This window comes from Ascaphus truei, chromosome 4, assembly GCF_040206685.1.
Source record: "Ascaphus truei isolate aAscTru1 chromosome 4, aAscTru1.hap1, whole genome shotgun sequence".
NCBI classification, from domain to species: Eukaryota; Metazoa; Chordata; class Amphibia; order Anura; family Ascaphidae; genus Ascaphus; species Ascaphus truei.
This window is the reverse complement of record NC_134486.1, coordinates 110,457,087-110,601,265: the sequence shown is the minus strand read 5'-3', so window position 1 is coordinate 110,601,265 and position 144,179 is coordinate 110,457,087. Positions and strand designations below refer to the sequence as shown.

The 144,179-nt window shown below is 42.6% G+C and overlaps 2 protein-coding genes across 3 annotated transcripts in view; one reads left to right on the top strand and one right to left on the bottom strand.

The window, feature by feature from the left end:
- Nucleotides 1-28,670: 28,670 nt before the first annotated feature.
- Nucleotides 28,671-88,003, bottom strand: ACTN2 (actinin alpha 2). The gene is made up of 21 exons (XM_075596399.1): nt 87,644-88,003; nt 78,395-78,509; nt 76,186-76,305; nt 68,335-68,421; nt 67,604-67,691; nt 64,993-65,071; nt 61,945-62,026; nt 59,172-59,257; nt 58,683-58,775; nt 57,670-57,900; nt 56,799-56,946; nt 56,113-56,263; nt 54,125-54,233; nt 47,978-48,118; nt 47,353-47,535; nt 46,219-46,353; nt 43,874-44,053; nt 42,925-43,071; nt 39,296-39,361; nt 37,682-37,840; nt 28,671-36,520 (listed from the first exon to the last, which is right to left on the bottom strand). The coding sequence occupies exons 1-21, from the start codon at nt 87,767-87,769 to the stop codon at nt 36,362-36,364; spliced, it is 2,685 nt and encodes an 894-aa protein (XP_075452514.1). The 5' UTR covers nt 87,770-88,003; the 3' UTR covers nt 28,671-36,361.
- An 18,122-nt stretch (nt 88,004-106,125) lies between these two features.
- The window catches only part of HEATR1 (HEAT repeat containing 1), a 71,598-nt gene continuing 33,544 nt past the window's right edge, over nt 106,126-144,179 (top strand). The window contains exons 1-19 of one of the 2 annotated variants that reach the window (XM_075596397.1): nt 106,126-106,272; nt 110,222-110,384; nt 113,652-113,868; nt 114,771-114,912; nt 115,704-115,805; nt 117,039-117,179; nt 119,588-119,799; nt 120,301-120,434; nt 121,035-121,137; nt 121,675-121,785; nt 123,039-123,156; nt 124,073-124,180; nt 125,742-125,837; nt 127,021-127,109; nt 129,375-129,586; nt 131,650-131,771; nt 133,478-133,663; nt 135,788-135,959; nt 142,858-143,006. In XM_075596397.1, coding sequence (XP_075452512.1) covers nt 110,243-110,384; nt 113,652-113,868; nt 114,771-114,912; nt 115,704-115,805; nt 117,039-117,179; nt 119,588-119,799; nt 120,301-120,434; nt 121,035-121,137; nt 121,675-121,785; nt 123,039-123,156; nt 124,073-124,180; nt 125,742-125,837; nt 127,021-127,109; nt 129,375-129,586; nt 131,650-131,771; nt 133,478-133,663; nt 135,788-135,959; nt 142,858-143,006 — 2,556 coding nt within the window. In that variant the 5' untranslated portion in view covers nt 106,126-106,272; nt 110,222-110,242. Of the gene's footprint in view, nt 106,273-109,643; nt 109,730-110,221; nt 110,385-113,651; nt 113,869-114,770; nt 114,913-115,703; nt 115,806-117,038; nt 117,180-119,587; nt 119,800-120,300; nt 120,435-121,034; nt 121,138-121,674; nt 121,786-123,038; nt 123,157-124,072; nt 124,181-125,741; nt 125,838-127,020; nt 127,110-129,374; nt 129,587-131,649; nt 131,772-133,477; nt 133,664-135,787; nt 135,960-142,857; nt 143,007-144,179 lie in introns of those variants that run through there. The other variant, XM_075596398.1, reaches the window with a different exon arrangement.

The window sequence follows — 144,179 nt, the reverse complement described above, 5'->3', positions numbered from 1 at the left end:
GTGGTTCTCCTATGGGACCGGCCGGTCTTGACTCCAGGTGGGATCTTGTGATTTCCACCAGGAGTATTAGGATCCATCTCCCCTCATTTTCATCATATTGAGGTCTCCACAGGCATTAGGGTGGTCACACACTTCATGACGTATATATTAGCTCTTTACTGTGTTTTTCTGTCTGCTTTGTGTTTTTAATTGTATGTTATTTTTTCACCTTGTTTTTCATTGGTATTTTGGTTCATGCTCATTAAACCTTTTTGCTACTACTTATGTTTATGATCAGAGTGCTTGTTTTTGGGATTCTTTGTCTTTTTGTGTTTTCGTATATATATATATATGTGTGTGTGTGTGTCACAGGAGGAGGAGTGAGCTATACATATGCTCAAGGATGTCTTCTCTCTACCCCCTTTGTATCTAAAGTCCTCTCCCGCCTTAAACCCTTCTCACTAACTGGCCCACACCTCTGGAATGCCCTTCCCCTCAATACCTGACTAGCACCCTCTCTAGCCACCTTTAAGACCACCTTAAGACACACTTGCTTAAAGAAGCATATGAGTAGTACCGTGGCTAATACTGTACATGATACATAAAGCTTGGCCCCCTGCAGACGCACTTACCTGAATGTCCTCCTACTGTCTCTGTACATTCTCCCCACCAATTAGATTGTAAGCTTCCCAGAGCAGGGACTCCTCTTCTGAAATGTTACTTTAATGTCTGAAGCACTTATTCCCATGATCTGTTATTTCTATTATTTGTTATTTATATGATTAGTACTACACGTGACAATGTGAAGCGCTATGTACACTAATGGCGCTATATAAATAAAGACATACATAAATATACTATAACTATAATAAAAGCTATGTCAAGATTCAATGTGTTTATAACCATTTATATAGAAGAGCTGAACTGGCAATGGTTTTATATAAGTTACAGTTAGATAGACCTCTCAATATAATACCGTATATCTATTCAGAAGATGCGTATATATATTTATATCAAATGAAAGATCAGAGAGAGAGAATGTGGGAAAAGTTTGTTTTTTCAGATTACCCAAGTCTAGGTACTTAAATTTGACTATGATATAGGTAGGCATATCAAATGTAATTATACTATGTATTGTGCAGGAGATTTTATTTTTAGTTCGGTACAGTTAAAAACTAATGCAACTATAACAGCAGAAATGTTTGTGTAATGGTGGAGAAGAGTGTTATATTTATGTACCTGACATTACGGCTAATATTACACATGCTATACTAGTATAAAAAGAATAGTGTCTAAATTGGAAGACTCTGAAAAGTATTTTATAGTAGGAATTTGGGATTAGGCACATGGTTTAAATCACTAGGAGCGAAACTTGTGTGAGGTCTGAATATGAGTATGTGTGTTTATTATATTCATTGTTATCTTTTGCGTTAAAGGATTGATCACCAACCTGACAGCTAAATAATTTTCTCCATGCCCCTCCAAGAAGATATATATGAAGAATAAACAGAAACCTCTCTTGTACAACAATACCCTCCTGATGTAATCCAACAACAAATACATGTTTGTCAGGAGAGGGAAAGACAATTGTGAATGGATATGGAGTGGGTAATACTCCAAGGGTTACAGTAAAGAAATACCCTCTACTAGGAAAGGATACTGTGTTTTCCAAGAATAAAGTTATACATTTCTCACTGAAGATTTAGAAAAGTATAAGAGGAGGGACTGACGAAATAATATTGCTGAAATTAAGATACTGTTGATATATTACTGAAATGGACTGGGGGGGGGGGTCTCTGAAGAAGGATTGAAAGCGATGTTCTGTTTCCATTTTGTAAAGTCAGTTATGTCTTTAGTATCCATTGTGTGTGTGTGTGTGTGTGTGTGTGGTGTGGTGTGGTTTCGCTTCTAAGTAGATTTACGACTCTGTCTGAGGTAACGCCCACAATCCTAGTGAAAGATTGTACCAGGAACCTATTCAGAGATGTTTTAAGCCAGTTCTAACCAGGTTTAATGAGCTGTAAAATGATTGGTTTAAGAATTAAGGAGTGGTTAGTATAATCTGCCTACTAATACATTTTGAACAAAGGAACCAGAAATGTATAAAAGAGCCTTCTTGGACACTCCCTGGCAGAGAGTCTTATAGACTTTTGAATGAGTATGATCATACTTTGCAATAAACTACTTATTATCAAATGAAACCCATTTGTCAGTTTAGAACATTGACACAATTTAAAAGGTGAGGAGGAGTGAGCTCTGGGGGGAGGTGCCACCTACCTCCATTACAACTGTTACCAGTCAGAAATTGATTAACACACATTTCCAGCTAGCTCAAACTCCCACACCCACCACATCATGAATATAAATTTATGTCAAAAAGAGTGCTACTGGGCGTGGCAAATGTATACAACCAGAGACAGGGGTGCCCAATGCTACATCCAATTGACAAAACATATAAAGTAATACCTTTTTAACTTGGGAGGTCTTTTCACTTTGCTGCAAAGAACTGGATCTACTATGATTCTTTCCCCTCATACAGAGGTAAAGGGAAGGGTTCACAGTGTAGTGTAGGACCTGCATTAATTTTGGTTATACTTTGACGTGGTATGCAGGCTTATGACGCTTTGGCCAAAGGGTATAACTAACTAACCAAGTAAATATTACTATTATTGCCGTATTTAAACTTTATACTTATTACTTTATATGTTTTGTCATTTGGATGTAGTATTGGGCACCCCTGTCTTTTGTTATTAATCACCTTAATGATAATAATTTAAATTTACACATTTACACACAATTATGATTTTCATCATATCAATTATCTGGATCTGTATTTGTTTTTTGATCAGCACAAAGCTATTCAGAGTGATATTGAAAACTAATTCTAGAAATACATTCTTGAGAACTGACAGCTGCCACCCCAAATCCCTAATAAGGGGAATCCCTAAGGGACAGTTTATAAGACTCGGGCATAACTATTCTAACCATGACGATTTTGAACGACAATCTAGTGACCTGTTTAATAGTTTTCTAAGGAGATGTTATAATAGAGCAAACCTTGATATGGCCTACGAAAAAATGGTTTTGATAGATAAATCAACGTTATTCTATAGAAAAACTTGTAATAAACAAATTACATCTTGTAACACACCAATGTTTATTACTCAATATACTGTAGTATACAAGCAGAACAAATAAAAAATATTTGTTAAGCGACATTGGAATGTTTTATCGGTTGATCCAGCCTTAGAGAAAAATTTCCATGAAGGACCGAAGTTTATCTTTAAGCGAGCTAAAACTATTTCTAACTATGTGTCCCCCAGCCTGTTTCAATCAGAAAGTACCAGTAGGTGAAAGGGTTAGGGTGCTCAAACCCAAGGTAATTCCATCCAATTCAATTAACAATGAAACATTAACCCTGGAGATACCAGTGGGAGTGGGTTGGTAAATATAGACTTGTAAGTGACACAATGACAGCAGTCAATACTTAACTATAAGAGTCTAAACCAATGAAGCCCACTCACGTCATCTCCAGGGGTGATTGCTGGCGTGCCAGCCATGAAGGATCCAGAATCCAGGTACAGCCAGAAGAAAAAACGAATGGCGCACAGCCAACGAGCCAGGTGTGGAGTAAAAAAGTTTTCTTTATTGGTGCATGGTGAGAGACAAGTTCACCCCCTTCGGGGACAAAGACAGGAACCTCCTATGCGTTTCGGACCCACGGGTCCTTTATCAAGGAGTATGGGATATGCTGGAGTGAGGCACCTTAAATACATAGTTCATAATAGGCAAATTACAAAAATCTGTGAAGAATTACACCGCAGGCCTAGTGCGCATGCGTGTGACGTCACCCGCGGCGCCGCTCCACCAACCCTGAGGATTGTGGGTATGAACCGCCCCCTGCTGCCGTCCGCGCATGCCCAAACTACGGTATGAGGAGAAAAAAATTACTCATCTAGTGTCTGCCTCTACTCCTGCCCATAGTGACGTCACCGCGGGTGTCTGATAGGTCGATGCACACCGCTGCACCACCAATGAAATTGCTGAGCAGACGATGAAGCCCCAATCACACAGAGTCACAAAAAAATTATTGGTGTAAGCCTACGGGACTCTGTGTGATTGGGGCTACATCGTCTGCTCAGCAATTTCATTGGTGGTGCAGCGGTGTGCATCGACCTATCAGACACCCGCGGTGACGTCACTATGGGCAGGAGTAGAGGCAGACACTAGATGAGTAATTTTTTTCTCCTCATACCCTAGTTTGGGCATGCGCGGACGGCAGCAGGGGGCGGTTCATACCCACAATCCTCAGGGTTGGTGGAGCGGCGCACCGGGTGACATCACACGCATGCGCACTAGGCCTGCGGTGTAATTCTTCACAGATTTTTGTAATTTGCCTATTATGAACTAGGTATTTAAGGTGCCTCACTCCAGCATATCCCATACTCCTTGATAAAGGACCCGTGGGACCGAAATGCATAGGAGGTTCCTGTCTTTGTCCCCCAAGGGGGTAAACTTGTCTCTCACCATGCACCAATAAAGAAAACTTTTTTACTCCACACCTGGCTCCCTGGCTGTGCGCCATTCGTTTTTTCTTCAGAAAGTACCAGTAGCCTTTACCCAAAGGGACGTATAAATGCTCAAACTGCAACATTTGCAGGTATATGAACACAGGATCTAACTTTTCATCCACAGAGACAGGTCGGTAGTTTGGAGCCAGAACGTTTATTAATTGCAATACACGTTTTGTGGTCTATCTGTTGACGTGTTGCTGTGGCAAACAGTACGTGGGTCGCACCATTCGAGCTCATAAAGTGAGAATCATGGAGCATGTGCGACTCATTGAAAAGGGGGACTTGACACATCCAGTTTCTTATCATTTCTCTTGCTGTAGTCAAGGAGGTATAAATGCGTTCTCGTTTTCAGGGATTGAACAAGTACCATCATCCGTTAGGGGTGGCAACAGAGTTAATGTCTTGGATCGTTGTGAATTGTTCTGGATAATTACCATGAATACAAGGACACCATTTGGTTTAAATTCGGACTGGGACCTAAAGTACTGTAGGTCCCTTTAATGAGAATTAGATTGATCTACATGGGAAATTATATTTTTTCATGGTATATCCATAATGATCTTTTGCGAAGTACAGTATATAAGTTTAAACATATAGACTAAAGCTCATTCGTTGTCACTCAATCCATTGTCTCCTCATCTATATATTCTTTCTCATCTGTGTGTGTGTGTATATATATATATATATATATATATATATATATATATATATATATATATATATTTTTTTTTACAATCTTTATCAGTCTGTACTCATTTTTTATCACATTCTTTGTTTATCCATGTAGCAGGGTCCCTTCCACCGGTCCCCCCACTTACCTCCGCTGCAGCGGGGGAACGGTGAGAGGTTGCGGCAGTGTACACTCGGCGGGAGGTGGAGAGAGTGAGGGCACTGTAGGGAGGGCTCAGCGGCGGCCCGATCATCCAGGGAGCCGCCATCTTGTGTACAATCTCGCATGCGCAAGACCCAGCGCATGCACAGAGGCATCTTAGGTGCGGCGGCCAGTACAGCTAGGCTCCGCATGGGTAACTACAGCCCCCAGAATGCCATAGGGGCTATTAGTTAGGTGACAAACAGTGGCTAATAGGGCACCAGGATTCCCCTGCTTGGGAATAGATACATTTGGCGCACTGGAGACCACGCCAGTCAGAGCTAGGACAGCAGAAGGGTAGGGTGTGCGTGTGCAGGGTGTCAGTGACCCCTGCACTCGGCCAGAGACCTCTTTAGGCCCCAGCTAAGCCCTTACTCTCCTGTATAGTTTGTGGCTGCTACAGGGACAGGCCCTTAGACAGGGACACTGCCCCTTAGTCTCACTAGTGTCAGGGACACAGCAGAACGCCGCACAGCAGTTGTTGCCTGTGGTCTGGGAGCAAATCACCACGGGAAAGACATAGAGACTCTCTTCAGTGTGGGACACTCCAATCAAATACCATTCCACGTGAAGGCGTACGCCCTCGTGGACCATGTCACTGGATCAGCGGATCCCTTATTGTCAGTCGGCACTACCGGGTGTGGGATCACCCAGCAGGTACCTCACCAAGTGCACCAACTATACACCTTCAGTTCTAGTGGGGCAGCGCTGTCTCACACATTGGGTTGGTTACTACTTGTGGACACCAGGGTGGTTGGGTGCTCAAGGGCCCCTCTGTACTTTGAGGACTATGTTATCAGGTGTGGACAGAATGTTGGAGGGTACGGCCATGGGTGGTCTAGTAGTGGGAGACTGGTACCATTGTTATTACATACCTGCAGTACAACAAAAATAGAGTGATCAGAAGACCAGCTGCTCCTGAAAAAAGCTAAGGCCGAGGCCCCGCTGCCTAAGTCAGCGTGCCCGCACTGCATGCAGGCGGCGTGTTGAGAGGCAATTGACCACTATCTGCGGTCTGTAGGAAGTTGGAGCCGGGGGGGGGGGCGTGATTTGAGCGGAGGGTACGTTCGTCCATCTCCCCTCTCCCCGTCGGTCCCCCCCACACACATACACACATACACACATACCTACACACACACTTACCCCCCGCCTCCCTTCCGTAGCTCCTTCGCTACTCCCCTCCTTACCTCCTCATTGGCTCACTCGCGCACCACGTGACGCATCAACACTTCAGAACACCACCTTCTGGTAGCACTGGCTGGCTGACGCATCACAGCAAGTAGTGAGCCACAGAGGGAGGAGGCAGCGGGGACCAACAGATTGCAGGTAAGGGGCTGGTGGCGCACGCACATGCGTCGTCGACCGCAGCGGGTCCTCAGCCTGAGACTCACCAGCAAAAATGGATAACAACTTTTATTAAACTACATAAAATGGATTCTGATCCACAAACAAAAAAGAAACCTCCTCCCACGCGTTTCAAGCAACAACTGCTCTTTCTCAAGGAGTACTAGGCACATTACAACTCCACATATGCTCCGCTTTTAACTATCATATCACGGATAAGGCATTAATTGCTGTTTGTTGCCAGTGGGTCCTTCAGAGTTCATAGACGGATTTTTTGCTTCTGCTACATACCTGCAGTAAACTGTTATCTTATAGCACGTGTGTATTTCTTATATTGTCCTGTGACGGGGTTATCCAACACAGTTAGGATCCCGCTCAGGTGGAGACGCTGCCACCAGACTGATCAGGTATACCCCAGGCTCACAGACGCGGAGGTTCAAGCCTCCTGTGAGCCTCAGGTAATGCACCACACACACAGTAACCGCCATATTAACCCTTAGGGTGGGGGAAAGTGCGCTACATCCATAAATGGGATGTTTTGTTATTCACAACATAAATCTACTCCAATATCATGGTCAATATGGAAAAGGATGTTTTTCAACATCTGATGTACTAAGACGTGATTCTTTATCACTAAATGAATTATTCATTACATAGAGTGTGTAACGAACGGGGAGTCACGCCACTCTCTGCGTGCTCCTCACTTACCTGCAGCTCTGCCAGGGCCTCCCGCACCTCACACGGATCCCTCCTCCAGAACGCCGATCCCCGTCTCCTCTGCGCGCGCACGTCAGTCCTCCTCTTCTGCTCTCGGGTCTGGGCGCATGCCCGGTCACGCGCCCGCAGGTGCAGCCACACGGAGGCACGGCCATACGGAGGCGCACCAGCCTCTTAAAGGCACATTACCCAATTCCAATGCTGCAATCAAATGCAGTCTTACTACTGGGCTCTATAGCTCCTCCTCCAGGAGCCCTTCTGGACCTATCCCTGTCACAGCCTGGCCCATCCACACACCCCCACCTGGCTACGCTGCCATTGGATCTTCTCACCTATATATACCTGGCAGGTTCACTGACTCATCGGCTGAGCATAGAACCAGTTGTTCTCATTACTCTCTGCCTCCCTAGTCCTGTCCTGTCTTGTTTTGCAGTCTTCATCGTGTACCGAACCAGCTTCTTCTACGACTCTCCGCACCTCTGGCATCCCGAACTTGGCATACGGCAATACTACTCTCCGCACCTCTGGCACCCCGAACTTGGCAAACGGTAAAACGATTACGTCTCTCTCTTTAACCCCGGACTTGGCTAACAGCACCCTCTACCATCCGTACCTCTCCTGCCCCGACTCAGACTCCCAGACCACTCTACTCTCAAGACGTGCCCTCGTGGCTGTGGGTGGTGTTATATCCTACCCCACCTCAGCACCGCGGTCCCGCCTCGTTTGTGGTGAGCTCGACCTGACATTATGCTCAGCCCAACAAACATGGACCCCGCTGAGGTGGAGCGTACTTTAAATTCTCACTCAAATCTCTTCACCAGGCTAGAGACTTATCTGGAACAAAATGATAGGCGGATGGATTTGCTTCAGCAGAGCCTTCATTCCCTTACTGTTCAAGCCCGAGCTACCAGTCTGGGACCTTCACCAATGGCCTCTACGTCCTCCGCAACAGTCTTTGTATCTCCTCCGTCTGCTATGGAGCCCCGAATTCCTGCCCCTAACCGCTATGCTGGGGACCCCCAAGGATGTAGGGGTTTCCTTAATCAATGTTTTATCCAATTTCAACTCTCTCCCTCTCGTTTTGCCTCCTCAACTTCTAAGGTCGCCTATATCGTGGCTCTTCTCTCTGACGCAGCACTGGCCTGGGCCTCCCCCATTTGGGAACAACAATCGCCCATCACCCAGGACATCGACCGCTTCGCCCATGAGTTCCAAAGGGTCTTTGACACACCTAGACGGCAGTTAACGGCAGCTTCCTCTCTCCACCATATAACCCAGGCAGATCGCTCCGTCGCCCGGTACGCTGTGGAGTTCCGCACCCTTGCTGCCGAGACGGGATGGAACAATGAAGCACTATCTTCTGCGTTCTGGCTGGGCCTGTCGGAGTCCCTAAAGGATGAGCTGGTGGCGCGGGAACGTCCCATTGACCTAGAGGATTTGATCGACCTTTGCATTCGGGTGGACCAGCGTCTGCAGGAGCGGAGGACTGAACGATCTCATTATCGTCAACGGGTTTCAAGGCCTCTCGCCCCATCGTTCGTGCCTCCAGCATCTATCCCTGTGGACGTCCCGGAACCAATGCAATTGGGAGGGAATAAGCTGTCCGCTGCCGAGAAACAATGCCGGCGCAGTGCAGGTCTCTGTATGTAATGTGGCAATTCCGGTTACTTGGTGCCCCAGTGTCCCTACAAGCCAGGAAACGCCAAATCCCAATGAGATCCCGGGGAGTCTCGTTGGGAACACTACCTCTCTCCCCCACCATCAAGGATGTCCTTCCCACCAGGATCCTACTGCCAGTGACGCTGTCTGGAGAGGGGTTTCATACTCAAGCACTGGCATTCCTGGACTCCGGCTCCGCAGGCAATTATATCAATCAAGCCTTTGCTAGACGGAACAATATTCCACTTACCAGCAAAAGGATTCCAGTGGGCCTGGAGGCCATTGATGGTCGACCTCTACAGCCGGCCTTCATCACCCTACAGACGGTGCCTCTCCTACTACAGTTCGTCGGGGTTCATACGGAGACCATTACCCTCGATGTCATCCACACTCCCTCCGTCGAGTTGATTCTGGGCCTTCCGTGGCTTCAACTTCATAATCCTCACATTGACTGGACCAACCGGGAACCCATCCAGTGGGGTGCTCATTGTGCCAAGACCTGTACCAGGCGGTGTCAGAAGGTTGGAGGTTTGCGCACCCTGCCAGAGGAGGCAAACAACTTGCCTACGGTATATTTGGAATTCCGCGATGTGTTCGACAAAGCATGATCCGAGGTACTACCTCCGCACCGACCTTTCGACTGTCCGATCGACCTCCTGCCAGGGGCAGTTCTTCCCAGGGGGCGATCCTACCCACTCTCTCTCTCAGAGACTAAGGCCATGAACACTTACATTGTGGAGAATTTGGAGAGGGGTTTCATCTGAAAATCTTCTTCCCCAGTTGGAGCGGGCTTCTTTTTTGTAAAGAAAAAGGACGGGTCTCTTCGTCCATGCATCGATTACCGAGGCTTGAATAACATCACGCGCAAAAAACGCTACCCGCTGCCTTTGATTTCGGAGCTGCTCGACCGCCTGCAAGGGGCAACCATTTTTTCCAAATTGGACTTAAGGGGCGCCTACAATTTGGTTTGGATATGTGAGGGGGATGAGTGGAAGACTGCATTTAACACCCATGACGGCCATTATGAATACATGGTCATGCCGTTTGGCCTGTGCAACGCACCAGCAGTCTTTCAGGACTTTGTCAATGAAATTTTCCGGGATATTCTTAACAAATTTCTTATCGTTTACCTAGACAACATCCTAATCTTTTCTAAGTCCGTCCAGGAACACATTAAACACGTTCAGCAGGTGCTGTTACGCCTCCGGGAGAACCATCTCTTTGCGAAATTGGAAAAATGTAAATTCCATCTGAAGTCCGTGGCGTTCCTGGGATACATTATCTCTGACTCCGGGTTCACTATGGATCCAGCGAAACTAAAAGCCATCCTGGACTGGCCCCGTCCAACCACCCTTAAAGCCGTGCAACGCTTTTTAGGGTTTGCTAACTACTACCGTCGCTTCATTAGCAATTTTTCCACCACGGTATCTCCCATCACCGCTCTAACCAAGAAAGGTGCTGATCCCACTTCATGGTCCGAATTCGCCATCCGGGCATTTAATCTCCTCAAGAAGGCGTTCGTGTCTGCCCCGATCCTCACCCACCCAGACCCTAATATTCCATTTACCCTGGAAGAGGATGCCTCTGACATCGGGGCTGGCGCCATTCTGTCCCAAAGGACTTCCCCCTTAGCCAGATTACACCCATGTGCCTTCTTTTCTAAAAAAAATTTCTTCCGCAGAACGGAATTATGACGTCGGGAACTGGGAGCTCTTGGCTATCAAGTTGGCGTTGGAGGAATGGAGACACCTCTTAGAAGGCACGGAAATTCCCATAACGATCCTCACAGACATAAGAACCTCCTCTACTTAGAAGGGGCACGTCAATTGAGCGCCCGACAAGCCCGCTGGGCGTTATTCTTCTCCCGGTTCAATTACTTCATCTCCTTCGTTCCAGGCTCCAAAAACCTGAAGGCGGATGCCCTGTCTCGACAGTTCCTTGCAGAGGATAGATCTGAAGAGTGGCTAGAGACGATAATTCCCTCCAAATTTATCGTATCCGCCAACTCGTTCGATATCCTGGACAAGATCCGATCCGAGCAATCACAGTCGCCTATGGAGCTCAAGGTTCCAGAGGGAGGGCTCTACACTGCACCACAACATCGCAAGAGAGTCCTCGAGTGGTGCCATTCCTCTAAATCGGCAGGACACCCAGGGATACGGAAGACCAACAACCTTGTCCAGCGAAACTTCTGGTGGCAAAGGATGTCCAAAGATGTGGAAGAGTTTGTAAAGGCGTGTGGTACATGTGCTCGCAACAAAGTACCCCGGGTCAGACCAGCAGGCCTTCTTCTTCCATTACCCATCCCAGATCGGCCTTGGAACCATATTTCTATGGATTTTATCGTAGAGCTCCCAACCTCCATAGGGATGAATACTATTCTCGTGGTAATTGACCGCTTTTCAAAACAGACGCACCTTGTTCCATTAAAAGGCCTTCCACGACCGCATCGATTGGCCCTATCTCACAGAGACGCTGAGAGTGTTCGGCATAGGGGGGAGAATGTTGGGAGCTATTCTGGCTCTTTACAGGGAACCGATGGCGAAGGTCAGACACCAGGGCTTCCCGTCGGATGACTTTCCTATAAAGAGCGGCACCAGACAGGGATGCCCCCTGTCCCCACTCATTTTTGCATTATGTATAGAACCCCTAGCGGCACACATCCGCAACTCCCCCGATATAACAGGTATACAGATTAATGATCAGTCACACAAAGTGGCCCTGTATGCAGATGACATTATACTAATGTTATCCAAACCCCTTACCTCTCTGCCAAATGTCTTCAGTTTGCTAGACAATTTTAATAAGATTTCGGGATTCAAAATCAATCAGACAAAATCAGAAGCACTAAATATCAACCTGCCAAAGGTCACAGAAAAATTGATTGAACTGAATTTTAATTTCAAATGGCAAGCCTCCTCCATTAAATATTTAGGTATCTATATAACCAAAAACTACGACGCCCTCTACAAAGCCAACTACCCCAGGCTAATTAGGACTCTGAAGGAGGATCTACGGATCTGGTCAGGCCACACAATTTCGTGGATCGGCAGGATCCAGTGCCTTAAGATGAATCTCCTCCCCCGAATCTTGTATCTGTTTCAGACCCTTCCGATACAAGTGATCAGAGACGACATCCTCCGTTTACAGTCCTCTACGGTGAAATTTGTCTGGGGTAATAAAAAATCACGTATAAAAAATAGCATCCTTACAAGGCCAACAGTTAGAGGAGGTTTGGGGGTACCTTGCTTGATATCGTACTTCAAAGCGGCACAATTAACCCAAATTATTCAGTGGCACATGCAGCCTAGCCTGCGAAGGTGGGTTGAGTTGGAAAAGGCTTGCTGTGACCCCGTAGAGATACAGGATCTAATTTGGCTACCCAAAAAAATACATCAGACCTTAAGTGAACCGCTGGCCGCAGTGAAATGCTCTTTGGCTACTTGGGAGAACACCAAACACAAGTGTGCCCTGACAACCCAGCACACACTTATGACCCCGATTACGGGGAACCCTGATTTCGCTCCGGGTATGTTACGCAAGAACCTAGCGGTCTGGAAAGCAAAAGGTATTACTAGGCTACTACACCTGGAGAGACACCAAGCCATCAAAACATTTGAACAAATTCGATCAGAAACAGAGATGCCCAATTCCGAATTTTTTAGATACCTCCAGGTGCGAGCATTTTATATGAAAATTCCCAAACGCCCCAAGCGCACAAATTTTGAGCAGCTGTGTTCCAGAGGCACGGACACATCGGGACTCACTTCTCGGATATACAGAGAGGTGGTCTGCCCTGGACAGGACGTTGACACTAAACTTAACTATAGAATTAAATGGGAAACAGACTCAGGGGAGACGCTAGAAGACAAAGACTGGTCCACAATAGTACTGGCAGCAGCGAAAAGCTCTATATGCACCACCTTAAAGGAGAATGCATATAAAGTCCTAATGAGGTGGTATCTCACCCCAACACGATTAGCAAAGTTCGTCAAAGGGTACCCACCATTGTGCCCAAAACAATGTGGGGAACAGGCGGACTTGCTTCACATGCTGTGGGGTTGCCCAAAAGTGGCTCCTCTATGGGAGGAAATCCAGGATTGGCTAACGAGTATTCTCGGACGACCGGTCCCACTAGACCCTTGGCTGTTCCTGCTGGGCAGGCGCACTCGGGAAATAGGCAGACCGACGCAAAAACTGATTGCACACTTTGCAACAGCCATGAGGTGCGAACTGTGGAAGCTCCCAGACTTACCCACAATTACAAAAATTCGGAACAGAATCTGGTATATTTGCCGGATGGAACAGTTGACGAGTCTGGTCAACGACACCGGCACAAATTTCTTTAAAATTTGGACCAAGTGTCTAGACCACTCGGACATCCCGGGGGTGAATACCGCCACCATCATGCCATGATATAACTAGATGCATTCTCCTATGAGGAACCAGTACAGACAGCGCGTAAAAGGGGAACAGGTAGGGCAGACGGTAAGTAGAACGCCCACGGGTACAAGCTGCTCCTTTGAGAATAGACAAGAGTAGATTCGGTGAACACAGAGAAGACAATGAGCTCGCCCCTCCCCTCCCCCCCCTTTTTCTGTGTCCGTCTGGTTTGTTAGGTCCGTGAGTGAGTCTACCCGGTATGTCTGTGTCAAAACGGAGGACGGTGGAAAAAGGAAAAATTGGGTTATGGTACAATAAAGAAAGATAGCGGGTTGGTAGACACTGTATGCAATGTACTGTAATCCAATAATAAAAACCTTTTTGTGTAAAAAAAAAAAGGCCTTCCAAATTCCTCCAGGCTTGCGGACGTTTTCATTCAGGAAATCTTTCGTCTCCATGGAGTGCCATCTACCATCGTTTCAGACCGAGGGTCGCAATTCGTGTCAAAATTTTGGCGAGCCTTTTCTCTAAAATTGGGCATTTCATTACAATTCTCCTCTGGATACCACCCACAGACCAATGGGCAGACGGAGAGAGACAACAAAAACCTAGAACAATACCTTCGATGTTTCATTACCGATACACAGGATGACTGGGTGGATCTGCTTCCTTGGGCCTAGTTTGCTCTCAACTCCCTTCATAATGACTCCACTCAAGAATCTCCCTTCTTTATAAATTTTGGCTTTCATCCCTCCTGCTTACCCTTCTCCTCCCTATCCTCGGGTGTTCCAGCGGTCGACAAACGTATCTCCCGCCTGAAGGACTTATGGAGGAGGATGATTCAGGAAAACTTGAAGGTGGCTACTGGGAGACAGAAACTCCAAGCAGATCGCCTCTGACGCCAGGTTCCAGAATTTGCTCCAGGAGACAGGGTATGGCTTTCTTCCAGGAATATACGTCTAAAGGTTCCTACTATGAAGCTGGCACCCAAGTTCCTCGGCCCCTTTTCCGTGGTTAGGAGGATTAATCCTGTGACTTATCGTCTGCGCCTTCCACCTTCTATGAGGATTCCTCCGGTCTTTCATATATCCTTGCTAAAACCAGCATTTCAGAGTCCTCGTTTTTCCAATACCACTTCTCCTCCACTCCCTCTGCTGATCCAAGGCCAACAGGAGTACGAGTCCAGTTTATCCTGGATTCTAGGATCTCCAGAGGAGGAGTACAGTACCTGGTCCACTGGAGGGGGTTCGGACCTGAGGAACGCTCGTGGGTTCCCCACCGAGATCTCCACGCGCCTCGACTCGTCCAGGCTTTCCACCGTAGGAATCGCTCCAAGCCATGTCATGGACGCTCAGAGGTCGCCCCTGAAGGGGGGGTACTGTAACGAACGGGGAGTCACGCTGCTCTCGGCGTGCTCCTCACTTACCCGCAGCTCTGCCAGGGCCTCCTGCGCCTCACACGGATCCCTCCTCCAGGACGCCGATCCCCGTCTCCTCTGCGCGTGCACGTCAGTCCTCCTCTTCTGCTCTCGGGTCTGGGCGCATGCCCGGTCACGCGCCCGCAGGCGCAGCCACACGGAGACGTGGCCACACGGAAGCACACCAGCCTCTTAAAGGCACATTACCCATTTCCAATGCTGCAATCAAATGCAGTCTTACTACTGGGCTCTATAGCTCCTCCTCCAGGAGCCCTTCTGGACCTATCCCTGTCACAGCCTGGCCCATCCACACACCCCCACCTGGCTACGCTGCCATTGGATCCTCTCACCTATATATACCTGGCAGGTTTACTGACTCATCGGCTGAGCATAGAACCAGTTGTTCTCATCACTCTCTGCCTCCCTAGTCCTGTCCTGTCTTGTTTTGCAGTCTTCCTCGTGTACCGAACCGGCTTCCTTTATGACTCTCCGCACCTCTGGCATCCCGAACTTGGCATACGGCAATACTACTCTCCGCACCTCTGGCACCCCGAACTCGGCAAACGGTAAAACGATTACGTCTCTCTCTCTAACTCTGGACTTGGCTAACAGCACTCTCTACCATCCGTACCTCTCCTGCCCCGACTCGGACTCCCAGACCACTCTACTCTCAAGACGTGCCCTCGTGGCTGTGGGTGGCTTTATATTCTATTCCGCCTCGTTTGTGGTGAGCTCGACCTGACAGAGTGATTCTTTATAGGCATTGCCTTTATTGGTTGTTGATACAGTATATCATATGTATGATTAAATAACTAATATAGCCATTGATTAACTATTTACATTTTGTTAAACCTTTTACTAGAATTGGGACTTTATACCATGAAAATTGGACTTGATTTGTTGTTTTTTGAGTAAATAGTGTTCACACGTCTTGATACTGAGTCAACTTATGATTTTGCTAAATAAATATATGTTATTTTTTACATAATAAGGTTAATCATTTATGGGTTTTGGCCTTTAATGAAGAAATGATGCACTGTATGTTGACTCTATAGGATATTTGAGAGCATCATTATTGTTATTATTATTATTAATGACATATATTTTTAAGTAATGAACTTTGATCTGCTGCTTTTTGTATAGGTAGCATTAAGTGATCAATTGCATATGTTTGGTTATTTCATTATACATATCGTCCAATGTGCACCCAGTGCACACTTTGGGGGCTATGCACTAAGCTCAATGGCTTTGCGTTCTGATTTGGCCAAAAAGCAGGTTCGTTAAAAAGTGAAGCCGGGGACGCGATGCACTAAGGCCTTGAGGCCATTTTTAACGTACCTGCTCAAAATAGCTCAAAACAGCCACAGCGTACGTGTTGCTTCCCCCCCCCCCTGCTAGCGTTCTTAACCTTTACGTACACTAGCTGATAGAAAAAAAAGCAGCATGTAACATTTGCATGGAGATTCTGTATCTCCATGCAAGACTGTTACAGGCGATCGTACACTAAATAAAAACATTTTAATAATAGTGTACATGAGCAGGCGGTGTCCGGAGCTGAACCACATTGGTTTCAGGTCCGAGGACCCCCTACTTTAGGAGATATAGGCCCCGTTATGGGATGCCGGTATCCCCTGCAGTTTAAAGCTCCAACGTCACGTGACTGGGTTATTTACATTCTGCAGGGGATACCGGCACCCCATAACGGGGCCTATATCTCCTGAAGTAGGGGGTCCTCGGACCTGAAACCAATGCGGTTCAGCTCAGGTGACCCCCTGCACATCTACACTAGTATTAAAACACACATAACAATAAACAATAATTCATTACCGTAGCGGCTATACACTAAGGTAATGAAGCTGCATTAATGTATTTTTAATAATAGTGTGCGGGAGCAGGGGGTCCCCTGAGCTGAACCGCATTGATTTCTGCCTCAGAGACCCCCTGCTTTCCAAGTTACAGGCCCCGATATGGGGCATCGGAGGCCAATGTCGCCGCCATCTTTATAGCGTCCAAGACGCGACGTGGGCTCTTTAAAGATGGTGTCCGCACTGGCACCGATTCCCCAAACCGGGGCCTGTAACTCGGGAAGCAGGGGGTCTCTGAGGCAGAAATCAAAGCGGTTCAGCTCAGGGGACCCCCTGCTCCTGCACACTATTAATAAAAATACATTAATGCAGCGTCATTACCTTAGCGGATAGCCGCTAAGGCAATGAAGGGGTTAAGGCACATTAGCATGTTTATTGGGGACAATTGCCCCCAATAAACAACACACATCCCCCCCGCCCCCTAACACATACAGTACTGTAAAGGGAAAAATTACTATTATCCACATATGGATAATAATGCATTTGCCCATTTTAAATACATATAAATTACAATAAATACAGTCAAAACATTTTACACTTATGTTTTTCAGGCACCCATGATGAAGGCCGTCTTCACCCTCATCTTCATTCTGCCCATGACTGAACTGCAGCTTTAATGCCTGTGAATTTAGCTATGTATATAATACATTCACGGACACTGAATGGGTGTATTGTATGTGATTTTTGTATGTAAATGATTTGTATTTTATGCTCTATTATTTCCCCTGTATGTTATGAATAATGTAATTTGTATTTAGTTATTGGCTTCTTTCTTGTAGTTAGATTAGAATGATGGTGGTTACTTTAAATTAGAATTGTTTTGGAAGTTGTTTGGCTTTAGGAATTGAATAGGGAATTGTATAATTGATTTGTATTGTATTGTAATTGGTTTAGGAAATGTATTAATTGATTTCTAATTGTATTGATGTTGGTTAGTTTCTAATTGATTTTCATGATGGCATTGGTGGTTAGGGGACATTGTTCATAGTGTATTTTATTGTTACATATATTTTGCATAGTGTTACATGATGCACAGATTAACTGCATCATGTACACACTCAATGCAATTGTGTGACATTTCATATACATTTGTGTAGCTGCTGGTTTGTTGGTTTATATTTACAATTGATGCTGGATTTATTGTAACATGCAATGTGGTGATTTTAAGATTAAAAATTCATGTTTTGATTTATGTATGTTTTATGTGTTTCATAATGGGCAAATAATATATTATCCATATCTGGATAATAGTTATTTTGCACATTATTGTACTGTATGTGTTGGGGAGGGGGAGGGTGTATTGGCCCCAAGGGTATGTGGGTAGGCCTCCCTTGTGGGTAGTGGGTGAGGGTGGTTAGGCCTCACGGGGTGGGGGGTTAGTGGGGGAGGGTATGTAGGCCTCCCGAGTGGTAGGTGAGTGTGGGTTAACCCCTTAATGACTGTAGCAGTTAATAACCGCTATGGTGATTAAGGGGTTAGGGGACATTACATTGGCTATTGTGATTGTTGTGCATGTTTTGCAGCACCGGAGGGGCATGGGTAGAATGAAGATGAGGATGAAGACGGCCTTCATCGTGAGTGCCTGTAAAAGGTTAGTGTAATATGTTTTGACTGTATTTATTGAATGTTATATGTATTTAAAATGGCCAAATGCATTATTATCCATATTTGGATAATAGTAATTTTGGCCATTACTGTATAGTATGTGTTAGGGGGGTGTATTTAGTTATAATTATTTTTTATTATTTTTGGAGGTGCAACATTGGTACCCCAGGACTCCCGCGGGTACCCCAGGACTCCCGCGGGTACCCCAGGACTCCCGCGGGGACCCCGGGACGGCTGCGGGGACCCCAGACTCCCGCAGGGACCCCCGCACTCCCGCGGGGACCCCCGCTTGGTGAGCTGGGGACCCCCGGACACCCACGGGGTCAGCCGGGGACACCCGCGTGACCCCCGGGCTCCCTCGGGGACCCCCGCGGGGTCAGCCGGGGACACCCGCCGGCCTGCTGTATGGGTTTTGCGCATGCCAAAATAAAAAGCAAGAATTTTTTTCTAAGTCCAGATTTCTTTGCGTCTACTCTGACCTGACGTGTTCTGATCAACGCAACTTTCGCGTACGCTTAGGTTGCGTTGCTTAGTGCATCCCGTTTAAGGGCAGAATTTAACGCAAACAGGGTTGCGAACGAGTAAAGTTGGACTTAGAAAAAATTCACTTTTAGATCGCAAAGTGCCTGTTTGCGTTGCTTAGTGCATCGGGTTGAGCGCAAAAGCACGTTCTAAGAGCACTTTGCGGTTTAAAAGTGACTTAACGGAGCTTACTGCATGGCCCCCTTTGTATTGACGTTTTTTTTTTTTTTGCACATAAATGGTTGTTAGTCAGTATTTTCTCAATAAAGTTTTTATTATTTTCTTAATCAGTGCGCTATGAGCGCGCTCACGCAACTGGAGCGTGGATTGATGCGCATGCACCGTTCAAACGTCGGGTAGTTCCCCTGCTCCATGGCCATTCTCCAATGTACTACGGTGAGCGTGCCAGGAGTGAGTCACTGCGCAAGTGCGGACCTCCGTGGCTGACGCTCACTGTTGCACTGATTGTGATTGACCAGAGGCGTGCATGGCATGGGGGTGCGTGCGCATCATGATGATGCTGCAGGTACCAATAGGTGCATTGTGGGGTGGTTTCCAGGTATGTTTTTATGGTTGATTAAGATAATTTAGTATTTGCCTATAAATATACTGCTGACAGGCTGATAAGTATACCTTGACAAAGGGCTTTTTGGTCCGAAATGCATTGGTAGGGCAACTCCTTTGCTATTTTGTCCTATGACCAATAAATAACATTTTATGGAAAACCATTAATACTTTTTTCAAGTTTGGATGCTCTTAAGTGGTACACTATTACCCTTCCCATTTCTTCATTCCGATGAAATAAGACCCAGCACTGCAAAGTTAAATATCAAAATGTGATCTTTATTATCCAAAAGTACAGAAACCAACGTTTCGTACCTACCCTGAGGAAGGTGCCAGAGAGGATCGCAACATTGGTTTCTGTACTTTGGACGATAAAGATCACATTTTGATATTCAACCTTGCAGTGCTGTGTCTATTTCATCGGAATCCATGGAGTATATCTGGGTTGGCAGTTTATTTTGAGGTTTAGCCGGTAGTCCAACTTCTGAGGAGAAGTCCTGGTCCTTCCGGTTGTCTGAAAAACGCTGCGGAGGTAGATCACACGGCTGGGGACATTACAGCAGCACCTGCACCAAACTGCACTGACTGAGAACACAGCAGCAGATAACATAAGGATCCAGATACTACAGGACCTGGAAGGACCATCAGACTGGGAGCCACACTTCCCCTTAAGTGTGAAGGCTTTTTTTTTATGGACACCAAGTGAGTGCAAAACCATATGTGTTTTTTATATATTTTTAATAAAGTTGTACTTTTCTATGGGCGTTTTATGCGCGTTCTCTTTTTTCTTTCCCCATATTTTCTTACATAATGCTTGCAAATTTTGATTTACATTTTGTAGAAGTTCCCAATGTACTGTATGTTCACTTAGAGTGCACTAGATAACAAACAGATTATTTCTTTAGACGTACAAAATCTGTGTTGAGTTTTCTTGTTATACATTCTTAAATGTGTAGATCCATAGAACGAGTCATATTGAATTCTATGGAATTTCAAACAAAGAGTTATATTTTCAATTAGTTTTGATTAAGTTTGCGGTTGGCATTTTCTAATTTTGCTAAATTTGCTTAAGGAAGAGACTATAGATAGGGCACACCCACCATGTGCATTTTATTTGTGGGAGGATTGTGAATACAGACATGTCTGTGCATTTTTGGAAGGTCTATCAGTACTAGATATCATTAAATTGGTTAATCTATTATGTATATCTAGTTATATTGGCAAAGGTTAAGAAGGCAACATAGCCATGGTGGAAAAGGTCATTAATGCAGTTGGAATGGGACCCCATAAAAAAGACTAGTAACTGATCATTTAAAAACAGCAGCAGTTATACTTGAACCTCAGCAGAAGCTGCAGAGATAAAGTGAGAAGTGAGTGTGAGTCAAGTTAAAGCTGCAGTTCAGTCTTTTTTTTAATTTATTTTTTACATTTATTTTTTTACTTCAATAGTTTCATGTGTGCAATCTCTAATTACCTAAAGAACTGTATAGCTGCAGGTCAATTCATTCTCCATGTATTGATAGGTCGAGATTTGGTGACATATTAAAAGCTGGGATTTGTTTATAATCTGCTTGACTGTCAGTGGAAGCTCATGAATATTCATGAGCATTCCTGCACTGACATGTGCTAGAGGGAGGGCAGGGCTGACAAAGGGGTGTGCCAGGGCTTGTGACAGGACATGAAGGGGCAGTGCCTTAGCAAATGGCTGTTAAAATAGAATACAAGAAAATTGGTCTTTCAAAGTTGTTTTTTTAAAAACAGAAAATGCTAAAAGTATTTTTTCTTACTACAGAACTGATTTATTAAAAAAAAACGCACATGCAGGATATTGACTGAACTGCAGCTTTAAGCTTAAAAAAACTCAGAAGGGCCTTTGATTCCACTAAGGCTGTTCCACACAAATATAGGGTGAATAGACATCCAAGTTTAGCCGGGACAGACCTGCTTTTTAGCTGTTTTTCCCGGGTCCCCACTTTTCTGGCCACTGTCCTGGTTTTTATCTGCGCTGGCCCACGCATGTGCAAGCGGCGCGTGTCGGCCACGCATGCCTGGCCTTCAAGCTCCGATCGGGCATGCGCACAAGTGGTTTGCAAATGCCGAAAGCGGCTGGCAAGCACTATAGTGCATGCGAGTCAGCGCTCACTGTTCGCGCATGTGCAGTCTGAGCTCGCCATTCACATATGCACGGTCAGCGCTTGCGACTGCGCATACGTGACATTTGTCCTGTTTTTGCTGAGACAAATATGGTCACCCTACACCAATACCAAGAGCATGTTGGATAATGGTCTGGGCTCTTCCTAGTTAACATAATAAGAAGGTGCGCCTCACCACAGACGTGGACTATTGGACATCGTGGAAGAGACATGACCATTGGGTGTGCTTACCTCCCTTTTGGCAAAGGGGGATGATGAGGTTGAAGTAGTGGTGCCAGTACTGATGCTGATTGGTAAGAATCAGGGAGCAACACTTATAAGGGGTTTGACTGGTACCATATTGTATGTATGCCGTGGACTCCAGGACCTGAAGGTGATCTTCCACGGTAGAACGTATTACCTCTCCTCCCAGTAAGGTCACGCACCAGGCAGGAGGTATATTGCAAAACAGGAACAGGTTTATTACTACACTTCTGCAGTAACCGTTACACATCAGTCTTCTGCCAGATACAGCCTGTCAGCTCAGCTCTCACTGAAAATGGTCCCTGGACAGTCACTACAGGCCAAGGGCACCCACAGCCATCCTAGCTCTTCCCCACCTCCCTAGCAGAGGCAGAGGTATGGTCCACACTCACTCTCCCCGGAGGGGGGAAGAGCACATGGGAAGGCCCCAATCTCAGGCTCCCAGTTGTGTGACCTGCGTTCCTCAAGTGGGAAGGAACAAACTAACTTTAGGGCGGTCCTGCACTTAAGTACAGCCAGAAGGTGGACACCCCGTTGTCCCAGCTACAACAGGATGTACCACCCCCTGCTGTCACTCAAGTGCAGTACCAAAGGGAAGGGGGAAAACCCCATAGCAACTACTGGCAAGGCCTGTTTATTCCAGGACTTACTGTCAGCCCACTGGGTAGAATAGTAGTCAGGGGGTACCCTGCTACATGTGCAAGGTATTCTTTAGCGTTGACAGATTCCGAGGAGCCTGGAGTTTAAGCTAGTGGCAGGAGATAATGGAAACAATCTGTTGGTAGCATTACATCAGAGCAATCTGATTCACATTCCCTCCATTGTCTATGTACTAAACTTGATAGTAAACAATTTCTGTGAGAAGTGTGAGGAAGTGCAGGAAATGTATCAGCATCTTCTAGAGAAATCTGTTCTTACTTTAGCCACTCCTACACAACTTGTAATGCCCTCTGTCGCCTGAAGAATTGTAACAACCTGACATGGCACAAGCTTAAAGCAGAGGCACCCATCCTTTGGGACTCAACACTGTAGATGCTAGAGTGGCTTTATGAGCAGCGCACTCAATGACTACATCATGGCATGGAGAACTCCAAGCTTAAACAGGTACAGAACATTGTTTTGTGTGAATGCTGACATAGCAGCAGGGTCTTATGAGAGAGAAATTCAGTGAGAAGGTTGAGTCTGAATGAGACTAGTGAAGCTGCTGCTGCTGCTGGTTGAGTGGAGGACCCTAAGGCCAGGTCCATAGTGCCCTCGCCCGTGCAGAGGTGCACGAGGCCATGACGTCACCCGATTGAAGCAGGTGCGTTTTTTGGCAATGGTACGCGCGGCGTCCATGGGCGTTTCTAGGGGCATGCCAGTGATGTCATGGAGCTGGTTCACCCTCATTGGGCGAACTGCTCACGTGACCAGTCTGTTGCGCTGAGAAATCCGTTTAACTGATTTCTCACGCAACGCGCGCCCCCTTCTGCTTCTACGTGGACGCTCCCGCACGCCGCATGGACGCGAACACTGCCTTAAGGCAGTCTGTTCTCTCAGTGTGCGGACGCCTCCGCATGGTCTGCAGTACCATGGAACCAGCCTAAGGCTTGTTTTATAGTTCTGACGAGAATATGGTGAGTGTAGTGCTCAACAATTGAAACTAGTTCCATCTGTAGAAGATAATTAAATCATGAATAAATGTCCAGATGAAGATGGAGTGTCCCCAATATGACAAGATGAATGAACTGGAAGGGATAAGTGTCTAGTGGAGCCTGCATGACATCCACAACTGTATACACTTCAATAAACACCCAACCAGAAGTAAATATATAAAGGATAATATCCGTTGTATACAGGAGATAATAAGGCATTGCGGCTCTTTACCTGTACATTCCATGGGACACTCCCATCCTCCGTGGCGTGCAATCCATCCGGTGTAGATTCAAGGTAATGGTGGGCGTAGATAGAGCAGAGCCAAAGAGATCCTGCTTCTGGTATCCAGAGAGGGAAAAATAGTCAGGCAACTCCAAACTGAAGAGATGATTAATTTATTGCAAGCTAGACATACAGTAAAAACGGACTACATGAACGCACCTACGCGTTTCATGGAACAGCACTTTATCAAGGTGTGATTGATAAAGTGCTGTTGCATGAAACGTGTAGGTGCGTTCATGTAGTCCGTTTTTACTGTATGTCATGCTTGCAATAAATTAATCATCTCTTCAGTTTGGAGTTGCCTGGCTATTTTTCCCTCTGGATACCAGAAGCAGGATCTCTTTGGCTGTGCTCTATCTATGCCCACCATTACCTTGTTTTATAGTTCTTGCTGCTGCGTGTGCAGGTGCGGGACCGGCGTTGCGTGTGCGTGTTGTTTGTAGGCTGAAAGCAGTGACGCGTGCGGTTAGGGGGTGTGACTGACATAACAGCGTTAGGCTGCGCTGGGATTGGTTCGCGGTGTGGCAGCAGCGCGAAAATACAATTTTATTGTAATTTCCCTGATTTGCCGCTCCACCGTTAACGGCCATGTGCACGCGCGTCCCTAGTATAGAAACGTCTGGCTAACACATCCAATTATAATTGACGCGTGCACAGTAGCCCACGTGCGCGCACTATATACACGCCTAAGGAGAAACATTTTTCTGAATCTGACCAGGCTGCAAACTCTGGGTGTGCAAGGGCAATATTGCACTTGCAGAACTACTTGTTATGTGAGGGAAGTATCAGTGTCAGAGTGAAACACATTCATTATTAAAACATGCAGAGGTGGATGCAGAATGACCTCTAGCTTTTATACTACAGTACAACAGGACTCTCAGGGGAGTTCTAAGTAGTAGTTGTAGGAGCAGATAGGGGTGGGATTGCTTGCTGCAATAATATAATGTGCCTCAGTTTGCATGTGGAAGGGCCGCTGGTTGCCATTTACAGTTGTAAAGCATTGAGGGGAGAATGACAGGAGCCCAGCAAGTTGTGGAGGGGATGGCGATACAGAACCAGGGAATAGTCAGGTGCCAGTTGCTTCCCTTTGCCTTCCCCATGGGTTAAATCCTTTGGGACAAGACTCTGAGGTTACTTAAGGGAGGGTTGAATGAATCATTGCCACTGATTGGGTCCCTGTGAGTTGAGCGGAGGAGGTGGGGGATGGAGGAGCCTTTTTATTACATTTCTCTTTAACTATGAATGCATTGTTTTATTTTTATGCTTCATACCCTTTTCATTTTCATAGTTTATAGTTGCTTGAAGTCTGTATGCATATACATTTTCTAGCACTGTGTGTCTGCATTAAAAAAACGATGAAGGCAAAGAGAAACCTAAAAGACTAGGCAAGGAGACACCACAAACAACTGTGGAAATACACAGAATATATATGTGCAAATCAGCAGCAGAAACAACCATGCAGACAGAGGTAAATACACATCTAAATTCTCAGCAAACACAGTTAGAACATATTGGCATTTATATACCCTGTAATATTAACTCATGTATATAAAGTAGGGCCACCAAATCATGTATGTAAACAGTCAGAACTAGTAAGCCTGAATGTGAGACTAACCTTGCTCAGTCCTAAAAAAGACACTAAAGAGTTAAAGCAAGAAACACTGTCACGATCCAATGATATATATATATATATTATTTTTTTTAAAGGCCTGTATGCACATAACCCAGCCTAATATACTGTAGCCTGAAAAAGCTTTTTTTCTGCATTGTTTCTCGCTCTCTTTCTTGATGTTTACTTCGCTAACTTTTACAAATCTATAAGTGAAAGAAGGAAAGTCCTCCAGCATGTGTACTCAGTCCACCAACCCAACCATGTGTATATGGGGAGAAAATAGACACACAAAAAGAGGTATTGGTAGGTTGGCAATAAGGTACAGTAACCACTCTTAAGGAGGTGGCACAGACTCAGATGTACTCAGTACACACCACCCTATTTACTTATGATGAGTATCACTGAGGAAGCGGTATGCGAAATGCGTTTGATGAATTTTTACCACAGAAAGCCACCGTACTCCTCCAAACTGGCAGTTCGTCCAATCAGCAAGCACCCTACAGACCTCTATCTTCCTGCACGAACCGTCCCCAGTTAGGAACGGCACAAAGGACTTGACCAGGCTGCGCAGGAGCAAGGAAAAGCCACCGGGAAGCAGTGGACACAGAGGGACACGGGAGCTACTGTGAAGGACACAAGAAAGAGACCCTAGACAACGAAGGGACAGTCGTGGGGGCACTGGGTCCGAGAGGAGTAACATCAAGCTGGAAAGCTATTCACCAATGCTTTTGTGAATAAGCCGTTTGTGAGTGCATCCATTTTATTTCATTTATTGTTATGAAAATGTATTATGCCATGTTTTTTTTTTTTTCTTTCTACCTTTTTTAAGCATTTCTACTGGTTGCTGCGGAAGTGTACACCCCATCTCCAGTATCATCATCATATCACTTCCACTGGTTGCTGTACACACCAACCCCAGTGCGATCAACATATGTAAGTGCATGAAATATTTTCCATGAAGATTGATGTGAGCATCTGCTAACAACTTTAGTAAATAGGGTGGTGTGTACTGAGTACATCTGAGTCTGTGCCACCTCCTTAAGAGTGGTTACTAGTACCTTATTGCCAGCCTACCAATACCTCTTTTTTTGTGTCTATTTTCTCCCCATATACACCTGGTTGGGTTGATGGACTGATGAGTACACGCGTTTGAGGACTTTCCATTTTTCACTTAAGCTACCCTTTGGAGGAGTTGGAATACCTCATTGGACTCTAGCAGCAGGACTCAGTGAACATTGTAATTGTTTTTATTTTATCAGTCTTGTACCGTTGTTTTGTGGCTGGCGCTACTATTTCTCTGTTTTTTTTTTACAAATCTATAAAGTTTGACAAATACGGCACATTTCGCTAGATTTGTGAGCTTATGTGAAAAGTTTGCACATTTCCGGTAGCTAGTTTGCGTGTGGTCAGGGAGGAGAGGAAGCAAGGAGGCAGGGAGAGAACGGGATGAGAGAGAGAGGGATACTGTATATACAGTATGTAAGCTGACAGTTTATCCTAAAAAATAAAAACATACTGTAATTCCACTGGAGTGACTCCAGTATACTAGTGCTTGGTGTACTACAACAACAATGTTTCACACTAGCACTACTAATATGATTGAGAAAGAGGCACAATGTTTAGCATTAGGGTATTTGATGTAAGTTGACAGTGTCGATACTGCTGCAGTACCCTGTTTGCTGTACTGCAGCAATGTGTACTAGTACTGAGAGAGCAATGAACTCTAATAGCTACTGTATAGTAGATCCATTACAGTTCCTTTAAATCAGGCCTCCTCATAACGTGCGTTACCTAAAACATGAATGGACATTATGTTCCCTCAGTTAACATGTTGTGCTCAAAGCTAATTATATGCAAAAACAGCATCTATACTACATTTAATTTGCAAAGGCTTAATGTCCTGTTATTGTAGCATAACATTGCATTATCTGCCAAACTAGGGATGTTGTGCCAGTCTTGGATTTACTGAAGTGGACAAAAAGAGGAGATGATAATAACAGGGCTATGTAAATTATGGCAAACAGTGGAGTTACACCCAACCAGACACTGTAAAAGGCGTACAGTATGTCAGTGTCGAGATGGGAGTTGCGCTAAGTTTAGGTATAACTTAAATAACGTAACTTTAAGTCCCCGCGTTAACCTTAACAGACTTTAGTGGATATGAAATTTTATGATAGTGCCTAATTTGCATATTATTTTCATGTTATTGTCTGTAATAGTTAACACTATGCTCTTTATGGGAGAGAATTGCTTAACGTTATGTTATTGTCCTTTGTCTATACACCTTTAGACTTAACGGGACCTTAAGTTAGATTAATGCCACCTCAAGTAACTTAACAAAGCTTTTTGGATCTAGTCCTTATTCGCTTTACGTTATGAAAAGAACAAAATTTGTACACTGCTAGTGCTGGAGGGCATAACCTATGTCACTTATCTTTAAAGTAAAAAAAAAGCTAAACCTTGTCTATGGCTATTATTAAGCCACTAGCTTCTAAGTGGAAGAATATAGATATAATCAAGTGTTTCTTCAAACACTTGCAAAAATTCCATGATGTAATACATTTGACATAAATATTATTATAATCATAAATAATGGTGCATGCAGCCACTATCCCAAACTGAAGCATGGCAACCAGTGTCAATAGCTACTCAATATCTTTCTCATGATCGTCAACTAATACCGTGTTCTCTTTAGTGACAGTGCCCAGACAGAAAGAGACAAGGAGTGAGAGTAAGACAAGAGTAGGCCAGATGAATTGTTAGGACTAAGCCATTTGCTCTCCAGGTGAAGGGGAAGAGGAGGATCTCCATCATAACCATAATGAGGCGAGGCAACTAAAGATCCAAGACAAGACAATGCTGGCACCCTTCACTGTTCCAAAGAACGGAAGTCGTGGAGTGACCCAGCTGCACATGCTCTATTGCAGTCTGATTACACGTGCCTCATTTAGCACACCAAAGGGGGCCCGGGGCCTCAGCCCAGTGGTTTCTTGGGTTGTGTGTGTGTGTGTGTGTGTGTATCACCCAGATATCATAGTGATTGTACTGCAGATGGTGCGCAAAGAAAATCTTGGCAAGTTCGGACATCACAATTGGGGTTCTCTGGAAGACGTGGAGATGCTCTCATGGATTCTCCTCCTTTACTAATCCAGTGAAAATGGATGATGTTTTAAGCCATTTAGTACTTTATCAAGCCCCACTCACAAACTTTTATCAAATATGCAAATAAATGACTCACTCTATAATACATTTTTGCCATTTGTATTGGGGGGGAGTTTCCCAACAATTTCATAAGCTTAATACCACATCAAATGTTAGCCTGAAATCCATACTCTGCACGTAGCAAATAGTAAGTAACACATCATTTATGCCGACTTCAACTTCTTTCGTGGATGCGCTCAGAACTCAATAACGAAAACTGCAGCATGATTATGCATTTACAAGGGTGGTGGTGCAAGGCACAACTCTGACCATCTTTCAAGAGCTGAGCAAACAATGCAAAACATATATATATATATATATATTTATATATATATATATATATATATATATATATTTAATTGTGATCTTTTATAGTATGAAAAAGAACGGGTCAACTATGAGACTGAAAACTACAATTATCACCCACCAATAAATAAACAGTTATTGCCCTAGCACTGCACACAAGACACATTAGTAATAGAAATATTGCAAGAGGCTACGCTGGCTTTACTTACTGGCTTTAATGCCACTGTTGAACAATTAAAGGAAGAATGGACGGTGTGCAAATTTGGACAAGGAAATGCTTTCAAAAACCTTTTCAGGGGGAGGAGGAAGTGACTGGAAAAGTTTTGAAACTGAAGTGAAGGAACATTGAAGAACCACTTTGCAATTTGAGCATTAGCTGGAATAAAGTTAAAGGGGATTATTTACTTAAGGCCCCTTCTGCAAAACTGGAGCAAAAACAGCATTAGATATGTAGATGTTAATGCTCCCACTGGGGTGCTGCAGCAAGCACCATTGTGTCTGGATCAGACACTTGGAAAAAGGGATGAGGCTAATTCGTTATTGCACCTGCTGGCACACGCCAGCTGCTGCAATAACTCCTGCTACTTCTGAATCGAAGAAATGGAATCGCATTCAAATCAAATAGATTTTTATCCTTTAATAAATCTGGCGCAATTATTTTTCACTGGTTCTGCCAAAGTTTTCCAGCCAGTAGACTTTAGTAATTAAACCCCAAAGCTCTCACTCCAACTCCCTTTTCACATTCTCTAGAGTATTTTTTTTTACTTTTTAACATATTTCACTAGAGATGGGAACATTTTTTACTGAAGTTTGGTAAAACTTGCTATTTTTTTACAGAAGTGGTGAAATTCTGACATAAGTGACACATTTTGGTGAAACTGATGAAAATTGGTGAATGTTTGAGCACTGTGAACTTTTGCTAAAATGTTGTGAAAATGTGTTTAGAAATGTGACCATGGTGATAATTTGAATCCCGTCACCTCCTGAGGTTGTACTTGCTTTGCAATGCTGTTTAAGGGAACGGGTTAAGGTTTTACTGAAAAATAAAATATACTCTACATTAAATTTCTCCAAAATAGAAAAGTACTGGAGTGTTTCACAAAATAAAAAGGTAATATGCATTAAAAAAAATACCATTAACTATGACTGAGCATTTCAATTTGAATTTAACATTATACCAATCTTTCTGTTTGGCAACAGACAAGAACTTAAAAAACATGGTTTTTTCTTCTTCTAGCAAAATTGCGTTTTTCCTTTCTATTGGAAATTCTGGGTACCACTGGAAGGATGGACACAGGATTGGCAGGTGTTGAAAATGAGAAAATTATGTATTATAGTAATAATATATTATACACATTGTGATACAATCACTGTCTCTAGGTGCTGGAAAAGGGCAGCTATGGGACTTTCCAGCGTACTGAGTTCATTTCCCTAGAGAAGCCAACAGCAGCTGCAAACTAATTGAGCAGTCTGAACACCTAATTGCACATGACGTTTTAAAAGTCAGGAAGTGACTACACACAGAGACTGCTGTTTCCAGAGAAGGGGGACAGAGAAGAGTTCTCCCCAGCTGTGGAAGCTGGCAGTCCCCTAGGGTCGCTGGATGGTGGTCACAGAGCCTGCTTGGACTGCCTGGGTCTTAATCCCAGTAAGAGGAAGGAAGGATTGCGAAGTGGGGATGTCCTGTCATTAACATTGGATTTACAGAGTAGAAATTCTCTGAGCTCTTGTCAAGCTGAGCTCCCCAAAGAAGGAAGGACGCGAGACCGTGCCGGTGGGGATGTCCTGTCCTTAACATTGAACTTACAGAGGAGAGATTCTCTGAGCTCTCGTGGGGCTGACCTCCACTAGGAAGGAAGGACGCAAGACCATGCTGAAGCGGTGATGTCCTGTCCTTAATATTGAATTTACAGAGGAGAGATTCTCTGAGCTCTCGTGGGGCTGACCTCCACTAGGAAGGAAGGACGCAAGACCACTCTGAAGCGGGGACATCTGCTCCATAACCATGGTGTAACAGATAAGAGAAACACTATATTGCTGTGAGCAGAGACTGTATATGTTTAGCTACAATAGTACCTGTTTTGGGGTGGTAACCAGCTTAGCTGTCCATCAGTTAGTAAGGGCTGAAGCTGCATGTATAGTTCGTCTCCTAAGAGGAGTAGGTGTTTTTTTTTTTTTTTTACTTAAAGGGACGGTGGGCCTGTTAGTGTATTATTTAACCCTGTAAATAAACCCCATATAGAGAAATACTAAGTTTCCTGCCTTAATCTGGGACATAAGATCCTACGCTGTGACGGAGACATAACAATTGGTGGAGTTTAATGCGGGCAGTACAAAAAGCACTGAGCAGCAGAAACTGTGGGTTTGAAAATAAATGCAGAATTTAAAATGACCGCCCAACTGAAGTGAAAAAAAAAAATTCTGCAAGTAAAGTCTGCCCCACTGTGTATGACCAGTTGTGCTTACACTGCAGTGTTTCCCAACTCCAGTCCTCTGTGAGCCCCAGCAGATCAGGTCTTAAAGATATCCATGCTCCAGCACAGGTGGCTCAGTCAAAATGACTGAGCTGCTGATTGACCCACTTGTGCTGGAGCAAGGATATCCTTAAGACTTGACCTGTTTGGGTTCCCTGAGGACTGAGTTGGGAAACACTGGCTTACAGGATACACAGGGAAAGATATGAAGAATTGAGGAAATAGCGCCTCCAGAGGTCAAGGTGAAGAATACTCCTGGAAGGAAAAATGGCGGATATAATGTGTTTTCTATGTAATATGCCTGGCCACATGAAGCAGTGCCCTTTGAGGAAGGAGCGTCCCTGCGTGGCCCCGCAAAAGGAACCGCAGATGTGTTTATGATGTAAAGAGCCTGGGCACACTAAACACTGCCCCTTCAGGCCGTATGATGATGAAGAGGACTCCTATGGGGCCCAATGAAAAGGACAGCCCCAGCAGCTAGAGAAATATTTTTTTCAAGCAACTGCAGTAGCAAGCACCGTGCTGTGGTCACAAGGAAAATGCAGATGTTTTCTTTAGAAAGTGCACATTCATTACCACTGATAAGAAAGAGAAATAATCTGTGCTGAGTACTGCTGATGTATCAGAATCTACCCCAGTAAAGAATAAAAAGAAGGTTGGTAGGTTTCTTACACAGAAAGCTATAGAAAATATTAAAGATGACCCTGTGCTGTCAGAAGGGAGTCCCGCTGAAATTGCTCTGCAAGCTACTAGACATGAATTAGCTCTTGTCCATGAACAATTAAATAAAGAGCTTGAAGTCACCCAGAAAGAGAGACACACCCTCAGCACAGAGCAGAAACTATCACGCCATGAGGTCCACACTCTCAGCACAGAAGTCTGTGAAGTGAAGGAAGCTGAGGAAGAGATCTTAATTTGTTTAGAGATGGTAAAAAGAGCAAATACATGTCTGAGACAGAAGAATTCAGACTTGACTGACCAGGTCAGTGAAGGAAATAAGAAGCTTCGCAAAGCAGAAAAAGTGAAAAAGCAATTGATCCAGGAAAAGTTAGAAGTGCAGGAAGCACACCTACTGCAGAGCCAGGTGCAAGGTCTGTGCACGAGTCTGCAGGAGGCCAAGGAGAAACAGACGGACGCCAAGGAAAAGCAGCGAGTTCTACAGGAAGCAAGTGACCAGGCGGCTAACCAAGTACCAGTGCTACAGGAATGGCTGAGTACCAAGTGTGTCCCTGCAGAGCAGTGTGAGGAGCTGAAGGCCACACCGTGTCACCAGTGCATTGCTAGAGATGGAGCTTATATGCCAGGTGACACTGTATGAGAGGGAGCGGGAAAAGGTCCAGAAACTGGAGCAAGAGATGGAGAAGCAGAGAGGCCGCACCATCCCAAAAAGTCAGTACACCCAGGAGAAAGAGGCATGGAAAACAGAAGCAGCAACAATCCTAGCGACAAAAACTGCAGAGCTCCAAAATATAAAGAAGGCTCTGATGCAAGCCCAGAGCAAGCACCGGGAAGAGGTGAAGGCCCTGAGAAGGGGGCTTGCAGGATCAAACTGAAGAACTGCAGACGCAGATTGCTGAGTGCAAGATACAGCTCGCCGGGAGGGAGGAGGTGTCCGTCAGGTGGCCTGCCTGACATTGCGCTATGAAACCGAGATGGCCGATACTCGCAATCTGCTGGACCACACAGCCAGTTAGAGGGCCCGGTTGCAGCTGAATCTGGACAAGGTCTGGGAGGAGCACCGGCAGCTGCAGGTCAGAAATAGAAAAAGGAAACAGAGTTAAGCCACGCTCTGAATCAGCTGACAGATGTGGAATCGTGACTCAACTCCAAAGAAGCTGAACTAGCAGCTGCACTGAGTGGAAAAAGAAATACAGAAGGACAGCTTCAAGACCCGAGGAAGGACCTGGAGTCTGAGCGTGCCGGCCACAAGATGGCAGAGAAACAAAAGCGTGACCTGGGTGAGGAGCTCGAGGCTCTGAAGTCTGAGCGGGATGCTATGTTGGACTCTACTACTGCCCAGCAGGAGGTTTCTCAGGTGAGGTTGGAGAGAAAGGTTGCAGACCTAGAACAGACACTTGAGTCACAGAAGCAGTCCATGGAGAAGATGGCGGTAGAGTTAAAAAGGAATGAGGCTCCATGGAACAGTAGTGCACAGGTGTATCCACTACAGGAAAAGGTATTGGCCTTGCCCAAATGTCTATATCCCACAGAAACTAATGCCCGTGAAAACAAGTGTACAGTGAGAGCTGGGGACACCGCTCAACTGCAAAATGAAAATGCAAAGTTTGAAGCGCCTGAGCACGTTGTGCGTGCCTGTAAGCGTGACTACAATGCCGTGGCACTACCACAGTCTACTTTCCACAAGGCACAGAATGAGGGGGATAACATCCTGGCAGAGAGAGCTAACCGAAAGCAGGATGATCAGGAACCTTTGCAAGAAGGGACACAACAAAAGCGGAGCTTCAACCCTAAAGTCAAACCGGCCAAGACAAAGAGGTAGCGAAGTACCAGTCTGCAGGCCCAGAAGGCCTTGCAATAGCCCCGAAGGAAAAAGTCTTTAACTGGAAGGCAAGGAAAAAGAAGATATGGATGTCAGACGTCTCTGACAAAAGAGGCTGTTGCACGGGAATAGTGCACGGGCCGCGTCACAGGACAATGTTATGCTTGGGAGGGGCATATGTGATACAATCACTGTCTCTAGGTGCTGAAATTTTCCTAGAGAAACCAACAGCAGCTGCAAACTAATTGGGCAGGCTGAACTCCTGATTGCACATGGAGTTTTAAAAATCAGGAAGTGACAACACACAGAGAGAGACTGCTGTTCCCAGAGAAGGGGGACAGAGAAGAGTTCTCCCTAGCTGTGTAAGCTGGCATAGTCCCCTAGGCTCGCTGGGTAGTGGTCGTGGAGCCTGCTGGGACTGCCTGGGCCTTAATCCTAGGAAGAGGAAGGAGGGACGCGAGACCATGATGAAGCGGTGATGTCCTGTCCTTAATATTGGACTTACAGAGGAGAGATTCTCTGAGCTCTCATGGGGCTGAGCTCCCCTAGGAAGGAAGGACAGGAGACTGCGCTGAAGCGGGGACATCTGCTCCATAACCTTGTAGTAACAGATAAGAAAAACACTATATGGCTGTGTGCAGAGACTGTATATGTTTAGCTATAATAGTACCTGTTTTGGGGTGGTAACCAGCTTAGCTGTCCATCCAGTTAGTAAGAGCCGAAGCTGCATGTATAGTCTTCTAAGAGGAGTAGGCATTTACTTTAAGATTTGTTTTGACTTAAAGGGACGGTGGCCCTGTTAGTGTATTATTTAACCCTGTAAATAAACCCCATATAGAGAAATACTACGTTTCCTGCCTTAATCTGGGACATAAGATCCTACGCTGTGATTGAGACATCACAACATACATATATACACTTTTGCCGCAGTTTGTATATTTAGGCATCTGTATCCCCATGTGTAAATGCTGAGTCACATTTCTTGTTTTCCACTTAATAAATACACTGCAGATAAGCAAGAATGACACCACGGCATGTTGTGAAGCAATTCATACACCAGAAAATGTGAGAAAATACAAACGTAGTGTGCAGCCTACAATCGTCTTTCTGCTCAGTAGTTCGTAAAACATTACAAGCCCACGTACAAAGTAAAGTCATGGCAAGGACATGTTTAATGACTTCTATTTTGATGCGTTTTAAAAAAAAAAAAATCAGACAAGGATAAGTATATATATTTCTAACATTTTTGAAAGTCTGAAACGTTTCCTAGCATTTAGCTACATGGGGGTGGTTATGAATATTGTATGTTCTACCGCAATGATATGGTAATCAGATTTTGCACACGCCCTCCACGTCGTAGAACCCACTAAGAAATTGGTTATGATAGCATAGATGCCAGGCTGCGATAAGGGTTGTGAGAATCTGCTGCAGACTTTAGCTCACACTGCTTAGAAACATGTGCAGAGCATACATTTAAAAATATGTAAACATAGCGGTCTGATTCTTTTTTTTTATTACAGGAGGTGAACTTTAGATTTAACCTGCTAACCATAAATGTCGTTAGATCAACTGGGTATATGTGGCACAGCGCCTTTAAGAACGAGTCATTTTGTAAAGCATTTTTTACTAGAGATGTGCGAAACTGTACAAATAGTTGTAAATGGGGTTTTTCCCCCTCAATTTTGCTTCCTTGCAAAAACATTTTGCCAAGCATTAAAAAATAATAATGTTTTGAAATAAGGCTTAGGTTTTTCTCACTATTATTACCCGCCATAACTTCACATTGCAAAGAAGGTATAACGAGCCTCACACTGATGAGACCTCAAAGGGTGAAATAGCTGTCAGTGCGTAGGGTTCCTGGCTAAGCATTTCTTAAATGTAGGCTATGCTGAAAAAGCTGTGTAACGCGGCCGGGATAAGCTTACAAGGGGCATGTTAAAATGGACAAGAAGTAAAGAGTGGCACGGTGTGCTCATTTGCATGTCACTTCCCAGAATCCCTGGCAGCATCGTATGCTAAGAGATAATGAGGCAAGGCGAGTTTGCAGGCATGTATAAGACATGCAAATGTGCTCACACGTGGTATTTGTATTCGCTGTACTCTTAGATTTTGCAATTTTGCATGCTTAACGCGAAATACCACCAGACAGTAAACAAAACATGTTGTATGTGTCTTCTTTATATTCTACGCATTAAGCGAATGTAGCCATTGTCCAGACTGTAGCAAATTATCATATTAAAATGGCAATGCACATTGACTTAATGCTTGGCGAATCGTCCGACAAGGTCATGGTTTTTTTTCACAGCTGAAAACGGGTATACAGTATTTAATCTGGTTCGCAATCTTGGGCTAACGTTTCGCACATCTCTGTTTTCTTACATTGAGCTCATTAAAGCCTATAAGCAAACTCTTTATGCAATGTATCCCTTGGATTCCACATGCAGTTCTGTAGCGGCTACAGGTCACTTTGTCCATACAAGGCGGATGAGAAGCTGGCGTAATCCAGAGCTCCGTGGACAGCTCCGTGGCCCTTGTAGGATGGCATCTTGGAAATGCAATACTGAGCTTGCTCTGGCGGAAGCTCTCTGCGAAGTTCCTCTGCTAATATATAGGGCTGGGAAGAAATAACAAACAGAGCAGATACTGTATTACAACGGTTTCCTCTAGCAAAGTGTAGATTCCTCCACATTGTCTAAGGGTTTTGGGATGTGGTTTTTAGTCGCCAAACCTCTTCCTTTAAACAAAAATCCACAGAGACCACCAACAAACACAAACAGAAAGAAGAGGACGTTATGCTTGTAATACCTCTCAATACTCCAACATTATACCATTACAATTAAAAGAGCCCCGATGACAGTTCCCGTGTTGAAACAAACTGTTGGTACTTTCTGTTCTGTTGTGATCCAATATACAATTTTTTTTATTCAGTGTATAATCTTTCTCTGTCTACTAACACCAGATAGATTCATTTTATTGGACTACTTTGCTTTTCAAATAATGCGCACACACACCTGTAGGGCGAGTGCCCTTCATATGATTTGAGTGTTACATAGAGACTATATTATATGTATATTGGTTATTACTAAGAGAGGTATTTTTTCATAAAAAGTTCAAAAACGTTCAATCTCCATTTTTGTTAAAAAAAAAAAAAATAAACTTTTTGCTCGTAATCAAATAAAATTGACATCCCGAACTGAACGGAGATGTATTCATTTATAAACTCTTGTAGAGCTTTTTTTTTCTGGGGGTACGCGGGGATTCGTTATATCCTCATTTTTTTTTATATGGCTACTGTGTAAGCTAGCCATCTGCACATGCGTAGGCTCAGTATCCCCACCTTTTTTCACAGAAAAAAAAGCACTGATCTCTTGCAGCCGTTACACCTGGAGCAGCACGGAGCTTGATTTTCTTCACACTGCTGCCTATGCCACTGGAAGGTGGAGCACAATGAGACTCATCCTATTCGATTCTGCTTCTTTTGAAACAGCACAAACCTGACCATTACCCCTCTAATTCTTCACCTGGTTTTTAACCGGGCAATAATGCAGAAAAGGACAGGGCTGTGCTATTCCGGAGGAGCAGAAACAAGAACAATGTGTTGGGAATCACAATGCACAGCAGTCACTCGAACACTTGCAGTCTCAAAAATGACATCACATATTAAAAATGACTGACTCCTCACTTTCTCATCTCATTGTATATTTCATTTTGTAATGCTCAAATGCTGAACACATACATTTTTATATGACATTATTATTATGATTAGTTGACTCACCTTATCGGTAGCGAGGATTCTAAATGCAGCAATCACTTGTTCTCCTGTGTCCGTTTCTGCAGTCTCCCTCGTCATGAAGTCAATAAAGGATTGAAAAGAAACGGTTCCTCTTCCATTGGGATCAACAAGGACCATAATGCGGGCAAACTCAGCTTCTCCCTTTGAAAATAAGAAAGCACAAAAAGTGAACATTGTCAGCGGCATCTGCTTGTAACATTCCTAATTCTTATCATGTATAATGTTTATTGGTGGGCACTGGGCACTTTCACTGGTGTTTATGTGCTAACATCATTTTCATGCATTGATTTTGCTCAATTGGTTTCAATTTTAGATTTTCTTTTTACAAAATCATGGAAAAAAAACAAAAAAAAAAAAAAAAAAAAAAGAGGATTCTTTTTTTTTTTTTTAACATTTTTAACAAACGTTTACAAGCTGCTTTATTTACAAACCCAAAAGTTTACCCTGTCTATAAAAAAAAAAAAGAGAGAGAGAGGGAGAGAGAAATAAGAAAAATAACCAAAAAATACCAAATCCACGGATGAGCGTTTCTCTGCTTTTGGCTCGAATTTTGCTTGGATTTAAAACTCATTCCGAAGTTTGACTCAAACATCCGCACGAACTTCGCAGTTTGCGTTCGGACTTTGAACAAGCGAACCTGCCTATCTTTATTAATGCTGTAGCACAGGGGTGCGCACACTTTGCAGTATGCGCCCCTGTGCCTGCTCTCCCCCATCCTTACCTTGTCTTTGGCGTCAAATGACGCTGCAGGGTCGTGACGTGCAAGGTGATGTTTTTTTTACAATCTCTTTATTAACAAAGAATAGTATATCGGCTTAATGCTATAATAACTCCTTATCCTCTTTATTGTTCAGCTTTAAACTCTGCTCACTGCTGGAGGAGTAGCTCAATGGTAACTTTTCAAGTGAGTAAACCTTGTTTGAATCCCAATGTCGGTTCTCCTTGTCCCCACTCCATCTCCGTGTGTCTCAGTTATCAAAAATTTGATTGCAAGCTCTAAAGGGCAGAGACTCACTATGCCTGTAATAGTCTATGCATAGTACTGCATACATTGCCATCACCAGCACCGGTTAAGGTAACTGAAGATTGCAATAAGAAGCTGCAATCTACATGTTATTCCTTAAACTGTGTTTGAAGTCAATGGGAGCTTGCGTGCAATAGTGACCAGAATGCTACTATCACAGGTTAATGCATAACCTCAGATGTCTCATGAATGCATGTCTAACTAATGGCAGCACCGAAAACTGCTCCTTCCTACACTTTAGCTTTAAAAAAAAAAAAAAAAATACTTGTGTAAAACTGGAGAAAATCCTTATCTTCCAATGCACTTTAACTAAATCTTCTGATTAAAATATTAGTATTAAGTGCAAATGAGTAACATCAATGTTAACATTGATACCATTGTATGCTTATAGCAGACTATCTGTTTGTTGCTAGAGGGGGTTGCTGGCCTTTCTCCCATCACAAGGGTTAAGAAATGTCCCGTTTTCTAATTTTTCATTACGAGACAACATCACGGGTTACACCACTAAACCATCATGTTATCGGGTCTATGTTGCATAGCAATTATATATATGGTATATCTATATTTCTTACCAGATCATAACCCATTGAAATTAAACAAGCTCTGAAATCCTCATGATCCATCAGCCCGTTCTTCTTCTGTTGGGTGAAGCCATTGAAAGCGATTGAGAGAAAGTTGTGTGGTATAGAAGCCGATTAGAAGGTAGAAAGACGTCAGTCACATGAAGAACCAGCAGATGGTCCGTTCAATGGAATAAACCAAATATTCAACGGGTGAGGAAAGTTTATATGAGAGTATCAAATCCAAGGAGACGAGTAGGAGCAGGTGATATAAGGAATTCAACACAGGTTCAGGAAGCAGGATCAAGAATAACAGACAGAAAACATGCAGGGAGACACACAAAAAAGAGTCATATGTTAGAGATATTTTTTGAGCAACAGATACATAAACCAAGTAAACACTTCCAAAATATAAATACACAAAATATTTTCAGATAGCATTGTGCTCTGTTTGTTACCTAGATGTATTGCAGACATAAGAATCAGATGGGTATGAATATGATAATATGTTTGCGTTCTTCCCACGTACACTTGTCATGTTCCTACACTGACGGTCCGTCCCTGATGACTCAGTGAATGTTAAGCTAACCACTGCTTGGACTTTAACTGTACATGAGTTTAGAGGAAGATATGGACGTCTTCTGTATAATAAGTGCTACTGGTGCTCACAGCAGAGTAAGCCACTGACAGGTCCCCAAAAACATTAACCCAGAATTAATTTGATGGAGAAAGGTTAAATCAAGTAGAGTAATGTAGAACACCTTTACACTTGTTTTTGTTACACTGTGTTTTATTATACAGTGGAACATACAGTATGTTACCAAATGGTGGTGCAATTTGACACTTCTTCACTTTCAACCAGGTTGAGTTATTTGCTAGATATAGACTTCTTTAAAAAAAAAAAAAAAAAAAAAATGGAAGTGCTGTGTGCTGGGTGATAATGGGGAAAGGCGGGGTTGCAGACCTGCCTAAGACATGCAGATGAGCATACAGTTGTGTATATATATATATATATATATATATATATATATATATATATATATATATATATATATCCTTTGGAACTAACCCAAAATGCAACATTTACAGTTTGATACCCTTCATTATACCCAGTTTCAGGTAGTCCTCATGTGGAGTGGAATTGAATTATAGTGTTGTCAGGAAATCCTTTTGTTGACATATGGTGACTTATAAAGAAGAAAAAACCATTGACACATTTCAAAGCAATCCCTCATCAATATAGTTTTATTTGCCTGAGTCCAAGATCTTTGACTTAAACTCCCACCTTCCCCCACATCCAGTCTAACGTCTGCAAGACTCCCAGTTCTGCAGGTTTCAGGGTGATAGCAGAGCTACCAACCAATCATTAATAAGAATGTTTCACATCACAGTTGCTTTCTTGTTACTGATTGGCTTGCTGGAAATCATGTTGCCAGCAGCCCTATTAACTTCCTACTGTAGGTATAACAAACATACTCTTTTCTAACACTTGATAAACAATTACCTGACGAGTTCTCTTCGTTATCTACACACTTACATGATATCTATCCTTATCAAGATAACTACATTAATACATGGCCTGTTAATGACAAATTAAAAAAACAAACGTATTTCTCAATTTTATACATTCCTCCCGTGTTTCTTAGCAAGACCAAGTTTTAACTAGCTCCAATCTGGAAGCAGAAATACAAATATACAATTATTTAGCAATTCCCCAATCTTTCCCCTATTGCTCTTTATTGGAACTCCTCAAATTACTTGCTACGGCATACAGTGCAAAATCAAAGACAATTACCTTGATGTACTGCATATTTTAAATTACTTAAAAACATCTGACAATTAGACAACACAATGGCCAATTTTAGATATTTAATAATCCACCACAGAAAAAAAAAAAAAGATTACATTTGCAAACTCATTTGTTAAATTGCCACTAATTTTCAGTTTCAAAATTGGCCACATATGCAGTAAGTTTCAGATTTATTATTTTGCCACCCATACACTCACACTGGCAGCGGGCCCCTCCCCCTCCCGGAAGTAAATGTAAATATAAATACCACTTGTGGCACATTTGCATGTCTCAGACTGGGACCCTGTATTTCCCCATTATCTCTTAGCATACAGTACTTCCACTGCAGCCAGGGATTCTGGGTAATGACATGCAAATGAGCACACAATGTGTCTCTCTTTGCTTCTTGTCCATTTTGACATGGGACCCCTATAAGCAGTGGTTGACAAATCACCAAAAAATCTACTCGCCACACAAAAAAATCTACTCGCCACCTAGTACCAAACGTGTGCTGCTTGGGCCAATATTTACTCGCCCGGGGGTTAAATCCACTCGCCCGGGGCGAGCAAATGTATAGGTTTGTCGAACACTGCCTATAAGCGTATGCTCGCCGTATAACACAGCTTTTTCAGCACAGCCTGGGTTAAAGAAGTTTGTATCCTGGATATATTAATTGACAGGACAAGGGTATTAAAATAGCACTTGCCAAAATGTACACAGCATATTGTTTCAAGTGCAAAAATAACTTTCCATGAAAGGAAAGCTCCATGATCCGTTCACTATGAAGTGTTACTGATAACCTTGTGTTTTATACAGCACCGCAGATGTTACTAATCTAACCCTGTTTCTGTCTGGTTAGTCTTTCTTTGTAAGAAAAGTCCACAAAGGCAGTAGGGAGTACACACATTTTAAATTCATGAGAACTGGATATTTGACATATTTTGATAAGTAGGCTTAGTGAGTATAACAGTAATGGAAAGTGAACAGTTTTAGGGACACTCCTGGTTACAAAGTTTATTATTTTTGTATTATTCAAATTGATCAAACTATGCAGTGAAAACCTTTCAGAATTGTGATAAACTTTTGGAATACTCGTTAATAAGAGACTTATAATGGATACGTAAAAAGAAGTCTACAGTAGCTTATGTCTTTGTTCTTATAATAATCCGGAAGCTCAATACGTTCATTGTACTATTTTATTTGCAGATAAAACTCTTTCTTTACCGTTCTAGCTATTGAGAGATGAAATGCCATTAAGGATCAAGAAATAAAAACTGGATTTTTTTAAATGGGGTATTTATATACAGTAGTACTACACATAGAGTTACATAGTAGATAAGGTTGAAAAAAAAGACGTCCATCGAGTTTAGCCTATGTTAAAAATTACATTTAAATGTGCAAGAGATGATACACCAGTTAAAGTTAACCTTATGCTATTGAAAAGCAAAGCAGTGGTTATGGATGCTGGATCTCATGTATGCCACAGTAATTGTTTTTTAGCTTTATGGTATTTGTTAGTATTTGCTATAATGCTACTGACTGCACTTGCTTTAATTACTTAGCTGTTGTGATTTACAATACCGGTACTTTGAAAGGTAACTGTGAGGCAATTGTGTCCATGGTTTAATATTGATGCATTATGGCACATATTTACAAAGCAGCACTATGCCACAACACACCTTCTGGTGCTGAAAGACAACTTTACGGCCTGAATGAGCTTGAATGGGCACACATACAGTATACATGTGTGTAATACTGTAGGCTTTACACAGTCCCAGGAGAAGCCCAATAGCTACATTATTGTACATTTAGGAGTAGCTTTAGTAAAACCGTCACAGAAACAGCATCTTACCTTGTCAAAGTGATTAAATGAAGATCGAAATTCGTTTATTTGTTCCTGTGTGATACCCTTGGCATCCCGTGTAAGCATCTGCGTTTCAATCTCATTTATGGTCCTAGCTATGGTAGTTAGCAGAACCTCCCATCCCACACGGATGTGCTGCGAGGAAAGAAGACATTGGTTTGTCTACAACTAGCAATTGTTGGTGAGTAATGAATCCGAATGATTGTTTTTGTGAGTGAAAGATTTCTAACTACAAAATGTAGCTGTTAGGTTCAAGGACTATAACACGTGAGATTTGAGGATTCTGAACCAAAAACATTTTGTTCATATTGTAATGGAATCATTCTGATTTGGAAGAGTGACAGTGCACTGAAGTTTATGCAGCCTTTTGTTTCTGGTAATGACTGATTGGCTTGTAACTAATCGGATTCAGGTCAAAATGAATGGAAATGAACATGCTTTAGCTCAAATCAATAAGACTTTGTGAATATGTGGAAACTTGAAGTCCATATAAAAGCCTCCTTTTTTTCTTGATTTTTTTTTATCCAGTGCTAGGAACTAGCAATAAGGGCACAGGTGCTGATAAATTGAACATCACAATGTTTTTCTTACTAAGCGTTATTGGTATAGAAGGTTTAGCTTTGTTGGTTTGGAACTGTAATTGTATCTCTTATGTTCTAAAGTGCTGTGCATGAATATGAGATTTAAAGCAGCAATCCACTTCAAATTCAATGTAGACTTATCTTTAACTGAACTGTGGGGGACGGGGGGGGGGGGAGGGAGAGATGGGATATGTACCATGGTAATAACAGTTCTGGGGTTCATGGAAACATTCAATATGAAACCATATTTTAAAATACTTATTTTAAAAGGTGCCAACTACCTACACCTAACCAATTAAACGTCACTGCCATGAGTTCACTTAGGCTCTATGGGATTGTCCCATGATTGCTATTACCTCCATTGAATAATTGGTGTGCTTGTTATCAAAGATGAGTGATTCTTGAATCATCTGGTGGTCACCCTCCAGTTTGTCTATGTTGTGCTTGTAGTTAACAATGTTGTGCTCATGCTGCTTCAGTTGGTTCATCTGGTCCTCCAAAGTCCCAGTGAGGTCAATGGAGCTGCGACCAATTTCCTGTGAAACAAACACATTGTTACCCGACGAGGCCAAAATAATATGTCTGGTTCTCAACTCAAGGTGTCATGGCATCTTAGGAGCAATGTCACTGAGCTCAGAAATGGGTTAATGTCCAACACTCCTCTGTGTGATACCCCGCATTGTCGCTTAATGACTCCCTGTGTCATTCACCAGACATTAAAACGTTATACATTTATTAACACTGTGGAAAAGATATTATAACCCTTTTTCATGCTGATTTAGACAATATTTATGCTTAGAAAGTAGAAAGTGGAACTGTAAGTTTGTCAGTAGAAAAAGTAGTAGTCCTCCAAAGAATGCCACAAAATTGAAATTCTTAAGGGAAAGCAAAGGAAATGGGAGAATTGGGTGATAACCCTTTTTCAGAGGCCTACAATTCATTGCAGGAGTAAAAATGTTTCAGTAGGAAACAAAAGCGCTCTGCTACAAACAAGCATGTTGCAAAAAGAGCAACGGTACTGTACCACGTGTATTCCAGAAAACATCTGAGGGCGCCACCATTAAAAAAAGGTTGAGAATTCCAGGCTTAGAGCTGTGGTTTTCAACATTTTTAAACTGTGCAACCTTTCAAATGTATTTTGACTTTGTGGAGCCCCTTAACAATAGATTGTGATATAGACCTTGTCCTATGGTTGTGGTTGGGCTTATATTTTTTTTTAAATAAACAAAACAGGTTTGTATATTATATGTATTTTGTAAAACTACAGTACAGCATGTATTAATCTTTTTAAGAGTTAAATAAAAAAATATGGCAAAAATAAAAAACAATGATTCTTGAAGAGTAAAATATGCATTGCCAAATTTGTCTCAGGGAGCCCCTGGAAACCTCCCATGGAACACTGGTTGAAAACCACTAGTTTAGAAAATCTCAGAGATCCAATCCTGCCTATTCAAGAATCATCCCTAAGAAACACGTGCTTTAACCCTTAGGCTGAGTTTATACTGTGTGCGATGACACGCACGCATGCGCCAAGCACAAATTGCAGGTTCCCTTAGAGGCAGCTCCTAGTGCGCGCACGAAGGAGCGCGATGGCGCGACCGCGTTTTGAAAAGACAAAAAAAAAGTATTTTCAAGTGGCGGCCGCGTCACGTGAGCGATTCAACCAATCACGGCAAACCAGCTCCGTGACATCATAACCACGCCTCCACCACGCCCGCCCATCGCCTGAAACACTATGAGCAGAGATCGCTGATGCTACAGCCGTGCGGCACGGTAAGCGGTCGCACTCTCGCAAGCAAGCAGAGTGTATGAGCTTGGTATTAGTGTGGCCATATGACTTGTATGACTTTCCCTGCACTGTAGGAGTCCTTTTTGCTGTTCAGAAAAAGTATTTTGATTTTTGCTTGTTGTTGGTGATCGCTTTGAAGCAGAGAACACAATAACAACAGAAAAGGACAGTGCTCCACTTCTGTTTGCGTCACTGGGGGCCTGGCGGTGACAACATGACCCCTACCTCACCTGGTCATGTGGTAACGACACCAGACAGCCTCTGATGTTCCAACATCAAAATGGTTACACATGATGCTGACTCCATGTAGGACGTTCGATAAATAATTAATGTATTCACATTTCAACAGAATTTAACATATGAGGTTTAATATATTGATCACGTTTGCCAACAATTAATATTTTAATTTAGAGATATTCTGTTTTAAATGGTTTATAAACATGTTCATGGTATTTTCTACATCAACTTAATACAAATATCACATGTATCCAATTAAACAAATTATTAACTTAATTGCTGTCAGAGATTTCTATAAGTAATTGCAAAGTATTGCAGTATCAATCAGCAGCAACGGTATTACTGTCAAAGTACAGAATAATGTACTATTTGTTGCTATGTTTTTCAAAGTTATTCTTGAAGTTAAAAATTACAGTTTGTCCATTGTTGGGCAAAAATAACTACTTAAAAAATATGGACGCTTAATAAATGTAAACTTTCAAAAACACTCGAATTTTAGGCATATGCTTAATACTCCGAGTGATATTCAGCGTTTCTTTTTTTTAAATATCATCTAGCGAGTTGAGGTATCATTTTTATCCAACATTTGTTGTTTTTCATTACAAACATGTTATTTTGCAGTCTAACGCAACTTCCCTTACACTTTTGACCCACAATGCTATTGACACTACTTACCTCCATCTTGCTTTGTATCCATGGGCCTATGACATTCGCCTGGGCAGCGAATTGTCGACGCAGTCGTTCGTTAGCGTGCTGACGAGCCAACGCTTCCTGCAAGGACTGATCTCTTATGGGCACCAGACTTTTCACCTGTTTAGATCAATCATAGTCAATCAAACACTCAATTACGGATATGGCCAGTTTAACTTTTGTTTCTGCCAGTGAAAGACACGAGATCCCAGCCGCGACTTCCCCCTGGCAGAAGGGAATCCCCATGCCAAAGTATTGGACTGCTCGCAGTGATGCCGAGGAAAGTCGCGGCTGTCACTGTCACTGAAGCTGCAGCTTTGTGCTTTTCATGCTGCGATTTTGGTAAAAGTGAGTCTAGCTACATCTGCATGGGATGTTCATTAGCAGAGACTTACTATGCCCTTTGTTCAAAATAACATGCAACATTTTTCAATTAGTCCTTCTTATGTGATGGTGTCTGATACATTGAGCTGAATGAGCAATTTGTCTTACTTCTCCCAAATGCCTCAGCACAAAGAAATACAAATGATGTAAACATCTTGATAAGCTGATTAACTCACTGTTTATTAAACATGCCTTTCTTATTAGATACTGTACTGCCAGAGACTGGAAACGTGATTACATTTACATACTATAATAATTTGCCATGTGTAAAATGTACAAATAGCAACCTGACTATATGCTATTATGAGAAGTGTCTCTATTTTGCTACAATGCAACTACATTATTCCTATTCAATACAAGAGCATGGCCACTGTATGTGTGAATTGAGTTGGCTTCATGGATGTACAATCAAATCAGTACATTGAAGAAAGTTATTACTGCCACTAGCATCAACAACTTATCTTACACTGAAATGAAATCAAGTTGGGGGTAAGGGAAATAGGCTAGTTAATTTCTTAGTATAAATTGTAAACCTATAGATTAGTGCTCTTAAAAAAAAAAAAGCAGACTCTACAAAGATAAAGTGAGTATAATAACAACCTATGTTTGCCTAAGTTTTTATCTAAAACTATTTAGTCTTTTGCCGTTTATAAACATAATCAAACCAGTTTCTATGTACCCAACATATGTCTTAATTGTCTGTGCGCAAGAAAATATCTTCTGTTTCCCAATTACCTTTTCCCACTTGGTGCGGATTTCATCCAGCGTGATAATGCTGTATGGATTGCTTGCAGATATTCTGATATTGTAGCTCTGAATCACTTTTTCCACCTCATTCTGGATGCCCAAGATAGCCTGTCTTTCACTGTCTGCCTCTGGCATGGTGGATTTAAATTGCTCATGGGCAGTGATTAATTTCTGAGGGGAAAATACCACATACAAGCAATGTAAGGTTAATAAATGATGCAAGAAATGTAGTAGAGTCATGTATTGAAAATCGATCAGAAACAACATAAATATTGGTGACATGACCAATGACTTTTATCTACATAATGGATTACAAGTTACATTTGGGTTACTTTGGAAAGGTAAAATGAATTCTGTATTATTTGACTTGACTGCACATTTTCAAATGTTAAATGGGGTGGAAATGACGTGGTTTATGCTAGAGCAGTATATTGCATAACGTATTGCAAGGCAAAACAGTTCAGGTAAATGGTCAGTTATACATTTGTTGTGATCATTTAACTGAATGGAGAATAATAATATTTGAATCCAATCTAGTGATGTTGTTTGAAAATAATGACCTATAAAAGATTGGCCTCTGATTTTTTACTAGATTTCCTGTGACATAATGCACCTGGATTTCCTCCACGCTATGGACAATAAACATGTCCTGCAGATCTTCCATGGCTCCTTCCATCCAGATGTTGAAAGGTGCAGCTCTCTTGACAAACTCTAGGTGAAGCTGGTCAATGGTTTCCAAAAGTTTCTCTGTCCGCTGTACAAAAGTATAGAGAGAAGTGAGATAACAGATAGACGTCAGTGTGTTTGTACATGGAATGTCACATGAGTTTGGTGGAACAGCTACAGTATGTACTAATGTATTCCAGGACTTCACTAACAGCAAAGACAGGGTGATATTTATCATAGTCATCCAGTTGCAAAACTGGTGCAAAAATAAGCAGGATAATTTATATTAAAAATACTTACGGCAAGCTTTGTGTCTGTAAGACGTTGATCACAGACCCTCAAAAAAGGTTTCCAATTTCCATCGAGTAGTAATTTAAGTCTTTGTCGCTAGTTTAAGGGGGTGGTGAACTAAGCTCTGTTGGGCTACTTAACCTGATGTTAACCTAAATCACTGTATTCACCAAGGACAATAACATGACGTTAAGCCAGGTTATCTGCCCTAAAGAGAATAGCATTAACTATAACTGATGTTAGTGATAATGAGATACAAATGAGGCATTATCATAATTCCCTATGCACTAAACTTCATTAAGGTTAACCTGACATTACTCCCTTCCAGACCCTAAAATGTGTGTCTGGATGCGTGAGGCAGTATATGTAGTAATGGTGCCTATTATTTATAACTTCTGACCTCTAATGCCAGATCCCAATTCTTTTTAAACCTAGTGTACGACTGTATAAATACAATAATATTCACTACTAAATATAATGGACACACTGGTGCAAACACAGCACACTGATACATACACAAAGACACTGATACTGACAGTGATATACACAGTTTTATACATGCACACTTATTTACAAAGATACACACAGACCCATGCTTTCTTAAATACTGTTATATACAGTACTGCTATAGGTCATGAATTAGCAGTCAAGAATTGAGGTCCTGTGGGGGAAGAAATAAGCAGTGCACTGCTGGAAAATAATAAGTATCGCTCAGGAACATATTCAAAATATTATTTATTGGGCCATTGGCAACATCGTAAAAATGTAGTGAACAGAGAAAACCCTGACACGTTTTGCACGTATGTGCGCTTTGTCAAAGCTCTTTGACAAATTGCGAAACACGTCAGACTTTTCTCTATTAGTTCACTACATTTTTACGATGTTCCAATATATAATATTTTTAGACGTTCCTGAGCGATCCAACCGTATCATTTTCCAGTAGTGGACCGCTTATTTCTTCCCCCACGGGACTTCAATTCCGGTTTTCAACTGCAAGCAGGGAGTACGCTACCTCCGGACACCAAACTACATGGTCGTGAGTAAATGGATATATATATTTCGATTTTATAAGTCTCACTCCAGGAGATTTAACATTGTATGTTGTGAGGGGGTCTAAGTCTGTCAGTTAGTGTCATTCTATTGACATCCCCTCTTGATATTGTCATTCAAGGGCTTCTCTTCTAAACTGGGAGTATTATTGACTTTGGTTTATATCCGCTCCATCATTTGGCCAACTGGATTTATTTGCCTTATGAACATTATAATAATCATATGGTTATCACCAGTACGCTAACAAACGGTGAGCTTTTATGACCACACTATGATCCCATGCGTGCTAACCTGCATATTTAACCCCCCACCCCTTTACAACTTATTTCACTGCAGCCTCTCCCAAAACTGACTGCACAAAACACTGAAACCCTGAATTGACTCTAGCATTGCAATGCAGCAAAACACTTGACAAGGAACAGGCTCACCCCTGCTGTTTAGTCTGCACACACTCACTTTGCTCACAACAGCTCCATGCAGCACTGCAAACCTCTGGCATAATGAACCTGATATGTATTTTAACATTTTTCTTTCTCCTGGCCTCATGGAGATGTTACTCCCTCTATTCACTACAAACTCCTCCATCCTGGCCCACACCCAACATCACCATACACCCTGGACTACTCAAAAGCCTTGCACTATCTACTGAATGTTGGTGGAGAACTCTAAAAACCAGCACTCCAACCACTGCTCACTCTAATGGCAAACACCACAAATTTACAACTTGCAAACCACTACCCAAATTTCTACTCATACTATTACTCTCCTTAGCAGGTGATATTGAACCTAACCCAGGTCCTCCCATTTCAGCTCTGTCCCATGCCCCTGAGAATTCCACCTTTAAATTCCAAAAAGGGCTATCTGTCGCCCATATAAACATCCGGAGCCTGCTGCCCAAACTGGACGAACTAAGGGCATGGTGCCTTATGCATAAACCCAAAGCCATCGTTCTTACAGAAACATGGCTAACCCCTAAAACCCCTGATGCAAATATCGCCATTCAGGGATACTCCATTTCTAGGAGAGATAGGTCAAAGAGAGGAAGAGGAGTGTTATTTTATATTGCAGACACATTACAATTTACACTGTTAAATTGCCCCCCAAGCCCACCCTCTTTTGAAATTCTAGTTGGCAAAATCTGCCTCCCCTTTTCTAAGCCCATCTTGCTCGCTGGCGTCTACTGCCCCCCTAAAGCCCATCTACAATCCCTGACTGATATCACCCAGTTTCTTGGCTCCATTTCCTCTCTGAATGAGAAGAGTGAGCTGCTAGTTCTTGGGGATTTCAACTTCAATTGGCTTGACCCTAAAAACCACAAAACTTAACCTATCACAACTCATTTCCCAACCCACACGGACAAACCTGAAATCGCATAACCATTCCTTGCTAGACTGGATTCTCTCCTCAAACCCCAGCAGAATCCAATCCTCTGGCATCCTTCCTGATATTTTCAGTGACCATGCAATAGTGTACTGTGTCAGGAAAATTAAACCTCCCCATTCAAGCCCTAGAGTTCTCCTCATCAGAACATTTAAGAACTTTAACCCACAACAGTTTCTGGATGACCTTACCAACTGCCCATGGCACAGAATCGATTTAATTCCCGACCCTGATTCTGCGCTCGACTATTTCCAATCAGAGTTCTTAAAACTCTGCGATACCCATGCTCCACTACGCAAAATAAGGGTACGGGGGGCCCACCTTACATGGGTTACACCTGACCTTATTGCACTCTACCAGCTCAGGGATACCTTGTGGAAAAGCTACAAAGTAACTGGCACTACCAAGGATCTCAATCACTACAGATGCATGCGGAATATGTGCACAAGGCAAACAAGGCATGCAAAAGCACAATATTACTCTGACAATCTCCACCAAAATACATCAAACCCAGCTAACTTCTGGAAGGTTATCAACAATATATTCCAGCCTCCTAACCATCAACAACCAAGTAACATCACTAAGGGTGATATTACTCTGACAAACCCCACTGACATTGCAAATGCATTCAATGATTACTTTGTGGGGTGTGCCACTAACTTATTAGCGAAACGCAGCCCAAACCACAAACCTGAATGTCACCCTGGGAGTACACACACAGCCCCACCCCTTCCCAACACTGCCCACAATTTTCAATTTGGCCCAGTATCTGAAGAGGAGATTACACAAGCACTCCTCAAACTAAAACTAAGCAGCCAATGCGGACCTGACTTACTACAATCTAGGTTCCTACGACTTGGTGCCCCAGCCATTGCCAAACCAATTGCTTCCATAGTCAACTCTATCCTGTCTGCAGGCCATATCCCTAAGACATGGAAAACTGCCAGAGTTGTCCCAATCTTCAAAAGTGGGGACAAAAACACTGTCTCAAACTACAGGCCAATCTCACTCCTCCCAATTCTATCCAAAGTAATGGAAAAATGTGTCCACTCCCAATTTAGCGATTTCTACACCAAGACAAATTTCCCTAGCCAATTCCAATCTGGCTTTCGTCCCAAACACTCCACCGTAACTACCCTGCTAAAAGTTTGCAATGAAATCCAGTGTGGAATGGAACGGGGACAACTCACTGGTGCAGTATTCCTAGATTTTGCAAAGGATTTTGACACAGTTGATCATGCTATCCTGCTTAACAAACTCCAGAGCTCTGGAATAGGGAAGCATGCTTTAAACTGGTTTCAGTCCTACCTATCAGGTAGATCCCAACATGTGTCCATCTCAGGCTCTAACTCAAACCCCCTGGATATCACTTGTGGTGTCCCACAAGGCTCTGTTCTGGGCCCCTACTCTTCTCAGTGTTCATTAATGATCTTCCCACAGCTTGTATGGAAGCCTCAATACACATGTATGCAGACGACACAATCCTATATGCACACAGCCATAGCCTCTCTGACCTTCAATACATACTTCCGTCTGACTTTTTGAGACTCGAAAATTGGATTTCCCAAAACAAACTGTTTTCCCAAACGCTGACAAGACTGTAACAATGGTATTTGGGACCAAGGCTAAATTTTTAAAGCTTCCAGCGACTGAGCTCCAGATTAGGACCAACGCCAACACCACCCTAACTCCTGTCACTAGTTTTAAATACCTGGGCTTATGGTTTGACTCCCACTTAACATTCGGGATGCACATTGATACTCTGACAACCAAGACCTATGCCAAACTAGGGGTACTTTACAGGAACAAATCCTCCCTAAGTCTCCTGGTCAGAAAGCGTATCGCACAGCAGATGCTAATGCCAATTATTGACTATGGAGACGTAGTATATGGCTCGGCACCTCAAACCCACCTTGGCAAACTTGACACCCTCTACAATTCAATTTGTCGTTTTGTTCTCCAATGCAACTACAACACACATCACTGCGAAATGCTCAAAGAACTAGATTGGTCATCACTAGAGTCTAGGCGCAAAGTTCACCTTTCCTGTCTTGCCTTTAAATTCTTCATGGGCAAGCTACCCAGCTACCTGAACAAGCTCCTCACCCCTACCACTTGCAGCACTCATCACCTGAGATCAGACTCCAAAAGACTGTTCATGGTCCCAAGGCTCAACAAAGTATCCGGTCGTTCCTCCTTATCCTACCGAGCACCCCATAACTGGAACAACCTACCAGAGACTCTCACATCCACCACCAGTTTAAGTTCTTTCAAATCTAAGGCTGTCTCACACTTTAATCTTGTCTGTAACTGTTTCATGCGCCCATAATATATATTTCTTTAACTGTGCACACAATGTCTTGTACATAATGTATACCCTGTTCATTTATGGAACTGTATTTGTAACCATGTATTATTTGTCTTACTCTGTGCCCAGGACATACTTGAAAACGAGAGGTAACGCTCAATGTATTACTTCCTGGTAAAATATTTTATAAATAAATAAATAAATAAAATCCCTTTTTTTCCAATGAATTAACAGTCATCTGCCAATGACAGGCCAATTATTGTCACTTAGTGGAAAAAACGACTTGCCACCTTGCACTTATGCCCAGTCATAGTGCTTTAAAAAGTAAATACAATAACTGGAAAGAACAAATGAAACAAATCTGAAGGTGAAACTACATGGACCTGAAAGATGCCGCGGACTCACCTGAGAGTCCCATGCAGGGAAACAAACCACGTAACTGCAGGGTACTTAATGGTTTTTACAGTACATTACGTTTAAAACAATCAGCAGAGGATTCTGCAATTATATTTACAACCACGATAGCCTGGTGATTGTGAAATCTATTAAAAATAAAACCATTTAATGGACTTAATTATCGATCAACTAATCAAGTATCTTACCATTTGGATCACTCAAAACGAGGATCCTAGTAGAAAGATAAAAGAAAGTTGATGAACACTTCAGTTGGATCCGCTTATCAAGATAATGAAATGAAAGCAATAAGCAGCTCAAAGAAACACTTTGAACCCGCACTCCACTTACTCACCAGTCCCGCCATGGTTTGTACTGACGCCCTAAGTCATGTGAGTTAAATTCCTTGACTAGAGAAGAATTACGCACGGAATAGGAGCAGATGTTGCGTCTTTCATTTTGGCTCCGATTGAGACATTCTTCAGCCATACAACGGATTCTATTCCGGCTCCAGAATCGTTCCAATTTACAGTTTCCATTCCATTGCAAAATGATAATCGACACTAAATTGGACACCACTTCTAAATGCGCGTAATTAACTATTAGAAGTGACTAAACATGTACTGTAGTTACCATATTCCTTTTTGTTTAGATAAATTCACCAAGAATTACCTCAAGTGCTTCTCTCCTTTTCTGGGTTAGGGTACCGAGCCGGTCCCATTGGTCACATATTTTCTGACATCGTTCATTAACTCTGGCTGCATCGTGATAATCTAGTTCACTGTGGGGCGGGTGGAACAAAAACATTATTCTGCAGCAAAACTAACCTGTATAATTCAGTCTACCTTGCGTATGTACACGGCACAAAATAATACTACATGGCAAGGAATTTAGTTTTAGTTTTATGATCTGCCATAATTTGCCATCAACTTTTCAAGATGGCACATAATTCTAAAATAATAATAATAATAATAATAGGTAAACTTCAAAAATCTAGTTATAGAGATTGAGTCAATAAAAAGGGGCAATGCACCCATGAATACCAGGTTTTTAGCACAAGACATATTTGCATAATACCGAAGGGTGTGCCCTTTCACTGGAGTGGTTCTAAAAAAACAAAACAATGTTTAATTTTGCTGGAACTTGATTAGTTTTAGTTTTTAATTTGTATAAAATGAAGGGGGAAAAAACCCCTCAAAAGAAGCAGATTTTGTTTACATTATTTTTTAAGTTTTGCACTTTTCTGCAAAAGTTTGCAGGTTTCCTTTTCTACAAACTCAAAAGTTCACCATATTTATTTAAAAAAAAAAAACGAATCCATGGTTCACGAAGTTTGGATTTCTAAACCTCCAAACATGACTATCCTTACTTAATACTACGGTTTGTAGATATTAAATATTTAGCTTGAGCGTGAATTGTGATAAGAGAACTCTTTTGAAACAAGTATGTGTGTCAAAATATCTTTATTTATGTTATGTTATGCATCTACCTTTACTTTTATTTTCTTAAACTAATTTGGTGAAATAAAGAGAGAATATGGTTGATTGTACTTATGTATGTGTTACATAACCACATTGTTGCCACATCATACGTTAGTTGAGCTCCAGACAAGGATTCTGGGTAATGACATGAAAATTAATACCTAACAGGTGTGTCAATGTTAGCTTCTATTTATTTTAGTACACGGTTTCCCTAGAGTGCATTGAACAGTTTATACAGCTAACCCTTGGCAAGGACGATACATAATCAGTGAACCCAATGAAAGACAGGTGTTTCATACCTTTTAGATACATCTGTTTAAACTTGGTCACTAATTCTGCAATGTGAAGCAGGTAGTGGTTGCAAACCATACACACTTGGGTTATAGTGATTAAACAGAGTGACAAAACCCCTCCACTGTACAAAGTAGAACAAGGAAAGAATACCTATGAGTGTGCTGCAGACAAAGGTGCTTATTTGCATATCACTAGTCCAAGAATCTTTGTACTGCATACAATTTAACTACTGTATGATGTGACTGTGGATGAACAAAGCAGGTTTGGGGACCTGTGGATGACATACCAGTTCCCTCATGTGCCTTCTTTCTTTAAAGTATTTTGTACAGTGGAGGAATTTTACCACTTTGGTAGCCACCATAACCTAATTGTATCTAGTGACATACATGACTTGTAAATTATAGGGAGCATAGGTAATAGTTGTGAGGGGTATGGACTATGAGCCCAGTGCATTTTGCTAAAATACCACTAGTGAATAATATAGGTACTATTGCACCATATCAACTAATAAACTATACAGCTCCTACATGTCGTACGATACGATCACCACACGCATGCCAAAGAAATAGTTGTAGGAGGTCAATTATATTTTGTGCATGCATGTTGTCTGAGCATTCATTAGCAGTGTAACCATTTAACTAATACAGTGTTTTGTGAATAAATTGGATCACAGAGACCACTAAACCATTTGCACAAACTAGACCTTTCTGATTCAGGTCTAAATTTAGCTGGCAAAAGAAAAGGATTTAAAAAAATTGCAAGATAATATTCTTACACCGCTATCTGTGGAATTCTTTTACACAGTACCTACGACATTATCAAATTCCATGGAAATAGTTTTATCAACTGAATGTCAGCAGCTGTGCGCCTGTAAGTGGAACGTACTTCAACTCCTGGGCAATGGCAGCAATCTGTTCTACTCTATCCTGGCGCGCAGACAACTCGCTCTCAAATGCCTCGTGTTTCTTCAGCAGAGCGCGCACTTCTGTCAGCGATGAAGACTCGTAGTCTTTTAGCACTAAGAGCTGTTCTCTCCCTGAACAAAGAGACAACAAAGCAAATGGTTTATCAATAATACAAATACCATATGGTCTTCAATTTACAACTGGTCAGGTGATGTGGAACACAAAAGACTGAAAGGAGTTATTATTAAGATAAAAAATAGCTATTTTCTCCTTTTTCTATCTGATACACAAAAATAATGGTGGGATAAGTTGTGATGTTCTGCACAGACATTCTGCCATGAAATCTTATGGAAATGATGATATTCTGAGTTATGATGGGATATGTGGTGCTATCTTGGGGGACTATGTCATGTGCTGTATCTGAAGCTGTTGCCCTTCTGATTCAGAATGTTGGGCTTACAGTATTTTATAAGCTCCAAAGCAGCCAATCGCAACCGCCCCCCAACCCCACCCCCCCATTCATGTCAATGGGAGTTTTCCCAATCGCCGTGGCCTGTTTATCCGCAACACAGCTGAAGCCAATGTGTTACCTATGGCCATGATATCAATGCATCAGTATTGTAGCCGAGTGTCGATAACTTCTACCTCAGTGCCTGTGTTACTTACCAGATGTCCAGGATTCGTGTGAAGTACACTTCTGCCTGAATTTCTCAGCCAGGTGATCCAGCCTCTCAAGTCTTCTCAACTCATTAAGTAACCATTCCTCATATCCCTTCTCACCATGCTCCAACCTCTGCCAGGCATTTGCAATATCCTATGTAACAAGGGAAACATGGCTTAATGTATGCCTTTTGCCTTTCCATGTAAACTCGCTAGGCATGTTCCTTGTTTTCTAACTCTAATGTCAGTGCATTCTTGTTTTAAATGGTCCTGAATTCTTAATGGCAAGTGGAGACTTGGAGATCCAGGACTGAACTACAATCTCACGATGACAGGGGACTAGCTTGGGAGTTCTGCACGAGGGTGTGGGGGATTCCATTTTGTGTGTGCCACAGGGGGTGCTATATTGTGTGTTCTGCAGGGTCCGGGGGGTGATTAAATGTAGTATTTTGAGGAGAGGGCGGTATTATGTGTATTGCGGAGAGGGCAAGATGAAAAATTTAGGGGCGGCAAAAAGGTATGAGCATAAGGGCAGCAAAATTATAAATCCGCCACTTGGAGTAGAAAATGACAGGACTTTTAAAAACTTAGGAAATGTGTGAAATGTAGGAAATCCTGCGAGATGGATATGTAAATTCAGCCATATAATGTTGTTCTTCTGAAATGACAGAGAACATCTTGTGACATGCAAAACATAATCATGAATTATTTTCAACTGAGGTCTGGATTTCTCATGCTTTATTGTCTTACTCTGGAAAATTATTGGATATCATGTACAGTATTTGGGAATTAACATCTGAACAGCCGGAGAACCATATTACATTGTAAGCCCCCAAAAGCTCCATATTGCCAACATAAGAAGGTTCTCTACACTTACTGAAACCAGCTTTCCTTCAGACGGCATGAATGCTGGCCTGTTGCTTATTCGCAGCTTAGTCTGTAGAGTGTTGAAATTGATCTCCAGCTGACATTTCTCCTGGACCCTGGGTGGCTTGTGTTTACGACGATAGTCTCGGAAATCCTCCAGTTTCTTCAGCATGGCTTGCATGCTCTTCTCTGGAGTACGATTTTCCAGCCACGGAATCGTACGTCGTATCCATTCTAAAAGCTAAGTCACTGATAGGTAAGTGAAAGGCCACTGAAGCCAACCTCTAAAAGCATCGCTTACTAGAGAATTACAAAGTTACAGAACCACTTAGAGACATGTAGCTATGGAATATAATTGTTCTGTATAGTTTTCTTCTCTTATTGTATATTGTTCATATGGCACCTCTCTCTTAATTCATTAGTAGGCTAGCTAGGGCAACCTAAAAAGATCACCTCTGACCCTTAATCAACCACAGGACAAAATAGAATATTTAACATTTAAATAAAAGCAATATAATAGTAAAAATATGGGGGGATTATTTGTCAAAGTCTCTGGCGGTTGCAAAAGTAAGGCAAAAACACAGATTTATCAACAAAAATCCCTCCCATTGAAACCAATGCTGTTTTCCTCTTTGAAAATCTATTGCAGTACAGTATGTGTTTACAAGTACCGCCCCACTTTATTTGCAAGGACATTTTTGATAAATAACCTTCTTGGTAATTTGATGAAGTCACACAGCATTGATCTCATAGCATTGTCCACTATTGTGGCCATTTTACTGACTCCTATTTCTACCTTTATGTTTGAAACCACCTTACCACAGATTAACATTACAAACGCAAGAGGCTAACTGAGCTCTGCAAAAATGTACTGAACACGTCAAGATGTTTTTGTTATCGTAGAAAGGTAATGTATTCTCAAATCCACGTTTCGTAGGGGCAGGTGTCCTACAGGTAGCTGTGGGAAGAGAAAATAGGTTTGATCGTGAATAAAGTACTAATTGCATTGACATGCCTTCTTACCTCACTTGCAAGCCTTTCATACTCTTCCATCATCTTCTCATTTTCCTGATTCACACCGAGTACTTTGCAGATTCGATTAGCTGCAGTTTCGGCCTGTAAAACATATTGGCATATTAGCCAGGAGTAATACTACTACTTAAGACCCCTAGTAAAATCACAGAAAAGGAAAAGGTATCACTTAAAAATCGTGACGACCCTGCATGAACTTAGTGATCAGACAGTATATTGTACAAATCATCAATACCAGAGGGGGCTGCAACAGATTGCGCGCGCACAATTTGTAAAGCAAGGGATATATACAGTATATACAATAGCGTGATTGGAACAATGGGGGCTATAGTATGGTTTGGTGCTACATCTATCAAGCCATGCTGTCCAGTTCTTTAACAATGGGTTTCCAACGTTACATTACTGCCAGATGGGCCAGCAATGCATTGCAAAGTTCTCTGGCAGCAGATGATTTAACCATGGTAGAGATATCTGAGATACCTGTTCAGCTCCAGCGAAAGCATGATAAAAGCATGATACATAAGTCATGATCGCTCTTTCATCGGGTTTCGCAGTGTTTACAATATCTGCCGGGAAATAAAGAAAAGAAAAGAGAAGAAAAAATGGTTAGAGAGCCATCAACACACAGGATATTTATGCGAGAATATTAGCTGTTTGTCCTCGATAAACCAAAGCTTAGCAAAATATCCAGCAGGGGCATATGAAGAAGGGAGTACACTGCATGTCAAACTCTGTGTGATGCGTTCCGGATAAAGGAAGTGCAGCTGAAACTGGTTACGTTGGAAAAAACAGCTTTTTATTGAACGTAGACAGGCATAGTAAAAAAACAAGTCAGGGAAGAAGCCTCTGACGCGTTTCATGCAGGTACTGCACTTAAAAAAAAAAAAGAAAAAGTGCAGTACCTGCACGAAACGCGTCAGAGGCTTCTTCCCTGACTCTTGTTTTTTACTATGCCTGTCTACGTTCAATAAAAAGCTGTTTTTTACAACGTAACCAGTTTCAGCTGCACTTCCTTTATCCGGAACGCATCACACAGCGTTTGACACGCAGTGCACCGCCATCATCCCTCCCACGCCAGGAGGAAGCTTTGCATTGTTCGTTTTGGGCTGAGAGCACGCAGGATCCAGGAATCCATCAATGGAGGTCGTGAGTACATTCATGGGAGTGATTCCCCAAGTCTAGCTCTAGGGGTTATGGTTTATTAGATTGATTTATCTGCCAACATTATACCCCACTCTGTGAGCCATAATGACTTATGTGTGAATATATTATATACCTGGACCTGTCAAATATCTGTGTTATAGAAAAAGACTTGATACTATGTGATGCACATCTTTAATATCTCTTAGAGCATTGGACTAGGAGATTTATCTCCATTCTTTCTACTTATAGAAGGGAGTAACTAGATGCACAGGGAGATGTCAAAGGTGCAATCCCAAGAAAAAATTACAGCTCAACCCACTTATAACGCTGTGCTTGGGGTCCAAAGAATCACATTGCGTTATAAGCGGATTCGCGTTAGAAATAATGTACAATTGTATGTATTGTACAATAAAGTATTTAAGATACCAATAATCGTGTTGTAAAGTATTCATAAATACAAAAATTGGGAGCCACGCTTGCAACGCGTTATAAGCGGATTCGCGTTGTAACGGATCGCGTTATAAACGGGGTTGAGCTGTATTTTTTATTAATGTCTCATTTTCTATCTTTCTTCCATGAACTGAATGTATGTATCTCTCTATTTATATAGCGCCATCCACTTACATAGCTCTGCACAGCAATAATACACGTGGCATAATAATATAACACATAATGGGAATTAGCGCTTCAGACTTAAAAGTAACATTTGGAGAAGGAGTCCCTGCCGGGTGAGCTTACAATCTCAGTGATTCATGATGTAGCCCACTAGAGATATCTGAGTGTAAATTGTACGTTTCCGTGGGATAGAAAAATATGGCCGGCCCTTTGCTACACAGGAATTAATTGTTTTGCTGCCTATCGGTTAATATGAATTGACATTCATTAAGAGCGCAAAATAAAAGAGTACTTTGCTCTCAAATACTTTTTGGGCAGGGATTGCACCTTTAACTACTTATCTCTCTATTGCTTGACAGAGGAGGAAGAAGGGATTAAGCATACCCACTAATATATATATTTTTTACCTTCTGCGCACCAGAAAATGTATGCTTGGAATAGGAAAATAACAGTTATTTGTAGAGATGGACAAGGCTACAGGAGTGAAATCAGAACCGTAAATTCCAAATACCAAATCAAAGCCCTTAGGGTCTACATCACCCAAGTGTCCATGCAGGGAGTTTTGGGATGAAAATTCCCATTGAAGTAAATGGGGATATGTAGTCGAAAACTACCACTTCGTACAATATAGAATTATTCCAGCAAAATGATTTTGAATCAAAACCAGAAAACTGCCCATCTCTACGTGTTTGTGACCATATCCTTTGTAATAATCTTATGTTTTCCAGTTGTGTTATTCCACTTTCTTAATTGTTTTTATAATTGTATTCCTATTTTAAGAGTTGTTCATGCTTTATTGGGCTATTTTAGCACGTGCCTGCTTATTTTGAGTTTTTACATAATTTACAGTAGTAAACACCCAAACCTAAAACCAAAACATAAATATTCCCACTTAGTTATTTCATCATGTACGGTTTTGCAAGTGCTTTAAAATTTTAAATCTGATGATTAAACTACAGCTCAACCCCCTTATAACGCTGTGCTTGGGGTCCAAAGAATCACATCGCGTTGTAAGCGGATGGTGTTAAAAATAATGTACAATTGTATGCATTGTACAATAAAGTATTTAAGACATAAATAATCGTGTTGTAAAGTATTCATAAATACGAAAATTGGGAGCCACGCTTACATCGCGTTATAAGCGGATTCGCGCTGTAACGGATTGCGTTATAATGGGGCTCAGCTGTATATGTCATAAAGCATTGCAAAAATCCTCAAATTGGTAATGTAGTGCAATCCTCTTTTCGGATTAGAATTAGATGCCTTCATATACACATTGTAGACTTGAAAGCTTATCAATGTAAAGCATACAGTGTGCTGTGTATTGCTTCTCACTGCAGAACCATCAATAAAGTTCCCTATTACTATCACTGTCACTCACAACTTGTCAGCCTCTGTCATCTTTGGTAACTACCGTAAATACAATCCATTTAAAAACTGATTGAGCATATTTTTCATGCTCACTATAGAAACTAACTAGAAAGACAGGTTTTACCTTCTGCATCCAACATCTTTGGGATATCTAGGTATTTTTCTGCAATGCCCATTGCAAGGTTTAGGTTTCCAAGAGGATCATCCTGTTTTAAAAACACAGAGGAAATCTGTCAAAGTCCTGTACCACATTCTCTACTAAACATAATGATTAAAACGGATGGTGTTTTTGCCACGGCAAACCCCCAAATTGTCAACAGTTAAACCATTTATGTTGTTGGTTAAAGATCCTGCAAATGTGGTTACAGACCCAGAATTCTAACGGGACAGCAGAACACTTTTTAAACTGTTCTATAGGAAGCATGCAATCCATTTAAGCCAATATTGACTATGCATTGCTATTGTATAAGTCACCTTATGCCCCACTTGGTTAGTAAATATGGGCCTTATTGTTATTTGTATTCTCAAGTATGCTCCATTTGCTTGTGAGAGCTTTTGGACAGGGGTACTTCAATCCAGTCCTCAAGACCCCCACCCCCAACAGGTCAAGTTCCCCTGTTGGGGGGGTTGAGGACTGGAGTTGAGCTCACCCAGGGCCGCCGACAGGGGGGGAGAGCCGGGACAAGTGTCCCAGGCCCGGTAGCTGCGGGGGGGGCTCGGCGGCCGGATAAAGCAGTTGGGCTTTACCTCTGGCACCAGAGGCCTGAGACCATCCCAAGGCAGGTAAGTCTATAGAACTTTTTCTGTATGTATTTGGGTGGAGGGGGGGGTTGTATGTAGTTGGAGGGTGTTTTAAAAAAAATGTATTTGGGGGACGGGGACTTTTTTGTATGTATTTGGGGGTGGGGGCATTTGTATGTATTTGGGGGTGGGGGATTGTTTCTATGAATTTGGGGGTGGGGTTTTTGTATGTATTTGGGGGTGGGGTTGTTTGTATGTATATGGGGGGCGAGTGTTCTTTTTGCATGTATTTGGAGGGGGGGGGGGTAGTTATTGTGGCTGGGATCGTGTGTGTGGCCAGGGAGGGGCGGAGTCAATGAGTGTGAGGAGGAGGGATAGAGGAAGCAGGATTGAGTGAGAGTGGGGTAACTGATGGAGGTGGGGGGGAGTGAGAGGAGAGAGGTGGTGTAAGATAGGGTTGAGGGGGGGGGGCGTGAGTAAGGAAGAGAGGAGGTAAGAGTGAGATAGGGGTTAGAGAAATACATGGGAAGGGGGTGGGGGGGTAGAAAAGGGGGCTTGCAAGGTTTTTGAAATGGGAGGCTCCCAAGACTGGAAGACTGGGTTTGGGGGGGATGGCCCCGGTCATAAATCTAGTCCTCAGCCCCCAGAAATCTGTCGGTGACCCTGAGCACACCTGTTTTAGGGGATGAGGAGAGATATGAAAGATAGTGATATAACAGAAGAAACCTTTTAAATTGTGTTTTTTGTTTTTTTGCTTACCGGAAAATCATTTTCACAACTCGGATATATCACTTCACTCCACATCTGTTTAATGTCAATATTAATTCAAGCTAACACCCAGAAATCATATGGTTATTCGTGCATAATTGGGAGGGACCAAAAAACTGCAAAGCTTAGAAAGTCAAATATCACTTATATGGATTAGTTAACCCCCTTTCCCTGTGTGGCTTCATCACAAATTATATTACATATTATCACATAATAAAACACATTTAATTGTAAATTGATGACTATGCTCTATCATCCCTTGAAGATAGACTGTAGCCTTTTTTTAAATTTATACAAGATTTCAGCTTTATCTTTTGGTCAGCATCCCATAACAAAGAGAGAGAGGCGGCAGCATTGATAATAAGGATTACAATATATACTTTTTTGGGGGAAGATAAGCTATCGACTTTGCCAGCGCATACTGAAGTAAAAAAAAAGAATAGATTTAAGATCTATTGTCTTGGTCAATATTAGACCCATTAATAATTTTGGCCTAATGTTAGATCCATTAATATTTATGATCCGCTGCACATATCCGGGCAGTTCTTCGGGGCATTAACAGAATGTATGTTGATCACAGGGTACAACACAGCCTGGAGAAATGCACTAATATCATTCATCAGATGATTCCAAATCAATGTTTATAACTGAATGATTACGCATAAATGTCAGGGTTATGGGAGAGGGCCCCAGAACATCTGCATTTACAAACATCTGACATACCTGGGACCTACCACCATGCTTTATACTAAATAAATGCATATGGATAGTTGCTTTATGTGTGGCTTATGGTGGATAAGTAGGCACCCAAGAGAGAAGAACAGTGCTCCAGTTCTCCACCCACACCTCAGGGATCTGCAGTGAGACCACTGGAATAACTTAACAATTACCAAGCTAATGTGTATCCACTTAACTTGGATGTAAATGCGTGATTGGTTTTTGTTTTCACTAAAACATGGTCTGACGGGTTAATTTAGAGAAAGAGTTGAGAACACTGGATTAGTATATTGTCCAGTGTAAAAAGAAATGCAAAACGTATTACCATCTCACCCAATCATGTTATTGATCCACAATTCAGTAAAGAAGCTCATACTTTTGCCTTAGTAGCTAGATAATTAAATAAGTATTTTTTTTAATGTTTTCTCCATATTGACTAAACATAAAATGTTATTTTATATATATATATATATATATATATAGATATATATATATATATATATATATATATATATACACACTGTATAATGCAATTTAAACTGGGGCATTCCTGATTTATGACTGCACCAGTCATGGGAGTCTGTTGATTTCTAAATGATGTCATTGACAGTGTTGTCACTGTGATAGTGGAATTCCTTTTTTCGTAAAGCTGCAAACATCAAAAAATAAAACTAGTAAGTTCTCAAGAATTCGACCCCAGAGTAAGTCAATGGCAAGTGCAGTCATAGACACAGATTTTTTTGTTTCAGATTTCATTAACAAAAAAACACAATGGAGAATTGCCGCTTGTGACATTTCTGTACCAATATTGTGATTACGTTTAGGGGACTTTTTCCTTCTTTTTTTTGCAAGGCAAACCATGCAGAGTTAGTCAGTGCAGTTCTCAGGACTACAAATAGAAAATCAAAAGTCCACTTCAAGTGAGCAAGCTCAATAGAATGTTGACCTTATTTAGCTTGGAGTAGTCAATGAGATCAGGCCGATGTCTGTGGATAATGGCACAAAGCCCAAGACCATCTTTCCAGCTTTACAACAATGCAGAAAAAGAACACACAGTTAAATAATATCTCAAAGTTAATTTAATGTCTCATTAGATTGTGCAAGAGATAATATTCCAGTTGCGTTTTTAGTTTAACCCCTTATGACATCATTTACACGATTCATATGATAAACTGTTTTTCTCCACTAAACAAAAGTGAAATATACAAATGTACCAAGACTTACTGCTTGCCTTGCCGAGGCCACTCGCGGGCCCACGACAGTGGCGGCCCGGACGGATTAACGCTGCAGGGGTCCGATCCGGAAGCATGGACCGCCCGCAGCGCAATCGCGGCAGGCGCTGCGGTTGTTTGCTATTCGCCAGTGGCGCTGGGTACAGTAAGTCTTACTACATCTGCATCATGCAGTCCCGGGGTCAGATGCACTAAAGTCTGTGGGAAATGGGCGTTAACTACCATCGATTTGAATAGGAGTTAGCGCCTGTTCGGGTGCATTAACCTGTAACAGTCCTTAATGAATAACCCCACTTGAAATTCTATGATTACGCAATTAGACCTGTTAGTATAAAATATCTCCTCATAAGGCTCACTGAGGAACAGATTATTTGTAGTGCTGCTGTCTACATAAACCATGAATAAAGTGGCTGAGCTATAACAAATTAAAACATTATTAAAAAAAAAAAAAACAACTTGACTAAGCCACTATTTTACCCGCATATACTGTGTTTACTAAACAGTGTACAAAAGGTTTATTCTCGTATTGTGCGTTGTGATATCCGCATTGGTCCAATAAAAGTATTATACACAGATTTTGAATATGATGTTGGATGTCGGGAAGAATAACACATACGGAAATGATTGAAGTGATTCGTGGTATGGAGATCTATCTTTTATTACAGGAGTAGCCTCACTGATCTACCGTGTCATGAAATCATTGGTAGAAGTGTGATTTAAAAAAGTGGTGAATGCAGAAAAGTACCGTTCTGTTAAACAATGAATAAAAATTTTTGGCACACATTGCTAAAATTATATTTTGGCATACAGTATGAAGGGCATTGAGTTCTGCTTTAAAACCCTTTCATAGTAATAGAAATGAAAGGGAAAGTACGCCCCGTGTAGCCATCTCCTCCTTGCAAGGGAAGATTTCATTTCAAAATAGCTTAAATCTTCCCTAGCAAGGAAAAGAAGTCTCATAGTTGAACAGGGGCCTGCTCAACTTCCCCCCCAAAATATTATTTGAATGTGGTCTCTCTGTGCAGGGTCTCATTAGTTGTATATCTAAGTACACTCCTGGTTTGGGAGCTATTGATAGGCGCACAAAAGCATGAAGCTGCCCAGTGGCCATTTTGAAAAAAGAAAATTCTCTTCTTAAAAAATATATATAATTTCTTCTGAGCCGGGAGCATGTTTTCAAAAAGGAAACCTACATAGGCTCTAGGGGGTTATGTTTTCCTAACATAACTTTGGGTATACACTGGCGACACACTTTATTCGAGCTCGGCTAGTCCCACGAATTCGGGTATACCCGGGTGTATTGAGGTTTGTGACTGTTTTCTGCCCGAGTGCATTGAGTTATTTTCCAGGCAGGGATTGAAGCATTTTATTCCCGCTGGCTGCAATACTGCACAGTACATATATATATACTGCATTACAATTCATGAATTTATGCCATCTGGTAGACACGCGAAGCATTGCAGCCTATTAAATCCTAATCATTATCATTTAACAGATCAGCCGCCCATCAGCCAGGCATGAACCCAGGCTGGGAAGGCAAACGCAACGTGGCTTGTCAGAGGTGAGGAGCGGCGCATTCCAGGTATCTGCCAGGTACATACCGGGTATTTGCTCGAATAAAGTGTGTCGGTGCAGTAGCTTCACCAGGTAGTTGGCAACTGATGATATGGAAAAATAGCTCTATTGGAAGCTTGCAGTGGAATGTCTAGGGCAGGTATGCTCTAGTCTATAGGGTTATGTGTTCCTCGCAGTGAGGCTGGACTGGCTAGAAGTACAGTACTCAGTTTCCAAATGTAATTGCTGAGCAATCTTAATATGTTAAAAAGTAAGATTTTTTTTTTTATTTTACAGAAAACCTCCCTAGGACTCAGGATGGTCTCCCATGGCAAAACAAGATTTAATACATAATCCCAATGATACCGGATTGCACCCATCACCATGCATAGCACAATTATAGGGAGTCACGTTTTTCTTACCCTACTAAACACAATTTACAGAGTGCCAGCAACTCGATATGATTGTACACAAACCGTAAGCAACACCCAAGTGACTTATATAGAATTATGTCAACCTGTGTGCTATGTGTTGAACGCTATCTATTATTTCTATGTTTTCCCAACAGAGGTATCACCACATCCACTGAGAATCCTATGTGTCACATAGAAGTCTTAGCCTTGAATGCTTTATTTGGTTACACAAAAAAAGGAATTGTGAAAAAAGTTAAAAATATGTAAAAAAAACATGAACAGAAATGTGTTGTGTAGAAGTAAAAGTGTACTGCAGGACTTGGCACAACAGCTGTTTTTCTCCATAGTGCTATGCTACCTGGTATGGAAGTTCTGTATGTTCACATTGCGATAGGGAGCAGTCTTCCGCTGGCACCATAAGAGCAAACCTTCTTTGGCAGAGGTTTCTAATACATGAAATAGGATACGCTGTTACTTGCACATTTGTCTGGCTGCATCAACAAGCTTTTGACAATTCAAGATCAATTCTAGTTATTTTTGCGTTACATCAGTAAAACATAAAAAAAGAAGAGGAGAGAAAAGAGAGAGAGAGAGGGCAAAAAGATACAGAGAATAGGGATCTGGCGTCAACAACGATGGAGTGTGAACGAGAGCAGGGGTGCTCAACTTCAGTCTTCAAGACCCCCAAACTGGCCAGCTTTTAAGGATTTTTCTGCTTCAGCACAAGTGGCTCAATCAAAATGGCGAGCCACTGATTAAGCCATCTTTGCTGAAGCAGGGATATCCTCATTACCTGGCCTGCTGGGGGGTCTTGAGGACAGGAGTTGAGCACCCCTGAACTAGAGGGCTGACAGAGTAAGAAAGTAAGTAAACAGGATACATTGTATTTTCATCATATGTGATAACATGGCACTTCATTTAGGGAATTCCATGTTGTACTCATTTTCTAGAATCCTATGTGTGAGATACACTGCTATCATATAGGAGCTAGGCACCCCTAACCCTATTCCTTCCCTTCTGCACCATGCACAGCTGTAACATTCCAGAAGAAGTTCAACAATACTGTCCCTGGCGAGGCTGCCTTCTTACCTTCTACAGATATGTCTTGAATAGCAAAACGAAGGATAATTGTCCAGATCATGCCCAAAGTCATCTTTACATTCCCGTCCACAATTTCTAGAGCGGAAATAAAAGAACAAGCAACTTACACATGGTTCAACTTGCACTGGAAATACCTCTCTTATGACAGCAGTTTCGATCCATACTTACTATTTTGTTTGTCAGCGCTTCTAAAAAATCTACAAGGAATATTAATTAAATGGTAAATATTCCCAAAATCTACCGCAACTCTTGTTCTGTAACTGTTTAAAGACCCCCTGGTACTGAACATGTGAATGCAGGGCAACCTAAAAATTGCAACCAATTCTTTACACTGTATGGAACTTGATTCTTGCACTCAACAGCAAGCTGTGAAAAATTACAAAAACATAATTTTTTTAAATTTGGGGGGCGGGAATGTATTCCAGCAAAGATGTTTGTGATAAGTGACTGTCTTATCAATAACTACTTCAGATTCACATTTGCATAAAATGGGGTAAGGATGGGAGGAATGAAAAATAATTTTGCCCCTGTATAAATCCTTAGTAAGGCCACACATTGAATAAGGAGAGCACTGTGTGGCGTAAACATCCCCCCCCCCCATTATGAAATTGGAGAAGGACCACCACATTATTGAAGGAATGGAAGGTCTGGTTTATCAGGAAGGACTATCCCAATTAGAAGAACTTTCAAGCAAACTTTTCATCCAAGGACAATACAAATGACACATGGTCGAAATTTGAGGTTAGCGGAAAGGAGATTTCACTAACACAAAAGGTAAAGGTTCTCTACAGTAAGGGCAGTCGAAACGTGGAATTAACTACCTATGGAAACTTTGAAGGCAGATACAGTAGATATATTTAATAGTTAGACATAATTTTTTCAAATAAAAGGTATTCAGGGCATATGCAGAATAAATTAAACATAGAATGGGTGTGGAGTCAGGTAGGGAACTGATTGCCATTGAAACAAAAAGAAGAAATGGGGGGCACAGACTTAGTACAAAATCCTTTCTGTAATAATGAATCAATAATAGGTTAAAAAGCTTGCACTCGCACAGTAAAAATTAATGAGCGTATAGTCGCCTGTTCTTATAAGACTCCAGTCTCTTGTCTCCTCCGTGGGTAATCAGCTGGTGCTCCTTCTGGTTTTTGCTCTGGCGCTCGGGAAAATGGAACCGCTGGATGCTTTCCTGGTCTGTTGGGTGTGGAGAGGTGCTCTGTAGCAGGCTGGTGACTCCCATTGGTTAGCAGCGGTCGCTCCTCTGCTCTTCGATATCCTCCCCTATGCCCGACCGGCGTCCTGCTTGCTGTTGATCCCTGACGGAGCCACACCAAGTGGAGAAACGCGTAGGATTGAGAGAAGAAGCAAACATGATCTTAGTACACTCCAGGGCTGCCTCTATTACTCAGCCGGTAACATCAGCTGTTTGCCCGAGCTCCGATCAAAGCCAAGCGCACGGGGGGGAAGACCTACTTCCAGGACTCTGATGTCACATCTGGGAGGTCGCCGCAGCAGCCAGGACGCCGGTTGGGCATAGAGGAGGATATGGAAGAGCAGAGGAGTGTCCGCTGCTAACCAATGGGGGTCGCCAGCCTGCGATAGAAGACCTCTCCACACCCAACAGACCAGGAAAGCAACCAGCAGTTCCATTGTCCTGAGCAAAAACCAGAAGGAGCACCAGCTGATTACCCACGGATGAGACAAGAGACTGGAGTCTATCAGAACAGGTGACTATACTCTCATTTATTTTTACTGTTCGAGTGCAAGCTTTTTAACCCATTATTGGTTAATTATTACATAAAGGATTTTATACTATGTCTGCGCCCCCCATTTTTTCTTTTTGTTTCTGACGTTTCTGAGGGTTGGTGTCATGACATCTGGGGCAGCATCTCTAGACCCTTTTACATAAACTTAGGAATATTCCATGTGGGTACATTTCTACCTGAACACATTCCTCTCCACAACACTTACTTTGTGTGGATACAATATAACTTCCACTCAATTGTGTCACATTTACCGTATTTCCTGGATTGTAAGACGCCTTCGATTGTAAGACGCACCATCAATTTGGCCCTTACAATCGAGGAAAATTACTTTTTCCCTTACCATGTTTCAGGAGAGGTCCCATGTCAGCAGAGGATGAAGCGGGCGGCGGTAGGAGAGGTCCCACGTCTACAGATGGTTGAAGATGGACAGCGGGTGGGTGTGCGGAAGCAGGACAGGTCCAAAGTCTGCAGGTGAATGAAGTTAAGAAGACAACGGGCGTGCAGTGGGGTACGGCGGCAGGAGATCATAATAGCAGGAGAGCTGAGCAGGAGCAGAGCGGCATAGATGAACGGCTTGGGAGGTGCACACTGTAACTGGAAGTCAGACACTGGTCAACTTCCGATGTTACAGTGTGCACCTCCCAAGCCGTTCCACTATGCCGCTCTGCTCCTGCTATTATGATCTATTAGCCGCCTCCGCCACCGCACGCCCGCTGTCTTCTTATCTTCATGCACCTGCAGACTTGGGACCTGTCCTGCCGCCGCCACCGCACTCCCGCCCGCTGTCCATCTTCAACGCTCTGCACACGGGGAACCTCTCCTGCCACCGCCGCACACTTCGTCCTCCGCTGACATGGAACCTGTCCTGAAACATGTTAAAAAATGTAATACATCGATTCTAAGACGCACCCCGATTTCAGGCATGTGAAAATCGAAAAAAAGGTGCGTCTTAGAATTGAGGAAATAGGGTAGTTAAGTATTGTGCTTGCTGCCAAATTTGCATCTACATGGACTATATATATAACAGTGGTTATTTTGAGTTTTTCATATATTTTTTAATGCATATTTAAATTATTGGGTGTTTATTTTTATGTATATTAACTGCCTATGGTGCACATCTCTTGCAATATTTTTTATACAATTTTATGCATCAACAACGAATAGGGGTAGTTAATCCTAGACGTGCAGGGAGCTCACACCTAGCGCACCGTTACACACACAGATTTGCGTGTTTTTTTTCTTTCTTAACTGATTGCCATTACTGGAGTGAAGAAGGAATATTTTGTTCCCCTTATGAGACATAATTGTCAAATGATTCACTGTGTTGTTTTATTTGCCTTCCTCTGAATCAATAAAGCTATACTTTATACAGTAGAATGAGTTTCACCCAATTAAATTTGAACAAAGGTTGAACTATATGGACATATGTATTTTTCAACCTAACTTACTATGTAATCATGTAACTATGTAAAATGTGTAGGTAGTTAGCTATCAGATTCCAAGAGTTCCCTCTGGCCCAAATATTGAGCTACTGTATTCAATTCACAGGGTTACCTGAACAACAGATGGACTGAACACAAAGCGCTATGTATGGGTATGTTCAGAAGCCTATGTGTCCCATGTGTGCTGGAGAGACCACTGCATACTGTCCTGCTACTAGGAACATTCCTGCTGTGTGGAGAGCCTTGCAAACCTGCAGACTGCTTATACTATGACTCCCCATTGCTGCATGATTTAGTGACTAACCCCAGAACCTGTCTGTTTCTGATGTTTAATCTTGCCCTGCTCTTAAGGGTCGGCAAAACTGTCTAACTATAATGTTTCGATGACTAGGTTCAAAGGACAAAGGACTGCTGTTCTGCTACTACAAGAAAAGGAAATGCTCCTGTTTGTAAAATTTTAGCTTGATTTCCAATTTCGAATCGCCCCACTAATAATGCTGAAAAGTAGAATGCGTGTTAATCAAGTGTTTCCTCCCCCCCTTTGTCTAACTCCTCCCTGTGTGTGGGAGCATCATTCAGGAGGACAAGGGAAGGGGCAGGCCAGTTTGTTTGTACAACACAGAGTGGAATGATACCAAGGTTTTTAGATGTGCGATCCTGTCCAGTTCCCTTTGTGAGAAAAAAAACAAAAACAAACACAATTGTTTTTCAGAAATTTGCCAATCAGTGAAACATTGGAGCAAAGTTAATTTGTAGGATGAAATAATGTATTATTTTTTTCTCATTATGTGACTACTTGCAAAACTTGGCAACTTTCACAAAAATATTGCCAAGGCTTTTTTTTGTCAAAGTTGGAGTCAATATCATTTGTACCCTTGATGGTTTCTGGTGAAGCGACTATCCCAAAAATAAAAATGCACGAACTTGCAAAAAGGTGTCGCCCAAAACAACTAAGGCCTCGTTCAGGGTGCCAGAGGCAGGAGTTGGAGGGCGGGCGTTCGGGAGGGAGGGCGGCAGTCTGCTGGGCGATGTGTGTTCATCCCCAGCAGACTTTTTCAGGAGTTGAGGAGGGGGCGGGGCTACAGACGGCAGGTTAGGGATCCAAGTTGCAGTCTTGAAATCATTCTCAAGAATGATTTCATTGGCTGCCGAGGTCCCAGTGACGCTGCTGCAGCTTCAAAAACCGAATTTTTGGTTTATTGAAACTGTAGCCAGCGTCAACTCCGGGCTTCGGAGACAGGGCAGCTGCTACCCTGACAACCAGTATTCAATTTGAATACTTTGTGTCCCACGGCAGCTTGCCCTCCCTCCAAAGCCTGCACCCTGAACGAGGCCTAACACATGGGCAAACTAACTTTGAAAAGTTATCTAAAAATTCTTGTGTTTGCTTTTTGCTTTTACATTTATCAGTAACCCAGGCATTTGTGTGTACGCTGATATTTATTTATTTATAAAAATGTTTTACCGGGAAGTAATACCTTAAGAGTTGCCTCTTGTTTTCAAGTACTGTATGTGCAGGCACGGTTATGATAACAATACAAGGTTACATTTAAATAAACAGGGTTATACATTAAATATAAAGACATTGTATGAACAGTAAGAGATAGTATATGTTATAGGCATATGTAACAGTTAAAGACCAGATTAAAATGTGAAACAGCTTTAGTTTTGAAAGAACATTAACTGGTGGTGGCTTTGAGAGTCTCTGTTAGATTATTCCAGTTGTGAGTTGCACGGTAAGAGAAGGAGGAACGGCCGGATACTTTGTTGAACCTTGGGACCGCGAACAGTCTTTTGAAGTCAGATCTCAAGTGAAAAGTGCTGCGTGTGGTAAGGGTAAGGAGTTTCTTCAGATAGGCGGGTAGCTTCCCCAGAAAGTATTTGTAGGCAAGACAGGAAAAATGAACTTTGTGATTATACTCAAGTGATGGCCTATCAAGTTCTTTGAGCATTTTGCAGTAATGTGTGTTGTAGTTACATTGGAGGACAAAGTGGCATATTGAGTTTTAGAGGGTGTCAAGTTTGCTATGGTGAGTTTGGGGTGCTGTATCATACACTATGTCCCCATAATCTATACTTAGCATTAGCATCTGCTGTGCAGTGTGCTTTATGACCAGTTGGCTAAGGGAGGATTTGTTCCTATAAAGTACACCTAGTTTGGCATAGGTTTTGGATGTCAGGGTATCAATGTGCAACCCAAAAGTTAAATGGGATTCAAACCATATGCCCAGATATTTAAAACTAGTGACGGGCTAGAATGGTATTAGAGTTGGTTCTGATCTGAAGCTCTGTCACTGATAGCTTTAGAAATTTAGCACTGATCCCAAATAATATTGTTACAGTCTTGTCAGTGTTTAAAAACAGTTTATTTTGCAAAATCCAGTTTTCAAGTGTTAAAAAAATCAGATTTAAGTACATATCCAAGGTCGGAGAGGCTAGGGCTGTGTGCATATAAGATAGTGTCATCCGCATACATGTGCATTGAAGCTCCCTTACAAGCTGTAGGTAGTACATTAATCAAGACTGAAAAGAGTAGGGCCCCCCAGAACAGAGCCTTATGGGACACCACAAGTGATATCTAAGGGGTTGGCGTTAGAGCTTGAGATAGACATATGTTGGGATCTATCTGATAGGTAGGAGTGAAACCAGTTTAAAGCATGTTCCCCTATTCCAGAGCATTGGAGCTTATTTAGCAAGATAACATGATAAATAGTATCAAAAGCCTTTGCAAAATCAAGGAATATTGCCCCAGTAAGTTGTCCCAGTTCCATTCTGCACTGGATCTCATTGCAAACTTTTAAGTGGGTAGTCACTGTGGAGGTTTTTGGTCGAAACCAGATTGAAGGTGGGTAAGAAAATCTGTCTTGGTATAGTAATCGTTTAAAGCAGCAGTTCAAGCAATATCTTACATGTGTGTTTTTTTTTTTTAATAAATCAGTTCTGTGCTATGAGAAAATACTTGTAGCATTTAAATTTAAAAAAAAAAATGTTTTAAAGACATTTTTAATGTTTCTAATGTAGGAAGCATTTCCAAAGTGATAGCCCCTTTCCCTTCTGATAGGCTCTGGCTCATGGGCCCCGCCCTCTCTCTAGCTGTGCACCAATTGTATCTAGTAACTGCCCAGTCACTCATATTCCAGGACTACATTTCCCATAATGCTGAATTAAATAACCCAGAGCAAAGCGATTGATTACAGGAGAACAGATCGATCTGCAGCTTAGCTAATCACTTGTCAGTGTACAGACTGTACTGATGCACATATTGAATGGGTATTGAACGGGGGCAAAAAATATATATATATTTTTTTAAAACAGCAGCTTGAACTGCAGCTTTAACTGTGAGTTGAAACATTTTTCTTTGGATAGTATTGGGAGAAGAGAGATTGGCCTGTAGTTTGAGACAGGGTTTTTGTCCCCACTTTTGAAGATTGGGACAACTCTGGCAGTTTTCCAGGTCTTAGGGATATGGCCTGCAGACAGGATAGAGTTGACTAGGGAAGCAAACATTATGGCACTGGTTGGGGCACGGAGCCATGGGAACTTTATTGCAGTAAGTCAGGTCCACATTGGCTGCTTAGTTTTCATTTGAAGAGCACTTGTGTAATCTCCTCTTCAGATACTGGGACAAATTGAAAATTGTGGGCACCGTTGGGAGAGGGTGGGGCTATAGGGGTTCTCCCAGTTTGCGCTTCGTGTGTAGTTCAGATTGCACTTTGATAAGAGGGAAGTAGCACACCCCACAAAGTATTAATTGAATGCGTTTGCAAAGTCCGTTGGATTTGTCAGAGTAGCATCATCCTTTTTGATATTAGATATGTTGTTGATGGCTAGAAGGCTGGAATATATTGTTGATAACCTTCCAGAAGTTTGCTGGATTTGATGTATTATGGTGAAGATTGTCAGAGTAATATTGGGCTTTTGCGTGTCTTGTTTGCCTTGTGCACATATTCTGCAGGCATCTGTAGTTATTAAGATTCGTTATAGTGCCAGTCACTTTGTATCTTTTTCACAAGGCATCCCTTAAATGGTAAAGCGCAAAAAGGTCGGTTGTAACCCACGGAAGGTGCGCCCCCCCCCCGTACTCTTATTCTGCGTAGCGGGGCAGGGGTATCACAGAGTTTTAAGAACTCTGATTGGAAATAATCAAGCGCACATTCAGGGTCAGGTATCAAGGTGATTCTGTACGAAGGGCAGTTGGTAAGATCAGCCAGAAACTGCTGTGGGTTAAAGTTCCTAAATGTTCTAGTGAGTATAACTTTAGGGCTTGATATTGCGAGAAATATTTCCGACATCACATAAAGAACATCAACTTGATTGGCTGGGTCTGTTCTGAGGATGTGGTGTGTCAGGGAACGTATAGTCACTATAGTTTAAGTCTATTGAGTAGACACAACAGACAAGGCTGCACTACACCTGTATTCTATACTGAGCCTATAAAAGTGAACTTACTTTAAGAAACATTTCCGTGCCAAATGATCCTTCTGTCACACATTTAATGCATTTACATTAACCATATGCTTGGTGTTGGCTTCTTTGCCTTTGACAGGATGTAAGTCAAATTTACTAAGTGAATAAGCATAGAAGTGCTGAATAAATATGTGCAGTATCTTTAAATCCATATGGCAACATACCTTCTGCTCCGATCGACACTAGTTTTACTCCTTTACTTGAAATGAAGTCCAGAGCTTTGTTGACATTAGCAATCTTGTGGAAACGCATCTTTCCTCTGTCTGGTTTTGGAAGCCTTATTCCTGTGGAAATAAAGTACTATGATCAACAGCAAAGTGACAGTAGTTTACAATAAGAAATGGAGTTGTAGAAGCAACTTTAATACTTAGGCCCATATCTACTAGGCTGTGCTATTCCACCTCCAGCGCCAGAAGATACCTTCCGGGTCTATTTAAGTGAATCGGCCCTTAGGCGTCTTCTGGTGTAGAAATATTTCTTGTGGAATAGCACCTCTTAATAAATATGGGTCTCAGTGTTTTTGTTTTTGTTTTTAAGTTGACAACCTGAAGAAAACAGAGAAACCAAGTTCTTTGCAGATAACAGATGCACTTATTTTTTCACAGACCCCAAAGAACTGACAGCAGCATAGGCAATCTTTTGTGGGATCTAATATGTCCTGCCATCTAAAGTTTATTGTCCACTGTCAATTTACCAGTGCTCCCTTCATTCACTTGTCTTAATATCTTGTAACATGTTCCAAAAACAAAAGAGATAGCAATATCAATAGACTGCCCATACCAGGCTATAAACTTAATTAGTTCTGTGGTATTATTCAGTCATGTCTGTCCCTTAAACTAACACATATTTAAATACGATCAGCCCCTGACGAAGCCACAACAGAGAAACGCGTAGGGCGTCTGATTGCAGAGAGAGACTGACAACCGAATTCTATCACGGAGCCGGAGTCCACAGCAGAGCCGAGATCTCGCGAGACTGTGAACGATCACGTGAGGCGGAAGTGATCGCGGGTGAATACCGACGCCGGCATCGGGGCAGTACTGAGTGTGAGAGACTCAGCTGCTAAACTTTCAAACTGCGCATTTTTTACTTAAAGAGTGCGAGTGTACTGCCTGTGAGGTATTTTAATTTTACTTTTATTAAAAAACGATTTCACACTATATTGTTTTTTTCCCTGCCTTATCCCTTACATGGGACCTGTCCTCGAGACGGAAGCTGAATGTCAAGGTTAATCACTGCAACTGTGGGATCCTGTTGCTGAAACTGTTGGAGAGTGTGGGGGAGCTCTGCTGATGTAAAGAATACTTCAAGCTGAGTTCCTCGTCCCAATGGTGGATAAAGGCATTTATTTATCAACATAATTGTGAGTGCATATCTTACCATTTAATAGGTACAATTGTCTGAACATACTACCCTATGATTGTTCTACTTTTTTCTTCTCTTCCCTTATATTTTGCGCCTAGGTCATTCTTTTGGTATTTACTTTTGCGGATCTGTGGAGCCGTGGACCTAAGTGGCAGCAGGCTAAAAAGGGAAAGTTAGAATTAAAGGGTTAACACCTCTCTTTTTGTGTAAAGTATTGCAATAGGTATTTTGATACAAGTTTAGATCATTGTTTGAAGTTGCGCTGTTTGTTTCTTGTTTTTTTTTTAACATATATAAATACATTGGCAGTTTAGTTTAACAAGAACAAACAACTCTTTGCACTTTTCTCTATTTACGGTATATTCTTTTTTTAAGTTCTGCCTTTTATAAATTACCTTGGAAAATTATTTATGGGCATGTGAGTTGATTTTAAAACACCAGGGAGGTATATTTTCCCACTGAAGGTTTTTTATTATCATTTTATATGCTACGGCTATGGCGCTATGTTATCACAGATTCATTTTAACTATGCGTTTTACCGGCGGCTATCAGCTGCTTTTATGTATTTTGTTTGGTTTAAATCTTTATTATTAAATGTTACATTTAAAGATTATAGATTGCTTTCTCGTGGTTTCAGAGCATTACTAAGCATACATGAGTTATTACGCTGTGTAAGATCAGGGAGTGCTTTCAACAGGTCTATTGTCCACCTTTAAGTCCTTGTTATACTGTATGTCCCTCTTAGCACTGCCATGGCCCAATTTAATCCACTCCAGGTTCATTCTTCATGGTCTTCATCCTATGAAAATATAGTGTCTCTTTCCTAGATTTAAATTGATTGTACGTTTTTCGGGACAGGGACTTTTTTTTACTAATGTTTTATGTTTCAAGCCCTTATTATGTATTACATCTCATGTTACTTTGTTGCATTTATAACTACTGTGCAGTGCTATCTACATGGCTGGCGCTATACAAATAAAGATATATCAACATATTTGCAAAACAAACCTGAAATGACTTCCAGAAGAAGCATGAGTTTAAGGCCGTTCCGAAAATCGTCTTCGATGTTGTCGATCTGTGTGTCCGCTTTCCTCAAATGGGAATTGCACCATGCTGTGAATGTCTGAACAAATACAAACATGTAGAATGTTAGACTTTGATAGAGAACCCAGCCAAGGTGTTTATATTGAATGCATTGTTACCACTGAGCTTCCTATCATTATGCCATATGCATTATACACACCCAATCAAACTCCTGTTCACCCCATGGAGGTTATTTTACTAAAGTCTTCCGCTTCCATATTTGATGCAAAACTAGCGCCCCCGTTTTGCAGCTAGGTAACTTCAGTAAATAACTCCTTTCTCCGTTCAGATGTAGACAAATTATAGCAACTGCTAACGAGCTGCAGCGGAACATTCGTGCAACATAGCATCGGGAGAAGCAGCCGTTCTTTGAGTCAGCTACTGCACACTTTTAACACTCACGAGTGCACTAGCTGGTGCAGTAACAGTCACTACATCTGTATATCTCATTCTAAAAAAGCACAGAGGAAACAAAAGCACTTAAGATATTAGGAACTCTTGTTTATCAATGCTAGATTTGAATTAGAGTTAAGATATTTTTTTGTGATGTAACAAAAGTGTTAACAAAACACACAAAACCCCAGCAAGCTCTTTTTGGGAGCCCCCACAAAATATATATGTATACAGTATAAGTGTCAAAAAGGAGAGCTATTGACCGTGGCATATGTATACCTGGTAGTGTTAGGACTTGCGAACAGGGTCTGCCTTGTTGTGGCTCGCAAGCTTACAATGCTTTGGCCAAAGGGTTAAACTAAATGACCCTTTTTCAAGAGAATATATAAGTAACAAAAGTGTTGGCACGCAATGCTTCAAATATAATACTGTTTTGATTATTTGTTGATCTCTTTTTGCTCAACCTCGTCGATGCTGCAAGAAACCAGCAGAGTACATGGCAGCAGAATTGCAGACCACTTCTACAATAAAGATGAAACCACCATAAGGACCTATTCATAGATACTGCAGTGTAACTACAAAGTATTAGTCACTGTGTTAAAACTAGAAGACTCCACATAGTTCTTCCAACAGGATTTACTGTACTGTAATATTTGGTTTCAAAGGTCTAGCATAGTGTACCAGGGGAGCTCTGTTGCTGAACAGTAATGTACTATTTAGACAACCAAGTGACATTCAACTGCTATGTTTATGGACAGGCTCTTTTCCCCTTTGGGAGGTTATTTATCAAGCTGTCATGCTGCAAAGGGGGGTGGGGGCAGGGGGCAAACAACTGCTCTCTTAACAATAACATTATCTTGGTTGACAAATCTTATGTAGTGTTTCTGGAAAAGTTGTACTATGGTTTTGCAGCAAGAAGGCTCTGATACATGACCCCCTAAGTGTCAAGATGATAGCTTCGCTGTGCAGCAAAATGGTCAAGTGAGAGATTTTTCCTGAAGATCCTTTCAGATATGAATAGTATCAAACAATATATAGATTTTTAAAACACCTGGGCTTGCTGCTTTTAGAGATGGGAACTGAGTTTTATGCACATAACAGAGGCCCATGTTGACTAAGCAGTGCTATTCTGTAAGATACCTTTTGGTGCCATAAAACACCTAACACTCCATTCACTTGAATGGCCATAACTAAGACACATATTTACTAAGCAGTTTTCTGCCATGAGACACTTCCGGCAATGGAAGACACCCTACTGCCCCATTGACTTGAATGGTTTGTAAGGAGTCTCCAAGGTCTGGAAGATGTTGTATAGCTTGTGGCATAACACTGCTACGTAAATATGGGCCATCATTTTGATTTCATACTAACCAGCTCTCCCTGTTTATGAGGTAAAAATAAATAACTCATCCTAATGCAAGTCAAGGAACTTTTAGAAAACTCCTGCAATGTCATCAATCTCCCTGAAAGTAGCTTTCCAATGTATGTATGTATGTATATCTTTATTTATATAGTGCCATCTATGTACATAGCACGTCACAGCAGTGATACACGTGACAACACATAACATGTGCTTGAGACATAAAAGTAACATTAGGGAAAGGAGTCCCTGCACGGAAGAGCTTACAATCTAAGTGGTAAGTAGGAAGATCATACAGAGACAGTAGGAGGGTGTTCTAGTAAGTGCATCTGCAGGGGACCAAGGTCGATGTATGTTATGAGGTGTATAGTAAATACACGTTGCCCAGTGTGGCTGATTTAAAAGAGAGACTATAACAGATTGCTGACAATGCTTAAAATGTATAAATTTGAGACAGCATTAATGTACTGTTGGATAATTAAAAGGAGCAGTCCCACATGCAGTGAGCCAAAATATATTAGTTGTTAAACAATGTGCAGTAATATTGTATTTGGCTAGAAATTGGTTAGAGATTTAACATCCTTATAGTAACAATTTTACTAGTTTGTATCCTGTGAGTAGTTAACATTTCCTTTTTCTTCAGGTCTGCTGAATTCATAAGTTAATTACCCGTTTAACTAATGATGGCTTCGTGTTCACTTTATAAAGAATGAAACTACAACTATTTACTGTAGCTGTGAGAAATTACAAACAGTCATCCGAAAGATGATAGATAAAGTCTCAAAAGCATGTCTTTACAACAGAGATGTTAAAATTGTAAAACAATATATTAATAAATACTTAAATTATTATTATTTATTAAAGGTGTCATTCACCTACATTTACCCTAAAAACAAACTACTGCCCTTAGTTCTGGGCATTAGGAGGTGCTGTCCTTTAATTCCCATGATATTTTACAGTAAAATTTCAAATCAACAAACTGCCTCATAGTAATATTAAATAATATACTAAATCAATTGGGCATGGGTAGAATTAAGGAGGCGAAATAAGTCTCAACTACCAAGGTGTGTCATTTTCTTGAACCTGAAAACCAACTACAGCTCAACCCCCTTATAACGCTGTGCTTGGGGTCCAAAGAATCACATCGCACTATAAGCGGATCGCGTTAGAAATAATATATAATTGTATGCATTGTACAATAAAGTATTTAAGATACCAATAATCGTGTTGTAAAGTATTCATAAATACAAAAATTGGGAGCCACACTTGCATCGCGTTATAAGCGGTTTCACGTTGTAACAGATCGCGTTATAACTGGGTTGAGCTGTACTAAAATCCATCTTGAAAATTAGAATTACTTTTCCTCCTAGTCATTTTAAAGAAAATGCAACAGTTTAAAAAAAAGGAAACATTATAATCTGTCTCCAGATTTCACACGTTGAAATATATTTTGTTAAAATACAGGGAGTTTATTGTTAACATTTCATACACTCAAGGGATCAAAATGTGAAGGCACTTGCAGCACGGTGTACTGCTACAGTACTTTTTTTCACTTTCACACCCGGGAATACTGCTATTTTGGTTTTCTCAAATCAGGCTCCAGATGCCAGAAACTCCACTTCCGTTTTGATTGATGCGGCTGCTCCCTCGGAGCGGTCAGTCCCATCACCCACTAGAAAACGAGCAAGTGCCTATGACGCATCAGGTACCTCATAAGGTCCTCTAGCATGATAGGGCTCATGCTGCATCAGGTACGTAATTAGGGCACGGTAATGGTTAATAAGTAAGCCATTCTTGTCATTGGAAAAATGAACCTCAGTGACATATCTTTCCTTCGGAGTATAAGTGTTTGTGGTCTAATGCTTTGCAAACGGCTGAAGGTTTCCCCATGTGCCACAACCCATTCCATGGACTGGCTTCATCTTCAAGTACTGGAGCCTCATTTGACACATAAAGAATGTTCCCTGTAGGATAGGGAGGTTGGAGCTGAAACCCAAACCTGACAACAATGTTCCTTTGACATTTCGAAATGTAAATTGAGAGCACCATAGTGGAAATGTGTTGTCCTTCATCAAATACTTATTCGTGATTACATTTAGAGAACGGTCCTTAAAATTCTTTGTCGGTTAAGTGTTTTCCTTTGGGATCTCTTCCTCTTACCAATTAACAGGGTGAAAAGTGATCACTGAATAAAAGAGGGGCTGTTGGGGAACTTACCTGGGCTATACTGTATATAGATGGTGAAGTCTATTTTTTTTGTCTTACTCTTAATTATATGACTTATATTTCCATGATATTTATTCGATTACCACATGTATTACTACTGTGAAGCGCTATGTACATTAATGGCGCTATATAAATAAAGACATACAATACAATATTGTGATAACCATAAATGTTTTATATGGTTCTTTAAGCACCCCTGTTGTACCAAAATTAAAACTTATAATCATAGCTTTAAATATTTAGAATAAAAAAATCTGATTTAATAATTGTTTATTTATATTTAAATCACCATATGTTTATAATGATCTATGTATTTCATTTGCAGGTGTTATATTTATGTTTATTATTATTAATTATTGCTATTAATAAAATTTTATAAAAAAAACTTTGACTTAGAAGTAAAATGGTATATTACTAATGAAGGTTAAACGGCATTGATCACTTGATTGATTAACTATGGATTCTCAGAATCAGGGCCCACAGGGCTAAGGGGGTCATTGTACAGAGTAGGCTGGCGCTTTACAAATAAAAGGATAATAATAAAAATGTATGCACATAAAAACTGGCCCAAATGCCAAAACAGCTGTCATTGCTTCATTTCCTAACTGCTTCCCGTACTTTTTAGACCACATTGTGGGCTGTGCAACGTACTGCGCCTCAAGATTCTTTATTACATGCAAATAAACCAACATGGTGTATGTTATGCAAATGTGGCGATCCTCCAGGCGATCCACAACAATCAACAGCCATTTATAATGAATAATGTTTTTTTTCCCCTGGATAAGAACGGGATATAAAGTATTTTTTTTACGGCAGGTATTTGGTTTTACAAAGTAGCAAAAATCTATTCGGTTGCGTCATTAACAATCAGGATAGTAAATGATCCACAAAGCGCTGTGAAGTCACTTAACTTAAAGGACATTAAGAATGTTAGCCATGGTTTCCCCTGTAAAGAGCATAGCGTTAACCTTAACAGACGTTAGTGATAATGACATGCAAATGATATTCAAATGAAACATTAGCACTAGTCTAAGGCTATGGCCCCGCTGTCTGCACTGCACGCGTGCCTACCAGGCTGGCGGCGCGTGCAGCCGAGTTCCCCGGTCTGCAGAGAGCTGGGGAAAGACGGGAGGGAGGGGGCGCGTTCATGACGTCACTCGGCAGGTTCGCCCTCATTGGCTGAATGCCGGGGGCGTGGCCTAGAACTCAATTTTCTACTCTCCTGAAAAAACTGTCGGCGCAGCGTGGCGGCCCCCCCCCCCTCGCAGCGGGCCCGGCCTCATTGAGGGGCGGCTCTTGTCCCTGCAGCGTCCGCCATAGCAGGCGCTGCTGTAGCCAGCAGGGACCAAGCCTAAGTTTAGCACGCGGACTTAACGTTACGTTTGTTAGATAGTGCCTAAATGTGGCATTACTCACATTAAAGATCCTGAAATAAGGCTTTTCCAGTGTCTGGATAGGTGTAATGCCAGCCATGCACAATTTAAATAACATAGTGTTTCCTCTCCTCTTTTTCAGCAAAAGCCCTATTTAGGTGTCTGGATAGGAATAACACCAAGACTGGTGTATATAATTCCGGGATGTTGAGCCTATCTTAATGAGACGTCATTCGTACATTGCTTCTGCATATAATTAGCTTTAGCCCTGTTAAGTCAGAGAACATAACATCCTTTCCTGTTTTAGGGAACATAACGTTATGAGCGCTGCTTTACAATGCATTGTGGATGTCAGCCCAAAATTAGAGGACACCATTAACTACAGATGTTACCAGCATTAATGTCGGGGAAAGTTGTGCGAATGTCACCGCGGGATTCCCGACAGCAGGGCTTAACGCTGTGGGAGTCCCATAAAGAAAGAATGGTCGCCAGTGGCTTTCCCTGGCTGTCACCTTCTTTGCAGCTGCGGCAACATTATTATTATATTTTATTTTGCCATGGCTCGGCTGAACCTACGTCTGGCTACATCTATATAGCGTTTGTGTATGATCCCCAAATCGTGCCCATTGCCACGCTATTTACAAAAGTTTCCCGGCTGCCACCCCTGGAAAAGAATTGCACCAGATTTTTCAAAGAATAATCTCCAAAGAGGTTATTTGTTGATGTCTCGCGGATGCAAAACTGGAGCAAAAAAAAACTGCATCAGTTTTATTAACGAAAAACAATCACATTAAAACCAAAGGGAAATGATTACACCTTTGAGTGCCTTTTAGATGTACAGTAGCTACTACGTCATGGGGTCTGGTACTCCAGGAGCCCCATGACATACAGTATTAGCTATGTCACAATGTTCCTGCTCAATTTTATAGTGGAGATGGCGTTCTGCGCTCCACAGGATCTATCAGTAAATGGAACAGAAGGATGAGGACTTCTGTGATCAGGGGACCTGAGGGGGCAAAGAAACTGCATCAGAACTTGAAACCAGTGGGAATTTTTTCTTTGATAAAGCTATGGCAGTATTAAGCATCTTCAGATCATTTTATACTCACACAGAGAAAACAATACCGTCATAAACTAGCATTTATTTGTAATAGTTTATAAATGAGTGCCTCCCCATGTGTTACTGGGGATCCAGAAGAGTTGATATTCCTGCTGCAAAGAATTAGAAAGCAAGATGCCTGGATTACTAAAGACTCTAATTCCTTACAAACTGTGGTTATAATTAGGCGTCTCATCCATTGTAATCCTGCAGACTTCATCATCTGCTCCCAGCATCTGTTGACAGATTTCATACCATGCATATCAGTCAAATGGCAGCAGTCTACAGACTGCTGCCCACAATAGCAACAATGGCACGCTTATATCTCCCCTCTTCCAGGAGATTGTCTCATAGGACATACATGTGTGTTCACTGCCAGAAAAGGACAGGCAGGGGTAACTGTGCTTAATGTGATATTAAACATATTGCTGAACCGACGACAGTATTTTTACTCCATTTCCATAACATACATCCTGTACGTAGGATGTGAAATATGTATGTATCTATACATGTACTTTATATATACTATATTATGTACTATATATATTATATACTATATAATATATAAATATATATATATTTATATATATATATCAATGTTATACATTGCATGGTTCATGAGCTCGTGCCAAACTTTGCACAACTCTACTACGCAGTGCTACACTGTGTTATTTGCTTTTCAATACATTGTCGTTTTGGGGCTAGCTATTTAATAAAGTTTCTCAGCTGCAAAATTGGTACAAAAACTTTATCCAGGTCTGTCAATGAAAAGCATTCCAATTATGAGCAAGGTGCATTAGGCCGCACTTATAGTGTGCGCGATGGCGACGCGACAGATGACGTCACCCGTCGCCACCCGCGAAAGTTGTATTTGGCCATTGATTGGTTCAGAGGCTGTCATGTGGCGACAGCCTCTGAAAAAGAAAATTTGACCAGCTTCCAAATTTCGCGCCGCCACGTGGCTCACGTAGCGTCGCGCTTACTATAAGTGCACGCGACGGCGGCAATACATTTGTTTTGCCGCGACGTCGCGTCGCCGGCACTATAAGCGCAGCCTTACTTTTGTACTTGTTTTGCTCCAGTTTTGCAGCCAAGTCACTGACACTTAAAAGCCAACGTACTGTATATGGGATAACCTGTAGCTTCCTTGTCTCTGTAAAGCCCCAAAAATATGGCTGCACACTGGAAGCTATTTTTAATCATGTGTTTAATTACGCTAATATTTCAAAGCAACGTTCCGGACACAAAATAACAGGTATCAGGAGACTGACACTCATTCCATGGCACCTAGTTTCCACTGGAGGATTACCTGGCAATGCCTAATGCAGTGGGTCATGGCAGACGCTTAATCCCCAGTTAAAAGCAGATCCAACAGTGTGTAGTTTCACAGATTTATTAACCTATTCCTTGCTGAAGAAGATACAATTAGATTTCATATAGATCGTGTTGCGTTTATAGCACTGTATGAAAACCCATTTATTATTTCGAATGCATGTAGCACGGTAATAATTTGTTACCCACTTCCTTCTGCTAGAAAAATCCCTTGATGGCGGTACAGTTATATACTGTACATTTATTCGAGGCAGCCAGTCAGATATGAATCATTGGTCTCTATTCAATATGCTCTGATTGAGATAAAATCTTCATATCATATTCAGTAAGGGCCATAGTCATCTTACTTTCAAAATATTCTCACATTATAGTTTTGTTATACATACAGAGATTTATTTTGTGCCGTGTTTCGTTTCTCAACAAACAAAAAGGTGCACGTACAGTATGAAAGTGCAATACACTTCAGACGCCTCAAATTAATTTGTATTACTAGAATTGTGACACAATGCAAATGCTTGAGCCTTTTCATTGCTTGGTGTGCAGAGTATTGCATTCTTACAAGTCCCTCGTACAGTAAGGTGGACACACACACACACATATGGTATATATTATATATTAAAAAAAAGTATAATAACTGTATCATGCTATTATTAGCATATCATAATTTTTTTGTTCATAATGACGAAGTCTTCTAAATTCTTACCGCTGAAAAGGTTATGGCTATTCCATAGAACCCAACGCCGGAAGACACCTTACAGCCTATGCAAGTGAATGGGCCTATGTGTCTAAGCATACCATCTACTGTATGACTAGTTGAAGTTATCTGTCAACATCAGTTAACAATTATCCGCCAACAGTAGTGGCTCCAATATTTATACACCACAGGGGCGTTGCATGGCCACTAGAGTTCCCAGCCAGGGAACTTACAGAAACTACAACCTAGCATGCAATCTTTTGGTTGTTTGATGATCACATTTATTAATGTAGTATATAAAAGAAAATTACTATCACACGCACTTTTATATACCGGTGTATATATATACACATATACACACACACACTGTGGCACAATCTTTTTAGACTGAGGCACACGCCACAGCTGACGCCAGTCTGGGGCCGCTACTGTCTGCCAAGCACATAAAATACACACACACATACATTTTTACAGATTAATTCCTAACCATATTATATATTCTGTATATTCATATAGTACATCTGAAGAAGAGACGTGTGAGGTCTTGCACAAAAACATCTCACTCTGTGGTCCATTAAAAGGAATGACCACCGGCAAAAACCCTACACTTTCCCCAAGACTTTTGTAGTTGTTATAGCTCTGCATCCCATCCCTCTTACACAATAACAATCTCACTCATCTATATTTCAGTGCTGACCTTTCTTTGTTGCTTTTCCCATGCTGGATCCAGGAGCATGTCCCGGTCCCATTCATCTTCTTGGTTCATATACACCTCCTCTTCGTCGGTGTAGCTGTACAGCTGGTTGGTCTCTACCTGGTTCATGCTGCAAGCAAGAGACGAAGCTCAAGAACTGCACCTGGTTTTGTTTGAGGACTTTGGTCTTGAATGATTAAGCTTTTGCGAGGGTGGACGTGAGGGCTAAAGCTGTAATGCTAAGGGTGTACAAAGAAATGACCTTTCTTAACCTTCACACACAATTCCTCTGCCCCACTCCTGGACACCCCTGTGCCTGCTCTACCAGTGCAGATCTCTCTCAGCCATGCAGCTGTCTATTATCCCCAGAGCTCACGTGACTGGCCCTCTTAATAATGTCAGATATGAAAACACTCCCACAGCAAGCTATTTTTGAACCTGCGTTTATCACTCTAAGATCTGGAAACAATGTGCAGCTCGCACAAAGGAATGACCACAAAGTCACGATAATCACTCTGTGGGTCCCGTTTGTAAACTGCAATAGCTTAGCATGCTATGGTATAATCTTTTACAGTTCTGACTCACATAAAGGAATCCACGGCTATGGTTTTGTTAGGAGCTGATCCCTCCAAAAAACAAAAACAAAAAGTTTTTTTTTGATGAATGGATAGAAAAGTGCTCTTTAAAATATCAGAGATCTGTTGTTAATTATTTGCTAAATTTCTTCTTAGAAATGATATGAAGTGTCTTTGAATATTAGGCAACGTGAAGTGTTTCCCATTAGAGCAGAAGGCAGCCATTCTAAAAGAACCCCTGAACAGAATACAGAGATCTCTAGAGGGGTACACCATAAAAATAGGGTTAAATCCATGCTTCGTATTGTTATTATATATGCAACGCAGGCAATGGCTTTAGGTAATTGGTGGCACTGTGCCTGATATGAAGAAATGCTGCCTGTCAAACAGTGGGTCAAACTTAATTTTATAGAGGTTTATATAATATTTATACGCTAAAAAGAGAAAGGAATGGAGCCTTATGGAAATAAATAAATAAATAACTAAAAAGCAATTGTAAATTAAAAAAAAAAAAAAGGAAATGTTCTCTGGGTCTGCAAACAATAAAAAAAATTTTTGTGGTACTCTGTACCTCCTAATATCATCCAACTTTAACCAATTAACACAGATATATGAATAAACAGTATTATAGTACTAAGGGTGGCCAACTCCAGTCCTCAAGGCCAACAACAGGTCAGGATTTAAGCAGGGATTTATTTTTGGCGACTTTGTGGTGAAGCATAAATATAATAAATAATACGTTGAAGTTATTACTGGTTGATGTGGTGAGTTTATGATTAAGACTAGTTAAAAGTAGTCAAGAATAATTCTTGGCTTAGCGATAAAGGCCAATGGTCCATTGAAGTGGGGTAACTTGGCCCTGTTTCTCATCTGATAGCTGTAACTTGGGTCAGGGCATTAGATAATTTCATTAGTCTGTTCAGAATGTAACTCAGACTCTTTAGTCATAAAATTACCTTTTTTTGCTACATTTAGATTTTTTCTACTGTTTGGTGTGCTTGGCTCCCTTCTACATATTGCTATTCCTTGACTAGGATGATGTAGTAGCTACATCCCAGGGCTTCCTGCAGCTGCATGTTCTCTGCGACCACGGGCCAATCAGAATCTTCGGCTGGCAGTGTAGTGAGGCCGCATGGCCAGCCTATTAGTGCCGCTGAATATTCTGATTGGCCAATGATCGCAGTGAGGAGGGCGCTGCAATGGCAGAAACCAGTAAAGGCAGCTACACTATTTGGGGGCCGGTACAACACCTGCTAAAACGGTACAGTTGGAGGGTGAGAAATACTACAAATATCTCTGAACAGTGGGGGATACCAAGCACACATGGATCAGGCAAGCTAAAAAGAAAATGAGCAATCAGATCTGCTGCATTTAGTGTCTTCCCGGAAAAGACCATTCTGTATTATATTTAGGGATTACCGATGTTGATGTTCATTTATTTATAATCAATTTTTTTTTCATAATATTTTAATTCTATGAAAAAATGTGTGCTTATCAGTGTTTACAATGAAACAAATTGACACGTTTAAATTTGGAGTGTATTGGTGCACTATTTTTTAGTTTCCATACTCCCCTTGTGTTCCCTTTGTCTTCTGTGGCTGGGCTGCTGCAAGAGTTGGAACTCAATAGGAAATTATGCTTAATTTCCATTATTTATCGTTTTTTACAGAAAGGGCAAATAAAAATATCACTTGTGAGCACATTCACGTCTCAAACAGGTTTGCAACCCTGCTTTTTACCATTATCTCCTAGCATACCGTGCTTTCACTGCAGCTAGGGATTCTGGGAAATGACATGCAAATGAGCACACAGTGTCACCTTTTGCTTAAAATCCATTTTAACATGGGCCCCTGTGAGTTTATGCCTGCCGCATTACACATCTTTTCAGCACAGCCTGGGTTAAAGAAGTGCATAGCCAGTAATCTACTCATGTTTCTTGAGCACAGTGCCCTGTGCTCAAAGCACCGTAGTGATTTGGGTGCTCCTAATGTGACCATCCTCCCGAAGTCATGAAAGTCTTGTGTCTATCCCCAAATATCTTCAGCCGGTGGGCTAAGAAGATCTTCGGGGTCTTTGACGCCATCCTTCACTCAGGTATCCGGAAGTCTTCCTCTTCCTTTCTTTGGCCAGAAAGAAAGTCCAAGACTCATGTCGGGGTGCATGGGGCCAAGAAATCTTGGGCTCATCCCACCTCTCGACCAGGCAAGAGGACCAAATGTGTGCCACTCTCCATCCTACTCCTGCCATAGGTAGGATAGACACTACACTTGATCTTAGCCAAAAGGCCAAGAAACGGTGTTATTCCTCTCCTCTTTTTCAGCAAAAGCCCTATTTAGGTGTCTGGATAGGAATAACACCAAGACTGGTGTATATAATTCCGGGATGTTGAGCTTATGTTAATGAGACGTCATTCGTACATTGCTTCTGCATATAATTAGCTTTAGCCCTGTTAAGTCAGAGAACATAACGTCCTTTCCTGTTTTAGGGAACATAGCGTTATGAGCCCTGCTTTACCAAAGCATTGTGGATGTCGGCCCAAAATTAGAGGACACCCTTAACTACAGATGTAACCAGCATTAATGCTGGGGGAAAGTTGCGCGAACGCCACCGCGGTATTCCCGACAGCAGCTGTTCCAACCTTTTCAGTCTCAACAATGCAGAATTGGTTATATTGGCTTTGTAATTTGAAGCTGTGATAGGTTTCTACCACACATTAAATAAGTTATGGTGGGTAAAAAAAGTGACAAAAAACCTCCACCGTATAGCATACAGCCAATAAAAAAACCCACTTGTGAGCACATTCACATCTCAGACAGATCTGCGACCCTGCTTTTCCCCATTATCTCCTAACATACAATGCTTTCACTGCAGTTAGGGATTCTGGGAAATGACATGCAAATGAGCACACAGTGTCACCTTTTGCTTAATCAGAAAGGGCAAGATTATCAATCGATGGTGTTTTGTGTGTGTGATTTTCAGTTAAAACCTAAAATCCCTAATATTGCAATACTGACAAGGTCTTGGTTTGAGGTTCAATGAAAACCTAGAGAGCAGAGTATTCTGCAATTAGAGTCAATGTATCAAGGTGATACGAGCCCAATTTTTAACTAAAGTTATTTTTGTAATTTAGATCTAGAGATAAGAAAATTAAGATTGTGCTAGCAGATTTTTGGGTTAGAAATGTTTTTCTCTATCATAGAATATGTAGGGCTGAGTATATAAAGGTCCATACTAAGGAAAACAGAGTACACTAAGAGTTGGCGTATGTTAGATTCAGATGTCTACACCTTGCAAAGGAGGCTGGGAATCGCTTTGATATTTAAAGCAACAATACTATTTTAAACTTTTTTTCTAATTTGTATATGTAAAGCATGTGACAATGTATATTTCTAGATTCTTACCTAAGCTGCCAATCACTTGGTGCACCTGTTATACATCTGTAAAACTCCTGATTGTGTGCCTAACATAAACATAATAGCTGCCTTTCAGTTTCAATCAACCCTGCAGTCGGTGTAACTCAGCAGCTACAATGTAACCTTATATTACTATGGTAACAGTATCTATTGTTATATTTTACAGCTCAAACTGCTGGGAACATTGGCAACAAATGATCACAAACAGGAAAGTGTTGCAAATATCTTGCACTGCTTGGGAGGTGGGTGTAGACGGACGTTCACAGAGGTACACAATTGGAGGCTTTTATAAGGTGAAATTATAATAAGGCTTTATTGTGCCTTTTCCTTTTCATCAGGAAATCATCCAAACACAGGGGGGGGGGACAAAGCTTAATTCACTTGGGAGTATTTCTAGTGAAATCCCATGCAATTCACAACTCCTACTGCTGCGGCCGAGTTTATTCGAGCATTTGCCCGTTCTCGGCCGCAGCAGTAACCTGGCGCGCGCCGAAGGGTGCCGGGCGCGCGCCGAAGCAGCGGAGGAGCGCCCTCCGATCGGGGCGCTCTCCCTCCCGCTGCCGGGTCCGCCGGGTCCCCCGGAACCCCCTGCCACCGTCCCACACATCGCGGGACACCGCGCAGGCACCCGATGACGCGTGACCGCGCATGAGGGAGTGCGGCTAGCACGCCGGGGCATCCCCGGGCTTGCGGTGCTAGCCGTGCTCGGATAAAACGTGTCGGTAGTGTAGTTAAGCAGGTCTCCCAGCCCCAATCACATAGCATGACATAAGCAGATATAAGAAGTCTCTTTAGAATGAAAGTCTTATCTGTTAGCTGCTGTAGAGTGCGCTTCTCTGCTCTCCTGGAACCGCACCCGTGCGAGCACAGAAAATCAGCATCCAGGTTTAGAAGTCTTATTTGGTGTCTTGCAATCAGCTCTGCTGTTTCTTCTTGACAGAGCTCAAGACAGGTCAGCTCCAGAGATCTGTGTTCTCCAAAGTTCAGCCCACAAGTGAGCTAAGGAGTCCCTTCCTGTCTCAAAGGCAGGCTTTTTCTACCACCTCTAATCAGGCAGGTGGTGTTAGTTAATTTGCTACCAGCAGTTAACCACCACACTGCTGGATTAGAGGCACATTTGTGAACAGGGATAAGTCCCCTGTTTGTGGGAAGCTCGGGCTTACCAAGGCCAAAGCCCATCCTTCCACTCTCATTCGAGATCTTTCTGTGACTTGAATGAGAGTGGATGGAGGAAGAGAACCCTCTGTCCCGCTGGGATTGGAGCCCTTTCTCCAGTTTATTTTTGTCTCCTCCCGCAGGTGCTTGAGATCAGCACCCCTCAGTCGCTCGAGGAGGACTTTTTCCACGTAAAGTCTTTTCGCATGCGCGGTCATGAGATTTCTGTTGCGTCGGGCACTCCTCTTTTTGTAGACAAAGTGTATGGCAACAGTAGCAGAGCAGTTAGGACTAGCCCTTAGAGTTTTCTGCTCTTGAAGCAGTCTTTCTGCAGTTTCTGCACACCACGGAGTCTCCAGTTCAGCTTCTTTGGGACTGAGTTGCACCTCCACCTCCTTTTCCAGAGAACGTCCTATTTTTTCAGCTTCCTTAGCTAAGGATTCTTCTGGCTTTGATTCTGCACTCCTACCTCTGTTTGTTGCCTGTTGGGCAGCTGTAGGTTTGGCTAGTGCTTTCTTAGGTGGCTCAAACTTCGTAATTTTGTTTTGAAGTTGCGTGGAGTCCCCAACTCTCACTGTACCCTTGTCCTCACAGGCATTAGTTACTGTGGGATACTGGTGCTTGGGCAGAGCCAATACCTTTTTCCGTATTGGAGGAATCTGTAAGTTACTGGCCTGCAGAGTCTCAACCTGTTTGAGTGCATCTTGCAAGTCTCTTCTCAGGGAATCTATCTGCGCACTTTGCTTTCTCTTAGTCTGTATCAGAGTCTCCTTCATATTCTGGAGCTCTGTAATTTTTGTCGTCAAGGTTGCCGCTGCGTCTGTTTTCTCCTTGGTGTACTGACTCAAGGGAATGGAACAGTCTCTCTGTCTCTCCAGCTCTTGCTCCAGTTTCTGAGCCTTCTCACGCTCCCTCTCATACAGAGTCACCTGGTATCGAAGCTCCGCTTCCAATGATGCTCTGAAGACATGCAGCGGGCCTTTAGCTCCTCATACTGCTCTGTGGGGATGTACTGGGAATTCAGACGTTCCTGCAGCGCTTGTACCTCTTTAGCAGCCTGCAGTTTTTCTTCCTGTAGCGTTTGCTGCTTCTCTTCAGCATATTGGTGGTGTGTACGCAGACCTTGCAGTTGGTTCTGCAGTCGGTGCTCTGCTTCAAACTTTTCCTTGACTTCTTCTGTCAACTGAAAATTTTCTTCTTTCAGTTTTAAGTTTTCTCTTTTTAATCTTGAATTTTCTCTTTTTTCAGTCTCTGTATTCTTCAGGGCATCTTTGCAGTCCTCCTTCCATTTACGCACATCTGCTTTGAGAATGACACTCTCCTGGCGTGAGACTTCCTTCTCTAGGTTGAGGGTCTGAAGCTCCTTCTGAGAGACTTTGAGATCTGTATCAAGATTACCAATAGTTTCTTTAGCAATGTCCAGCTCCTCAGTGAGACTGTGTAGTTCCTTTCTGGAAACTTCCAGGTCTGTGCGGCAGCTGTTGGTTTCATGATGTGAGGCATCAAGTGCTCTGCGGAGTGTCTGAACCCCTTTCTGAGATACGCCCACTTCTATCCGGACACTGTTGACCTCCTGTTGTGAGGCATTCAGCTCTATACGAAGAGTGTGAACCTCTTGCTGGAAGACTGTCATCTGCTTCAGTGCCTCCTCATACTTCCGCTTGAGCGTTGCCTCCATTTTATCAGATTGGCTCTGCTTTTCATCCATGGCGGAAATAGTAGCCTTTGCAGTATCTAGCTCAGTCTTGAGATCCTCCAATTCGGTCTTGGCCGCAGAGTAAATTGCGAGCACAGTCTTCTGTAGCTTAGCATTATTTTCTCTCTGCCTTTCCAATTCTTCACAGAGCAGATCACAGTCATGCCTGGCATTTTTCAGGGCATCTTCAGGGCTGGTCAAGGGATCGTCACTCACTGGTTCCAGCTCCACTTCCCTGGGATGGTTGGTTGAGGGTTCCTCACTGTTGGCACCGGACAGACACTTCTTTGGGGTACACGACTTCTGCCTTGGGCCCTCTGGATATTCGGTTACCCGCAGGACGAATTCTCCATTTTCTCTAGGCTGCAGGGCAACTCGGTCCCCCTTTTTCTCCACAGGATCTGCGGACGTGTCTGTTCCTTCCACGGTAAGTGAAGAACCGCTTTTCTTTCTCTTTTTCCGCTTCTTTGTTTTGGATGACTCCGTCCCATCCGGAATACTGGGGTCTCTTTATTTGATACTTTAGCAGCTTCATTATATACGCCAGGCTTTTCTTGCAGTTGCTTTAGCTGACAGAAATATTGGGTGATCTGCTGCTCCTGCTCTGTCTCCTGCTGATCATATTCGTCATCAAAGGAAGTTGTCTTTTCTGTTCGTGCCGAGTTCAGGCACCCCCACCATTCTTGGGGTGTTTTGTGGGTGTGACTCGGTTCGGGTTCCCCGTAAGAGAGGTCTTCCTCTTTATTGGACTGGAAGGGCCACTCTTCTGTGGGGTAGGGTTCATTACAGGAACGTTGCATGTTGTCCTCCATTTTTAGGCTATCAGGTGTAATTTTCTTCCTGACCTCAGGAGGCGCTATTGCAGCTGTTGCCACTGTATTTGCTAGAACCCCCAATGGAGGTAGTCCTACAGGTAGGCATATTTTGCTTGTAGAGGTCGTAGCTCTCACAGGCATTTCTGTAGAATTTCTCTTTCTTGGATAAGTTTTACAATATCAGCATGTGCATGCATTTTCTCTCATCAGGTATACAAGTTGTGCAGTTGCTAGCTAAAAAAAGTCTATTTGCTCTACACCATTTTCTTGCTAGGTGCAATCTCCCCGCTTCAGCAACAGAATTGGGTTTTCTGCCTGAGTTCAGTAATTTTCAGTCTCATCTTTGGGTATTATGGCATTCACACTTCACACTTTGGGTGTCTGTTTTTGCTCCCAAGATATATAGGCAGACTTTTTTACTTGCAGAAAAAAAACATTATTTGCAGTGGACTATTTCTTTCATTCCCGGCAGGGTGACTCAACATTCAGCAATTGGTTTTGAAAAACCTTTTACACAGTTCAGAAATCACTTTTTCCCCTATTGGACAATTTTACACTCAGCATTTGTTTGCTAAAAATTCCCCTGCTTCAGCACAGTCTTGTATCAATTTTCACACTTTTCTGCATATACTCCATTCACAGCTGGTAGTCCTATGCGGTGTGGCAACCTTTATTTTCAAAATCAGTACCACTCGTGGGTCACCATCTGTATTCACTGCTTCAGCGAAACTTTTGAAAACAACAAACACCTATCCCTTTTAAGGGCTGACTCACTTCTTGAACCCTGACTATGGCTGAAAGGCAAACTCCCTATTCCAATGACCATATTACACTTTGTGATAGGCAAAATAAGGTTTAGCTACTTCAGCAGTCTCTCTCCTCTAGGGATTGGGGCAAAGAGTCCATCTGTGGTTTTGTAAGTTTCAGTGCAGTGTGGTTTCAGTGGTGTGTATCCCTTTAACTCTGATCTCTGCTGCATGAGGTTTTTTACTCAGACTGTTTGTAGGCAAAAAGCATAACAAAAAAAATTTCGCATAAAAATCTCCGGTCCTTTTAAACTTCAAAGACACCTCTTGTCCCACTTCGGACACCATATGTAGACGGATATTCACAGGGTACACAATTGGAGGCTTTTATAAGGTGAAATTATAATAAGGCTTTATTGTGCCTTTTCCTTTTCATCAGGAAATCATCCAAACACAGGGGGGGGGGGGGACAAACCTTAATTCACTTGGGAGTATTTCTAGTGAAATCCCATGCAATTCACAACTCCTAGTTAAGCAGGTCTCCCAGCCCCAAACACATAGCATGACATAAGCAGATATAAGAAGTCTCTTTAGAATGAAAGTCTTATCTGTTAGCTGCTGTAGAGTGCGCTTCTCTGCTCTCCTGGAACCGCACCCGTGCGTGCACAGAAAATCAGCATCCAGGTTTAGAAGTCTTATTTGGTGTCTTGCAATCAGCTTTGCTGTTTCTTCTTTACAGAGCTCAAGACAGGTCAGCTCCAGAGATCTGTGTTCTCCAAAGTTCAGCCCACAAGTGAGCTAAGGAGTCCCTTCCTGTCTCAAAGGCAGGCTTTTTCTACCACCTCTAATCAGGCAGGTGGTGTTAGTTAATTTGCTACCAGCAGTTAACCACCACACCGCTGGATTAGAGGCACATTTGTGAACAGGGATAAGTCCCCTGTTACAGTGGGCATAACACTGCTTTAGAAATCAAGGATGCTTTAAAACCCATTAAAAAGGGCACTAAGAGTTGAATAAAAACAAACAAAAAAACAACAAATCTCACTATTCGCTAATACTACAGAACTTATTTATATATAAGAAAAAAGCTGTGTGTGCTGTGCACGTGCAAAGTAAGTGAAACTTCTTTGTCTTTTGTCACTGTTTTGTCACAGAAATTGTATTTGTAAGAATGATATTTTTAATGAAAAATAAAAAATAAAATTTCCGTGCCAAAACGCAAAGAAGTGTGACTTAGAACACATGTTTTAGCTATTTGCACGTCTATATTTACAGTAACTGGGAATACCGTGTGCGTGTGTGTGTGTGTCAGTGTGTGCGTGTGTGTGTGCCAGTCAGTCAGTCCACGTGTGTCAGTCAGTCAGTGTGTGTGTGTGTGTCAGTCAGTGTGTGTGTGTGTGTCAGTCAGTGTGTGTGTGTGTGTGTGTCAGTCAGTGTGTGTGTGTGTGTCAGTCACTGTGTGTGTGTGTCAGTCAGTGTGGGGCTTTTACTGGGTACTGTCTCTTCTTGCCCCTCTCTCCCTTAAGATCTCCCAAAGAAGTTTATGCTTCCTGCTACGCTGGAGGGCCCTGACCTTCTACTGGAAGTAAAGGCTTTCATTGACTCTGGATCTGGCGGTAACTTCCTGGATCAAACCTTCGCCTCTGAGAACAAAATTCCTATGGTCAAGAGAAAAGCACCCATCGGTCTCGAGGCCATCAACGGTCGCCCGCTCCAGCCAGCATTCATCATCTGGGAGTCCATTCCTCTCACTTTGACCTTGGCTGACGGTCATAAAGAGGTAATAGTTTTTGATATCTTCCATTCTCCCACCGTTCAACTTATTTTAGGATTGCCTTGGCTTCAACTCCACAATCCGCGCATTGATTGGACCGGCACCTTGCCAATCCAGTGGCCTTCCTCCGCTGAGTCAGTCCCTACGGCTCCTCCTTTTGCGGTGCTCGCCGGTTTGGATTCTGTTCCTTCCAATCTCACGATTCTCCCGACCGTGTATCATGAGTTCCTGGATGTGTTCAACAAAGTACAGGCAGAAGTTCTGCCTCCCCATCATCCATATTATTGTCCTATCGATTTAATTCCAGGAACCATCCTCCCGAAGTCGAAATCTTACCCGTTGTCTATTCCAGAAACTGAAGCTATGACGTCTTACATCCAAGAAAACTTGAAGAAAGGATTCATCCGCAATTCTACCTCCCCCGCTGGGGCAGGCTTCTTCTACGTGAAGAAGAAGGATGAGTCGCTAAGACCCTGTATCGACTTCCGCGGACTTAATAAATCACGGTAAAGAATTGGTACCCCCTTCCCTTAAACTCTGAACTTTTCGATCGTCTCCAAGGAGCCTCTATCTTCTCCAAGCTCGATTTAAGAGGGGCATATAACCTCATTCGCATAAGGGAGGGGGACGAGTGGAAAACCGCGTTTATGCGAGATTTGGACATTATGAGTATCTAGTAATGTCCTTTGGTTTATGCAATGCTCCTGCCGTCTTCCAAGAGTTCATGAACGACATCTTCCGGGATGTATTGGGAACATTTGTTATCGTATACTTGGATGACATTCTCATTTTTTCTAAAAACTTAGATGAACACATTCACCATACCAAACTGGTGCTTTCTAGGCTCCGTGCTAACCGCCTATATGCCAAGATGGAGAAATGTTTGTTCCCCCAGACGTCTACTGCCTTCCTAGGCTATATTATCTCTAACCAAGGTTTTTCTATGGACCCAGAGAAATTGAAGTCTGTTCTCGACTGGCCGCTGCCAAATTATCTCAAGGCCGTGCAGCGTTTTCTTGGCTTTGCCAATTATTACAGGAAATTCATCCATAATTTTTCTTCCATTGCTCTCCCCATCACTGCCTTGACCAAAAAAGGTGCCGACCCCACGTCTTGGTCTCCTGAAGCCATTGACGCATTCGAGTTTCTCAAAAAAGCCTTCGTCTCTGCACCCATCCTACGCCACACGGATACCTCTCTTCCCTTCCCATTGGAAGTTGACGCCTCGGATGTGGGAGCCGGTGCAGTTCTTTCTCAGAGACCCTCTCCCCAAGAAAAACTCCATCCCTGCGGTTTTTTTTCTCGGAAATTCTCTTCTGCCGAGAGAAATTATGATGTTGGGAAACTGGCTCTTCAGGAGTGGAGGCATCTTTTAAAAGGCACCAAGGAACCTATTGCCATCCTCACCAACCACAAAAGTTTGCTCTATATCGAGGGGGCTCGACGGTTAGGATCCCGTCAGGCCCGTTGGTCTCTTTTTTTTTCCCCGTTTCAACTATACCATTTCGTATATTCCTGGTACCAAAAATATCAAAGCGGACGCTCTCTCTCGTCAGTTCGCCACGGAGAACGAATCTAATGAATCCACGGAACCGATTCTTCCTGCCAAGTGCATAATCTCTGCCAATAATTTCGATGTGTTAGATGAAATCAACAAAGCCCAGGTTCACATTCCCAGCAGGTTCAGGAAACCAGAGGGACGCTTATACGCAGCTCCACGGTTTCGCCACAAGATTTTAGTTTGGGAACATTCTTCTAGATCGGCCGGTCATCCAGGCTTCAAGAGGACAACGGATCTTATTAAATGGACATTTTGGTGGCCTAAGATGAACAAGGACATTTTTGATTTCACTAGTGCTTGTAAATCTGCCCATCCCAAACCTTCGGGTCTTCTCATGCCTCTTCCGATCCCGGAGCAACCTTGGAAACACATATCTATGGACTTCATTGTCGAACTTCCCAATTCTAAGGGAATGAATACCATTCTTGTCGTGGTAGACAGATTTTCTAAACACTCACACTTTATTCCCCTCAAGGGTCTTCCTAATTCTGCTACTTTGGCCGATATTTTTTCCAAAGAAAATTTCAGATTACATGGCGTTCCCATTTCAATTGTCTCTGACAGAGGTTCTCAATTCATCTCTAAGTTCTGGCGTGCATTTTCCCAGAGACTTGGGATTTCTCTTCTTTTTTTCTTCCGGATATCACCCTCAGACCAATGGTCAGACTGAAAGGATGAATCAGACCTTAGAGCAGTATCTCAGATGTTTCGTCTCCGAGTCACAAGACAACTGGGTGGACCTGTTACCGTGGGCCGAATTTGCTATCAACTCTCTTAAGAATGAATCTACACAAGAATCTCCTTTTTTCATCAATTTCGGTTTTCACCCTAGCAGTCTTCCCCTCTCCTCCCCCCCTTCTGGCGTTCCCGCAGCGGACTCCCATGTTACGACCCTTCAGAATTCTTGGAGGAGGATCCTTAAGTCTCTACAAACTGCCGTCTCTAGACAAAAAACTAAGGCGGATCGACGTCGCCAACCAGGTCCTTCATTCAAACCCGGTGACAGAGTGTGGTTGTCCTCAAAGAATATTAGGCCCAAGACTCCACCTCCTAAGTTGTCCCCAAGATTTTTGGGTCCTTTTAAGATAATAGAAAAGATCAATCCGGTCGCCTACCGACTAGCACTGCCTCCCACCATGAGGATTCCTTCTATATTCCATGTATCCCTTCTCAAACCTTTCGTCCAGAGCTCGCAATTCCCGGATCCTTCCCGAAAACCCAACCCAGTGACTACCCTAGGACAACAAGAGTACGAAATTCACTCTTTAATCGACTCTCTGTGGTCCAGGAATAAACTCCAATTTCTCGTCCACTGGAAGGGCTATGGTCCAGAAGAGTGTTCATGGGTTCCTGCACGTCACATCCACGCTCCCAAACTCCTCCGGCAATTCCATCTGAAATTTCCCCAGAAGCCATGGCTGGATCGCCCGGAGATCGATCCTCAAGGGGGGGATACTGTGACGGTTCACGGGATTCCCCTGCATGTGTCCCTGGCGCTGCGCTCCCTCTTGCCTCTCATGTCCCTTCCTCGCCTCCCCGTTTGGTTCTCCCTTCCTCCTCCCGCATCCGTCCCTCTGCGGCAGTCCCTGATGCTCTCCCGGCATCTGCGCGCGTTCCCCGCAGGGCACGCGTGTCTACTCACTCTCCCGTTTCCCTTTACAGTGTTCCCCGCTCACGGCCTCCCTCTGTTGCCGCTCCCCTTACCTCCTGTAGACTCCCCTCCGGTTCTCTCCCCGCCCTCGGCGGGTGCTCCCGCGGCGCTCCACGCGCCTCTTGACCCAGCCTGTGCACGCACTCTCGAACCTTACAGAGGGCGCGCACACACGCTCCTCTTGTAGCCTTCCCAGACCCCTGGCTCCTCCTCTCAGTCTGTTCAAGCTATCTCCCTCTCTGGCTCACCTGTCTCATCCTCCTCTCCTTCTCACCTATCCCTGCTGTCTCTCACTTCACCCTCTGCTCCTCCTCTCTCACATTGGTGTTCCCTCCTTTATAACCCCTGTCTGTCCTCTCACTCATTGCTCTGCATAGTTCTTTGTAACCTCTGTGTGTGCAGTCCTATGCTTGGCTCTCCTGTGTTTTCCAGCTTCTGTTCCTGCTCCTGCTTACCCCCTGGATCTCCCTGGCTTGACCTCTGCTTGTACTGGATTACCCTGCTCTCTCCTGCCCTTGAACCCTGCTTACGGACACGACTTTGCTGACGTCTGTTATCCCTGGATACTGGCTTACGAACATTACGATCCTGCTCTCTATAACCCCTGGACTCTGGCACACAGACATCACTATCCTTACTCTGAATCCCAAGGCATTGCAAGTATAACTAACCATCTTTCTACAGGCCCGGCAACGCCATACCACACTCCGGGCACACCCTCACTGCTGTAGGTGTGTGGTAAAACCCCTCCCACCTCAGTACTGGGGACTGGCCAGGTCTGCGGGCATACAGGCGTTACATCTATGTGATTGCCTTATGGGCATTACTCATTACAGCTACAGCTTGCATGGTGTTCAAAGTTCTGGACTCCGGTATGGATAGTGTTAATATTGTTGCCTCTGTGTGATTCACGCGCATCTATCAAGCTAGTAGCGCCGAACATTGAGGTTCATTCCTCTATCTGCAACTGATTTAGGGGAAACACTGGAAGAGGAGGAATGGGATAAGATCTTCATGGCTGCAGCGAAGAGTTACATATGTACGACGTTAAGGAAGATCGCGTATACAGTCCTAATGAGATGGTATTTAACTCCACTAAGACTCTCTAAATGTGTCCCAAGTTACTCCCCATTGTGTCCCAAATGATGTGGAGAGTCAGTGGACTTGCTTCATATGCTGTGGCCCTGTCCTCGTGTAGCTCCATTATGGGAACAAACTAGAGATTGGCCACAGAGGATTTTTGACCTCACTATTCCTTTAGATCAGTGGCTGTTTCATTTGAATAGACCGGGATTGGCTAGAGTTGAAAATATACTTGTGGCACATTTTGCAACAGCAATGAGGTGCGAGCTCGCAGCATTATGGAAGCTGAATGAAATTCCATCTATTCCCAAGACTAGAAACAGAATTTGGTTTGTCTGCCAGATGGAAAAGTTTAGTTAACGGCACTGGCACTAAATTCCAAAAGGTCTGGCTAACTTGGTTAGCACAGACAGATAACCCAGGGGTGAACAATGCCACAGCCTTACTTTGATAGTAACAGGTGCATTCTCCTCTGACGTCGGGTTGAGAGAAGGGAAGTAGAGTTTAATAGAGGGAAACAGCAAGTGGAGGCGAGGCATGGGTCTGCTTCGGGACCCAAGGATTGAGGCAAGAATGGATGCAACGTGTAGGAGACTCCAGATGTAGTTTGCCATTACCCCGCCCCCCCCTCCCCACTACCCTTTTTGTGATGTATGCCCCTCTGTCGTCTGTGTCTTTGTTTTTATTGCTTACACAGAGTTGACTTTTTTACACATAATGCGATTGATCAGATGCAGTGTATTGATGTATGTCTTGTTTTCACTGAAACCCAATAAAAATGTAAGTTACAAAAATAAATAAATATTATCATGATATTTATCTAATAGCATCCCCGTTTGTGATTTATTTCAGTTTACTAACACAACACAAACTCTCGTGTAGCAAAATGACTTTATATAACTTGCTTACCTCCAGTATCTTATTATTTACACAACACTAACATGGCGTGAACACCAGAGTTATGTATCAAACTCGTTTTTATCGCTTTACTCATACCAATATCTTCTCAACACAACATCCGTCAGCCACCTACCGCCCTAACAAAACAGGGTTCCCACGAGCCAGAGCACAGTGCTCAGACTCACAACATGCACAGTGCTCAGACTCACAACATGCACAGTGCTCAGACTCACAACATGCACAGTGCTCAGACTCACAACATGCACAGTGCTCAGACTCACAACATGCACAGTGCTCAGACTCACAACATGCACAGTGCTTTACTGTTTTACATATAGCTACCGGTAATTAGAGTTTACCATTATATTTAAAACGGTTATTCTTTGATATAATCGATCACCAAAAAACATGCAGTATCAAGTTTTCCGGTTTTAAGTGACAGGGAGAAGCTAAAAACCGGGACATGTGAATGACTTTGAGAAACAACCGTGACGTTTGATGAAAATCCGTGATGTGTGGTCAGTCTACACATGACAGATAGGCACACATGTTGATTTAGATTTCTTAATCTTACAGACACATTGTGGTATTAAGGCAGCAGTCAGTGGTTCTGCAACCTCAAGGGAACCCCCAATTCAGGAGATATATGTTGTTGTTTTTTACCAGGTCAGGGGACTTGGATCTGGTCCGGGGGCCCCCAACTTCAAGTACCATTTAAAGAAATACAGAAAAATTGAGACTGCTGCTTTTATGTATTATCATTTGCAAACTCTCTGTTGCAGCTCTGTACCTGTTCTATTTTTAATACTGTATACTTACAGATATAGGCCCATGTTTACTAAGTAGTTTTCTGCCATAAGACACCTTGTGGAAGACTCCTTATATCCCATTTACTTGAATAGGCTGTGAGGTGATTTCCAACACTGGAAGGTACACATACATATGTAGCCAGGCTAAAGGTTTGTGTTGCGGAAACTGTGGAATCTTGACTGTGGCAACCCGTAATCTCATTTTCCCTGCAAAGTGAGAGCAAAAATTAACTCACTAAAGAACACTAAATGTAATGCCCTTCAACCTACTATCAAACTGCAGATATAATCTAACCCTCCAACTGCACTGGTTGGGCTGGTTCAGTACAGGTAGTCCTCGCTATCCAACGTTTCACTTTACAATGGATGGCATATCCAACGCTTTACAATGCAAACTTATGGGCTGTTTTTTGACGCCGGAATGCGCTATGCAACGCTCGCTGCCACTGATTAACATGGGGTTCACTTTAAAACGGTTTCACTATCCAACCCTACATCCAGAACGGATTCCGTTGGATAACCGAGGACTGCCGGTACTGTTTTGGGGCGTTATGTACCAGCCTACAAGAAGTGTACAACACTCATCGTGAAAAATGTAATAAACTATGTTTATATATAAGGTGTTTCAAGGTTATGCGTACATCAAGGTAGATTAATCAAGCATAGAGCCACAGAGTGGCAGTTACCAGCGTCTGCAACCAGGAATCACCAGAGCTTCACTCTCCTTTCCACCTACAGGTAGGCGAAATGCCAGATAATTGATGGCTCTGCCACAGTCTCAATGTCCTGTAAATAGCGTCAATACGCTTAGTGGATCCTGGGGAGTGGTTGTCCTTTGCTCGCAAGTAGTTTTCCCTGAAGAAGTGGCCTGTTGAGCTACGAAACGCCGCGTAGGAGAGATACCATTCAACCTATATACTTTTATTATTCATATTCCAAGGTGTATTTTATTGTTGTCAAACGGTTTGCTGAACACCGAGTTGATTTCCTCTTCTGCGCATGTGCCGCGCTGTTGCCTGCCTCTGTGGTTGCCAAGTGAGGTCTGAATCATTACCGGCAGACGCTGTTACTCAAAGCAGAGCGGGCGCTCTGACGTCACAGAAGGGCCCGCGGGACTACGCCGTCACGCTGCCTGACTGATCGGGAAACACAGTGAGGTCTGCAGAGGAACCTGTGTACTACTTGCGAGCAAAGGACAACCTCTCCCCAGGATCCACTAAGCGTATTGACGCAATTTACAGGACATTGAGACTGTGGCAGAGTCATCAATTATCTGGCATTTCGCCTACCTGTAGGTGGAAAGGAGAGTGAAGCTCTTGTGGTTCCTGGTTGCAGACGCTGGTAACTGCCACTCTGTGGCTCTATGCTTGATTAATCTACCTTGATGTACGCATAACCTTGAAACACCTTATATATAAACATAGTTTATTACATTTTTCACGATGAGTGTTGTGCGCTTTGTTTATTTTTTTGTTACTAGATTCTGGGCTCTTGGGCTACCCTTTACACAGCAGCAGACGCTCATCTATATTGGTATATATTTATTTACCTTTTCCACATGGTGGGGTGTGGTTTTTTGATTTAAATTGACATCACAATTAACACTTTGTATTAAGTATATATTTTAGTGCGCATTTATTTATTTTTTCTACAAGAAGTGTACCTGCTTGTACCAGTATCCCCGCTGCTGCACATCACCTCGCTGCGACAAAGGGCCAATCAGAATCTGTCCGCGTGGCGTCACTGCATGGCCAGGATATTAGCATTGCCGTAGATTTTAATTAGCCCTTTATTGCAGCGAGGTAGTAGTCGTGCAGCAGCGGGGAGTTTGTTGGGGTGTGTAAAAGATGCACAATTTCTTCCAATGGGACCCAATGTTATAAAGACACAAACTTTTTTTGTTTTCAATTTCTGTTTACTAATTTACTAACTGCTGTTTACCTCTCGTCATTTATGGATTTGCATTACTGTTTTAATTTGTAAATGCACCTTAAAACAAAATAAAAAAACCTACACATAATTTTAACACATCACATGTTGAATTAAAAAAAGGTCTACATTATCTAATTATATAGATATTATATTTTTGTTAATAGTACATCTGACTGTCATACAATTTATATCATTTTAGTCTTCCAAATGTAGTTAGGTCAATTTTCACACTTTTCGTCTACTCTTCAGGCATAAACGTAGATGTATCGGCTCCTGCCCGTAACAAATATGGCCGCGAATCGCTCAAAGCAAAAACGTGCTACCTCCTGCGGGAGCTCCAAGTGACATGGTGAGACGGGATGCTGAGCTAGAGCACCGCACAGGACTTCCGGTTCAGGGGTTACCCATGCTGCCATGTGCAGTGAGTGTGGAGCTGTGCTGGTGCTGTGAGATCTGCAGGATCAGCCTCATACATTGACCCACAGTGCCGAGAAACACTCACATAACATCACCCACGGGAAGGTAAATCATCCGTGGGAATATACGGGGTATAGTGGACTGGGAGATGCATTTTATTTTACTTTGTTAATTACATCCACAGGCCTTGGTGGACATTAAGTGGGGTTCTTTGTTTTACAAACAATATGTGCATTGTCCCTAGTGCCCCCCCCCCCCACCACAATGACATTGATAAACCCTTTTGCTTCACGATGTATGTGGGGAAGAATACGTATTTTCAGTTTTCGCTCTTCCTCTCCCATATGTGTGCATGGTATGATGTGATTTCATAAAATGCTGGATAATGTATGCATAATGCACGATCATTATCTTGCTATAAAAAAAGTACAGTATGGAATTATTTTACTCTCGTGTGTAGTGATATTTGATACACGATTTCCCTTTTTTTAAAAGATATATTTTTTGGAACCAACATTATAAATGATAGGATACATGATCGTACTATGAAAACCTATGTTAGTACATCTAATATCCCTTTTACATTAGTGCTCACAGAGTGATATTGTAGTACAGTATTGCAGAGAATCTTGGGGCTGATGTGTTAAGGTTCATATGCATCTTAATCTTGTACAAAAGTATATACATTGTTGCCTTGTGCCTCTATGTAATACTGTAGATAAGAATCTTGTTAATTAAAGTTTTTATAGCTGAAGTAGGTTGTAAATTACTGTACAGATATTTATCACAAGTTAGTTACACTTTTTGACACACAAGGAAAGCAAATGACAGAGTATTTGATACATTCTTCTAAGCATTTCCTAACCTCCAGTCTAGCCTCGCTCAGACAGGCTGCGTTGCGACGTGCGCACGTCCGTCGTAATTTCTGGTTGTTCGGTGGGAGTTTTCAAACTGAAAACTCCACCGGCGGCAAAGTACCGCGTTGTTGCTGCGATATTTTGTCGCCACAACCAAAATTGACATTTCGTGCTACTGTCGCGTGACGTGAGCTGGTTCAGCCAATAAAGGCGAACCAGCTCTGTGACGTGTGCGTTACGCCCCTAAACGTCGCGACCCAACTCCTGCAGTTTGAGCAGAGATCGCTGGGCTGCAGGAGCATGCGGCAGAGGCGCGAACGCAAGCACGCGGACAGAGCTGTCTGTCCGAGCGAGCCATTAGGCCACGATTATAGTCCAGACTTCAATGCATCCGCGGGTGCCTCTCAATCGAGTGATGTGTGATCTTGGCTGGAGGCGTGGCGTATGCATCACAAAACTGGTTAGCCCTTATTGGCTGAACCGCTGACGTCACGCAACAGCGCTTGAAAAGACAATTTTTTTTTGTCTCTTCAAAACGCGGTCCCGCCATCGCACTACAATGTGTGTGGCCGCATAGGGATTAGGACATTTGTGTTTGCCGCGCGAGCGCCATTGTGCGCTGTATAATCGCGGCCTTAAAGTAAAAATCAATAAAGTGTGTTGTAGACTCGTCACAAATTGCCCATGTAATAATAATATATATTTTCTTACATAGTGCAGACAGTTTATGCAGCGCTTTGCATCTAATTTTTCAGTCCCTGCCCCATAGAGCTTACAATCTAATTTTGGTGCTCCGAGGCACAGGGCGATACAGCGACCTGCACAAGGAGCTGACACTGGGATTTGAACCGGCGCTTCCCTGCTTCAGTTATGTGTTCGTACAACCCTGGCATGTAGTCACCAACTCGCCCTTCTCTTCCCAGCATCTTCCCTTTTCTTATTTATCTTTGGCGTTTAATACTCTTTGATAGCAACAGCATGTGAAATGTTTTATCAACTCAGAAAAACAAGATTTAAGACTTCCTCGGTATAATATTATTCTGATGCACGATATGCAGAGTCTGGTAAACAGAAAGATATGTAACATTTTTCTTCATCACAGTTAGAACTTTTTATGTGAAGAGCTCAATAAATATTTAGCTCCCCAAAAATAGGTGCAATGTACCTAAATATACTTGATAAAACCTTTTTGTGGTATTGTGGGTACAGTGCTAGTTCTCATCTTCCTTGTTTTACGGCCATCAGTGCAAGAATATATTTAACTTAAATGGCAAGTTTATGTTGGTTCGTTAGACATGTCACTAGACAGGACCAGTAAATAGAACGCTAACATCCTTTTCAAGCGTTTTGCATTTACTGTATTTTATTGAATTTTTTAATAGGATCCATTTGTCGTTTTAGTTTTTCTTTTGCACATAATGTCAACGTCATTAAAAGTTTCACATATCACCGCTATTTGTTAAGGGATCAATATGTTTTCCCTCTTATGTCATATGATAAAACTGTTCTGTAAGGAAAGCAAGTTTTAGAATATGTTGATTTGCCTGGATTTTGTTAATTTAAAATGCAGTGCTATGTAAATTATGACATTTTCTTAAAAAAATAATGCCTTTCCTTTACATAATATTTTTAGTTTTCTGTTTCTGAAAGTTATTGACAAGTCATTTGTACAAAGCTGCCCCAAAAGTTAACACTTATTCCAGGGGATTTTGCTTGTAAATCACTTTTTATTGATGTTATGGAGAATTTCCTAACATGATGTAAATTCATAGCAACACGTCCCAATGTAAGATTATGTATCGGGGTAGGAGAATCCCAAAATGTTTTAGTGTGTTCGCAGTATGACTGGCACCCCTGATTTTGTTATAAACAAGAGATATAGCTGCACACCAAAAAAAGAAAAAATACTTCTATACACCGGTTCTCCTGGTTCAGGTAATCCCTGTCTGCGCTCCAAGTTTCAGCAATCAGATAGGGAACAGGATCCCTGTTTTTGTGCCATAAAAGTTCTCCATGTCCACATAAACTTACGGCCGTTTATATCAATGAGCGCAACAACGCACTCTGCAAAGAAGATACAAGCATCATCGGCTTCTGTAACATGTAGCGAAACTGAAGGCAACATGATGGTTCACACTATGAATACTTACACGATGATTATTCGCTGACTCCCTTTACAATCATATAAAAAGTGAGCATCATAAACTATAACCGCCAAACTTTAAAGCAGCAGTCCAAGCAGACTCATTTTTTGTGGGGGGGGGGGTTGTTATTTTTTCATAGGAGTTCCGCTTGGGTTGCTGCTTCAACCATGGCATTCTACCTGAAGTGATCAAATGACCATAAACGAGTAAAGGGGAGTAATTTGAGATCACTTGGAAGTATTCAAGGTGAAAATGACAAAAAAAAAAAAATGTATTACAATAACTTAATTATAAACTGCTTTTAAAATAGAACATGGGAGGAAACCAACAAATATCACACGTTTTTAAATTTTTCATTAAAAAATAATTGGCACACTGAATGCTCTCATTATTCTGTTGCTTGTTTATGGGCTTTCGATTGGCGCGATGGACACCACCCTTAGGCTTCGGACATGGTCAAAAAGACCATGCTGAGCCGCGCTGAGGGGAAACATTATCCCTATCAGCACGGCTTTAGACGGCTCTTCTGCAGGCGTGTGGAATTGCAGCCGACAGAGAAATGTAAGTTTTCCCGCCGAGGGAAGCGCATAGCCGGTCACGTGACTGCCAATGGAAGTCCGTGACGTCGGCGCAGGGACGAGGCGCGCTAGCCCCGGCTCCCACCCGGCACACAAGCGCGCTCGCTCATGCAGGGACACGAAAAAGCTCCTGCTTGAGCAGGAGAGCATGAGCGTCAGCGCGGCTCAGCGCTCTTCTTTTCACCATGTCCCAGGCCTTACTTTGGGGGTTTCTCTGTGTCGTTTAATATTTGACCTGAGCGGGTATTTTTAAGGTGGAGGCTTTTGTTTTGGGATAAAATGACCAAGCAGGATATGTCGGATTTACTGGAATCGGAGATTTAACCATTGTCACCTCCTAACATTCAATCCTGAGACTGCAGGGGCTTGGTAGTCAACAATTGCAGGCTACACATTCTCGCTCTGTAAAAATTCTCTGATGTAATATTGTTTTCCCTCAGGTAACATAGTATTGTATCCTTGGTTTTGTCCACAGCAGAATTAAGAGCCCGCAGAGATGACTTCCTTAGCCCACCAGCTGAAGCGCCTTGCGCTGCCTCAGAATGATCCCAGCCTGTTAAGTCGGAAAGTGGTTGCTTCCCTTCTCTTCGACCCCAAGGAAGCTGCAAACATCGACAAAGAAACCTTCTTTGCTATTGGTAAGCACAGTTGTGAGGAGAATAAGGCTGCGTCCATAGATACTTCGCCCGCGCGGAGGCTGAGGGAAAGCGGGTGCTTTCCCTGGCCATGGTGCGCTCGCCGTCCGTGGGCGGCCCTCATTGGGCGAACCGCTCACGTGACCGGCCCGTCGCGCAAAAATCAGTTTTAACTGATTTCTTGCGCCTCGCGCTCCCGCTTGCACGCGCCCGCACGTCGTATAGACGCGATCACTGCCTGTCTGATCGCTCAGTGTGCGGATGTGTCCGCACCATGGACGCAGCCTAAGTCCGCTCCTGGTAGCACAGTAACGCCTAAGCTGGAAACGTCAATTTATAAAAGTCATTGGACACAGCTCATTATTCCTTCTTGTTCTACATCATCAAACCCTGTTGAAACTTACATTTTTTATTCTGTATTTGCTGACTCCATACAGTCCCCTTTTTCCTTAATTGATGGTAGAGGGCAGGTACTGAGCGCTGTAATACCTGTAGCTTTCTCCATGCGGAAATCATTTATTTGAAGATGTACTTCTTTGATTACATGAATCTACGTCATACGCTCATAGCATTTCTGTGGCCTTTCGATGTTCCTCCTAATCTTTGTAAAACCAAAAAAAAAACCAGGACTGGCGCTTAAGGCAGTGTATATCAGATGATTCAGTCAAAGGTGTAAAAGTAAATACAGTGACCCCCTGTGGTGAAAAGCAGAAATGACACCCCAACCCAGGGATAGATCACACAATTAGGAACATATATGTGAAAAATAATGATAGTTTAAAGAGAGCAAAAAGTGACCCCACTCAACCTTCACACAGAAAAAAGTCTTCTTTTCTTCTTAGGGTATAGTGGACAGGCAGGATGAGGGAGCCGGATACACAATGTGCAAAAGAGTAAAAAAAAGTATATAGTGCACTATTGCTTAGAACAGCAATTGCTTGTGCTATAATCTCCAATGGTTATACTTAAGTGTAAGTATATTGGGCATATCACACTCTGTATCTAGGTGTGCAGGAACAGGTACAGTGTGTAGTAGATAACCTCCTGGTAGAGACGCTGTGTGGGTGTACTAGAGTAGAAGATAGGAGAACACCATAGCGCAGACTACATATAACAATACTTTAATAAATTGGGACCCTCCCAAGTGCGCACGGACAAAATGTGCAATAAAAATGAGCATATAGCAAATGAACCGGAGCGGCGCCGTTGTCACCGCCCCTCTCCCACGATTGAGTCCACGCCGATTGGCACAAATGTCGAACAGGTGCTGCCTCCAAAAGCGGCCGCTGGAAACCACAGCTGAACTCCACAGTACTTCCTCTCAGTGTTGCTCCTTCTCCGACTGGATTCTAGCGTTTCGCTAGACGCACTAACTTCGTCGGGAATCCTAACACCCTTAATCACAGAGCATGTATGAATTGCTATATGAATTCAATATACATCATATGCGATTATTATCCAAGCATGATTAACTGATATCGTGTCTTTTATCCTTCTTGTACCCTTTGTGTGGTCTGTCCGGCTATCTATACTGGATTATTGCTGAGCACTTTGAGTAATATGTTGGACAACCGTTGTAGATAAGAGTAGCTTTTATAGTGTCTGAGGTCGTCACTCTTGTTGCTAGGTTTTTATTTTATTGTGTTTAAATGAATCTGTCGTAGATCTCTAAGATATTTAGGGATATAATGTCATGCGTTCGTTATTTTTAGATACTAGTAGATTTTATGTTTCTTTTATATAAATACAGTTATCAGTTTACAATATACATGTCTGAGTTTACCCCGATATGTTAGTACATAGGATTCTTGGTCCTCCATTGGCTGTCCGGACAGAAAGGGGCGTGTTTTGTTTATGCTGACACGTGTTCGGAGTGTGTTTCCATTGGTGCGATCACTGCAATTGGGAGCACACACACATGAATAGATTAGTTCCGGGGCCAATAGGGAACCTTTTCTGCCTTTATTTGGGCCATCGGCTGTGTAGGGTGTTAGGATTCCCGTTGAAGCTAGTGCGTCTAGCGAAACGCGTAGAATCCAGTCAGAGCAACACTGAGAGGAAGCACTGTTTCGTTCAGCTGTGGTTTCCAGCGGCCGCTTTTGGAGGCAGCACCTGTTCGACACTTGTGCCAATCGGTGTGGACTCAATCGTGGGAGAGGGGCGGTGACAACGGCGCCGCTCCGGTTCATTTGCTATATGCTCATTTTTATTGCACATTTTGTACGTGCGCACTTGGGAGGGTCCCAATTTATTAAAGTATTGTTATATGTAGTCTGCACTATGGTGTTCTCCTATCTTCTACTCTAGTACACCCACACAGCGTCTCTACCAGGAGGTTATCTACTACACACTGTACCTGTTCCTGCACACCTAGATACAGAGTGTGATATGTCCAATATACTCACACTTATGTAAGTATAACCATTGGAGATTATAGCACACACAATATTGCACTATATACTTTTTTTTACTCTCTTGCATATTGTGTATCCCGCTCCCTCATCCTGCCTGTCCACTAATCTTTATTTGTGAATGGTTGGTACTTAACGCACAACAAAAAATACGATTTATCAGCTACGGTTCCTTGAAACGCTGTGAGGTCAGGCATCAGAATAAATCTGTGTCTGGGAGCATCCTGACTGATGTGTTCCAACTTCGGGAGGTCAGTGCATATGTATTAACCCCTTGACTGCTAAATGTGGCCTGCATAGCATTTTTCCACCACTTACTAGGTTAGTCTCTTTGTTTTTATTTTTATACATAAAGGTCTCAATTTTCAGTACTTTTACATTTCTGCTATACACCACTGTGCGCGATACACCGCAGCTTTGTCATTGACGTGTTTTTCTGTCAAGGCACGAATTCCTATAAACCTCCTAACAAAAGCAGCATCTTGTCGTACATATTCTGTTCAGCTTGTTGCTGTACTCTAAGCGGGGGTCATTCTAGATCTGCTGAAGTGGCTCTTTGGGGAAGAAAATTTCCATTGAGGTCAATCAGTATTTGCAACCGGAAATCATCCAAACAGGTGCTACGGCAGATATCGCATAAGGCCCTTAGTCTTTCTGGCCTAAAACTGATTAGCTGTCAAATGTGTTTTAAATAAGGAATAAAATGGTAGATCCACGGTGGATGGTTTTGTATAATGATATTTGCAATTAAGTGGGACCTTTTTTATATCATTACTGCCGGCAGGACCTTCAATGGTAGATTATGTTCAACTGCTTTATTACAACAACTGATGTGTTTTTTGCCTTCATACTTCTGCAGGGTGCACTGGCCTTGAAGAGCTGATGGGTATTGACTCCTCTTTTGAGCCTTTCCAAGAGACCCTGTTCAGTCACACCTCAAAAAGCCTAGAGCGCAGTGTCCAGACTAAAGCGGTGAACCAGCAGCTGGATGAGAGCATTTCCCTGTTCCTCATGCACCTGTCCCCTTACTTCATGCTCAAGCCGGCTCAGAAGTGCCTGGAGTGGCTCATTCATAGGTACAGTACCTCTCGCTGTGTTGTGCAGGGGTGCGCAAATAGGGGGGCGCAAGATTTTTCAGGGGGGCGCAGCGGTTGCAGAGGCCCCGCGTTCTTCCCCCAAAGCATTTACATTTATGCAGAGGGATCTCGTGAGGCCTCTGTAACGTCTCTTACCTTGTCTTCAGCAACGTGGCATCAAATTACATTGCAACCCCGACGCCGAAGAAAAGGTAAGGGGGGGGGGGCAGAGCAGGGGGGAGGGGGTTGAAGCGGGGGCGGGATGCGCAGGGGCCAGTTTGCACTCCCCTGTTGTGCACAGTTCAAGGCAGCGCTTGCTGTATGTTGAAACTAAACATTGACATTTAATATAATAATGTGACTGTTTCTCCATCAGCGTGTTTACAAATGAATTCTCATGCTTTCTATTATCATAGACACCTAAAAAAATGTCTTTAAAAAAAAATAATGACCTAGCATTTTAGCTTTTGGTAAAGATCGCCGTCGGCTTATATGAGAGCTGCAACCTCTTTTTTTTTTTTTTTGTTTTTTTTACCAGGTCAGTTTGCCCAATGTTTTTTAAAAGCATGTTTATCGTCTTCATTGTCTGTGCTCACATTTTGGTTTGCTGCAAAAACCGCTCCCATTTTGTTGAGCGTATTTCATATAATAATGTGCTCACCTCAAGGAGTTTTTGACAGGTGCCATGTTCGAGCTGATGTCCCATAGTGCAGTGTGGTCACCAGCGCTTACATAGCAAGCTAACATGGTAGCTGAGTTGCGACCGCATTTGCACACGTGTTAGTGGCTCCTGTCCGCGGCCCTCATCCTCTTGGCCTGGTTGACGTCTGCAGATTTCCAGCCGCCCGTGCATGTTCTGTGGGGCGTCATGCTGAACCTTCCTCTCCTTTTCTCCTTTCCAGGTTTCATATCCACCTCTACAATCAGGACACTCTGATCGGCTGCGTTTTGCCGTATCACGAAACCCGAGTATTTGTTCGGGTCATTCAGCTCCTGAAGATCGCTGATCCAACTCACAAATGGAACTGGCTGCATCCTATCCAGGTAATGCAAAAACCTTTCCCCTGCCATGTGCTATCCGTGTTACAGCACAAAGGTGAAACAGTTAGCTAGGTTTCTTTCAGCTGTATAATAATAGTATTTATTTTCTTATCGTGCTGCAGTGTTTATACAGTAGAATTTGTAAGGTGCAACTCCCTGTCCCATAAAATGTAAAGTCTTATTTTTGGTGCCTGGAGGTAAAGTAACTCACTCGGGCACAAGCAGCTGACCATGGGATTTGAACCAGGTTTCTAGTTACGTAGTAGATGGGGTTGAAAAAAGACCTACACATGTCCATCGAGTTAAACCTATGTAATTATCTTCGATGATGTTACCACCAATGTTTTCCTTGCTTATTACATCAGGGGGAAATTGTACCCCTGGTTTGGATAAAATGCATGATGCAGCTTTGCATTCTAATGATTAAAGCAGCCAAACACCATGCATCTTTTTTCTGTTATATGTCGAAGCCGGGTGTTTCCGGAGCTGAACCCCATAAAAAAAATAAAATAAAAATAAGTAAATATATATTTATTTTTTAAGACATGTATAATACATGACTGAGTCTTTCCTTGTTGCCATTCCAATATACATTGTATAGCAATATGGGATATATGATTTGTGCATATATTCTGTATTGTTATAGATCTTCCTGTTTTATTTTCATGCAAACAATATTCACTGAACCTCAAGTTTATGGATCATTAATTTAATCATTTTTTTATTATATTTTTTACTTAACACAGTTATTTTCTTACTGACTTCCCTGTATTTTTTTAAAATTATTTAAACAGAAACCGGGTGTCCCACTTGCCAAAAGCACCTTGATAACTCATTGCTACAAGGATATGGGCTTCTTGGAATTCATTTGCAACCTGGTGACCAGATCGGTGAAGGTTGGTATAAGTTCTGAATGCTGATGACCTCACTGTACACGTATGGTATAACGAAACACAGCAAAGATGTCCAGCTCAACCTACTGAAACATGCAGATATTAGTATCCCTCTGGCCATGCAAGTGCGGTATTGGTGTGTGGAAATAGAAACCGAAATCAAGAAGCGGAGAACAGGACTTGTAAATAAAGCTGCCAGACTAGAGGAGGAGGAAAAAAGTTAAATGGCATCTAAAGAAAATTAGTCTTTCTGGACTTTGCTGGTTCGCCAAATGAAGATTTTCTTCATTAAATTCAATATATATCAAATAGTCCACGGCACAGTTCTTTTCTTAATTTTAATCAGGGACAAAATAGAATACATCTTTCACAGCATCATTTCAGTCATCAGGTTGCATCAGTCAGTCATACAGTTAGAGTGGAGAATCTTAGCTTGTTCTTTGCTTGGTGGTTAAAGTGATTCTGAATTTCATAAATTCAAATCCAATCATTATACTTTTCTCTCAAACAGTCTAAACACAGGAATTACTTTTTTCTCACTCTAAACTCAAAATGCTCTTGGTTAATTATCAATCTTAGAACACTATTTCTTAGTTTGGACCTTGATTTAGAAGACCATCTTTGCTCTGTCACAAAGTAACCACAGTTAATCCTATGTTACTCCATTGTATTGTCTTACTACTAGCTATCTATATTTAACTACCCTTTGAATTCAAACTCGGCATACATTTCCACATCTGCCTGTCTTGAGACTGCTTTTATAATCTTATTGCAGCTAATCATTTGTCAATATAAATTCTAACAATACTAAATTAACTAGACGAATATATATGAATGTAGCATAATTAATATTTAGGATTGAAATCATCCTATCTTCAGCATCCACTATAAATATACAATGAATTTGTCATATAAATGAAACTCCCACATCCACCAGGTATTTAATATTTGAACATGTTTCACAGTTACCATTAGAGGGCGATCACGATTCTCTTGTATGTTGCACCGCTGTCATGCAGTGCTTGGTTGGTACAGATTACAGGAGCATGTCATGTTCTTATAAAGTGTAAATAATATCGGATCTGAGAGTTCTTTTGGTTACCTGAGAAGAACTGGCCGATGCCATCGTCTGATGCCATCGTCTGATGCCATTGTCTGATGCCATTGTCTGATGCCATTGTATTTCGGCTTATCTGCACTTGTGAAACAACTTAAACGCATTTATTTATTTTATAGGTGTTTTCTGAATATCCAGGGAGCTCTGCACGACTGAGAGTCCTGCTGTCTTTTTATGTTTCCACCATAGTAGCATCTTTGGACACGGTAGAGAAGGTTTCGGTTTCTCTGGTCGCCAAGCTTCTTCCTTATGTGCAAAAGGTATTAGTGTTTTTTTTAATGGATGTTACATTGAAGGTGTTTTCACTTTGGCATTATACATGCTTTGTATTTAGGCAGCTGGTCAAAACGGGAAATACATTTTTTATAAATGATTAAAATGCAGGAACAGATAAAAGATGCGCAATCTCTTCAGGACAGATTTTGAATTGTGATAATATTAATAACGAACTTTTAACTAAAACAGATAATCCACACAGACTAGAAAAATGACGCTCGTTAGAGGACGCAATAAAATGTTTATTAATATTGCAGCCTGGATCAGCGTGTAGAAGCTATTAGTCTAGTTATATACTGTAGCTCTACACCTGTGGGTGCCTGGTATAAGTAGTGTAGCCACACAGCGTGTTCAAGAGCAGTGCAGGGAATTACAGCACAATATATCAAGCATGTTTCATGAGATTTCTCAAAGGGGCTGTAGTGTAATTAACAGATGTGCACAGTATATGCGTTTGAGAAAAAAAAAATAGGATATGTACTGTTGCGTATATACTCAGAAATAGACTAATGGCTAACAATACGCTCCTAGTGATTGCCTGTCTTAATAGACCTACATTCACATTAGCCACCTTTTCCCTTTTTGGAGCATATTCGCTATTTTTTTTTTTTTTTTTAAGTCTAGACGTTTTCGCCTTGAAAAAGCCTCACGTGATGCGAAACGTGCATCGGCACGTAGCTATGACATCGCGGGGTGAGCGTTCTGTGGAAGGCTGTCTGTGTACACTTCTTACTCACCCAATTTTGTGGACGTCTCCTCTTTATTTAAAAATATAGCTGTCGGTCCTTGTAACTATTGGAGCCGATTAGTCAGTCTCTGCTAGACCGGGAGAGGGCACAGTGCTCCCCCGATTACTTGCATGTACAGAGACTATGTAACAGGGCTTTTAAAGAGCAGTGCCTGCGGAGAATCGGAGAGCGCCTTTCTTATGACACACATGCTCTTGCTGCAACAAAGTTTTTACATGCTACCTCTTCCCTCGCTCACAATAAAAATAGCAAATATGCTCTAAGAAGGGAAAGATGGCTAATGTGAATTTAGTTCTATTAAGACAGGCAATACTGAATATATTGGGAGCTATTATCTTTACTCCCCTTTTTTGAGTAGCCAAGTAGGAGCGTATTGTCACCTGTTTAGACTTATTTCTAAGGTTGCAGTATATCCTAGTTCAATTGCTACAATACCTCATAGACATAACATAAAGATGAAATGAACCTGATTGGCTACCCTACTTATATCAGCCACCCAAAACTCTAGTGCTAGAGTATATAAATAGGCTAGGGGTTATACACGATGAGGGTGCAGGTTGCAACTTTTATAAACATGTTATTGCGTCCTCTGAGTGTCGTTTTTCTATTAGATGTGGCTTATATATATATATATATATATATATTTTTTTTTTACTTGATAAAAGTGAATAATTAATATCCCTATTCAAATCTGCCCTGGAGAGACCGTGTGCCACATATAGGGATCTTTTTTTTCTGTTCCAGTATTTGATATGCCTTATCCCCTGGTGTGCTCCAAAACACTAAATCCACAGGCTGAGCCAGGGTACCGGCGTTGTGTGTGTTGTACAAATGATATTTACTTTCCCTGTTTCATCCTGGTCACACGTGTAATTGTGAAATCATTCACTTATTTTCTGTTTGGGGGGAATATTTCGATGTAAACACATTTTCACCAGGGCCTACTAAAGTCGGGCCCTGTTTTGTATTAAACTTGCCATGTGTCATGTAGAAAATCGGTTTGTGTGCATATAAACATTAAATAGCTCTCGCATTAGTACAATATAGTAGAATAATGTTCCATACTGAGGTGGGAACCTTTTGACAGAGCGTCGGTCATACACAAAGGTCCCTACAGATGAGTGTAAATAGGAGTTTCATTTAAAATAGCATCAAACCAAATGTTGGACCTGATCATCATTTTTCAACCTCCTATTATGATGGTTCTGGTTGAGGATATGACGGCATGAAAACACTACAGTTAAACAGCAACCCCCCCCCCCACAGAATTATTAGTTTTCTTACCCTATGTGAAACGGGGTGGGGGGAGATCAAAGCTGGTAAGTGATCCCTCGACCTCCTGGAAATGTTGTAGTTTCTTAAAAAAGACTCCACACTTGGCCACTGGGATCATCAATAGAAAGCTGCAACGTTATGGGGAACTTTGTATTAGCTATCAAAGCGAGTCCTGACACAGTCGCCATTTTGTGTCTACCAGTTGAGTATTCTTTCCCAGGGGACAAAACCCTTTATAACTCGGGAACCAGAAGTTGGAGGGACCATGGATCAGCTTGGTTCAGGCAAGTAAAAGAAAGAGTCCAAAAAACAGCCAGCAGCGTGGGCTGCTTTAACATTGGATGTCTATCTGCCCTTTTTATTCCCAGGGTTTAAAGTCCTCCTTGGTGGATTACAAAGCAGCCACTTACATGATTATCTGCCAGCTGGCGGTGAAGACTGTGATGGCTGACACATTGGTAAAAGCCTTGGCATCACAAATCAGCAGAACCCTGGTCAAAACTCCCTCTCTGGTCCGAGAAGGTCTGGGATGCCTGATTATACTCCTGCAGAGCCAACAGTCAAAGAATTTGGGGAACAAGTGAGTAGAATGAAACAGATGGCTTTATTTAAAGAGCACACAGTGGTTTCTCAGCTCTAAATAGTAACATTGGACTTGAAGGTGTACTGTGTTTTGCTGCTTTGCAGTGTGACCAAGTAGCTAAGAGAGCGAGGCCTCTGTAAATTTACTTACCTGCTTCTCCACGCGTCTCCGTGACGTTTCATGACCCCATAGCGTCATTTTACGCATCATTAGAGGCGTTTGGGGGGGGGGGGGGGCGACCGAGGAGGCAGCAGGTAAGGGGGGCGCAGGTGCAGGGACTTTGCGCACCGCTGTGTAAAGACTGGAACTTGTAACCGCTCAGTAAATGTTTATCTGTGTTGCTTGTGAGTGTTCACTCCTAGTAATTCAGCAGAGACGCCTCATGCTCTGTCCTTGCAGTCTATATGTTTACAAGGCTGTATGTTTTATTCTTCTGGTAGGTAATACTCATAAATTCCCTGTTTGCTCTTTTAATTAATGTTTTCTCTTTTTTCCCAGCCCATTTGTTCATCTGTGCAAGGTTCCTGACCTAGTGACGGTACTGCAGGGAATCGCGGGCTTATATGATGCCTCCTCACTGTTAAATTACCTCTTGCCAAATTTGGTGTGTTCCATCTTTCACTCGTCTGCAGGTATGTAGCCACACTACAGTGTTTGTTCTTAATGATATTGTCGCTGCATTGTTATACTGGGCATAAGGGATTTTGTGTGTGTATATGCATACATACATATAGCAAATAAAAAGATCACTTGTGAGCACATTCACGTGTTTTAGACAGGTCTGAAACCCTGCTTTTTGCCATTATCACCTAGCATACAGTGCTTCCACTGCAGCAAGGGATTCTGGGAGATGATATACAAATGAGCATAGTGTCACCTTTTGCCTCAAATCAATTTTCACATGGAAACCTTATAAGCTTATGCTCGCTGCATTACACAGCCTGCATGTCATTTCCCAGAATCCCTTGCTGCAGTGGAAGCACTGTATGCTTGGTGATAATGGCGAAAAGCAGGGTTGCAGACCTGTCTAAGACATGTGAATGTGCTCACAAGTTATATTTTTATTTGCTATATGTGATGCAGTGGAGAGTGTTTCGTCACCTTTTTCACCCACCATAAGTTATCTAATTGTGGACATACATACATACTATATTCTTCTCCCTTTTTGTTTAAGGAAATGTTTATTGCTGTAATGCAAACCTTTGTTTTTGTTCTGCTCTGTGTATTCATAGGGGACAGCCCAGAAGAAGCAAATAACGAAGTTTGTAAAAGCTATCTTGAGGCCATACTTGGCAACATACCGCTTGAAAAGGATTTAGACAGACTGTTGGCTCGGTAAGAGGCTAGTTCTTGCAAACATTTGTGTGTTCTTTCGCTCAAGTGAAAATTACATTTTATATATATTATTTTTTAGATGTGGCAATTTGTTCCCCCAATGTCTTAAAAACCTTATACTGTTCTTTTAGCATGATTCAGGGGGGATGGCTTTAGATTGCATTAGTGGGCGGCTTCAGATGCAGGCAATGTATTTCTCCAGCAACATCATAAAATATTAATATGTTGCATTCACATGCCCTGCATCTCTGAACACAGCATGGATAAAAAAAAGTGTGTGTGTGTGTTTCTATAATATATATGACATGATCACATCATGTCGGCTACATCAAAACGAATAAAAAACCATTTCCAAAACCCATTGTAAAGATGGCAAATCTGCATGATCTCTGTGTTTGACTGATGACCGATGCAGCTCGGCATTGCTTAAAGCGTTTGAAAACGGTGCTGCCCAACACACAGAAATAAACTACTTGCAGCTGCTGGTGTGATTCCCTCTCCTGCCACAACAGTATTGTTACTATATTCTGCTCCTAGAACTTTCCTGGAGGAATTCCTCGCCTATGGAGAGCGGCACCAGGAGGAGCCTCACAGAATGACTGAGCTGAGACAGCGTCTCCTCCCTCTCATCAGACTCTTGGAAAGCAAGTAAGTGAACTGCGATTTTGCTTTGTAGCCCATTCCTTAGCCATAGAAATGAGTTTGACCGTTTTGGACAGAGACCGGTTCATTGTGTCGCTGTGGCTCCGCATTCCCGTGGTGCGTATGACTTTCTGTAGCTCCATTGCTCTCTGCGGGGCCGATGTGCAAAGATGTTAAATGAGGTAATATATATAGATATCAACCCCCTTATAACGCTGTGCTTGGAGTCCAAAGAATCACATCGCATTTTAAGCGGATCGCGTTAGAAATAGTGTACAATTGTATGCATTGTACAATAAAGTATTTAAGATACCAATAATCGTGTTGTAAAGTATTCATAAATATGAAAATTGGGAGCCACGCTTGCAACGCGTTATAAGCGGATTCGCGTTGTAATGGATCGCGTTATAACGGGATATATATATATATATATATATATATATATATATATATATATATATATATATATATATATATTATCCCCACACCCGTTCCCCTCACCTGGTACTCACAATTAGTCAGCGATCCCCCCCTAGCACTCTACTGGAGCATACTCCCGTATGCAGTAACTGTCTGGGAATTTGTGGTGTCATTACTGCCTGATTTTACTCTGGTCACTGCGTAGAGTTTCATTAAGCTGCATACTTATCAGTTCAGGGCATGGTAAGTGAAATAGCCACCTGAGATATACTTCACCCCTACCCTTACTTGTTAGACTCTGCTCACTACGTGCCTGGGACTGGGAATTTACCCTATATACCCCATTAACCCCCTCTATACCAAGGAACCTGATCATTCAGAGTGCTGCTAGGAAGCCTTCTAATTTTACTTTAATTGTTTTCTTTGTATATTAACATTGCTTATATTTTAAGGTGTGTATTAAAAGTTACATTTTTATATACATTAATTTTACCTAACCCACCCACCTGAGTACATCTCCACAAATAGGGATCTTCTATGCTTCCTGCTCTTTTGTCCTCATATCAAGTTTTCACCTATAGAGGTGCACCTCCCCTCATTGGGGCGTTGTGTGTATTAGCACTAGGTATTAATTGCTCAGGATTTAGCACTTAAACGTTGATCAAACTATATCCATAGTTTAAAGTTCTATGAATTACCAGTTGGTACTATATTTTTGTGACTATCCTAAACTCCTTTAAGTAAAAAATTGAAAAATAAGCACTGTACCATAAAATGCTTTGAAGTAACAATTAACTATGTTGGAACAATAATATGATTAGACCTTTGCTCTGCTGCAGATACCCCGAAGCGTTAGATTCTGTACTGGAGGAATATCTGAAAGATGTCTCGGATAAGGAGAAGCAGGAACTCTTCCACCAGTTCATCTCTCTCTCCACCAGTGGAGGAAAATATGAGGTACAATACGCTGCCAACACAAGGAGTCTGTATTGTATGCACATGGGCTTTCACTGGCGCAAATTTATTGTTGATAACTGTGCTAGAAACGCCATAGTGATCATAGTTTTGAGATCTCACAAAGACTTCCAGTCATCAAGATGTTTTGACAAAGAAATGTAACGGGAGTTCCACCCCCTCATCTTTGCTGCACCAGACATGCAAATGTTAATTGGACAACCCCTCCTCCACTGTTACCTTGTATATCAAGTCTCAAAAGAAGTGGCTTCCATAATGGAGCTTTAGGATGACTACAGGGCATTGTAGGTGGAGAGGGAAGGGTTTAACATGTGTGATTATTGCAAAGATGCCTGTAGGACTCTGGCATCAAAATTGCAGTGCACAATTGTTGATCAGAGGGTCCTCTTTATATTTCCCTCCCCAGCGGTCTGTATGCAGGGCATACTCCATCTTGTCCTCCATTTTGCAAATGCGGCTTCTTGTCACTAGGGAACTGTACCACACTTCACTAATGCATTTTGGTGGATTGAAGAGAGCAAATTATTAAAGGGTATAATCACAAACCAAATCAAAATAGACACTTCTACAATAGAAATAGTTTATTTGGATTAAATGCTTTTGTCCCCCACATTGCACCAGTATATTGGCAAGTGAATTACAAGAGATATAGCTGTTCTAATAACTTCATAGTCCTAGTAAACAGGTTTGCTTTTTTGATGCAGCATCATTTTTACCTTTTTATATACTAGTGTATACTACTTTCCAATATTCAAGTGTGCGGTCAAGTCCAGTGTTACAATACAGTATGCTAGTGGATACTCGTGCTGCCTTTTAATTACCATGCACGTGTAGTGGGTGACCTCTGTCTCCATGTCTGAGTGCATTTCATAATGTGATTGTGGGATAATCATTGCAGTTACTGGCAGACTGCGACACGTCCCTCCTGCTCAGTTTGAATCACCCGAAGCCTGCAGTGAGACACCTGGCCCTCCAACACTTGAAGGAAATTATTAAGACGTCCAAGGTGAGAATAAATGTCTCTTCTCATATGATATATCATTTACTCTGTTTTTCTATGCAACAAAGTATAGTAAATAATATTAATACATTTAAAAGTGGCTACCAAAATGTAGGCTTACTAGAGATGGCAAAGATGCATGGACTATACTCCACACTGAGGCCATATTTTATCCCACAATGAGCAGCCACTTTATCTTTTGTTTCAACTTTACCCTTTATTCCCTCTAGATTGTAAACTCTCACAAGCCGTTTGCACTTTTGTCCTTATTTGGTATGTCATTCTGTTGATGTAATTTACAACTCTCTGTACCCCATTGTACCAATCTTCTGAATATGTTGGTGCTTTACAAATAAATGATGATAATTCTGTTAAAACAGCGACATAATGCTCACCAAAGAATTGACAACCACTTTAGCATTGACGAGGTGCCACACTGTCTGATGAATATTTAGCATCTCATTCCACAGCAGTCTTTGAATGTGTTTTATGTTCCTGACAACATAGACCTCTAATATGCTGGGTGGCAAAGTTCTCGCTGACAGGTCACAGTGTATCTTCAACAGTGTACTCCTCTTCACCAAAGCCTGTTTCATGTGGGGTGCTACAGGGGTCTATCCTATCTGTTGTGTGCAGTGTACATGCTGCTACTAGGAGACATAATTAGATGGCATGGCCTGGGTTATCACTGCTATGCAGATGACACTCAACTCTACTTGTCCTTTACACCAAGTACTAAGGACCCATTATCAGTCTTCAATAGATGTTAGTTTGAGCTCCTAGAGTGGATGAGTGCCAGTTGGTTGAGGTAAAATTCTGATAAGACAGAAGTGCTTGTGGTGGATGCTCACCATCAGAAGATAACAAGACTGCAGCTAGGTCAACACACTGGCCTTAAGCTTGGGACTCCCAGTTACTAAACTTGGTCCATGTCTGAAATCTTGGTGGTGTCCTTGACTCTGACTTGACCCTTAAACATGAGGTGTCAGCTGTGATCATATCTTCATTCTTCCACCTAAAGAACATAGCCAGGTTTAAGCACTTCATCCTCCCCCCCTCCCCAGGAGATCTTATCACGCTTGTCCATGCCTTTGTGTCCTCACGCCTGGACCACTGCAATGCACTGTACCTGTCTCTTCCGGAAAAAGAGCTGGTGCAGAACACGGCGGCCAGGTTGTTAACTAATTGGACCCGTTCTTGCCACATGACACTTGTTCTCCATTCCCTGCACTGGCTGCCTGTAAAATGGCGAATTTGTTTAAAGATTGGCTTGTTGACTTTCAAAGCACTACATGACCAGGGACCCTGCTACCTGAAAAGAACTTCTAATTTCCTAACCGTTCCCAGAATCTCGTTGACTTCCTTTGGGACCCAAGCTTTTAGTACCATACCATCCTGTATTCTATCTTTCTTTTGTGCTTAGTCTCTATTATAACCTTAAATATTTGCTTATTTTCCCTTTTAGTAACTGTGAAGCTCTTTGAGTCCCATTGAAAGAAAAGCGCTATATAAATTAGATATAAGTTGTATTCTTTTTGACTGGTTCTCGTTTGCTTTATTTGTTCAGGCGGGCTTTGACGAGCCCTTTATTCAGGAAGCTATTTTAGCCCGTCTCGTGGATGATAACCTGGAGGTGGTGCTCTCTGCTCTGGGGGCCTTCCAGGTAAGTCATGTCTCTTCTTTACAGTAAGTATAACAATGGCCTGGTGCGCGACTGTTTTATCATCCACACCAACTAAGGGGTTGCGCTAGATACTTTTTTCCTACGGAGTAAACATACTCCTTTAAAAACGTTCAAGGTTTATTTATTTTTAGGAGGATTTCCGTATTTCCAACACTGACTTCAATGTGGAAGCGATGTGTTAGCGCTAAGCAAGGCATGGTGGGGCGCAACTTCTGTGAGTTGGAATACCGGTATCATGCATACAAATAGTCATGAGGTTAAATCTATTTTGATCCTTGGCAGCATATTTTGGGCGTCTCAGAACTTGTGTATACTTAAACGCAACCTTTGGGAGAATTATTCTCTCAAAGATCCTTGGGTAACAGAGCAATGAGATGACCTGCCTTGATTGAGTGTAGATGCCTGAGAGTAGGATAAAACCCACATCATTGTGTATTGAAGACCACCACCTTAAACACAGCCACTTTACTGTGTGCCACATTTAATTCATGAGCAAAGTGGGCTAGGGAAAGCTAGTAACCGTAAATACAATTACACAATCATTGTGGATACAGTGGGGTTTTTATTAATTGGGCCGGCCTTACCTTTGGCGGGCCCAAGGCGGCATGCCGGCAGCAGGGCCCCTCCTCCTGCAGCGTCATGATGTCACGACGTAACGTGACGGCGCGACGTCGGGACGGCGCCAAGACAAGGCAACGCTGCAGAAGGAAGGGTTCTCCACATAAGGTAAGACCTCCCCCAGCTATGCATGCACGCCGCCTCCTGCTACATGCATCCCCCCCCAGCTACACACACCACACCTTGGGGAGAGCAGCGGTACAGTCTTGCGCCAGTTCAGGAACTCCACAGCTCCCTCCTCCAGCTCTTCCTTCTCAATGTCGGGCGGAATGTGGATCCTGGCACTGACGGGAGGGAGCGCGGGGCCCCACGAAGGACCGGGGCCCAATGCAACAACCTTTCTCGCCTTGCCCTACGGCCGGCTGTGCCGGGTGGGTGCGGATATGGAGGTAGTGATTTGTGTTATTCAGTTTAAGTAAATACGTCCTTTGAAAAGTTGGGTTTGCAATGTGGGCTTGAGTTATAATTACTACATTCAGCTGTTGGCAAGAATATGTATAGTGTTTTATCTTTTTTTCTCTCCCATGTCTACCTTCAACTTCAGGTTTACAGCACACATTTCAGCACCGAAGTTACCGTCTCAAATCTGCTTGCCCTCTTTGATCGAGTGGATCTCTCTCAGGGTTGTGAATGGTATGCATTTCCCTCACCCCCCCCCCACTCTTTGTCATGGACATCTCATTGCTATTTGTTACACTCCATTGTCTTGTAACTTCTGCCACAGTCTGGAAAATGAGAAATACGTGACATTACAACTTGCAGGTGCAGATAAGGTCAGTGAAGGCATTACAGTTTAGACTGCTGAGGTGCACCGAAATTATGCAAAATTCACTTTGTGTTTATCCTTTTTATTTATACACCCTATTCCCCAACCAAGAAGAGTGCATGGTAAATTGCATAAGCTTGTGCGGTACTAGAACACTGCATTGAACTTGAGTGGTGTTCTCGTGTGTGTGTGTGTGTGTGTGTGTGTGTGTGTGTGTGTTAATTCCATAGTTATATCTAGAAATCAAGTGTGGTATTTGCGCTCCAGCGCCGGATCCATTTATCATATGAAGTTAATGTCATCAGTATATAAAGCACAGCAGTGGTTAGGGGGTAGTGTAATCCTGCAACAGGAATACAGTGGTATGGATACCTTCAGAGGGGCCTATATTCCCTGAAGGAACTGCGCAAGGGGATAGACACCCACTGCTCAGAACCTCATTGGGATGTACCCTGGATCTCTGTTTAACCACACATAATAATATGTTGATTGAAGATTGTTACTCAAATATCTTGAGTGCCCCCGTCCTGAGCTTGTGCTGAAACGTGCTGCCACTGTTGAAGTCAGGATCTTTGTGAGAGAAGTTGTAGCGCACAACAAAGAGTGGGTCAAAAATATAATAAAAAAATATTCTTTCAAGATAAAGTGCAAGCCGCACGAAACATGTAGGAGGTTTTGTACACCTTTGTTTCTTTCTTTTAATGGACGAATAAAAGAATATTTTTTTATTATATTTTTGACCCACTCTCTTTGTTGTGCGCTACCACTTCTCTCACAAAGATCCCGATTCCCTAGTTAGCAGCAGTTGTGGATTCTGGGCACTAGTTGTGCTCCCTGATGTGATACCATACTAAATTCAGCAATTCCAATAGTCCCAGAGCCCAATGAGCTCGCTGATATTCATTCCATGGACGACAGAATACACGAAGGACCTAAGCTGCATAAAGTAGACTGTGTCTGAGGTACTGTAGTTGTATATGGACAGGGTCTGGCGTTAAGTCGGCACTAGTCTTTCGCATCTTGTGTATTTTTATCTCTTCCCTCATATCGACGACTTCTTTTTCCTACCAACCATGTGCACAGTCCTGTACATAGCATTTATCTTGCACAAACCCCAACTCGAACATTTGTTTTTTTTACCTTTTTTTTTTTTTGGTTATAAGAGACGTGCAGAGGTCCAACCAGGGAGACAGATTTGGGGAAATTAAACTATGGCTTTTATTCAACCCGTCACTTGAAAGAATGCAGGAAACCCAAAATAAATCAACATCCTATCCCTTTGTAAGGGCTGACTCACTTTCCCAATTCCTATCTGTAGGCCTGGGAGGATAAGCCTCTTTCCAACCTATAACACCAAAGTCTAAAGAGGTACCTGTAAGCAGGGGGGCCTTTATGTCAGTCTCTGGGTCTGGGTTGGGGTAAGTTGAAGGGCGAGCCTCTGGCTGGTTCCAGGGTCTGTTGTGTCCTGTAATAGAGGTCGGGGTCCTGGTGTCTTGATGTCAGCACACAGTCAGTCTGTATGCTCGAGAGTTTTCTGCAGTTCAAGCAGGACATTTTTCTACATGCCTGATTAGCCAGGTGGAGACTGGTTAATTGTCTTTAGCTGCAATTAACCAGCTCCCTGCTGGCTTCCTCAGACCAATCCAGGCTTTCTATTGAATCCTCATTTAAACAGGGGTTAAGGTCCTGTTACAGGGACCTTATAATTATATTGTGAAATTCTGCAGAGCCACAATCTTCTCTAATAGCGTGTTTCAGATTAGATGCATTGTAAGGAACCCCAACCCTGTCTAATGCATAAAAAATGTACAACGCATCTGATCTCAGTGTTCAAATTACCTGAAAATTGCAGGGAACCCTTTTTTAGGGATGCCCGAGGAGCCGAAGTGTTTATAGTAGCCCCAGTTGAAAAACAACTAGCGTAGAATTGATCACATGATTTGTGGTACCCAAGGAGCTATGGGGCTTCAAAAACAGTGATGTTACTAGTAGACCATTGCTCCTGCCAATAGTGGGAGTTTGGAAACCTTTTCTTCATTGTGCCTCAAAAACCTCAGGGTTCATCATATCTAGTGTTTCCTGCTCCATCTTCTGGAAGCTGCATTTCAACCACGGTTGTTTTTTTTTTGCAGGTACAAAGCTCTGGAAGAAGCGGCAAGACTTCTGATGCAGGAACCGTCACTCAAAGACCAGGCAGATCTCTGCACTCGTATTATCATGACTTTGGTTCCATACATGGTATTTACAAATAGCGACCCAGACTCCTCTGAGCAGAAAATGGCTCTATACCTGGCCAGAAGTGGCGTTTGTAACCTGCACCCCCTGATGAAGGGCTGGCCAAAAGGTAATGAACAGACAGTGTTTGAACTAGTTAATGGCAGCTCTGGGGACGCCATGCTTGTGGAGATTCAAACCTACCTAGGGGGTGCCAGGAGCTGCTTCGCTAAGCTAGCAGGGTTCATGTAATGGCGGAGTTTCAATGCTCCTGCGCACTGCGGGCCAATAGGAAGCTGTGACGTCATCAGGTTTAGCTCGCTATTTGCCTGTGACGCCGAGATACAGACCTCCAAAAAGGGTGTCATTATCTTGGGAAGCATGGGGTCCCAAGAGCTGACATTAATGGGGTTCAGCTCTGGACACCCCCTGCTTCAAACTTATGTTAAAAAATAATTCAGAAATGGAATGATTTGCTCCTTCCAGTTGAGATGTTGCAGTAGTAAAAATTGTCATATTATATATTCCTGCTCTTTTTAGCAGCAATTCTATTTGTGTCCCTTTACTACTTGTCCAATGTTCGTTTAATAAGGAAAATCGCATATATAAATGCACATCATGAGTATATAAATCATAGCTCATTTGTTGAAAATAATGTATCTATCTAGAGTAGTATTTCTCAAGCATGGGGTCATGTAACCCAGGGGTGCCCTAAGGGAAATACAAATGCGGTGTACGTTTAGCGTATCGACCCAAATGCTGCAATGTTTTTATTGCGGAAGATTTAGCATTATATTTAAAATAACAAAAATATTTAATTTACAATGACATTTGCAGTATAGTGAATACTGATAACACTGTAATTGAGTAAGTGTACAATGGGATTGTAATTGCATACTTATTTTCAGTTTCTATCCATTTTTATATGAATTAAATAACATACTTTAAGTAAGTACAAATAAGAAAAAAAGAAAAATAAGGGGGGGATGTAGTATTGCTGCTTTTAAGCGGTGCTGTAGTATTGCTGCTTTAGGCTGCGGTCCCAGTCACTGCCACAGCGCACGGCTCGGCGTGCGCTGTGCGTATAAGCACCGCCCTTCAATGGGGCTGGGCCCAGTACGCACCTTCCCGCTGAAGGTGCAGCCACGCCGTACTGCAGGTTTTTTTTCAACTCAATGAAATTGAGTTCAAACCCTGCGACGGACGCGTGGCCACGCCCCCACCGGCGGTTCACCCAATGAGGGCGAACTAGTGATGTAATGGCCACGCCCCCGCAAATCCCCGACCACGCCCTCTCCCGTCGTAAGCTCCCTCTCTCCCTGTTAGATCGCGGTTAGCGCTGTGCACGCGCCCCCCCCCCCCCCCCCCCCCCCCCCGCCGGGCGCGAGTGTCAGACATTACTGGGACCGCAGCCTTAAGCGGTGCTGTAGTATTGCTGCTTTAAGCGGTGCTGTTTCATAAGGTGCTGTCTGGTGCCGGGGAAGATTCAAGTGAATGAGCTATAAGGTGTTTTCTGGCTTTTGGAAAGTCTTGTGGCCTAGCACTGCTTAGTAGACAGGCCACAGTCCACTGCATGGTTATATAAATGCTGTAATTCATGCTACGGATAAACGTTGTGAAATGGTTCGTTTCCTTGGCATTGCTCGGTGATTCACGTCTGATATTAATTCCATTGTCTTGAAGGAAAATGGCTGCATTAAAAAATAATGGCAAGTGAGGTCAGTCATGTGGAGTGTCCTAAATGTAGGGTCCTTTGGAGTCATTCTGTTATCCTGTGACATCCAAGAAACGAAATTGGTCATTCAATTGCAGTCAATCGAATTGTTTTTGTAAATTGACGTTTTGCTGATAGAGGTCAAGAAATAATAATAATTAATTTTTACTGGAAATTAGACAAATCAAGTTTTCAAATGATGGCCCTAGGACATGGTATATAGGGTAGTGAGACTCCAATATAATTCCCATTACAAGCATTGCGAGTGTTTTTCATAGTCTAGTGTATTCATGCAGTTGTAGTATAATCCCAACAGAGGAATGCTTCATTTTGCAGTGTTTGATGCGGCTGTATCAGGCAATCAGTGGGTTATGTATAATCTAAGTGACTGGAGCCTTGAAACTACTTGTGTGCGGCTGAGTAATATTTAGCACCTACAAATCCCTTTGACACTTATTGTATTTCTACTTTATCCACAGCCCTTGATAAAATCTTGAAAGACGCTGGAGCTGCAGAACTGTTTGGCCTGGCTAATGGCAAATTGATTGAGTTGTTATCAAGTAACATGACTTCTACAGATTCCTCTTCAGCTTTACAGATGGTGCGTGATTATTTTGTTGCAGCCATCGTGGGGTGGTAATGTATTGAGTCGTAGAACATTTTGTCTGCAAAACCTCCATTGCATTTTCTCCAAAAGCATTTATCAGCATCTTTACTTATCACTTTACTTGCGTGATATCTATACACCCCAAAATGTGATCTGCTCAGCTTTGTATATTGAGTGTCATTGTTTATTTAGTCATTGCATTTTGGTCCTCGTTCATTCTTATGTTTGTGCTCTCTATTTCCCCTTGCGTCACTGCATCTTAGGAACTGCTGCAGCATTCTCTCACGATAATGAACACAGTATAGATTGCATGTCCCCTGCAATTTCCGAGTTTACCATTCAAGCCTACATTTCATTTACATATTTTAAAGATGGCCTCCAGCAGTTTAAAAATGTAACCTGTGTATGTCATACTTAAATACCCAGTGAGGTGTACAGAAATGTACATAATTTGTTTCTTTTTCACTTTTTAGATATTTCTTGACATGCACTCGCACTCACATGCGCACTCACACGCGCACTCACACACACATTCACACATTCACACACACATTCACACACACATTCACACACACATTCACACACACATTCACACACACATTCACACATTCACACACACATTCACACACACATTCACACATTCACACATTCACACACACATTCACACACACATTCACACATTCGCACATTCGCACTCACATTCGCACTCACATTCGCACTCACATTCGCACTCACATTCGCACTCACATTCGCACTCACATTCGCACTCACATTCGCACTCACATTCGCACTCACATTTGCACTCACACTCACATTCACATATTCACACACACATTCACACATTCACACATTCACACACACATTCACACATTCACACACACATTCACACATTCACACACACATTCACACATTCACACACACATTCACACATTCACACACACATTCACACACACATTCACACACACATTCACACACACATTCACACATTCACACACACATTCACACATTCACACACACATTCACACACACATTTACACACTCACACATTCACACACACATTCACACACACATTCACACACACATTCACACACTCACACATTCACACATTCACACTCACACTCACATTCACACTCACACATTCACACTCACACACTCACACATTCACTCTCATACATTCACACATTCACTCTCATACATTCACACATTCACACTCACATTCACACACTCACACTCACACTCACATACACACACACACACACACACACACACACACACACATATTTATATACATACACACGTGTGGATGTCTATCTCTCTATTTATAAAATGTTTTACCAGGAAGTAATACACTGAGAGTTACGTCTCGTTTTCCAGTATGTTCTGGGCATAGTTATGATGACAGATACTGTACATGTTACAAATACCTAGGTACATTAAGTCTCTATCTCTCTCAATATCATTCACACTCTAATGTATATACAAGCTTACATACATTTACTGTATTAGTGACATGGCATAATAAGTGTTGGTATATTTATTTCACGTTCCTTGGCTAAATATTGATAAGTTTGTAGTCTGCCTTCATTACATCTGTTTTAAAACTTCTATTGGATGCAAATGTGAAACATCAACTTGTGTAAATAGCACTGATGTGCGAAGGGGCCAGTATGCAAACTTGTTGTTCCTCTGTACTTGTGAAGGTGGAGGATCTGGTGCAGGTGGCGGAAAAGGAGCCAGACAGCATGAGACAGAAGGTGACCTTCCACGTGCTCGGCCATGCACTGGTCCAGGGATGCTGCTCTCCTCAGGGACATGAGCTACAGGCTGCTCTCCGGGTCTTCCAACTACTTGCGAAAAGACTGAGGAAAATGGAAGCACCAACAGAGGCAAGAACATCTCTCTGGGGTGTACGGTGTACTAAAGCACTGGGGGTGCAGCGATACAGGCTAACAATATAATGAAGTGGGAGGAGTGGTGAAACCAGTCATTTTGAACCGCACGATGTGTGTAGTCACGTGGCTATCCACGGTGATGTTGAACGATCTGAACATTAATATGCACCAGAATTATTGACCAGCACTAAACCTTAGTGCAACTTGGTCTCCAAGTGTATAGTCTCAGCACCATTTGAGCAAAACTGGGGCTAATTGCTGTGTGTACTACATATACGCATAAGCATGTATGTACTGCAAGGGGGCTCAACCTCAGCAGGGGTGCTCAGTAGTCCCTGCTTCAGCACAGGTGGCTCGATCAGAGGCTCCGTCTTTAACTGAGCGTCTAATTGAGCCACCTGTGCTGAAGCAGGGATATCCTGAAAACCTGACTTGGGGGGGGGGGGGGGGGGGGGGGCGGTATATATTTGCTGATACTTTGTTCAGTGGTCTCAAGCTCGGTTCTCAAGGGCTACCAGCAGGCCAGATTTTATGGATATCCCGGCACAGGTGTCTGTCTACGACTGAGCCACTGATTAAGGTGCCTGTGCTGAAGCTGCGATATACATAAAACTGGCCTGTTGGTGGCCCTTGAGGACTGCGTTTGAGACCCCTGCCTTAGTTCTATAAGAGAATACGAAAATGACCGTGATAGGGGGTGTCGCGTACGGAACACCCGTGAGCACGGGACCTGCAAATGGGACAACGGTTAATGCACTTTTCAACTTCACAAAAGTCCCTCAAATGAACAATATCTCTCCTCAATCCGTCCCCATATACCATCTGTCACGAACAGCACACGTGGGCGCGTGACATAGATATGCAACCAGGGTTAATATACACTCTAGCCAACTCGGCTTTCTCCTCCGCAAGGTACTTTCAATTAGTTAATATTAACCCCTTACTGAATTGTAATCATATCTATTTGCTGCCACCACCCAAGAATTATCCAAAATATGTAAATTAATATATCTTACAGGGTCTCAGGTCCCTGTTTATTATAGAAAAAACTATGCATTTAACACACATCTGTTGTAGCAAACTGTGTCCGAAAATGTAAATACTCTCTCCAGAGCATAACTTATAAAAAAATGTTTTAATATATAAAAATACAGTACTTCAGATTACAGAAAATAGAAAATTACAGAACATACAGTTACAATAAATGTGGAACAGTTTATTACAATAACAGGATAAAACAGAAATCCCTATGCAGTACATTACCATGTCATATGTTTTCCCTAGAGAGGTCACTGGCTTAGTTCAAACACTTGGATTCAAGGGTTTGATCCAAAACGCACCTCTGAATTCTGATTTTCATAATACCTTGCTCAGACTAATGTACTATTTTTCCCCCATTGAAACTACATAAACCCACCCCTGTCGTAAATCAACTGCTAGGTTGATGGTTTTACGACAGAGAAAAAAAAAAAACCCCTGCTCTAAAAAGGAGTTTAACATCTTGATTCAATATATAAACACTCTTATCTTCATTTCCCCAATACTTAGACGTGAGTCATATCAATATATTCAGGCGATTTATAACGGACGTAACTAGACTAATTATAACCGGTTTGCTCCTAAATTTGAGTGACAAATGGATATCTGTCCTTGGCACCTCTTACTCCTGTCGTATGTGGTCTCATTGCATGCGACTGATTCTTTGGTGGAATGCTTCCTTAGCCATGCCCTTCAAACCTTGCAGCACCCTCCAGAGAATGCCTCGCAATTACCCCCAAAAGGATCCTGTTTATAAAGATGTCAGGAGCGCCATATTATAATCGCATCTCTGGCAAAACAACTGCCCAGATCTCATCCGCCCTATACAACACATCTTGTACTTTTAGTGGGCCATAAGTGATAACCCACCAATTAACCACATTAACCCGTTCTGAAGCACCAGATTGATTAAAATACATCTAATATTCCCCACCATTTTTATTACAGGGGGTCATAATAATATGATACATGAATAATAACCATTGTAATGTGTGCCATTAAAGTAGTACCCCATAAACGGAACATGTACTGGTGTTTTCTGTCACATTGTCATTCCTTTTCCTGTGTCTGCCTACATAGGAAATCCCAGAGAAGTGGCACCTCGACACTGTGAGCGGGGATCAGCTGCTAGCGGAATACATTGAGAAGCTGAATGCTGGGCACACCGCAGACATGGAAGATGCCGTTCTGCTGACACTGCTGTTGAAAAACCTCATTGGCGTCCTCACCCCTCCGCAATCCTTTGTTAAAGGTGGGCCATTCGGTGGCGTTAGCTCGGCTTCCTCACATCTTACAAACGCGTTTTAAATATGTAGTTGAAGCTTGAAAAAAATTATATAATGCATCGTTACTAGCAGAAAACGGAGAAACAAAATGATGAACAAATAGAAATAAGCAGGCTATAGATAACCAATGGGCAGATGGCACATGGCATATCAATACACGACTCCTGTAAATACCTGTAAATCAAGTAGTCAAAGGAGCAGAAAGATTACTGAAAAGATTACAGATATAGTGTACAATTGCGTATAGATTGTTGATCCGTTAGTATATATAGACATGACAGGTCTGTAGTTTCTGGCAAACTCCCCCCCCTCCTCCCCCAGAAAGCTACAATGTTGTTGTCCGAAGACGTCACACGTTTTCTATTTGCTACTGGAACCAGGTTCACCTAGGGGGACATATTGTTCTCCCAGACAAGTATTACTGTCTGGGAGATTTAAAGTGTGATTTATGGGCAACAAAGAGCCCCCCCCAGAGTCCCCGGAGCAATGCGGTTAACCTCCCCAGTACCCCCTGGATCATATGTAGGTATGTATGTTATGGTGGGTAATTCTCATTTGCTATATCTATATATCTCTATAAAATAAGACTGTTGAAAGAATTGAAGACCCCTACATGAAATTGTATGCGCTGCGTACGTGCGTCCTTCCAAAAAAAAAAGTGTCGAAAGCAAGAAAATCCATGAATGATGGGAAGACTTCCGGGGAAGCTGGAATTCCAGCTGAAATCTTGAAAGAAGATGGGGAAGAAGTGGAAAAAATGATATCTACCAATTGAGCAATGCTATAATTATCCTCATTCCCAAGAAAGGAGACAAGGAAGACTTCAAGAACTACAGACCAATCGGTTTACTTCCAATCACCTTAGAAGATTTTTACAAATGTACTCACTAATTGGCTGCAATCGACCCTGGATTTTGCCCAGTTTAGAGAACAAGCTGGATTTCGCAGTGGATACAACATAATGAACCACATCCTCTGTGCCCCAGGACATACTTGAAAAGGACGAGGGGTAACTCTATGCACTTCTTCCTAGTAAAACATTTTTTTAGATAAATATGTATAAACATCGAAGTCGTACAAAAAGTAATTTCCAGAAGTGATGAATATGATCTACAGCTCATTTTAGGATTAGTAGATTACGAAAAGCTTTCGATTTCAGTCCTACACCTAGATGCACGAAGAAGACAAAATGTTGAAGCATACATTGATATTATAAAGAACATTTCTGAAAATGTCACATCAACCATTCGATTACATGAAGATACAAGCAAGATAGGGATCAGCAAGGGAGTGCGGCAGTGAGAAACTCACCAAAGCTTTTCACAGCAACAGTTAAGAATTGTTCAAAACATTAGATTGGGACTAAAAAGGAATCAAAATCCCCGGTGAATATTTGAGTCACTTACGATTTGCAAATGACATTATTTTCACCACAAATCGAGAAGACCTCCAGCAACAAATTGGAGGACTCACTTAAGCACGCAAGAATGTGGTCCTCCATATGAATATCAACAAGACCAAAGTGCTGTTCAACAAACGTCAAGTCTGCGAAGAATGAAATAAATGGAATAGAACTAGAAGAAGTCGAAGACTTTGCCTATCTTGGCCGGCAAATAATAATGGATGGGGATCTTTTGAAAGAAAACAATAGGAGAATGAAGATGGGATGGAGCGCATTTGGAAGATGAGAAAATATTTCACAGGAACCTTCCACTGTGCCGCCAAAAATGTTTTCGACCAGTGTATTCTGCCCGTGTACCTGGAAGATCATTGGGGAGGCCTTCATCCAGCACTAGAGCGAAAAGGGCTGGAGATGAGATATATATGTATATTCGTGTGCATGAAAGAAAATAAATCCGCAAGAAGTGCTACTTTTAAGAGGACTAATTTCACTGGAAATAGTGCCTTAGATGCCTATTGATTATATGTAATTTACTAGGAGAAATGTAAAATTATTATTTTAAGGATTAACTTGATTTCTTGAGTATTTCTCAAATTTAGCAGATATTTTTAATCTTATTAACATGTTGTTCATTACAACCCACATTTATGCAGGGAGTAAGATGGTAATTCACTTGGCTATTTACACTTTGGCACTTCTTTCATTTGCTGTGAATCTGCTTCCCTCTGCTGGAGTTCTTAGTCCCAGTCATTTGAATGGATCTGATCTCTTCACCAGCTCTGGGAACCAGCTTCACAGCACATTGAATAGAAGCCTTAAAGCTGTAGTTTTTTTTTTTTTTTTAAATTTATTTTTATACTTCAATAGTTTCATGTGCGCAATCTCTAATTACCTAAAGAACTGTATAGCTGCAGGTCAATTCGTTCTCCATGTATTGATCGGCGAAATTTGGTGACATAATTAGTGAAGGGATCTGTTTTTCTTCTGCTTCTGTCTTTCAGTGGAAGCTCATGAATATTCATGAGCACTCCTGCACTGACATGTGCTAGAGGGAGGGCAGGGCTGACAAAGGGGTGTGCCAGGGCTTGTGACAGGACATGAAGGGGCAGTGCCTTAGCAAATGGCTGTTAAAATAGAATACAAGAAAATTGGTCTTTCAAAGTTGTTTTTTTAAAAACAGAAAATGCTAAAAGTATTTTTTCTTACTAAAGAACTGATTTATTAAAAAAAACACGCATGCAGGATATTGGCTGAACTGCAGCTTTAATGTTAAACTATTTCAACCTCTGTGACTCAAAAAACAAAGAGGACTTGATGCTGATATGGGGTTTCTAACACGCTATCAGATTTTGTTTTTGTAATGTTTCTCCCTGCGCCTCTGTTAATTTGACAATTCTACCTCTTCTCTCACCCTGCTGCACACCCCCCTCCCTTCATCCGGCTGATGGAAGCTTAGCCCTATTTCTCACTTTCTTTCATCCATTTATTGCCCTCTCTGTTTAGTTACTATTCCCTCTGCAATTCCTTCTCTACCTCATCTGCCTTAGATTATCTTGATTTTGACATCTGTGTTAAACTCCTGGGATGTCTGTAAATCAGTATTGCTGACCTGAGGAAGGGAGAACTCTTGAAAGCTTATCTTATACTGTAGTATCTGTTGTCAGTCCAAAAAAAAAAAAAAGAGAAGGTATCACCTAATACTGGGGGGGGGGGGGGGGGGGCGGGGTTTACAGAGGCCCCACGCGCTTCCCGAAGGCACTTAAATTAAGTTCTGGGGGACAAGCAGGGCCTCTGTAAACAATACTTACCTTGATTCAGCCGGCATCTGGAGACGCGCCGCTGGGAATCAAGGTGAGGAGGAGGGAGGGGGGCGCACGGAGAGGAGGACATCCGGCAGGGGGGCGCAGGGAAAAAAGTTTGCGCCCCCCTGACCCAATACTCAAGTTCTCATTTACACTGCGCGATAGTGCCAACACAGCTGTTTTTTTATTTAATTCATGTCTTGACTTTAAGAATATATATCTACTAGCTGAGAGACCCGGCGTTGCCCGTGAGTTAAATTTCCTGCTAGGAGGGGGGGAGGGCAGTGGACAGGAGGGGGAGACGGACAGTGGACAGGAGGGGGGGGGGACAGTGGACAGGAGGGGGGGGGGACAGTGGACAGGAGGGACGGACAGTGGACAGGAGGGACGGACAGGAGGGACGGACAGTGGACAGGAGGGACGGACAGTGGACAGGAGGGACGGACAGTGGACAGGAGGGACGGACAGTGGACAGGAGGGACGGACAGTGGACAGGAGGGACGGACAGTGGACAGGAGGGACGGACAGTGGACAGGAGGGACGGACAGTGGACAGGAGGGACGGACAGTGGACAGGAGGGACGGACAGTGGACAGGAGGGACGGACAGTGGACAGGAGGGACGGACAGTGGACAGGAGGGACGGACAGTGGACAGGAGGGACGGACGGACAGTGGACAGGAGGCACGGACGGACAGTGGACAGGAGGCACGGACGGACAGTGGACAGGAGGCACGGACGGACAGTGGACAGGAGGCACGGACGGACAGTGGACAGGAGGCACGGACGGACAGTGGACAGGAGGCACGGACGGACAGTGGACAGGAGGGACGGACGGACAGTGGACAGGAGGGACGGACGGACAGTGCACAGGAGGGACGGGGACAGTGGACAGGAGGGGGGGGGGGGGACAGTGGACAGGACAGGCACCCGGCGTTGGCCGGGCTTAAAATTTCCGGCTCCCTCCTCTCCACTCCCCCCCCCCCCCCCCCCATGCGCAGCTCCGGTTCCCACACTACAGTGTCCCACACACGCACAGTGTCACAGACACACACACACACACAGTAACACGCACACACACACACACCACACACACACACACACACACACACACACACACACACACACACACACACACACACACACACACACACACACACACTGTCTCACACACACACAGTGTCCCACACACAGTGTCACAGACACACACACACACAGTAACACACGCACACACATGCACACACGCACACACACACACACACACACACACACACACACACACACACACACACACACACACACACACAGTAAAACACACACACACAGTGGACAGGAGGAGGGGGGGGTGACGTCATAGAGGCACCAATCTGATTGGCCAGAGGCTGTGAACCAATCAGATTCGCCGCATCTAGCACCAGACATATAAGAATCAGTTTTATATTTTATATATATATATATGTATATATATATATATATACACATATACATATATATACACTAGCTGAGAGACCCGGCGTTGCCCGTGAGTTACATTTCCCGCTAGGAGGGGGGGACGGACAGTGGACAGGATGAGGGGGACGGACAGTGGACAGGAGGGGGACGGACAGTGGACAGGAGGGGGACGGGCAGTGGACAGGACAGGCACCCGGCATTGGCCAGGCTTAAAATTTCCAGCTCCCTCCTCTCCACTCCCCCTGTCTGTTTCTCCGCTCCCCCCTCTCTCTCCGCTCCTCCCCCCCCCTCCCATGCGCAGCTCCGGTCCCCACCCTACAGTGTCACACACACACACACAGTGTCACACACACACACACAGTGGACAGGATGAGGGGGGGGTAGGGAGAGTGGAACGTCCGGTGATCCGAACAGGTGGCTCCCCACCTCCCGCCAGCCGTGACTGCGCGCCACCACTGCACCCCCCCCCCCCGCGCCCATCTCCTTCCCCACGCGGGCAAGCAAGGGAGCGCCGTGGGGAAGGGGACTGCGGGTGGGGGGAGGGGGGATTGTTGTCGCGCTCACCTCGGTTGGGAGCGTGGGGGGAGGAGCCTGAGGTTGGCGGCTGGGGCAGGAGGGCCGCGCCGTGCTTCCCCTCCGTCCGGGAGCCAGTTGGGAGCGAGGGGGGAGGAGCCTGAAGTTGGCGGCTGGGGCAGGAGGGCCGCGCTGTGCTTCCCCTCCGGGAGCCGGTTGGGAGCGAGGGGGGAGGAGCCTGAAGTTGGCGGCTGGGGGCAGGAGGGCGAGTGTGATGGGGGGCTGATGGGGGGGGGGGGAGAGGAGAGTGTGTGTGTGTGTGTGTGTGTGTGTGTGTCTCTGCGGGTGAGGAGAAGAGAGTGGCAGTTGGGTGACGTCATAGAGGCACCAATCTGATTGGCCAGAGGCTGAGGACCAATAAGATTCGCCACATCTAGCACCAGATATATATATATATATATATATTTTGCTGTTTGTGGAAAACAGTGACATCATTACATTGACGGTCACGTGGGCGCTGACGGAGTCTGTTTGCAGTCCCCACTACTGGGAGAGTTGTGTGAGCGCTGAGCACACAGCTACACACACTGGGCACTAACCACACTGCCGTTCTCTACAGCTGCAAAGCATCAGGTCGTATTGTTCCTGTTTAGACGTGCCTATATTGTACTGCCTCTGTATTCCAGTTAACAACTACTGTATACATGCGTTTGTCATCTATTATAGATGTATGCTTTACTTGCTGGGTTCTAACTAAGGCATTTTACTACCAGTATAGGATTGATTTATATATATATACCTTTGGTGTGTTAGCAGTGCAATTTACACAGTGTGTTCAATACCTCTTCTTATGGTAATTTACCCATTGACACTGACCAATTCTGCATTATTGTCAGGTGAGGCTATTTTGCAGGGTTAACTTTATTCTGACCTTTCCTCATATAGATACTCTGAGGTTATCATATAATATATAGGTCTAGTTAACCCCTGTCATCACCTTACTACTCCCGGCATGCCCATGAGGGGATCTTTTTAGGTAATAGTTTGTGCTTTAGGTGTAATTTTATGCATTTCGTCGTGTTTTATTTTGTATTAAAGTTGTCATTACAGTTTGTCTTGCCACAGATTAGCTTAGTGGTTCTTTGTCCTGCTGGTCTATGTACTATGTAAATATTATTGGTACCAGTCTATTAAACTGGCACTTTCAGTTATATACTAGACTTGGGTATGAGTGCAATTAAGAGGGACTTTTAGTGACCTCTCTTGATCACTTCATGTGTTCTTTTTGTTTGTGGAAAAGTATGTTTTAACCAGTGGTTCAAAAAGTCTGGGGTCTGATTTAAAGCTATAATGCTGAATTTAGCTATTTGAAACATTATTTTCAAAAGAAGTATACAATATTTGTGCTTCGGAGAGAGAAGCTACCTAAAATGCGGCTATTTTGTGGGGGGGAAATTAGTGAAACTGGAAGTGTGTAAATAAGATCAGGAAAATGGTGTAATTCTGGGGTTGTAAATCACAATTCGTGGTACTCTGGGACAGTAACTAAATAGTAGTTCTCCATACCCCTGCTTATGATCACACATTGATCCCCGGTTTCAACATATGTGTATCTAGAGTAGGTGGGTCAGAAAGCAGTGCTGCGAATGTGCGGTCCCCAACACTTCTTGCTCCCCCTTGATGTGCTCCTCATGCAGATGACATGTGGTGGAATCCTGAGAGTATGGACACTGTGAGCCGGAACTACCTGCAGCTCCTCATCGGCCTGTTTGATATCATCGTTTGGGGCGCCAGCGAGGGAGCGTACACCGCCAACTTCAGAGCTTTAATGGGGTTCATAATCAAGGTATGCAAGATGCTGATGGCATATTTAAAAAAAATAAAATTTGTATCTCAGAAATACATGAATGGGGGAGTTCGCCACTCATTAAACTTTGACTGTGTTAAAGATTGGGAAATGTAATATAGAAGCCAAATCGTGGCTGGTACTCCATTTAGTACACCAAAACATATGGTCATTCAGCCATTCACTGTTTGCTTGTGGCATGATAAAACGATCTAAGAATGCCTATGTTTAGGGAGACTTGGGAGGAAATTTGGCTAGCAGCCTCGGGAACGTCCTTATGCACCATTACGAAGGAGAATATTTATAAAATTCTCTACCACTGGTACCTCACCCCAGCGAGGTTGAACCAGATATACCCCCTGGCGTCAGATTTATGTTGGAGAGGCTGCGGTCATAGAGGGGACATGGCCCACATCTGGTGGACCTGTCCGGAAATTGTAAAGTACTGGACTAAGGTTCAAAATTTGATAAAAGAGGTCATAGACCTAGAATTACCTATAGAACCGCTGACCTTCCTACTTGCTAGGCCAATACCAGGTATTGCCCGGACAACTGGGAAATTAATCTCCCATATTCTAACTGCGGCCAGATGTGAGATAGCGGCCTCCTGGAAGAGACAAGCCACACCATCCAAAAAATCTATTAAAAAAAGGGTCAGTGAAGTAATGACAATGGAGAAGTTGACGGCAATGCTGAGGCAAAAGCTTATCGCCTTTGATAAGATATGGGAACCCTGGTGGCTTCTCAACAGATGAAGGCCCTGGTAGACAGAAAGCTAGTATTAGTGCAAATCAGTCTCATCCGAACCCCTAGGCTGGTCCAGTAGGTCCAAGGGTCACAAGGATAGGGTCCCCAGGATGTGAAGTTCCCCCCCCTCCTTCTCCCCCCCCTTACCCACCCCCCCCCCCCCTCCGACCCTTCTGTCCTCTCTCTTCGAGGACCTCCCTTTCAGGGACAACCAAGGTGGTCCCTTCTTTACCCCAGAAAAAGTTAAAACGTTTACGTATTAGGCGATGTAATGAACCTGTAAATCACCTGTTGTACCAATGCCTAATAAAACTATTTGGAAAAAAAAAGAATGCCTATGTTTAGGCAACTTTTAGTTGCATCAAAATGGCCCCTGTAAATAAGTTTTATACCAGTGGGTACACACGCGGTCCAGAGAATATTCCT

Excerpts from the sequence above, each read along its gene's own strand:
- ACTN2 (XM_075596399.1), bottom strand. The coding sequence starts at position 87,769 with ATGAACCAGGTAGAGACCAACCAGCTGTACAGCTACACCGACGAAGAG. Across the intron at positions 56,947-57,669 it reads CTGAAGGAAAGCTGGTTTCA|GATATTGCAAATGCCTGGCA; the intron begins GTAAGTGTAGAG and ends CTTGTTACATAG. Across the intron at positions 48,119-54,124 it reads AAAGGAGAGAAGCACTTGAG|CGGACAGAGAAACTTTTGGA; the intron begins GTAATTCTTGGT and ends ACTTTTGTACAG.